Raw genomic sequence first — 144179 nt, forward strand, 5'->3', positions numbered from 1 at the left:
GAATGCATTCGATTCTCTCTCTGTATTTATTCATCACGCTTCCTTGCAGCTAACACGCGTCTTAGTTACGCGACTGGAAGCTGCACGACGCAGTGTAACTATGCATATTATATGAGTGGTTGCTACAACAACATAGGCTTTAAGGAAATATATAACTTCATAGAAAAATGCGGGTAAGAGTAAGATCACCATTATTCTCCTGATGTCTTACGAGGTAACTATTGAATAGCAAGGGCTGTGCGTGCATATCGTACGAAGTAACCAAAGAACAAGACGGGTAGTGCATATTGTGCAAGGTAACTAAAGGACAGACAGACAGAGAAGTCATAACAGCTCGTAGACAAAAACTGCATACCTAAAAAAACAGCTATCGTAAAATAATAATACAAAATACCTATTTTAATAGGCGTATCTTCAAATGTAATTTTTTTATTTTTTAAGCGGACCCGGACGTCAAAAAGCGGCAAGTGTAACTAAGAAACGCAAGGATGAGACAAAGATTGATGTTAATGTCTACATCTCACCGCGTCGAGCTGCCTTAGCGCGTTTGTCGCTCAACTACGACACCGGGTAACGTACTCGAAGTGCACCTTATCGCACAAAATGCTGTATCATTTTGCAAATGGTTTCGAGATTAAAGAAGCGACATCTTGCACATTATACCAGATACGTGCTACTGTGAATTAAAAACTTTGAACGGGAAAAGCTAAAAAATATATAGGTACACTTATTTATAAATTTTAAACTAAAATATATTTTATCACTGTCGCACTTTACAATGTTCGACATTGGCAGAACAGGATAAATATACTTTTTTAAAGAGAGAAAGAGATTTTGTACAAGTATAGGGCAAACCTTGTGTAGTCCACACTATCGACAGATGCAGACGTGAATGTGAACATTGCGTAGTTGGTATGAGTGCTTTTATTTACCGTAATGAAAAATCAGCCACGTGTACCGAATCCGCCAAAGTTCTCACTCATAAAAACCACTCAATGCTTACCATTCACTTCGACATCTGTCCCAGTGTGGCGATAATATGTACCGCATTTCATCTATACTATTATTATAAAAGCGGAAGCGGTGGTGGTGTAATGGTTAAAACGCCCGCCTGTGGATCGAAAGGTCCCAGGCTCGAATCCTACTCGTGTCAAATGAGTTTGTATTACCAATCTGACTCATGTATAGTAGTTTTCATCGACCATCACCTGCTTCCGGTGAAGGAAAACATCGTGAGGAAACCTGCACACTGGTTGATTATTAACTTGTGTGTGAAATGGAGAAGGCAATGGCAAACCACTCCATTACTAATGCCAAGAAAGTTGTTATGTGTATTTAATTCCACAATCACGACCTAATGACATGAGGACGACTATGAAGAAGATTATTATAAAGAGGTAAGCGTTTGTGTGTTTGTATGTTTGAGGCGGGTAATCTCCGAAACTACTGATCTGATTTTAAAAATTATTTTACCATTAGAAAGGTACATTATCCAAGATTTTATCTCAAATAATTTAAGACTACATTTTATCTCAAAATTCCGACGAGAGCGAAGCCCCAGGCAACATCTAGTACAAAATATTTACGTTCGGTATTTCACCCAAATTTTGTGTTTATGAGTTATGCCCAATTTTCAATAAACATAGAGGCACAGGTGCTCGATATTTGATGAGGTAGTAAAATTTGTCGTAAATGTGTCAACATATAAAATGGTATGTTTCGTTTACGCTACGTTTTGTTCGCATTTAGATGACTTGTGTTTCTTGACTTCAGTTACAATATTTCATACATCATTTGTTTCTCTGTCACGGGACATACGGACATATTGCGGCATCTATCTCTCTCTTTCATCCTAACGTGTTCCTGTGGTTTTTCATGTGACTGTGACGCTTAGGAACCCCAAAAACAACCTTTGAATTTTGAAGATTCGACTGCGATTTTATAACCGGCCGCCTACTTTATATTAATCCACTGGGAATGCTGTTATTGCCTGTGAGCTGATAATATTTTTTATCCTTTATTCGCTATGTATTATTTCCACAGGACGATAGACAATATCAAATAGGTATTTCTATTAATACTCGGAGAGTGGGCGGGATTCAAGATAATCGAATTTCTTCTAAAAAAATAAGTTCTGGATAAGACTAAATTTAAAGGTTTATTGAATAAATTGAATGTTCAGTAATTAACACACAAAGATTAAGAAGAAAAGTGTTAGGTTAGGTACACATTATCGGCGGAAGGAGATAGACGCCGACCGTTTTTTTACCGCAAGGAAAGACCGGCAATGTACTTTGAAATCGCTAAGTTCCGCGAAATGTTTATTATTATATCTACTTAAATATTCCAATAACGCTCAAGTACCTATGACTCATGAATTTTAGTCTTACGTTGGCAAATGTTTGTCTACACTCGACAGCAGATCGACCTATATTATGGCAAATTCGTCACTATGACCAGGACATAGAGGTCAATGCGAGATTTACTTTGCTATAGGATGTACGATTTCTGGCTCCAAGGGACATAAATATTATCTTGCTGATTACGGTACGTTTGTTATATGCGGATATATTAAATTGGTCTTTGTTTTTATCTTCATGGTGATGACGAATTTTAATCCCATCATTTATAATTATGATAGACTAGCTGCGCTCCGGGGCGCGGGGCTTCACTCCCATGGGAATTTCAGGATAAAAATTAGATACCCTATGTGTTTGTTATTCCAGGTTATTATCTATCCATATACCAAATTTCATAACAATCCCTTCAGTAGATTTCGCGTGAAAGACTTACAAAGATATATACACACATGTATCCTCACAAACTTTCGCATTTATAATATTTGTAGGACTGTAAAGTCTAGTTTACATACTTCGTCATCAACATCATCATTAATCAACCATTTAAACTTCCCCACTGCTGGGGTACTGGCCTTCACTATGGAAGGATAATGGGCCATGATTATTGAGTTGATTACTGATTGCTCTGTTCCTGAGTCATCTAACGACTTCTCAGTCGCTTTGATTTTCAGCTTTAATATTTATAAAGCGATTTCGGTCACCGGCGACATATAAAAACATTACATAATTAAGGTTTCCTGTGATAACAGAAAATGTTGAGTAGCTAGCGCCATCCTCATTTGGTTGGATAATAAGTGAACTGTAGCGCGTTGTGATTCAAGGCATAACAAATAGATGGCGACACTTCTTGTGTTTTGTGCGTAGATTTAATAAGTATCTTGTGTTTTGTGCATTGATTTAATAAGTACTTCGGAGTATATAACTATTCCATGGTAAAAATAGCATTCCCATAGACTAATGACGTTAGACATGTGGCCAATTGGAACATCATTGCCAAATGTCCAAAATTGTATGGTCAATTTTTACGCGAGCCTTGAGCTTTGGGGCGTCACAGCTCCGAATGTAACCGAGAACGCACGAAGATGAAATAAATATCTTCGAAGTAGAATTTAAATTCCTACCACATTACTTTACTCGAGCTGACATTCGTCGAAGTGACTATCGGAAAATACTTAGGGCCATAGGGGAAATTTATTTTAGTCCCGGGATGGAGCGGTTAAGTCTTATCATCTTCTTAATAGGTTCAGGGCCGAGATAGTAACTTTGTAACTTATAAACATATATCATTTTTATGATCGACATAATGACATTTGTAAAGTCGTCTTGTTTTAAGCTCCAGTTTCATTTCAAGCTCATTTATTTGTATCATAAAAACTATCAATTTATTTATTGTGTTAAATAAATCACAATTATTTTTTTCTCCTTTTTTGTTAATCTAAGTGAATATCAGATATGGATGTAGATAATACAATAATAATTAAGATTCTTGTCGTTTGACAAGAATCTTAATTTATTTTGAGATTATTCATCAAAAAGAAAACTTCAAAATGTTTAATTGTAACAAGAAATTATGTGTGTGTCCGGTAACCACACGGCAAATGTAAAATGAAATTTAGCGGGTCGATTTGAATTACTGTATGCATATCTTAATGTATACTTCTAGCTATTTATATCCCACTATTGGGCAAAAGCCTGATTTTTAATTTAAATTACTCAGATAAATAAATGTATAGGTATAGTTACATCACATCTGTGTGATGTGTGATGAGTTAGCTCCAAATTAAGTTCGAGGCTTTGTTCTTCATAGTCGTATTCCTTATGATCGAGGGTCGTGGTCATTATGTGGAATGAAACACACATAACAAGTTTCTTGGCACTATTAATGGAGTGGTTTGCTATTGCCTTCTCCATTTCACACACAAGTTAATAATCAACAAATGTGCAGGTTTCCTCACGATGCTTCCCTTCACCAGAAGCAAGTGGTGGTCGATGAAAACTACTATACATGAGTCAGACTGGTATACAAACTCATGTGGCACGAGAGTAGGATTCGAACCTGGGATCTTTCGATCCACAGGCGGGTGTCTTAACCATTACATTACCACCGCTTCGAGACTTTGTTACTTTGGAAATAGTTTAATACAAATTTAGTAATATATTCTTAAATGGACACCACAACTTATGCCTTCACATCGTCTCAAATGTCTCAGAAGTATTACAGAAAAGATTTAACAAAAGCAAAGTAGACAATCAATAAATCATCGGCCGGCGCGAGTCGCAAAAACTCGCCTCAGTAAGACAAAGAGGGCTATTTCCTATCATCTATCAAATCCCAGTGTCCGAGATGCGAAGTAAACTGTACACTTTTTTCGCTGTTCTTAAGAGGTTTTCCTTGAAATAGAAAAGAGTTATTTTTCGCCGGGAGTTGTTTCATTTTATTCCTGTATTGAAATAGTGTAAAGTTTGTACTTTTATGTGATTCAACTCAGTTTTGTTTTTTGTTAAGTTAATCAAAACTTTTTCTTTTTATAAGTTTATATAGATAAACTTGACGGTATTTTTGTTATAAAATTTAATAATAGTAATAGACCTACATTATAATAAACATCACAACTCTCGAAAGGGCCCCTACGAGTTGGATTCGTATCCCCACGCAAGCCTCTCAAAAGACCGGTCTTATTGCGGCGTGAATTTTTAAAAGGAGAAGCATAATAATAATTAATAATAATAAATCTTTATTTCGGACATTGTGAGGTCATGGGAATCGAGTGTCATGCTCACTCAAATGGTCGATCTGGTGGTGGCGTCGTGGGCCGGGTCGTGAGGTTCCCTCTATTATGGTTGAGCTACGCGATGACTGTCCATGCGTCAACTCGTGAACGGGTGCTGCCAGAGGGAACTGGTCATCTCGTTTCTCATATATTTTCATGTAAGTTAATTGTGTTTCACATCTATCTATATATTGTAATCAGCACTCGGATCACAATCATAACCTGTTTTGATATACCTTTTGACTATGTACATTATGTACTTTTATATATTATTAGAAAAAAAAAAACATTATAAGAAACAATAATGGTAAGCCGATCTGGCATGATAGGGACCAACACTGTTCAAATGAGTTTCTTTCGGCATTTCTTCTCAGCAGTGGTCGTTCCGAAATGCCAGTAGTTTGTAGCTTGTGAGAAATAACTATAAATATAAAAATTGACGAGAAAAAGTGCCTGTGAAGGTCTAATTTCTGAATAAATGATTTGAATTTGAATTTTAATTTGACATACGTCCATAAGTCTTAGTAACAGTCTTCTCAAGAGAATAGACGAATGATTTATCAAACATTGTGTGAATAATCCGAACATATTTTTCATACTTTCGTAACGCACTAAATACGCAATCCAATGAAGCTATAAAAAAGTCACATGAAATAAAACAAGAGGCAAATTAATTTTATTATCTTTTTAAAATAATTCATGGCTTCGAATTCGTTTAAATAATCGGTCCAAAAATATTCTTGCTCCACATTCGAGATAATAAATTCATGCAATACATTAGCAAGTTGACTAGACTGCACATTTGACATTGCACACTTGGCATAAAATGTTCATTTGAACGACACATTTGCAATATGAGCTCCTTCCATTTTGGCCATAATGATTACTGTTCCGTAACGGTACAAGGATTTCATTTGAATACATTGGTAACAATGCATTTGTGTGGAGTCCAAGTTATAAGAAGAAGTGTTAATTTTTAATTACGTTTTACTTACATAGACAAACTTAGGCTACATTTAGACAACATTTAAAATTAAACGTATAACCGTCTAGTTGAAAAAAAATCTCTTCGTGCACGCCTGTGTTTACATTAGATTATACAATCAACCATAAGTTTCAATGTACTCGAATGTATTGTTGTGAATAATAAAAAAATATATATCTCACAAAACTTAAAGACGACATAACTTGGTCAGTTGTTAAATTCAAATAAGGCTTATGCCTCAGTCATTGCTCAGTCGCGCTCCGTTGCGACGACGTACCACGTGGTAGCTCCGTCGTGCTCGTTGACGTATCTACATCGAAACTTCATACAATTTCTGTGTTGTCCTGCGTTTTCTGTCGACGGACGTCATATTAGTGAATTGCTCGCTGTTAGTTCTCGTCTTAATGTAAAGTATGTCTACAGACTTTGGCTAAAAAAAGGTCACTTTTTAATTATTAATTAATGTCATCTTGCCTGGTGTGAACGGTGTATGACCTTAATACCAGCTCCACGCTATCATCGAACAGTTTGCCAAACTTTGGCAGATTCGGTATACATTGCTGGTTTTTCATTGCGGTAAGTAAAATCACTCAAACCAATTACGCAATGTTCACGCACTCGCGTGTGTATGTATCTAAGTTCGGCAACGGTGTGGAGCTGGCATTTTTTTTAGACTACTAAGTAGGCAAACAGGCATGCGGCCCACCTGATGGAAAGCGGTCACAGCAGCCTATGAACGCCTGCAACACCAGGGGCATCACGTGCGCTTTGCCGACCCTGAAGAAATATTCACACCCATTTTGAAGAACTCCATGTTGTAGTCTCTAGAGGGAAAACCATGGCATAAAGGGCATTAACCGCTCCGCTTTAAGAATCGGACCAATCCAAAGTTTGTTTGTTTTATTCTCATGTTGCATTATTGCCAAGATAACCACCATACGTAGAGCTCCTCGGCTCCATTGTAAACTAAAAATTCAACGACATCATTCCTTATTTCAGACAAAAGCGTATCTTTCTTTTCTGGATGCATTATTCAAACTAATGTACGTCCTCATTGCGCCAGATTTTCATATGATGCCAAATATTTCAAGCGAGTTCATATCTGATTTTAAATAATTTAATGTTGGGGTACTTTGAGTAACGATATCGCCAGTTTTGTGTAAGTAGCCAAGAAAGAATTGAAATAATTTATCTTGTCTCATATATTGTGTTCAAACTTTTGTCTTGATCTAAAAGTATAGTATGAATGGTGATTTTTTTTTATTATATCTCTTCATCTTCATAGCCGTATTCCTTATGGCTGAGGGTCGTGGTTATTACGTGGAATGAAACACACACAACAACTTTCTTGCCATTACTAATGGAGTGGCCTTCTCCATTTCACACACAAGTGAATAAGAATCAACCAGTGTGCAGGTTTCCTCAAGCAAGTAGTGGTCGACGAAAACTAACTATACATGAGTCAGATTGGTATACAAACTCATGTGGCACGAGTAGGATTCGAATATGGGACCTTTCGATCCACAGGCGAGCGTCTTAATCATTACACCACCACCGCTTCGTCCATCGCTTCATCACATCACCACTGCGCTTTTATTATTATATACATTGTTTTAAATGATCACAATAGATTTTTGATTAAGACATGAGTGTGTGAATTGAAAGATCCCAAATCTTTCTCGTATACCTTGACTTATGTGTGATAGTTTTCATAGACCAGTGCTTGCTTCTCTTGAAGAACGTGAGAAGTGGACAAGAAAGTAAAAATGCGGACCCTAAGCTTGAAAGGTTCTCGGCTTAAAAATAAACCAGGACAATGTTTATAAGAATCTAAATAAATAATTAAAAATAAATATATTAGGATAAATCACACAGATTGAGCTAGCCTCAAAGTAAGTTGAGACTTGTGTTATGGGATACTAACTCGACGTTACTATATTTTATAACAAATACATATATAAATAAACATCCAAGACCTGGGCCAATCAGAAAAGATCATTTTCCATCATGACCCGACCGGGGTTCGAACCCGGGACCTCTCGGTTCAAAGGCAAGCACTTTAACACTGCGCCACCGAGGTCGCCATAAGTCTCTCAAACCAAACTAGCGGCCGGTCGCGGCTTCGCTCAGGTAAAACTTATAATAAATTATACACAAAAATATAATATAATAAGACTTACATTTGTTAATTGACGTCCTTGGAGAAAAGGCTGCGGAAAAGTTTGTTGCGCCGCTTCTTCTTCACTTGCGCTTTGGAAGTCGGCAGTAGACTTAGTTTAAGTAATTTTTTTGACGTCTATAAGTGATGTATATTATTAAAATTGAATAAAAATTTTTGAATTTGAATTTGAATTTGAAAAACCATACTCGGGAGTCACTATATCAACTTAAGAAAGCCGCATCAAAATCCGTTGCGTAAATTTTGATGCAAAGATACATATAGCGATACATAGGTACTGATAGCGTTTTATACAATGTACCTACTGAATCAAATTTCACACGTCCTCCCAAATATTTATATACAATTTCAAGTCATTTAAGTACACGATATAGCATTACTATGTATCTTGTTTATCCCTCTGGCCCTTATTCAGATGCCACGTGCACTTGACGCGCGATCGATCTTATGGAAAACTTGTTAAGCCAGTGATCACGTTTACAACTTGTGATGGGTGTTCGCCTGTGGATTAGTTTCGACGAAACACATTTGCGATGTATATAGCTTCCTATACTATCGTGTAATATGCGTATTCGATTAGTGTTTTTGTACCTCGCGATGTGCGACGCTGTGCGCGGCAAAAGATTCAAACAGCTGTAACGAATTGTTATATAACATTGGTTGTCTCTTTTGTTTAAGAAAAATTTAACAAAGATGCAGCACCAATTTTTTTTATCACCTAATGTGCTGTGTACCAGTACCTCGCTCGACAACATGTGTTAAACATTCGCGAATCCAGTGGTTTGTAGCTTGTGAGAAATTACTATTGAATATTAAAAAAAAATACACGTGAAAAAGTGCCTGTGGACGTCTAATTTCTGAATAAATGATTTTAATTTGAGAAATTGAGCATTATTAATACACTAGCTTTGACTTGAAGCTTCATCCGCGTGAATTTGTGAAAATGATAAATTTAATGTTTTAACCAGGGATCCTTAAACACATGCATACCAAATGTTATCAAAATCGGTCTAGCGGTTTAGCCGTGAAAGTGCAACAGACAAACAGGCATACATACAGACATTCGCATGTATAATGTTAGTATGGATACATTTAATAACTTATTACTCTTCCCCCAAATGTTGTTTGACTTGTAGAAAAAGCGGTTTTGTTTTACGCCCGCTTTCTACATTTTCTGTATTAAAGTTAAAAAAATCAATATTATAGCAGCGCCGCGTCATCTTATTGCATTTTTCAGTTAGGACCCCAGGTAAGTTTCATTCAAACTTTTAATTCTCCATATTCTATGAGTTTGATAACTTTATTTTGCTTATAGTATGCATTATAATATTCCATTATTTATAGATTGTTTTAGATACTTATATTTACTTATAAATCTTATAATGCAGTTTGTTATATACCCATTTCAATAATATCTAGTTTCTTATTAAACAAGTATATTAAAAAAAAATTTAAAAATATAAGTAGGTATGAAGCTCGCGACTTCAAATGTGCGTAAAATTTTAGGGAGAGGAAAAAATTATAAACGAAATAGTTGGAGTGCATTAGAGGAAGCTCATATCCTGCAGTAGATATGAGCTATGAAAATAAACACATATATATGTTGGAGCGTCCGTGGTGTGGTGATAAAAAGTCATAGTCACAGTATCACAGTGCTTTTATTTATTTATTTTAATGTACGCTCTGTGGCTGCTCAATGCAAAGTGAGCTCCGTGCGGTCGCGCACGCCTTTTTATAGGGCGTAAACAACAGACAGGTGCTCGCTTCGAGAAAAACACCACGTGTTGTTTATAATTTACATAATTAAGAACTGTCGTACAATTGTGACTTAAATTATTATAATAATATTATTTAATAATGTAATTCAAACTGAAATCATTTTCAATGATCTTATTAATTAAACTATTGTTTACAAACTATGATTAAATCAGTATAAAAAATCAATAAATAGTGAGTTATATCAATTATATTAATTTAAAACAACAAAATAATTACTTAACTACCGTCGATCGTTGACGCGCTATCATATATTTATATGATAGTATTAAGTTACAATAATATGAAGGCCTACGAATGAACTTTTAATGGAAACTACTGAGAACAAAGTCTGGATCTTGTACATGCTGCAAAGAGACGAGTCAATTATGTTCATTCCACGTGACTTATTACAGTACATCTAGGCGATAGAGGTGTGTAGTTCATTTCGTCCAGTCAATAACTTCTTTATTTCCTTCTCTCACATAGAAATTACATAGGTAGATAATAATTAGGTGAAATCATGCAGTTACAAAAATAGTGATCTGTGTGAGAGACTCGTGTCTGTACTAGGAAAACATGTATGACAGTACAATACAAATATATTGTTTTAAATGTTACGCCAATTATATTCAAATCAATATTGAGTTCAATATCATTAGTGTATGTAGGTTCAGCTCGTCACCATCATAATGTGTCTTTATTGAAGTCGCCTAAAGGCATCTGACATGACTTTTTACGACTAATTACCACCACGACAATTACCACTAAATACCAATTAGTGGCAGGTAGTCGCATACACTAGTTTTATTTATTCAGTTCACTAGTGTTCAGTATTTAGTTCACTAGTGTGAACTAAACTGTCCGCCAGTGTGCGTGTAGGTTTCCTCACGATGTTTTCCTTTGCATGTGGTGGTCTAGGAAAACTGCTGTATATAAGTCATATCGCCACAGAACCAGAGATCTTTCGAGTGCACAGGCAGGCGTCTTAACTATACGCCACCACCGCTTGTGTTTAGCTAAAGATTAAATATTTTTATGTTACCTACCTAATCATGGGATAAAATGAATAGTACCTCATATTTTTGTATTGTGTTATACATAGATATAAGAAATATGGTGTTCACCTGCGTCAGGGCTTGACACGCGCGAGGGTCACTGTTGAAGTTGTCACCTGAGTTGGTGACTTTTTTGAATTAGTGTTCTAATATGCTCTTGGACATTTTTATAGTGACGATCGACGAGCATTAAGTGGCGATACATTTTGACAAATTACACAGGTTATCGTCCATTTTGGTGGCACCACCAATCGACCAAACCCAGATTTTAATATTTACAATAATTTTTGAAGCGTTCCATGTAGATTTCCAGATACGTATAGCGTACAAAAAACATATTTAGCACAAGGACATAATTCAATAGACATTTAGTAAATCGACACCTAATCAAAATAGATGCTATCTTAATCCGTATTCTTACATTCTTACTTATAAAACAAAAGTCCTGTGCCGCGTCTGTCTGTCTGTTTACGATAAACTCAAACGGATTTTCATGCGGCTTTCATGTAGAAGGTTTGGCCGTATTATGTTCTAGCCGCGCTCCGGGGCTTCGCTCCCATGAGAATTACGTGATAAAAACGATTTTATAGCGTAAATTTTAATAAACACAAACACATACATCCTGACAAACTTTCACATATATAATATCAGTGGGAGTAAGGCCGCTAGTTTCACATAATTTCCTCAATTTCAGGTGCAACAGACGTGCAAATAAGTACGAAGTCTCCATTAAGACCAATTAACAGTCTGAGGAAACATTTGTGCTGCAAGTTGTACAAGATTATAAACTCATCATCACTACTCTCGCTCGCAACTTCACATTTAACTTAAATAAGATTCGAAAACTTCCAGCTTTCTTGCTAGTTCTGACTATTTTTAAGTGTTAACAAGGTGTTAATCTGTGACATTTATCTTCAGCGGGGTTAGCATTTCACTTCTCACCATCGAATCCATTCGAAGTGTGACGCGGTGAACTAATGACATCGCAGTGTGGTTGTCGTTACATCACAATGGCGCAATGTGATTGGTTCGCAAGGGCGCAGCAAATATTGAGCTCAAAGTGCCACTTACAAATTCAATTTTACTGTTAACTGCTCAACATATAATTCACATAAAGCAGAGAAATCAAAGAGAATTTGTTGTGAACTTATCATGGAAAAAAATGTGATGTTTCATAATAATATTTACATAAGCAAGTATTAGGAGTTATTTCGATCTTGAATAATTTAATGAAGTTTGTCATCCAAATTTTCATGTTTTATTATAATATTATATTTACACTGGACGGACCACATTAATGGGAGGAGCTAGAATAGCCACAGAATGGGTCCCTTCTAGCTGATGACGAAAAAAAGGCCGCCCCAGTACAAGATGGTCGGACGATTTAGATGCGACAGATAAAATCTGGAGGAGTTACGCAATGGACAGGGAGGGATAACGAAATAGAGGGGATTCGTTTGCCCAGCAGTGGGACACCACAGGCTATTAAAAAATATATATTTATAATATACTTTACTTCGCCAATTCTGTTCCATTTTCTATGTATTTTGTTGTCAATCAAACAAAACAGAATAAACTCAAATGTATCAAATTCTAATTTTAATAGTAACAAAAACTATTGCTGTTTCTTAGTAGAGTTAAAAGTATATTTAACTTCGCTGTTTCTGTTCCATTTTCTTCGTATTTTGTTGTCAAACAAACAAAACATAATAAATTCAAATGTATCAAATTCAAATTGTAACAAAAACTGTATGTAGTTTTGTAGTTTCTTAGTGGAGCTCGTAACTTAGTATATTCCGTAGGGCACATCAATGTTCTATATTCAGATTAATAGACGTGATAATAATTTAGTTTTCCGTAATGCAGAAACTTGGTAAGTTCGTGCGATCTTGGAGCATGCAGATGGAAAGCAAATAAGTTATATCTTCGGACCAGCGCGTAAAGGGCAGATGACGTCATCAAATCGCAGGTCGTACGTGGACTAGATTAGCACAAGATAGACAAGATTGGCGTAAAATAAAAGAGGCCTATGTTCAGTAACCCACTACTGAAAAAAGTCCCGTAAATATAATTTATGTATACTAATTATTGTAATGCTTGTTTTTGTAAAAATATTTTGATCAATCGTATGAGTTCCTTCTTTTGTTTTTTTTTTTTGTACGTATGAAAGCCGTTCGTAGATAATCTATGGTCGTGGCAGTTGACAACGTCAGCTGTCACGGACTTTAAACTAACTAACTGTCAACGTCAGTCGTTGACCAACGGTCATCTTACCTTGCGGGTGGTTGTCGAAATTATTAAGAAATTAAAATAACAAATAAATAATAATACATTTGATAAAAAACAAAATACAAGTCTAACAACAAAGATGATCGAAATTCAACGAGTTTCAAGGACCCGCACACAATTTGGGATTGTTTGGTATTACCTACCTATTGTCCTCATCATGCCAACCCTTCAAAGGTAACTCAAGTGACCTCTTTTCATAGTTTTCCTATAGAAATTCCTATAATTTGCTAAATTAATTATCTCGCTAAATTGGTACGGATCTTGACAATATTAATCTCGTTTTGAAAAGTCTTTAAATTTGTTGTAACAGTATGTTGAAGGTAGATACTTATCTGTATTGCCTTGTGTAGAATTTGCTAGGATTTGGCCTAAAATTAACTAAATCTTGATCTGGATCCATGCTATTGTAGAGAGAATACTATTTCGAATCGTAATTGGTGTATTTTTTCATGTTTGAATATTCCAAAAACAAAGAAATGTCATTTTGTTCAACCTTGGGTTTGGTTATTACTGACCCTTTGGAATTTTCTCATTTGAAACCAACACTTTTCTAAAATAATTCCATTTATTATCATGCTTAATATAAAATTCAATAATTTCAAAACTTAATATTTGAAATTTTACTACATAATAATTAATTTTTAACTTGAGAAACTCCCCGACAAAACCAACTAATAATTTTTAGTTCCAAATTGTTCTGTTTTCTAATTGATTCAGGGTGCAAAGTTCGGGCACGAGCACGGGCCTCAAGAGTTATCTTCCGAATCCTCATCCTCTGTTGAGTGCTACTTTATTTAAAATTATCATCTGGAGAGGATTTCGATCACCAGTTAGGCCAAAACAGCCGATAGGTAACCCGCAGAGCTGGGACCATCCAACGCCAGCCTCGCCTACATTTTAACCTCACTAATTTATTTAAATTTTAACTATAATCGCCGATATCAGTCAAGCGTCCTCCTGGACCCATATTTTTGTAAAACTTTTATTTTATATAATTGTTCCCTAGCGTTTCCCTTTTACTTTGTGAAATGAAATTACTTTTTTACATAAACAATTGTTTAGTATCACGCCTAATTCCCTTTTTTTTACATGACATTATGTATTCAAAGCGCGATAGTTTAAACAACACTAAAAAAGGGCTGAGATTATGACGATATTTTCATTGAAATTGTTTCAAACATAATAGTCGTTCCGATACAAAAAGAAACTGCTTGCTTACTTGCAGTTATCTCCCTCTTTGTCTAATAAATACCTCCATACATACATACATACAGTATCAAATACAATATGCTGGATACAATCTGGCTTAGATCCGGTAATATATTCAATGAAATTGATACAAACATTTGCAGCATTTCCGACATGATCGCTTTGTCTAATTAGAACATTTAAATGAAGAAAGACAACGAAAATGGTACTAATAAGTAACCACTATCACTGCATAATAAAAAACAAAGTCGCTTCCGTTGTCTGTCCGTGTGTATGCTTAGATCTTTAAAACTACGCAACGGATTTTCGTGTGATTCAAGAGATAGGTTGAGATGTACAATTTATTACGGTTTTACCCGAGCGAAGCCAGGACTGGCCTCTAGTTGCATATAACTAAAATATCTCGTAAAAAATCTATATTTAGATTATTTTAGAGCTATACAACAATGCACAGCTATTTAGCATATATATATTTAGTATAATATATATTTTTTACATACGTGTATTTTTGATGCATTTTCAGCCACATAAATCAACATGGAACAAATCTAATCAAATATTAAGATCACATATTCAGAAAAATCCCGCCTCACTAAGATAAGTACTGACTGGCTTACGTGATAGTTAACTGTTTACTTACATAAGTTTATTATTTGCATAAATATTGATAATTGTTATAAAAATGAAATGTTTATTTCTCAATGTAATTCTTCTTTTGAGAAAAAAAGTTCTTAAACCAGAAATAAATTTTCATACAGTTAAAGTAATTTGCTTCAACATTTTGGAAATACCTAAAATTAGTAATGTAAAGTCCCACGGGAGAGTACCTTTAACCGTTCTCCGAGCTACAACATGTGTTTAAATAAACAATATGTGCTCTAACTGCCGTAAGATCAAGTTGGCTATCCCTTTGACCTCAATGAATAACACTGAGCCACGAGACGGGCCATTAACTTGGGCAATAAAATTGACAAAGCGAACTTGGTACAAAAGAAAAAGTTAAGACGATAAAAACTGACGGCGAAAAGATTGAGATATAAACAGTAATAATTTGTTCAATTAGTTTTAATGCTCACTGGGCAATTACCAGTTTATAAATTAAGTTTGTTTAACATAAATAAACATACTTTTAGACTTACAAAGTTACTGATTGTTGGCGCTGTCGACCGCAGTTTAAGGTAACCTGAGTCACTCTTCACCTTTCTAGGGGGGCTACCGTTAAACTTCTTCATAGTCGTATTCCTCATGACTGAGGGTCGTGGTCATTACATGGAATGAAACACACGTAACAACTTTCTTGGCATTATTATTTCCGGTGCCTCGGGGATGCTGGCGGAGGCTGGAGTTGACAGTCTGTCAGCCATTATAAGAAAACGCACAGCTTCCCTGATTCACCGAGTGCGAAGCAGCACCAACATTCTGGTGAAGACGGTGGCGACTAGATTGGACGTGGACAGTGCTATTATGAAACACTGGACTCGCGTTCATCTAGCCAAAGACACTACACTGTCAAAAAAACTTTAATATAGATTTACTAACATAGTTATAAGTTCCTCTGTTACTAACACTTTATGGGCTATGCCTGCAATAAATGATTTTATTTATTTATTATTTATTTATTTATTATTCATGGAGTAGTTCGCCTTCTCCATTTCACACACGAGTTAATAATCATGTTTTTCCTTCACCAAAGGCAAGTGGTGGTCGATAAAAACTACTATACATGAGTCAGATAGATGTACAAACGCACGTGGCTCGAGTAGGATTCGAACTTGGGATGGCGGTGGTTTTAACCATTACACCACCACCGCTTCAATACCAATTAAACAAAATACACATAACACGTCATTGCGTTCACACGTATATCTTTTCTTTTACACGATGTGTTTACGATGTGGGAAAAAGAGACAGCATGTGTATGTTACTAACGTGCTACGTATTTGGTAAGCATTCAGTGTTATAAGCATATTCAGTTAGTCTGATCTCCAGAACCGATCAACTGTCAATTATTATTATTTTTTAATTACCCTCTGATCTACTGTAAACTTTACTATTCACGTCTTATACAATAAGTACTTATTTAATAAATAAATTACACTAATCGGTCAATTGAAGAACAACTGTCAATGTAATTAAATGAAGTGTAATGTAATTTAGTGATAAATACGTTCGGATATACGTATATAAGTAATTATTGTTTAAATTTATAAACGTAATATATTACGGAAACATGACTTGAAAAGATTTTTGTTTTCAAGATTAAAGAGAAAAACAATAAATAAAAAGCAATCGACTTAGTTAATAAATCTCAATAGACTGAATATTTCTTCAATACTAACAAACAAAATGTACCTGTATTTTTTTTTTTGCCGACTGTCCCAAAAGTATATTAAAAATAGTCAGGGGATCCGAACAAAATACAAAATAATATCGGTTATCAGTACCAACAACTCTTCTTTATTCACCCCAAAAATTAAGTCATTTCAATGCTATGACATGCAAGAAGGACAAACTATATAATATGGAATATAAACCCAAGTTCTCTCTGCCACACAGAAATTTATCTCAGCACAAAGCACAGTTAACTGTTACACGCAGCGGCCATTACTAAATTAGATCCACATCTGTGCTATTCAATTAATATAACATAGTATGCTAACTCCCCTGTGAACTATATTATTCCTCTAGTTAATGCCAGACGAACAACTATAGGTATGTGTTTTAATTATTTATCTCACCTGAGGATATATATATAAGATTTTCGGTAGGTATATCATCATAAAAATTAATATTTTTAAAACCATTCGCTTAATAATGATTCTAGTCATAACATATTATATGTTATTAGTATAAAGAGCTAAGCTATTGTGTGTTTGTATGTTTCAGGCGGGTAATCTCCGAAACTACCGAACCGATTTCAAAAATTCTTTCACCATTAGATAGGTAAATTATCCAAGATTGCTATAGGCTATATTTTATCTCAAAATTCCCACGGCAGCGAAGCCCCGGGCAACATCTAGTAGTGATATAAAGATGTACGAGGCAAGGATCGTGGTGAAATTTCGCTCTGTCCGCTCTTAACTGAGTTTCGGAGTCCAGGGTTCGCTTTCCTACTTTCCATGCAATACGTTTTTGAGTTTGTATAGAAGTCGCCTAAAGACATTTGACACAATTTATATGACTACCTGCCAATAACTAATGATTTACGCAGGTTTCCTTACATTGTTTTGCTTCACTGGAAACAAATGGTGGCGTAAAAAAATAAATATAAATATATTAGGACTAATCACACAGATTGAGCTAGCCCTAAAGTAAGTTCGAGACTTGTGTTATGGGACACTAACTCAACGATACTATATTTTATAACAAATACATATAGATAAACATCCAAGACCCGGGCCAATCAGAAAAAGATCATTTTCCATCGTGACCCGACCGGGGATCAAACCCGGACCTCTTGGTTCAGAGGCAAGCACTTTACCTCTGCGCCATCGATGTCGTCTAACTAAAAAACTAGGTATTATACATGGGTCTTATTGATACTAACTCATGTGGCACGAGCAGGATTCGATCCTGGGACCTTTCGATCACAGGCGAATGGTATTTACCATTTCCACCACTATTTCACAACTGCTCCACCACAGCTTCAGTACGTACAAGTGAACAAGCTGAATATAGAACAAGTTAAATAAATTGGAATAAAAATAACATTTCCGTATCAAAATCACTGCTACATTTCAAAGGAAACGTAAACCTTATCAGTTACTTTCGTAGCATATTTTGATACACCCTTACCACTTGAAGTCGTGTGCTTTTACGATATTATATACCTCCGTTGCGTTCCTTCATTTGCGAGGCGCAATAAGCATAATTACATGCTTGAATTCATTCGTATGTTCCCCACTGTACCTACAATGTGAGATTTAAAAAAAACATATATTTTTGATGGTATTATTTGCTTTTAAATTTCGAATTACATCAATAGCACACAGTGTAAAAAATAGCACGGTGTACTTTCAGTTGTCAGGTAGTAATGAGTGATTTGTTACAATGACAAGAAATTGGTGTTTTATGATTTCGCCCCTTGATATGTAATTGAAAATTTATGTTCCATCTGTCACTTGCATCATACTAACATGATATATGAGGAAGTCTATCTTTCTGCCTATTACGATAAGGTTTGAAGATCCAAAAGAATTTAGAAAGATTATGCGTATGATAAAGGGAAACTACCTAAGGAGATAACCACAAGTCTGTCTTGAAAAAGCGAGCGAAAAAGGAGGTGGAGGAAGCAAAATACCCCAATAAACAGGTAGACGACGGGCATATGTTTTGTCTTAGTTACTGTCAATATAGCAATGTTATGTGCATTCAAACAGAACCAGTATTGTGCCGCTTACTAATTTTGCCTCACTATTCTGCTCCCTTGTGAAATAGGCTCTAGCTGAGCCTATCTGAACTGTTTTGTGGGTGACTTTTTTAAAATTAATATATTTTGTGGGCTCAATATTGCAGCTGTATGAAGAGCAAACAGTTCGAGCGATGTTTATGGAGCATTCGCGGGCGTAGATTCACTTGATAACTGTGTAAATTTGGGGAGATATTCTCGTGTTTTTATGAGTTCCGTGTTGGTGGTGTTTGAAGCTCAATATAACTAAAGGTAAGTAATGGATGAAACTAAATAACTGCAACTATTTTTGCTAATGTGATTGTTGTATCAAATCTCTTCGATTGTGAATTTCCCATTGGAACATTTTCAAAGACAAAGACAAAGATTATTTATTGTAGTAAACATGAGTTTACATTTTTTTACAATGTCGTGTTAGAAGAAAAACTTAATCCTACATGTTTCACCATCCATGGGTATGCAAATTTAAATGGAGAGCATGCTATCATCCCATAAAACAAAATCGAATAAATAAAAGTAACTAAATTAACTAAATTTTTATCTAAACCTATCATTAAAAAAATCGTTCAAATAATAATAACATTTATCAATCAGCAAGAACCTGAGGTGCTTTTTAAATAAATTTAAATTCTGATCTTTAATTTGTTGTGGAATTTTGTTATAAATTTTAGGTGCCATACATACAATACTTTTACTGAGTAATACCGTTTTAGAAGGGTGTAAACATAGTCTATAATTATCCCGATGATTTCTTAACACAACCATCACAAAGGCGTGGGAATAAATGAGCATTACATTTAACAAATATTGCAACCTCAAATATGTAAAGTGATTATTATTAGTATGTGAAGTATTTATTTGCCTGGGATGAAAGGTCCTATGTCCTATTCAGTACTTCAAACTACGTATATGAAAAACTTGAAGAAGATTGATTAAGTAGATCAATCGTGTAGTCCCTCTACACGATTTATCTACTCAATCAATCTTCTGAAATACCTAATATACAAAATAATTTAATAAAAAAAAATATTGAAAATATAACACGAATGGAGCCTTGGGATTTCAAAGTATGATAATGCGGAAAATTACTGCGATAATGATTCGTCGAAGACCAATGAAAACAAGAAGAGTTAGAAGTGTTTTTTTATATACAAAAACATGTTTGAGTCCACCAAAGAGTACCCAAAGGATTAACTACATATAAAGTGTAATATTTTTGTAATAATACTTGGAACGTTTTTAGCTATATGCTGATTTCTAAGCAGGCCCTGAGCTCCAACGCTCTGGCTGTGGAGGTAACCAAGAAAACGCTAAGATGAAAGAGAGTCTGATTTCTACTTCAGTACAGCGGAGAAGAAAAATAACATGATCATCTTTTGTTAGGTACTTGACAAAACACTTAATTTCATTTTTTAAATGTTTGTGCAAAAAGCTAGGTGAAAATAATTATTAATAATTGTGTTTGTTGACTAATAGCGCTGTATTTTCACACTATATAATGCAGTATATATATACTGTGAAGTCTGCACGTCGGGTTTATTACTTTAAGTTCCGCAGCACAAGGCGTTACAGCACCCTGGGCGCTTTAACACCCTTTTATGGCATATTGTGTAAGTCTTTTTAATTTACAAAACACCAAAGGCCAGTTGCACCAGTCGCAGCAGTTTGACGTTAACTCTAACCTGCGCGCTGTTACCTAGATACAATGACGAACTTTGCGTTGTTGTGTGCAGGTTAAAGTTACCGTTAAACTTGACTCGTGCAACGCTCCCTAACAATATACATAAGAATTTTTTTTTACTTTATATAAATTCAAGTTGGCCATTTGGCAAACATATGGCTTCGCTTCCGGGGGAATTTTGGAGTTAAAATAAGTACCTTTTGTGTACCTTAATGGTGAAAGAATTTTTTAAATCGATTCGGTAATTTCGGAGATTACCCGCCTCAAACATGCAAACTCACAAACGCATACTTCTTTAGATTAAAAAAAAAGTTTATCATTAGTTTATAAAAAAATGTATTCAATTTGTATTACCGTTATATCAATGACAATATAACTCTACGAATTTCTCACAATTAGGCGTAATTTTTCTTTTTCATTTCTTAGAGACTGTTTTAATTGCCAAAAAAGAATTGTTAACTTTACAATTGGTGTCAAACAAATGAGAACAAATGTTAATGATCTTTCATTTGTTTGGTATTTTTTTTATTTCGTTTGTTATTGTAATCAGAACTGGTGACAAAGATAAAGAACTTTACTTACCAGTCCGTAGGTTTTGTGCTATAAAAACTAAAGCAAAAACTTGGCTTTGTGTGTTTCAAATTAATATTGATCGTGTGTTCGATACGCAACGTTCAAATATTAAATCAATACATGGCCCAAAAGCCGAATAGAGAAAAATTGCATTATATATAAGTAGGTATTTTATAATAATTAAATTTTTAACATAATCTTTTATGGTTTTCAGAGAGAAATTTTTGCATTCATTGCGTGACAATAATCATGTCCGACCAGTAAACCGTCAACCGTCATGCATATTATATGCATTGTCATCGAAACAAAACGTGTAGGTACACAAAATTTAATCGGTTGAATATATTTTTTTCGATTGTGGAGTGGAATCTTCAACATTCCTTACATACATTTTAAAAAGCTTATTAATCCAAATAAATTACTTCAAGTGTGTTGATATCATGTGGTTTCATTATTAAAATGCTCCATAACCCTATGGTGTTCATTATAATCATATCGATTGTATTATTGCTAACACTGGTGTCAGATTTTATTCAAGTCGCCTAAAGGCATCGGACATGACTTTTACGACTACTTACCACCATCTAGTTGCAGGTAGTGGCATATACACTCGTTAACTAAAATATCTACGAGTACAAACTCATGTGGCACAAGTATACGAACCAGAGACCTTTCAATCCACAGGCGGGCGTCTTAACCATTAAACCACCACCGATTCAAATGGTGTTTATAATACTATATGTTGCCCGCAGCTATGCTCACGGCAGCTAATGTTTGACCTTGGTTCATACCTACATCAAAACTAGATATATTCCAATTTTATCGCATACACAAAGTGTCTTAGCCCTGAAAGACTCACTGAATTATGAATTAAAGACAACAATTTTAGTATAGATATAGTGGACTTGTATTATCCGTAAGAAATTAAGCAGAAAGCGCATAAACAAAAGTTTATCGCAAAATATTCCGAATAAGTAGTTGAAGAAACATTTCATTGGAATTTAAAGGAAAAATATTGAAACGTAGGCAGTATGCCAAACTGTGCACTCAGAAGTTCGCCAGAATGCACTTTCGAGGGACTTTTAGTTATTCGGCGTTTATAAACTTGTGACTCAAAACACACGGACTTGAGTACCGTTTTAATGGGAAGCTTTTACCTAGGAAGTTGAGCTTTTTTAGGCATTAGTTTTTGTGTTTGATGGTCTTTGCGAAATAAAAGAAAAAGCCAAAGAGAATGAAAGAAAGAAAGAAAGAAAGAAAGAAAGAAAGAAAGAAAGAAAGAAAGAAAAATATTTTATTTGATATCACAAACTTAAGTATTTTACAGGATTTCACAATTTGGGCGTATTTGTGTATACCAAAAAGGCTTCCTCTCAGCATAATGTTGCGGTGATAACCACAACGCTGGTCTTCCGAGGACTGATTGAGGAATGATTGCTAGAACCCCTGACAACGGGCTGAAAATTAAGGTAAGGAAATAAACAAAAGTAAAACTAATAATAATCAAACAAACATGTACTAAAAATAAAATAAATTCATTTTACCTTGATATGGCAAATCAGTGAATATCTCATTATTGTTTTCGACTAGCTTTTTCCCGCGACTTCACCCGCGTTTATTTCGTGCCTCCGCTCATAATTTATTATTGTCAACATCTCGGGTTCTAATCAACGTATCGTGATTAAACCTATACCAGATTTTAAGTTAGACCATCCGCTATACAACTGTGTTTATTAGCTTGTGGTTTATATCACATATTATGCATAGATATAGTAATAGCGAGCATAATATAGCATTTATATTTATTTATTCTTTCCAAAATTGCCTATTTAAATGAAAACGTCGTAAAGTTTGAAATATAACACGTTTTCAAATACTAAATCAGGTTGAGCCTCTAAAACTGGGGATAAAAAGACACTCGACATACGAGGAGCATTAACGACTCTTTACCACTTTACACGATCGCTAGAGACGGTTCACGCTTGGCGAGTTTAATAGACGAGCCACTGGCGCCTTGGTTCCCGCCCTAGAGTAGATCCACTCATAATGGGATCATTTATAATAGGGACCAACACTGTTTGAATGAGTTTCTTTCGGCATTTCTTCTCAGCAGTGGTCGTTCCGAAATGCTAGTAGTTTGTAGCTTCGGTAAACATCATTTAATTCAGGGACTGCATACCGGTATGAATTTAAGTATCTTTTTTTTTCTGTATGACGTCATACATTTAAGATCGGGTATCATAAAATTTCAGTACAGATACTTTTTTCTGTATCACTAACGCAAAGTGTCAATACAGATATTATTTGTACCCTTATTTATTACAGTATTGTTAAAATGGGTATTCATATTTTTTCTGTAAGATATACATCGATTTGTAATAACATTAAATATCTGTAATTTAGAATATGACGTGAAAAAGTGCCTGTGAAGGCCTAATTTCTGAATAAATGGTTTGATTTTGATTTTGAATGACAAGTACTTTATACCTACTCGTGTATCACGCATTTGTACATTACCTCAGACCACACGCTCATTACTTATTTGTGTTTGTATCTGTTTATTTTTTGTCATCACAAAAAATATAATGGACACAATATAATCCCAATCCCACCAATCAAAATTATTTTTATTAGTCCATTATTGTTATTAATCCCAATCCCAACTAATATTATAAATGTGGCAAATGATGGGAAATGTTTTTAAACATTCCGACTTCCATAATAAAGTTTATTTATTGTTACTTGGGTGCATGATTTAAAAATAAATATATTATATTACAAATGCGAAAGTAAGTTTGTTTGTTACCTCTTCACGCTTTATCTGCTCAACTTATAATCTTGATATTTTGCACACATGTAGTTTGATGTACGGAGTAGGACATAGGGTACCTTTCATCCCGGAAAAATAAATGTTCCCGTAGGAAATTCAGGCGGGCGAAGCCGCAGGCAAAAGTTAGTAATTAGATATGACGGATGTTTAGTTTCATTTAAACAGCGTAAAGTGAGAAGCGGTGGTGGTGTAATGGTTAAGACGCCCGCCTGTGGAGCAAAAGTTTCCAGGTTCGAATCCTACTTGTGCCACATGAGTTTGTATACCAATCTGACTCATGTATAGTAGTTTTCATCGAACACCACTTGCTTTCGATGAAGGAAAACATCGTCTTGTCTGTGAAATGGAGAAGGCAATGGCAAACCACTCCATTAATAATGCCAAAAAAGTTGTTGTGTGTGTTTCATTCCACTTAATAACCACGTGGGTCGTGGTTGCCATGAGGAATACGACTATGAAGAACGTAAGTTATTCTCCAAAAACAAATGAATATGTTGAGTAGAAGCCCCATCGACTCGACCTATGTAATAAACTTGAACTGCAGTATCCTGTATCCCGTATATTAAAGCTTGGTTGGATTGAATGTGATCTGAGTTGAGCCCGGCTGAGCCTAACTGAGCCTGGTCACTCATAATGGTCAGAAGTTATTGCGTCCGTGTATTTAAAGCTTTATACCTTGAGTTATTGTGGACGAAGCCAGAAGTGTTTTGTTCGAAAACATTTTAAAGATAAAGTGTTGGTAAAGTTTGTGAAATACCTGTTTCAAAATATTGCTGCAAGTTACATCCTTTGTCGTGACAATCTTTGTGTATTCGACTTTTCTAGAAATGTACAAGATATAGATAATATAGAATGTAAATCTTAATATTCAGATCAGAAACCCAAAATATATGGGATTTCTCCTAGATGAACCGGAATGAAAACGCTTTTTACAAAACGTATGGAGATGCGCGCGAATTGGTTTAAAAATTAACCTGATATCCGAGCCCTTCCCTTTCTCTTTCATCTGACTATTTTCCCGGTTGTTTCCTTAGTCGTTGAGCGTGGGAGCCCTTAGTCCTTGGCTCAGCTTTTCTAAGGAGCCCGAAATGTCGGTTTTGGTCAATTTCAAAACAAATGAGTTGTTCCATAATTATATTTCATTTTACGTTTTACAAATTAGACATAAATTTCGAATAAAATATATAGGTGAAATTTTCAAAAGGAAATGTTAAGTCAGCACATAGCACTCACACCATTCACACATTTCCGTGTCGACTCAGTTTTGATGCAAATGATGCTCTTTCATGGAGTTCAGCAAATCGAGCAAGCAGCGAGCGAGCAAAGATTCTCTGATTGTAAGTTTCAGTTGAACATGCAAAAAAGTTTCTAGGTTACTATAAAATTTTGAAAAAGTACGCGATGAAAGGATTAAGCTGGAAAAAGGAGAATTAACGTGGTTCTAAACCGAATAGGAGCAAAACGGAACATTCTAAAACATATTTCAATGGATTTGTTGTTTATTCACATGCTTTTAAACTTATTTTTGAAAATAATAATGATATGCAAAAATTATGGAATCGAGCGGGAATTGAACCCGCTCCCTTGTCTATCCGTGACAGTGGTCTTGACCACTGAGCTATCGAGACCATGTCAGTTCGGCTGAATTAATTCATCTCTTACGCCGACGTACAGCATTTTCATTAGAGATTAGTAGGTTCTCTTAACTAAACATTCTAAAACATATTTGAAAATAGAAAATATTAGGGCACTTGATACGACACGATATCTATTTTTAGATACAGATATCATAAGGTAGAAGGGAAAAGGGGCCCACAAATACCAAGACACAGACAAATTTATAGAATGGGCGTCGTATCGTATCCAGAAGTGAATCGTATCAAGCTATGGAGAGAGAACAATGGAAGGTACTAATGTAAGGATGATGATGCGACGAAAAATTCTGTCAACATCCGCCTATCCCTTTTTATGTGGGATGTCTCCTACACTTCTCCCTGTCCGTTGTCCGTAAAAAGGAATTAATTGCTTGGTCAACCAAGCAATTAATTCCTTTTTAGCCATATCCTGCCTAACGCGCTCAATCGATCTCATCTTCGGCCTTGCCCTACTTATTTTTGCATTCAATTTAAAATCCATAACCCCCTGAGAATGTTATTCACCTCTTTTCTGATAAGAATTGTGTATTAATGTAATGTAATTTTGAAAATAATGACACGATGGCGGGGTGTCCAAAAACAATATGAATGTCATGTGGATTTTAGACGTAGTGTCCACCTAAACAAAGTAACATGTAATCTGGCGCGTAACATGTAAACAAACATATTATAATACTATCTATTGGGCACTATTTCTGCTATCGTATTCTAATTTTATTGGTTGCCAAGGTACGGGTCTGTAGTCGTCTTGTACGACATCTACGGGAATATGATATGCTAGGGTGCAAACACACTTCACATATTTACAACGTAAGGGACTTGAAAATTTAATATATTAATATTAAATTAGCGACCCAGGACTTTGCTCGGTTAAAACCCAACAAATTATATACCTAAACCTTTCTCAAGAATCACACTATTGATGAAAACCGTATGACTGTGCAGTAGTTTTTGTGTTTAGCGCGAACAGACAGACAGACAGACGCGGCAGAGGTCTTTGTTTTATAATAATGTAAGGATTAGTATGAAAAGTAGTTTTGATTTCAAAGTATAAAAGTATCGGTTTCATTTCTGATAAAATGAATAAAAACTTAGTACATTTATAGAAAGTTTAATATTCACTTTGCGACACAACTTTGATTTCTCGGTGACTTCGTAAGTTTCTTTTACTAAAGTTTCCCAGCGAATTCTCGCCCGTATGCATTTTATTCATAAGAAGGTTGAAAAATTTGAAGTCTTTCGTAGTGCGCGTAACATCTATGTTTATATAAGACATTAATTTTTATACTTACGTATAGTTTTCATAGACCATCAGTTGCTTATGGTGAAGGAGTGAGCGTTTTCACGACCTCTTCCGTAGCCGTTAAGCGTCGGAGTTCAGAAGCCATTTTAATTCGTCTCCACTTCGCACGGTCGTCGGCATCCCTAGTTGTCAGAGCATTGGCACGCATATTATCCACATTTAGCTGCACGGTTACTAGTTCCACAACTCTAGGCCCTGTCCACCCTGTAAGAGATAAAAACGTGATGATGTATGTTTATGTATTTATTTATTTGGATTTTACTTTTCCTGAGTATATTTATTTATTTTCTTACAATTTATAGTCTTCTCTATTTTCATGTTGTACGATATCACTTTTGATTAGCCTGCTGCTGTGTACACGTCCTCTCAACCTATCGCCGGTTGACTGTAAGAGATCCCTACATGGGATCAGTCCGCCGTTGTACAATGTATCTTTCTTATATTAATTTTGATTAATGTACTTATTTTCGTGCAATAAAATTATTATAAACGAACGAACGAACGAACGATCGAACGAACGAACGAACGATCGAACGATCGAACGAACGAACGAACAAACGAACGGACGGACGGACGGACGGACGGACGGACGGACGGACGGACGGACGGACGGACGGACGGACGGACGGACGGACGGACGGACGAACGAACGAACGAACGAACGAACGAACGAATGAACGAACGAACGAACGAACGGACGGACGGACGGACGAACGAACAAACAATGAAATGTATGAACACCGGTACACTGTTTAAGTCCACAAGTATATTAATAATAGAATACATACATGTCTTCTACTATTAATAGCCAGGATTTTCTGGTGCTTGTGAAACATCGAAACTTTATGTTGGCATACATGTTGGAGAACTTATTTGGTTCAGTAAAGTTAAGACTGAACAGTTTTTCGTTACAGTAACCAGGTCAAGCAGTTGAAAATCTGACTTTATATAATTACTATATGTAAATACTGATTTTCTAATTAAATACTAATAAAGAAAAATAGGAAAATCGTTTATTTGGCCATATGTAAACATATATACAACAATATAATATTACCTCTTATTTATGTACATATATCGACCTAATGCCAAATATCGATCTGTTCTGGAAAAATATAACTGGTGCCACTTCAATTCCTTTTCGAATAAAATGCAATTTACCGCGTCATAAAAACATAAAGCCACTTATATATTAGTTCGCTTAATTCCCGGCAAATGATCGTAAATATAAAAAATGGCGCGCCGCGTGGGATATCGTTTGTCATACAATTACCTCGCTGAGCCCGGACCCTGTTCGTTACTAAACAGCGACAAATGTGTTCTAGAACAGTCTGAAAACCGCTTTTTAAACTGGTTAGTGTAACTAAGTGGAGGTCTTTACCCAGCAGTGGTACACAACTACAGGCCAGAAGAAGAAAAATACGTAATTATTCGCAATCATAGGTGGTGTCAACCGGGTTGACCGAGTGAGGAACTCGTGCAGTCGCGGCAGTCTTTATGCCCGTGAGATAGCAGACAAACTCTCAGTCAAATTTTCAAACAAATTCTCAGACAAATTCTTTGACCAATTGTTTGACAAATTCTCAGACTTTTATGTAGGACGACCAAAAACTTGACTTGAAAACGGAGTCGACTAGCCCTGTCCTGATAAATAAGAAGAGGGTCGATTCGGAATGACGGAATAAAAAATACTTTGCTAAATAGGAACATTTGATGAGGAATATGACTATGAAGAAAGTTAACCATTCAATTAAGCCGTAGCTCCTTGTTGTACTCGTAAAACTAGCCAGTTTAGTTTCCGCACTGAAAATCAAGTCGCAAAATATTTTTGCACAGTGAAAAATTAAGTTGGAACTGCCACGGCTGTAAGTAAAATGTAATTTCGGGCTCAACTCTAAGCTTACTCTCTCATATACCTATTTTAGTAAGTCACAACACATGCGATGCATTTTGACCTTATTTTTTGTATATTTTTTTATATACACATTAAATGTCTATTGAAAATGTGTAACTCTTCATAAATATAAGCAGATAAATTGTGTGTAAAAATTACGGTTCAAAGAGTGACTGTGCTTCAACTCGTGAACACTGATTATTGGATTATCAAAATTGACATACAATATGCATTCTAGAGTGTCGATTCTATTAACTTCTAATGACAATTATCATAATATCATTGTATTAGACCCCATAGAAATATAGAATTTTTACACAGATATTATTTCAAGTATGTAAATTAAAACTACTGTTGAAGCGGTCGTGGTGTAATGGTTAATACACCCGCGTGTGGGTCTGAAAGGTCTCAGGTTCATATCCTACTCGTGCCATATGAGTTTCTATGCTAATCTAACTCGTATATAGTAGTTTTCATCGACCACCACTTGCTTCCGGTGAAGGAAATCATGGTGAGAGGTAAAAGTCATGTCAGATGCCTTAAGGCGACTTCAATAAAATCTGACACCAGTGTTAGCAATAACACACTCGATATGATGATGATGACTGTTGAAACGTTATTGTGACATATAAAATTACCGTATTAATTAATTTCAATCACATAAACATGTAACGGTAATCATATTTTTGAGATTGAAATTCGTTAATGCGGTAATGCATTTGGTTTAAAACCAAACGGTTCATTCATTTTCTCCGGATCAATATGCATCAAATTTAAGCTTTTGGTCGCATAACACACAATTCAGAAATAAAACATCCTGAACTAAATAATTAAATATGACCGCACTAACGCAAAAAGCACCATGCGTCCCGATAAATATATCACAGAATTCGAAATAATAAGCTAATAGAAGTAGATGAGCTATCTTGTCATCATATGGTGGAGATTTTAACGTTGATCTCCTCACCGACGATGATCAAAGAGCAGAATTTCTTTCCTTGCTAAAATGCTACAATTTTAGACCTCTTATCTCATCAGTTACTTACATACAAGGTAATAGACAATCCTGACTGGATAACTTTTTAACTAACCTCCCAGAAGATTGCATACTTAATACCGCTATAGATCATAATGGTATTTCGGATGGTCATGCTGCGCTTTTATGCAATGTGGTACTTCCAACAACAAGTGAAACAAAGAAGAAAAATGTAACTTGTAAGAGAGAACAAAGAGTATTTAATGAGGAGAACAATAATGTGTTCCGAAAAAATATTCTGGCACACAATTGGAACGAATACGGGATAAACACTTTTCTTAAATATATAAATGAAATTTTTGAAAAGAGTTTCAAAAAGAAAGTGAAAATGTTTCGATCAAGATCTACACAGAACCTAAATTGGATAACGAAAGGAATTATGGTATCTTGCAAAATGAAACGCTTTCTTATGCCTGCACAAGGATTAGTAAATGACGAAACAATATTAAATTATAGACACAAATACATTAGAATATTTAGAAAAGTGTTAAGATACGCCAAAAAATTAGCCGTTCAGTCAATCTGCAAAAAACCACCGCCATACTATTTAAAACCACTGCTGGGAATAAGGATGTCTTGGAGGTTAAGTTAAATAATGAGCGTGTGGATCTTGCAGAGTCTGTGAAGTTCCTTGGTATACATATTGATGCTTGTCTGAACTGGAAGGAAGAACTAAAACATATAGAAAGCAAAATAAGTTCTGCATGCTATGCTCTAAGAAGCCTTAGGGAGGATTTGACGTTGGAACAATTAAAAATGACATATTATGCACTGGTTGAAGCTCACTTGAGATATAGTATCCAATTTTGGGGGAAAAGCTATGATTATAATTTAAAAAAAGCGTTCATATTACAAAAAAGGGCAATAAGAACAATGCTCTGTAAACATCAAACGGAGTCTTGCAGAAGACATTTTGTAGATTTAAAAATCCTCACAGTCCCGTGTTTGTATATTTTCATTTTACTTACAAATCTAGTTAAGCATTTAGATAAGTATGAAACCGAAGGTGAAAAGATAGAACGCTTGAATTCTAGACGAAAAGACATTCCAAATTTCCTTATACCACATTTAAAAATAACTGAGCAAAGCATTCAATTCCAAGCAGTTAAACTTTTTAACAGACTACCTCGCGATTTTAAATTAATAACTAACGTAAATGTATTTAAGGCGCGACTGAGAGCTTATTTATTGGACAAATGCTTTTATGCAGTAGATGAATTAACTTGATGACACAAATTTCATAATTGAATGTTAAATAGGTTAAATATGACTTATAAATACTTAAATGACGAATTTGAATTTTTAATTGTTTTTATGTAAGTGAATGTTAACAATGTATTAGTAAATGTTAAATTGTAAATTATTATATGGATAGGACATTATTTATTATTATTTATTTTGTATGATTTAATTGTATGCCTAATGTTAATTCCGACACAATGTCTTATTGTAAAATGGAATAAATAAATAAACAAATAAATCATAAGATATAGGACGCTTATTTACTCTTCAACTAACTACAAGGTTAAAAGTAATGTGCTAAGCACACAAATGTGCTTAAGTCTCTCTCTCTCTCTCTCTCTCTCTCTCTCTTTATAACTTTCTTTCATTTTCGCGGTTCTTTAGCCGTCACATAATGGAGACAGTCAACTTTTTCCACTCCGTTTTGCACGGTTTTCACAATCCTTCGATATCAGAATATTGTCACGTATATTATTGATGACATCAAGCCAGCACATCTTGGGTTTTCTGTGCAAAAATTATTATATCCCTGGTATTTGGTATATTTCGCGACAAACTCAAAAACTACCGCACAGATCTTAATAAGATTTTCATCAATAGATACTGTGATTCCTGAGAAAAGTTTTGGTGTATAATTTGTAAAACCATTACAAATCATTTCCCGAGCAAAGCCGAAACGGAACGCAATGTAATAAATAATCATGTATATAATAGTACGGATATTTATACCATAACTTGGTGGGCCTCAGATAGACAAATTTTATATAAAACTGGAGACACTTCTACATTCATCAGAGTTCTGTGTTCAGACTACTTACAACTTTAATCAATCGTATCACATTACACTGCTTTGTCCTGCAAAATGGAAAGTGAAAATGAACTTAAACGGTGTTGCTATAAGAGTTAGTTTAGATTGAAGAACTGTGTGAGAATTTCATTTTAATTACCAGTATGGGACCGACACAATGTGATCTAATTACTTGCATTTCCTTTGACATACATACATTTTTATTTATATTAGCGCCGTATTTTTTATACTCAATTATTATTGGTTTTGGTATATATATATAATATATATTACTGGCGACCCTGGCTACGCTCGGTTGAAAACATATTCCTCACTACTAATCACACTATTAGTGAAAACCACATTAAAAATCCATTTAAATGTTTTGAGTTACAAACAGATAGACATGCCTCCGGTACCACGGGATCCGCTTGCTATAATGATGACAATAATATTCAAATAATGCATTGGCGCGAAAAAAGTCGGATTAAAGGCTCTCAGCCGCCGTTACCGAACGCCGAACGAAGTTAGAGTATAAACAACATTGAATATTGCACTAATTTGCAGTTACACTGCGCAATATTACCCTTACCAATTTTAGTTTGGCTTAGTTCGAGCAAAAAGTTTCGATACCTAGTTGCGAATGAAATTTTGTTAAGGCGTCGACGATCACCATTTCTTTCTCTAAAACTATACAGACATTCTCTCTTATTGAGAAAATAAATATGTACTTTTTTATACCGAAAAACTTGTTATTTTCACAGTTCATTTGAAATGCACTGCACACTCAACATGAGTAGATTTTAATAAGTGGGTATTAATATAGATAAAATCGAACAATTTTTCGTTAGTACAAAATAACCCGTGATTTGAGTTTTAAAACTCAGAACGTTAAAAAGTTTTCATTGAATTATGATGTCATTTTATTAAGTTACGTTAAGTACAGTTTGTTTTCAGATAGTCATTTTATTTGTCTTTTATAAAATTTTCTTGAATATTTATGATTGAATTATGATTTTCAATTATTAAATTAAATTTAATGTCTGATATTGGTTGGTCACCTCTGCACTTTTATGTTAGTCACTATATAGTTCTATGTTTTCACTATATAGTTTTATATTTTCTCTGTCGATTTATACGTGTCGATATCTGTCCTCATAAGATATTTGTTAAGGACTATCTTTTACCCATGACTTCACCCTCACGAATTTCCCGCCTAACTCTGTTTCGAAGAAGTGGTGGTGGTGTAATGGTTAAGACCCCCGCCTGTCGTTCGAAAGGTCCCAGGTTCGTATCCTACTCGTGCCACATGAGTTTGTATACCAATCTGGCTCATGTATAGTAGTTTTTATCGTCCACCACTTGCTTCCGGTGAAGGCAAAACATCGTGAGGAAACCTGCACACTTGTTGATTATATTAACTTGTGTGTGAAATGGAGAAGGCAATGGCAAACCACTCCTTTAATAATGCCAAGAAAGTTGTTACGTGTATTTCATTCCATGCAATGACTACGACCCGCAGTCCTGAGGAATACAACTATAAAGAACTTTGTTTTGCTGTAAAAAATATCAATGTTCCCTGAGCGGATAGTACGGGATTAAGTATCGAAGACACGCATATGTATTTTTTTTTAATTCACGTGACATAGTGCTCACTATATGTTCTATTCTAGGGCGGAACCACACGAGCGTACGTTAGGAGATAAAACTTGATAATGTATAAAATTTGGTATGTTATAATTTTTATTGCACACATTTTATGTAATAGACTTTGCCTTAAATCAGAAGTTGCAATTAACTGTATCGAAGTTTGACCAATATTTTTCTATTTGAACCGAAATTTAATTCAATTATGAATTTTTATTTTAGCTACTTTTGATCGACAGATTCAAGCTGCTATCTTTGATTTAAGTTCTTTAAATGATGCTAGCTCAAGTCTAGTGACTAACTCAAGTGTTTTTTAAGTTTTTTGATTTGTTTAGTTGTTTAATGCACCTATTTGTCGAGAACTATCCACTATAAGAGACAGAAAACAACGCGAGAAAATTTGCTGGTTTCTTATTTTTTTTATTTATTTAATTCAAAACTTTTACAATAATTACATTATAATAATGCTTTTTTATAATAGTACTATTGAGTTCTTTGTAAAATATGTCAGTATCATATAACTCGGATTGCATATTAGAACACCTTGCATCAGCCTGTATACGACCGTTCATGTCTGCTCCATCGCTGTCAGTATGACTCGGTTATGGCCAGAGCTGCCGAGCACGACGTTTGCTTTAACCTAATGAAAAAGTTAAAAAAAAAGGAAAAAGTTATTAAGCAATTGGCTACTGGACAGTTGTTTATATGTAACTAGCGGCCCGTCCCGGCTTCGCTCGAGTAAAACCTTAATAAATTATACATGTAAACCTTCCTCTTGCATCACTCTGTCTTATAAAAAAATCGTTATCAAAATTCGTCACGTAGTTTTGAAGATCTAAGGATACATAGAGACAGACAGTGGGAAATGACTTTGTTTTATACTATGTAATGATAATGGTGAAAGCTTCACCCCGTCGCCAAACAGTTGGTATAATGGTGATTCGGTATACATTGCTAGTTTTTGATTGTGATAAATAATAGCACTCATACTAACTACGCAATGTGCAAACGCATTTATTTTTTATTATGGTTTTACCCGAGCGAAGCCGAGTCGCGTCGCCAGTCATTATAGAAAACCGGCCTTGTATAACCGTAGCGTGTAGCTTTTGTTAAGAATCCATTATACAAATATTTCAAACAAAGCACATTATATTCCATTAAAAATTATAAATTAAGCTCCACTTAATTTATGAATGGGACGGTTTTTCTGAATTCAACTTTCAAACTAAAGAACAGATCACAAAATAAACAATACGTAGATAAATAAGAAGCTATAATTATATAATGAATGAAAAATTTCATTAATTATGCGGAATATGACAAAAGGCTTGGAATCGTATAGTTATATCAGCAACTACACAAAGGGTTTGGAGGGCCTCGATTCTGTTTGAACTGTTTCTAAATGGCTGTTCAATTGTACTACTTTGTACACAAAACTGACATGAAGTATATTTAATAATAAAAATGTAATAAAGAAATGTGAACGTGGTGGAAAGTGTTGGATAAAATGAGGATTCTGGGGGTGTCGTTATTTAAAATTCGCCATAAACAAAAAATAAAAATATTTCACGGGAAAAACCGTAAAAATTCGATTTAATTGAAATCGATCCATTTGCGACTGAGCTCTCGACTCTCATTATTTTATCCCAGCTAGAATCGTAATTTCGCTCCATTGTTGTTCAATCATCCGAAATTCTCTCAATAAAAAAGTCGCACCCACTGTCATAATTAAATTGGTGCGTTTATCATAATTTATGAACGCACACCGCTGCGGAGTAGGTACCTTGTAATTTGGGAGCAAAACTCACTCAGAGCCTGCGCGAATGTCAGTGCTATGCGCGCCGCTACGTCGTAGACACGTCGGCTACGAACCGTTTATCGGCTACGAATCGCTACACAAGTTTTGCTACGGTGAATTATCGAACTCTGTGATTTGATTTTACAGTGAGTGATGGTGAATTACAACAGTGACAAAAGGTGATTTCAGATTTATTATCAACGGATTTTTGGAGATGATTTTAATTGACTGAATTGAAGTTATTGGTAAGCATTCCAATTTTGTTAAACATTTTTATGAATAAAAAAACTGTTTTATACTATTTTATTTCAAATTTTATTCAATATTATAAAAAAAATAGTTATCCTTAATTTTTGTAATTAAAAAATGTAGATAATTTTGTAACTATTTATAAAAATATAGAGAAGAGTGTCAAACAAAGTAAGTAATGTAAAGGTTAATTCATTAACGGATCACTGACTTTTTACCGGCAATTTAGTCACCTTGTAGATAAATTTAGGTGTTGAGGTAACGGCTCCCTTTTTTACTGGATGGAATAAAAGCGATTACCTCTTTCATAAAGGTGTAAAGTTCAATCTAGCGGAGCTAATTTAAACACAAAGACAACCAAGAATATTTTAAACAGGAATGAATATTTTTAACAAAGGAATACGTATAAAATTGGCTGTACTTATTTTTAATGAAATGGTTTATAGACCAGTATTGACATGAACTGTATCTGTTACTTAATTTTAATAGGTAATTTTAATAAACTGGAAGTGACATCTACCGCTAGGAATAAATCATATTTATAACAGTATTCTTTATGCTAATACTACAATTTTCTCGAGTTAATTGATTGAAAGTCGCAGGATATACATGGATGAGAGAGGCACATGATAGAGGAGGTTGGCGTATGCGAAGAGAGACCTATGCTCAACAGTGGCCACAAAGAGGCTGAAATTATGATGATGATGAATTGATTGAAAAAGCGAAAATTAACTACAGTTTTTAATAACTGATGTTGCATAAAATGTATAACATTTATAACCATTAATCATGTCTTCAATTTTAAGTCACTTCATCAAAGTTAATCAATCAGTCTTTAAGTTATAGGTGCTTTCCAGTTATAGGTTCTCCTAACACAATCTATTTTTCGACTTCATTTACGGCGAGGTTTTTCAAACAGTTTTCAGCGCATCTTTTCGACTGTCAATTTTGCCCAAACTTGAGGTCTGATGCAGGTCCATAATGCGCTGGCTATATCTAATTATTGGTCAAACTTAAATTTAAATAGCCTTTCAATCAAAATATATGATTTTATTATACAGTATAAAACAAAGTCTCTTCCTGCTAGTTAGCAGGAAGACAATTGTCTTACCCTATGTATGCATAGATCTTTCAAACTACGTAAAGGATTTTGATGCGAGTTTATGTGATCCCTGAGTAAGATTTAAGTGTATATTATATTTTTACCCGAGCAAAGCCGAGCCGGGGCACTAGTCGAATATAAACGCAGAATTGGATTCCCAATTTCATACAACAGAGTAGCATCAATGAGTACAACCTGAATTGCTGGTCCTGACAAAGAGATCGCAATTGTGGCAACCGGCCAAATTGTAGGAAGCTCCCAAATGGACATCACTCAATGTCAGGTGGAGGCTTTTTCCATTTGCATTATTATTTTCTGCCTCCGATTGGTTAATATCGATGAGTCGTCAGAACATTGAGTTCAAATTAAATGGATTTATTATAGATATTTCTCCCATAGCCCGGGGTTACGTGTTCGTTAGAACTTTGTTTAAAAATCATTGTGTTTTGTGTTGTTATATTATTATATTTAAAAAGTTTATTGCCCAGAATCATAAAAATAATATACAAAAATTTCATGTATTCTATATTGTTTATAATTATATATATAATTTGTTTTTTTTTGTCAATAATCTCCATCCATCCATTCATATTCGTCATAACCGTTTTCAGCGCATACGTCTCTTCCTTTCTTATTATCTGCATAAAGTATAATAGCTTTTTAACTTATTTACCTTAAACAAAAACGGAAATAACATTTTGATAGTGTTTAAAACTTATGATCTTCATTGTCAAAAAGACGCTTCTTTTTTTAATATTTAATTTTAAATTTGTCGTAGTGCGTTGTGACAAGGATACTTAGAACTACAAAAATTTTGTCAATTACTTTTTAAATTTATTCAAAAGCAGCGACACCCTTAGTTTTTATTTTTGTCATTTGTACTTTTCAAATTTCTTTTAGATGTTATAATTCAATCAATTTCGTCTACCTACGTCGAAAAAATTAATTTGTTCTACCCTATTTTTGAATTATTTTTTTTTTAATTTATTATAGAATTAACAGCACTTGAAAAAAAATTTAATATTATCTTACGTTTTTTTTTTTAATTTTTATTAATGAATACAGTATTGACATTTTCTATTAACAATTATATGTTTCTATACGTTTACTACACAAGTGTCTTCAAATACAAAACACACCTTAAATCCCTACAATTTTATTTCTCTTGTAAGTTTGATGTCAGTACTTATTTTTGCTTGTACTATTTTTTTTAAGTCAATTTGTCATTGCGTCGTTGAAATGGGATCTCCCAGGAGTTAAGATGGTGTTAATATAAAAACGCGCAGCTTTTACATACTAATATTTGTCGTGTTCCTAAAATTGGTCCTGCCATAATACAAGTATATTCAGAAATATTTCTATGATCAAAGAATGTCAAATTGAATTAAATGTAGTTGCTAACAGATTGTTTATTTTGGGAAAAGTGTTTTTAAATCCGAAAACATACAAATAGGAGCTAGTTTTCAATGCAAATTATATGATTTTATTTCCAAAGTCGATATTAATTTTAAAATTTTTGAATTAGCATTAAATTTATGAGATAGGTATTCACATATCTGACTGGAAGATCTTTAATTACTTTAAATTATTTACACAAATTTACAAAATAAATTTTGAAAAGTTCATTTACATAATACCTTACCTTTACATATTATTAAAAAGTCACCCTGTCCTACGTGTCTGTCTCTACAAACGCGATAAACTCAAAAACTGACAGATGAATTTTTGTATGGTTTTCACCAATAGATATGGTGATTCTTAAGGAAGGTTTATTAGCATCTATAACTGTCTTACTCCAGAATATGAAGTGTGTTTTATCTAACTTTGCACACACACTTCTATTACGATTGTTGCTACTGCCTCGTTATTCAAAGGCATATGGTCGAAAAGACCCGATAATAATGCTTGTATAAAGAAAGTTCAACCCGTACGATGCACCCTTTCTCCAATAAACTTGAAGTGCCTTTGGAAACTTGTGTGTTATTGACACTACACTCAAGCGAGGCTAACGGGCTATTAGGAATAAAAGCAAGATTGTATATAGGACAAGTTTGGAAGGGGGTTTAATGAGGTTGGACTTTATAACTTGGAGTTTATACACGAAAAGGACCACGAGTTTGGGGTGAAATTTGAATTTAATATATCAACATATATTGTAAAATTTTGTGTCGATTGAAAGTATTATTATGTATACGTCTTATAGCACTAATATACACATATTTTTGTACCAAAACACACATTATGACGTTGTTATATATTATAGTCCCTTCTTTATTGAAGATAGAATCCATATGTTCTTATTTGTAACAAACTTACCTGCTGAGCAATAATATATATATATATATATATATATATAAAAAATATTTTTTTTGTAAAATTTGTATAATTAAAGAAAAAAAAATTAGTTAAAGTCCTTTTATATCGCCTTTATTCTATCATGTCGTAACAACATGGGTTTAATAATACCTATATTTGTAAAGTTGAAAGTATTTGCACTTTGAAGCATGTTATAATACGTTCAGAATGTTTAATATGTTCATATTATTACTTTAAAGTTTTCTAAACTTAAAAGTTACAAGGATACAATAAAGTCTTCAAAAGTGTTAAGGAATATCATGCTTTTCAATAATTAAAAAAATGGAAAGATCTGTTTTGTGAGTGGCTTTTTAGTGTTAAAACCCCAGTACGGATTTGATGCCGACATAGCTAGAGACTAAAGGACAAACCTACGCTTCAGTCAGACAAATACAGCATTGCGCTTTAAAAGAGTGCTATCAACCCAGAAAGACAGTCAGACAAAAAAAAATGGCTTCTAATAGTCCCATAAAGACCCCTAATATTTGTTATCTTTTAATATATGTTATATACAGACATAGCCCACTTACAGTTTTGTTATATGTATATAGATTACGATAAATTAAAGCCAGTTGTCTGAATACAATAATTTCTAGCTATGTTATATATGATTAGCTTTTACCCACAATTTTCCCGTGGGAATTTCAGGAAATCGCTTCTTAATACTCCCCTACACTATCCTTGGAACCTATATACCAAGTTTCAGCTTTCTACGCCCAGTAGTTTCGGCTGTGCATCGTCTGTCACTCTAACGTTACTCAGTAACGCAAGAGTTTTATATATATATATAGATAATTTGTGGATACATACGTAAGCAAAGACCAAGAAAACTATATAACTAAATATGTAACCATATGAGATAGAAGTTTGCATACAACTTAACGGGTCAATCTGGCCAATCTCATACAAAGTGATGAGAGACAAAATATGTACGCGCTTGTTTAGTTTCTTCTCATGTACCTATTTCTGATACGCACACCTCTTTCATGTATGAACGAAATAGAAGATATAATAGCATCTATAGCCTTCTCTATCTACGTACGTAACATTTACAGTAAAAGCTGACAAATACGAAACATTTGTTTGACAAATAAAATCCATAAGTATCATTTTTTTCCCAACAATCCATCGCGCGCCTAGAATTGTTTTTTTCTGAGAATGGAAAACTTACGTGTCCCCATTTATGGAACGTATATAAGGTATGCCGTACTGAACACCAACTTGAATAGCATTCATTTGAATAGCACTATACGAACCTGATTAAAGTACATTTATAGAATTCAAATGGTTATTTATTCTAGCTATTTAAGTCCCACTGCTGGGTAACCTCACCTAATTTCTTCAAAGATTGAGCACGTAGACTCTAAGCGACAGATATCGGAGAAGAGACAGATCTAGGACAAGATGATCAGATGGCATTTGGCAAGAAATGACAAAAGAAGTCCAAAGGAAAATTGAGTGAAATGGTTAAAAGAATTTTTAATAGGCTGTGGTGTCCCACTGCTGGGCAAACGCCTTTCCTCTATTTCGTTATCCCTCCCTGTCCATTGCGTAACTCCTCCAGATTTTATCTGTCGCATCTAAATCGTCCGACCATCTTGTACTGGGGCGGCTTCTTTTTCGTCGCCAGCTAGTAGGGACCTATTCTATCGATAATCTACCTTTATAATTATTAACCTTTCTTATTTGTATCCATGAAAACTCCTCCCCTTTGAGTTTCGCTTCTCTGGGCTCTGTCCGCTCCGTAAGGAATAAAGACGTGATACTGTATTTATATATAACTAGCGGCCCAGCTTCGCTCGGATAAAAATATAATACACATAAACCTTCCTCAGGAAATACACTATCTCTTGGTGAAGACCGCATGAAAATCCGTGCAGAAGTTTTTGAGTTTATTGCGAACAGACAGAGAGACGCGGCAGAGGACTTTGCTTTATAACGTGTCATACATAAGTTACTAGTGTGGATATTCACGCAAATTCCAAAAGAAATATTATTTAATACAAAAAATATTGTATTCCACAAGCGTATCCGACACAGGTGTCCAACTATTTTAATATTGGCATCGCGTGTACCTCTGTCGAAACAAAACACTTTTCCACCGGGAAGTACTCACGTTCGAATGGAATGGAATAAAAACAATCGGTGTTATTTCTCTAACATCACGAGTATCATCTAGTTTGTCAGTTTTAAGATGCTTTGATCCAGTCAACATTGACCTTCACGTTAACCGGTTTAGAAAAATGCAAAGTGGGTACGCCATTTTATATAAACAACGGCGGCGCGCAGGTTAAAGATAACGTCTAAGTTGACTGGTGTAACTCACCCTTAGTCAATACTATGTGGTTGCGTCGTTTCAGTCCGAATTTGACAAGTTTACTCATAAAATTTTCATATCTCACTATTTGTTGGAAGGAAAATCGGAATATAACTAAGTACTTGTTTTTTTTTTACATTCTACATACGAAAAACAGTCTAATACACAAAAACGCGTCATTCCGCAAAACTTATACTAGTTAACTTATATTTCGTTGAATGTATAATTTGATTATACTACAATTATTATAAAGCCAGTATTACCCGTTATACAAGTGAACAAAATTTGAGGAGGATTATCTCAAAAATGAAACTTTCTGTGGACAAAAACAACGAATGATTCTATCGAGGAATCTAATGAAATTTTCTGTTAGTAATTAGCTAAATCTCGAAACGAATGTTAGAGAAGGCTACAAAATCACAACGTCGCATAGTGGACGGTAAATTCTGTGAATCTTCTAACTTCACATCGGCGTCCGTCCGCACTGCGCCTTCCTGTAAATCAGGCCGTCATTGAGCGATTTGCAAGCAAAGTTGAACGTGTGCTCCCATTGGCTCCAATAATAAAGGTCATCGCACACTAATACCGAACCGCTTCCATGATAAGATATTTGCAATGTATAAATTTATTTTATTTCTTAGCGATAAATGAAATAATGTTGACAAATTATAGCACACTATTATATATAATTAGAAATTGATTAGAAGGTATTACAGTTATCCATTACTCAAGCACTAGCTGCGCCCCGGAGCCCCCTATGGGTTATTACAGGTTATATTCTACCCAATACCGATACTGAAAGAGATATACACACTCACATACTTTCGCGATTATAATATTAGGATTGCTTTAGGCCTTTGCGGCATTGAGATGACTAAAAATCTGATGTAACCTAAACTTGGATTAACAACTTATACTGCATCAAGAACGACGACAGACGGAAAGACAGTAAACAGACAAAAATGATTCGCATCAATTCCGCTTGATTAGTTATCGCAGAGATATCTCAACGCGAAGAAAAACGAAATCTGACAAGGACAAAAGGAAAATATATGATTTCCTTTGAAAAGCTGTTATGAGATTCCCATGACAGAATCACTAGGGATGTTCAAACAGATTTTTTGAATATTTTATCATTTACGTGGGATGTTATCATGATTATTATTAAAATCTAAATGCTACCTGACATGTACTCGTAACCATATGTGTTTCTAAAGAGGGGTGTGATGTCAGACAGGCTCTGTGGCTTATATTTGATCTCGCTAATATTGATTTTATTTTTTACCAAGTTTCATCAAAATCAGCTCAGTTTAATCGTGGAAGTGTGACAGATAGTAGATTTTCGCATTTTTAATAATAGCATGGAAGCACTGTAATGTTCTAATATCTGTGTATGGAAGTATGAATTTCAGATGTTTTTTGGTACAGAGGTAGTTTCAAGGGTGTAATTTATATGGACAAATCACACAGATTACATAAACTGGACCAAAAGTAAGTTCAAGACTTGTGTTGTACTGACTAGCTCACCTTCAACTATATTTTATAGGACCCACACTTATATTATAAAGAAAAAAGATTTGTATTATGTTTGTAATGAATAAACTTAAAATCTACTAGACCGATTTTAATAAAATTTGGCACAGAGACAGACGAAACCTTAAAGAGTAACAAAAGCTACCTTTTTATCATGGTTTTACTCGAGCGAAGCCTGGACTGACCTTATATAAACATCCAAGACCCAATTCAATCGGAAAAATATCATTTTGAACCTTAACCTGTCCCTGCATCGAACCCGGGACCTCCTGTGTCCGATGACCATTAGGCCATCGAATATGTCTTCAATTGTTTTTTGTTTGGTGAGAATATCCAGGAGTAATTTCTAAGGCTATCCTTTATAGCAAGCCTTTGTACCAAGTTCTGCCTTAGGTTCTTAAAACTATGAAATTTCACTGAAGAAAGAGAAAAGGGATTTTTTCCAAATTATAATCTTGACCTGATTGCAAGCAAGGCCTAGACATCCTGTTACGGTCATTTCCATGAACTGCGCTTAAGTATAAGGGTGGCGACTCATCAGGGATTTTTGTCCATTGTTCTTTAATACTATCGAGTTTTTATTTTGTATCAAGTGTGTTATTGCTAACATTAATGTCAGATTCTATTCAAGTTGCTTAAAGGCACCTGACATGACTTTTTTATTTATCGCCATCTTTTGGTTTTAATTCACTTGTACATAAATAAATATATTAGGACAAATCACACAGATTGAGCCAGCTCAAAAGTAAGTTCGATACTTGTGTTATGGGATACTAACAAAACGATATAACAAATACATTATATTTTCTGATTGGCTCTGGTCTTGGATGTTTATCTATAGATAAACAGCTCGGGTCTTGGATGTTTATCTATAGATAAACATCCAAGACCAGAGCCAATCAGAAAAAGATCATTTTCCATCATGACCCGACCGGTGATCGAACCCGGGACCTCTCGGTTCAGAGGCAAGCACTTTACCACTGCGCCACCGAGGTCGTCATCTACATGCGTCTACTGATTTGTGAAGATATACGACTTCACCGGACGCTAAATATGGTTTATAATTTACTATACGTGATTTATATTTTATAAGTTTGTATTTATCACGAGTAGGATTCAAACCTGAAACCTTTCCATAGAAGTACTCGTATGTATCCCACTACCGTTTTAATTCCAACTAAGATCTGGTTCGTCCCTAGCTGTGGCAATATTTATATTATTTTGTAGAATTTCTGTTAAAAATACCTATAATTATTATGCATCTGTTCTAGTGTTTTCCCTCTTTATAAATCTGTATTTTTTCCAGTTTTTCACCCCCTCTACGCAGCTAACACTTTTCAACACAGATATCGTCCACAAATTCTCTGTGCTTGTTTGTTTCCGATATATATTTTTCCATCTATTCACGGTGGAATTCAATTATTCCGCACTTTTTAGGACCAAAATATTCGAATTGTGAAAGTTTTTATTACTATGTATTTTATGTTAGTTATTGACCGCGGTTTTGCCCATGGCAAAATGTGGTCTATGTCACTCTCCAGCTCTTTGTTTATACACCGAAAAATACTTTAAATTCTGGTGTGAAATAGAAGAAACACACACACACACTTTATTTCTTTTACTTTCGCGCTTTGAACACAAAAATACGTACAGGAACCCTTTTTAAAACTTTATATCTTGTTATGTGACATTCCACAAGAAAATGTACCTTATCCTAACTGAATAGTACAAATGCGAAAGTAAATTTGTTTGTCTCATGTTCAGACTCTATCTGCTTAACCAATCTTCTTAAAATCTTACATACAATGTAGTTTGAAGTGTGGAGATAAATAAACGGTAGTTTTCATCTCGAAAAAATAAAATTCCCGTGGTAAATTCACGCGGGCTAAACCGCGAGCAAACGCTTGTAAGGTAAGTGACAGAAGACGTTTCACTTTTTCTTTTTTATTGCATTTTATTGTATATTCGCATAATAAGTCAAAAACAACAAACAACATACATATTCTCGTTGAACATCGAATTCAAATTCAAAATTCTTTATACAATTTAGGATGATATACATCATTTGACGTCAAAAAATCACAGTGTGCAGAATAATCTAAAACTGGTTGTTTGAAATAACTCTCTCAAGAATTTAAATTTATAACCTTAATTACTTATAGTCCCCCAAAGGCGTGCACAAAACAATACTGCAGTGAGTGTAAAACTACTGCAAATCTCCCAAAGGAAGCTGTGAAAGTTTGCTCCAAGTCTGTCTCCTGCCTCATCGTGTGACCTGTCTCAAACAATGCGAGCTCCAACTGTGTTCCGTCGACTGCAAACTTTACATGGATTCTGTCTCAGCCCTTTCGCATTATATTTTCTACACTATATTTACACTTTTGAAGATAATCTCGTGCTCTAATTTTATTGCTGGTGTAGTTCTTCTCTACTTCATCCATCCCGCTGTCTGTCCCTGTATTTAGATTTTTATGCGTGTTTATTAATAGATTTTAATAGATAGAATAATTCTAGAGGAAGGGTTTAGGTATAATTTATCAAAGTTATACTCGAGCATAGACGGGACGAGCCCTAGTAGTATATTTTGGTAATTTAAAGTAATTCATTTATTTTGTTTATAACTTTAAAAATGTCTTGAATCTATGAAACCGTATGCTCTAAGCATGGCGCTGTTTGATTCTGCCCTATTCGGTGACCAAATCAAAATCAAATCATTTATTCAGAAATTAGGCCTTCACAGGCACTTTTTCACGTCATATTCTAAATTAAATGATATTTACGAAAGAAACTCGTTGGTCCTTATCACGCTAGAAGGTCTAAGTACCATTTTTTTAAATATCATGTATCAGTAATATAACAATGTAAGTACATATATATAGCGAATCATATACAAAAATCGTGGTTAGGTGAAAAATCTTTATACAAAAAAAATTAAGTTTTATGGTGTTCTTTTTACCTAGGTAAAAAGCTTTCAAATTTAACTTGTATCTATATAATTTCAAAATTATACACATACAAGTTAAATAAAAAATGCATATACGTATAGGTATACTATTAAATAATTATAAATATTGAAATCATTCCACACTCCTTATATACCACAAATGAGCATTTTAAAGCCATTTTCGACTCAAGCTTTTTTAATGTTGTATTCTGAGAGCTATCTTATTAACTCTACTAGTTGATCTGACGCAAGATAATATTTATTATGGTTGAGCCACGAAATGAACAATAAATAAACCATTCAATTACGGTTCAAACTCAGCTGACTATAATTAATTTTGACATCAAACTAAAAGTAATGAAAAATATACAAACTAACTAAAAATAATAATGATTAAAAAGGCGACAGTAAATTAATTAATACTAATTTTGGCAATCCGAATTGGAAAATATTGAAGTAATGATTTTCAAAGTAGTACGTCATGTTACCCTACATGACTTCTACGGCGCGGTAATAGCGGCGAGTTTGCAATTAATTTGGGTAGATTGATACGATGTTGACTGTCACTTTGTGAAATTTCAGTCTGAAAGCTATATTGAAAAGCCATTTGTAACACAAAATGGCGTTTGTAATAGCCGTTCATGTTAGAGTTGTCATCAATATTGTCGGGGCGAGCTCTCATTTAGTGAGATGCTAATTTGTGGTGTATAAGGAGTGTGGAATGATTTCAATTTATAATTATTTAATAGTATACCTATATGTATATGCATTTTTTATTGAACTTGTATCTGTATAAATTAACTTTGAAAGCTTTTTACCTAATACAAAATCAAAAACATTTATCGATGAATAAATGAAATGGCTATTTTCAAATATTTTAAATTCAAATTGGTTTTTAAAATGCGACAGATGCAGTGTAGTGCGGAAACGCTTTTGCATTAGTGCATATTTTAATATTTTTTACTCTGAGCGTAGTTTTTGTTTTTATTTTTTAATTGGAAAAGAGTTATTCTTACTAATTATAAATGCAAAAGTCTATCTGTCACGCTTTCGCACAGCGTGGCGGTAGCGACTTACCGTTGCGCCGACTTTGATGAAATCTGATGTAGTTAATAACCCAAAACAGCAACCACAGGCCCAGCTGTGGGTAACAGGCGTTAGCCTGTTAAAAAATTCCACTTATGAAAAGGCTAGCTGTTAAGCTAGCCTTTTCAGAAGTGGGGTTTTTTTATAATCAAATAAAAATATAAGTACAATAAATTATGTGGATTTTATCATTCTAATTTTATTAAGCGAATTATATACAAATAACAAAAAATGTGGTTAGGTGAAAAATCTTTATCACAAAAAAGAAAATTAAGGTTTATGGTGTTCTATTTGTTAATTTAAAAATGGATATATGTATGTATGTAGTAAATAATCTATGATAAACCACATCATATTCCAAAACCTCGGCATATCCCAATCAAGTTCCCACGGGTCTGAAAAATAAAAGGTTCCGAAGCTGTTACCCCGGTCGGAGCTCATCAAAAAGACAAATTATGAGAAGTCGTTTATAGAACCCAAGTTGAGATTAGATGCCGTGCTGTAATAACGTCCCTCAATTTCAACATAGATTTTTTTAAAAGGGAAGTTTATCATAACTTTGCTTGAACGAGAATTATTATTTCTAAACTGACTACACTTTGAGGCGTGATAATGTAAATTATTGTTTGGATGACAAGAAATGAAGATGAAATTGGACAGGAAGGTAGATTGTGACTAGGAGACGTCCGCTAAGAAAGGATATTTCGAAGTTCCATCCCTAAGGGGGTGAAATAGGGTATGGCAGTTTGTATGAAACTTGCAATGAAATTTTTGTTTTAAATTTGTCGTTGGTAAAAAAATAATAATTTTGGTAAAAAAAGATTTTGAAAATTAGCAGTCTTTAGGTTCAGTCACATTGTGGCTGTTGATGCAACTCGGTAAGCATTTAGGTAATTGATAGAGAGATTTTAAATATATTGTATCTTAATTATTATTTTTTTCTCACAATTAAAACTATACATAAACAAGCTAAAGATCCACACAAACCTTTATTCTATTATTTGTAATTCATTTGTAAAATATATTGATTTCATAATATTTTTTTTTATGTAGCTGTAAGGTCCCACTGCTGGGCAAAAGCCTGCCAATTTTGTTTCCAACCACTTCTATTCCTCGCCAGTTGTTGCCATTCCTTATCGAACGCCAATTCGTCGGACCATCGCATATTCGGCTTGCCTTATTATGCCTTATGTAATCCAACAATACAATACGTATTTATGTGGAGGCGATAGCGGCGAATTTACGTTGATTTAAGGCAGCTTATTATGCTGTTGACGGTACATAAGCACAAACAAAGACAAAACTAATATAGTAAGGTACAAAAGATTATGTAATCCCTTCAGTTCGGCTTTTAGCTTCAGGGAAGGGAAGAAAAGTATTCTACACGAAATCCTATTGGATGTCTGAATAAAATGGAAAATGTGTCTGTGAAAGTACCGATAAGTGAAGACGACGCATATAATATTTACGCCAATAACTCAAATTGTAATGAACATTTAAAGAAATTAAGAAATAATTTAAATTGTCCTATAGAGCATTTGAAAGATAGACCTCAGTGGCGCAGTGGTAAAGTTCTTGCCACTGAACCGAGAGGTCCCGGGTTCGATCCCCGGTCGGGTCAAGATGGAAAATGATCTTTTTCTGATTGGCCCGGGTCTTGGATGTTTATCTATATATGTATTTGTTATAAACATAGTATCGTTGAGTTAGTATCCCATAACACAAGTCTCGAACTTACTTTGGGGCTAGCTCAATCTGTGTGATTTGTCCTAATATATTTATTTATTATTTATTTATTTTATTTGAAATCGTGGCGGTGCGTGTTAATCGAAATATCCTTTGTCATTTGTCGGCTCGTGATTTTGTAAGCCATTCTGGTTATTATAGTTTTAATTGCTCACCACTTGCCTCCGGAAATCTACTCGAAAACCTGCTGTTATAGAGGCAATAAATAATACATCATTAATATTATCAAGAAAAGTCGTTGTGTGAGTGTTTCATTCTACTGAATTATCCAAAGTTTAATGAGAAAAATAAATCTTTTAAATCTTGTGAGATACTATAAGAAACTTACTCGGCTATTTGAAAAGGTCAAAGAATTATGAAAAATAATATTATGAATAATCTAGGTAAAATAGACATTTAGAATCGTTATGATAATTCATAGACTGTGACAATGTAGCAGGATCATTATACGAAGATTTGTCTGTGTTCACATAATATTTGTCTGCGGTTCTGTGTTTGTGTCCATCGAACCCGTGATACAAGCTTAGTGCTTAGTGGCCGTTGTTTGTCGTCCATTTATTATTATGCAAGAGATCACAAACTAAATTCAATTCTTCTTCAAAATAAATGTGTCGCGCGGTTACCTACATATGTAAATAAATAATCGAATCCGTAAAATTATCCCGTGGGAGGGATCCCTAATTTGAGGAATCAGGAATCTTATTATTGGAGGAATCAATATAGATTCCGTTCCGAGGAAAATCCCTTTTGAAGGGAACCGATGCTTTTTGGTATTTTTGAGTAATATATTTTCAATTTGATTGGCGATTGATGATACGAATTACTTACTGATTGTTAGGATGGGTTTTTATTTTTTGTTATTATTATTGGGTATTATTATTCGTGTGGAATCTTGCAACTCAACTTAACTTAGGCAGCTGATAGGAGACGATAGCATTTCCAAGGAGAATAAAAGCCAGGCATATTCGAATCTTTACCTGCTTAACCTGTAATCCGGACAACATACGGAGATTACACAGAGAATGCATAAAAGTTTTTATATGGTAACTTTTAATTGTACTTTTGTACACTTTAAGTACTTTTGTATCTTTGTCATTATTTAAATAAAATTATTTATGACAAAAATACTTCGTAACGAGGAAGCAGCTAATTAAATTATTTTGCCCTACTCGTACGTCCTTTTGGCCAAGTTTCAGAAATTTTATTGGCAGAGGACCGATATGAAAGCCGCCACGTTTATAACTGTGCAAAAAGTCCAAAGATGAAATGGCCTTTTTCTAAAACGTCAGGCTTTTGTAGCGGCTGTACTAAAAATCTCTAAAAGCGACTGAATTAATCAAGTTATGGGATCATTGCCCAAGTAAGAGAATTCTTGAATCAAAGGCCCGTGGTCGAACTAATTGAACGGAGCAGTTAGACCGAAATACCGATCTATAAACTAGGAAAGTAGAATAGAAAGATTAAGAAGGAAACATACGTTTATTGTAAAATTACTGGGTCGACTCTGAAGACTTTAAAAAGTTAAGCAAAAACGTTTGGAAAATAAAGCAACTCTTGTTTTTGAAAATGGCAAACACATCATTAGCGTTCAGCAGCTTAGCTTCAAAGCGATTTTTTTTTTCTTGCAAAGAAAATTTTCCTTGCCTTCTATTTGAACGTGGCACTGAAGCGTCGTGGTAGATAAAGTTTCGGCTGTAATTTTACGACAAGCCGCCTGCCCCCATCAATCCTCTTTTTAGAATGGTGATGTTGCTTATTCAGTTTTCAAGGATTTATATCCTTGATAGCCTCGTTCGACATCCGTAGGGGGAAATGGAATCACAGGCGCATATCACCAAATTTTTCAAAAAATCTAATTTTGACTAAAAACTGGGTGTTTTGTAAAAGTCAATTTGGTAGGCTAACGTCACGCCACGTCGTATTAACACGAATTGGCTGAGCCATACATATTTGATTAGCTGGATTCTTCGTTAACAATGTATTAGGTATTATAATATGTAATGTTTTGTATTATATTGTAATGTAAGGTCAAGTTGCCATTACAATAGGACCATACCATCACATTACATGTCATTCGATGCGAGAAAGGTACACACAACTTTGATAGGTAATTTATAAAGTTCCTAATGAGGTTTGACAGCGGCTTATCTTAAACATACTGGCAAATTTTCAAAATTTAACATGTTTCTAATTTAAACGAACTTATCACTGCTTTATACATATCAAAGCTTTATATATAATCGAGAGATGTATGATAAATACGCTGTTAATTTTCCATATTTTTACATTTTCAATAATAGGTTATATTATAGTTTCGCAGAAATTCTAATAAATCAAGTATTTATTTCTGATGATATGATGGGCTGTAGTGTAAGCTGATGATGTGTATGTTGCTCAAGTATTTATTGTATATGAATGATAGTAAATAGCATTACAAACTCGATACGTATTTTAACAAGGCACTTAGTAATAAAATTTAAAGCCATCCAGCGATTGTCGTGGCAGAGCAAGTAGCCCTATTAGGAAGTCACGGCGCGTTCGTTCCCACAGGACCTCCGTCCCCGCCGCTATCCTCTTTATATTTATTATTATATAAAGTGTCTTCATTTATACAAAAAATGGGTTTGGCAAGTGAGAATTTTTTAGGTAAATATTTTGGCCGTGGCGTTATTTGCGTTGTATTAGGGTAACATTTGCAATATGAATTTGATACATATTTGGATTGGAATGTTTAATCATTTTAGACACCTCTTCGGAATCTTCCCAATTTGTCTACGGTTCTTTAGTACTGAGATGGGAATCGCCTGTTCCCTTTAAAGTACAATCAAGTGCAAATTAACTGCAAAAAATAGTTTTACATGCAATTATATATATATATGTTTACTAGCGGCCCGTCCCGGCTTCGCTCAGGTAAAAATTTAATAAATTATACACCTAAACCTTCCTCAGGAATCAAACTATATATAAATAAAACCCGCTTCAAAATTCGTTGCGTAGTTTTAAATATTTAATCATATAGGGACAGAGAAAGCGCCTTTGTTTTATACTATGTAGTGATAGTGATAGTGATAGTGATGGTTACATTTTTGCAAAGAAATTGTTTCCTAATCAATATTAATCCATAACTATATAAGTAAGTGCATTAGTTTCATTGGTTTAAAAATTTACTTTACTTTACTCGGACTGAGGAAACTGGTAAACAAAATATTCATAGGACAACGCAAATCATTGTTATCTTTAAAAATCGTGTGCCAACATTACAAACATTTAAAAACCATCACAGCAACGTAAAAATCTAAAAATAAGAGCAAAACCTTAGAGTTTGTCTGAAAACCATTACGAGAGAGTTTCATTAAATTTCATTTAATTCGTTAATTTCAACGCCAGCTGAAATAACAGCGTCGGTGAAACGTAACGAGGATTCCAGAATGCAATTTAATTTATATTAGTTCCATGCATTGAAAAATTCTAACGAATTATGCATTCTTTCTATGGGTGCATTTCACGAGCCTTTCGAATTACGCCGCGAGTTGTCATTAGTGTTTATGAAATTGTACCATACACAGTAATCAAATTAATTATCCTATTTTGTAAATAAGTAGATTACTAATGTTAAAACTAATTGTCGAACACTAATGAAACGCTACACTCTGCGTTCAAACGCTCGTGAAATTCACCCCCAAAACGTGTATATTTAGTTAACACCGATGTCTAATTATATGCAAGTCATCTTTTACATAATACATTTTTGTATAACATTTTTCTGTCCACAAAGTCGGCTAAAGCAAAAGGAAACTAATGTACTGGTTATTATACAACATTTTCCTCAATAATAAGAACTAAACACGCATAACTGCAGTTCATTCTGCCCAATGATTCACCAAGTTCATCTTTTTCGCCACCCAACATTAACTTCGGTAAGATACGAGCTGTGCCGATGTTTTCCGAGGACATTTCACCGCAAACAGTCATAACCATTGGGCTAAATGACTAGAAGTGACGTCTTGGTTTTCGTGTGGACGGAATACGGAATGAGACTGTCTATCTAGAAGCGAATTAACTTTCACGCCTAGAGTGGCGCTGTCGGTCTTTTTGCACTCTTCCTCAGTATATTCTGAAGCTGTTTGGCACGTTTGAAATTGACATGTCTTTTGTATGTTGTATGTATTTAAAAATAAAATTGAGCAAGCGTTTATATGCGAGAGTTTCAAATTTCGAACTATATAAGAGTAAATGAAAAGTCTCTTCTTCATTGTCATAGATAGATAGATAAACTCTTTATTGCACCATTCACAAAGGAGTTATAAGTTAAAACAAGATATTCAAACATAATGAGTGCAAAGGCGGACTTATCCCTATTGCAATTTCTTCCAGCCAACCTTTGGATGGAAAGAGAAACAAGTAAACTAAGTTGGTGCATTAAACTTAACAGTATTAAATAAATAGACAAACAATAAAATACTAAAATAAAAAAGATAAAGAATAAAAAATATATAAACGTACAGACAAGCGTAAGAGTTGTTGTTATAGAACAATTCCTCGTTTTTGTTTTATTCCACGTAATGGATTAACCTTACATGGAATAAACACACAACAACAACAACATTCATTGCCTTCTTCATCACACACGCAGGTAGATAATCAACCAGATTGCAAGTTTCCTCACGATGAAGGACACCGGAAGCAAGTAGTGGTCGATGAAAACTAATATACATTAATCAGATTGGTTTACAAACGCATGTGACATGAGGAGGTTTTGAATCTGGGGCCTTTCAGTTTACTGGCATCTTAACCATTACACCACCACCGCTTCATTTGAAAAATAAATAATTACTAAATGTTGTAAGAAATCATTACTCAAAGATTTCACAAAGATACATACAAGTCATCTCTATCAATAACAAAGCAATGTAATAATGTACATTTTGCTTATAGATCTTGATTAAGCGGTACACATTTGGACAGACGCCAGTATCAGCAAATTAGTGGTTTTCAAGACTTTAGGACAAATGGACTTAGTTGAGAGACATGTGTTTGGGACAGATCGTAATCTTTAATGGGAAATGTTTCATGGGTTCTTATGGAGTTTTGTTTGAACTCATCATAACTTACGCAGCTTTCTGAAATGTTGTCTTCGTCCTGGGTTTTGTCCGCGTTTTTTTCCCATTTAGAATATATTTATGTGCGTGTGGTCTGAGGGCCCACTTCTTGAAATTCTATGAAATTCTGCTTGGGTTTTAGTAAACATTCAACAAACAATTGTGAAAGTTTGAATTAGATTTTGTGAAAGCCAAATAAGCTAGTTACGATGTTTTACGAAAGGCCCTCAGTCCTCATAGTGTCGTCTGAGGGCCCACCTGTATCTCAAAAACTATACATGCTACAGATTTAGAGTATTTATCCTTAGAAGCTATGTTTCAATACGCACATGTTTTTAAAGGTCTGTCTGAAAAAGATTTAGTTTCATTAATCAGGTGCAGCGACAACGATAACATAAAATCGCGTAGTCTCAATCAGCGTGGAATAAAATATGTGTTTTATTTATATTTCATTTAAAAAGTATTATCTTTATCAGTGAAATGGCTTCCATCTGTCTATATTCAGCCAACCTTTTAAATGAGTTTCTATTGGCATCAGTGACCACATCAATGGTCGTACGGAAATGCCAGTAGTTTGTAGCTTTTTGAGAAAACACATATAATTTAATAATTTCACATGAAACCAATCAGTTAATTGAGTACTGAATGAAGGCTTTACTTTTCAATTTCCTTGAAACACATTAATATATAACAAGAAGTAAGTAAGGGCCATATTATACCGTGTTTTAATTTTACTGTATTTTTTTTAATTATTTGTGTGTTTGTAACAGTTGAATAAACGATTTATCTAACTATCCATGAGCACATCATCCCATAAAAAGGACCAACTTTGTGGAAAATTCACGCGTAGTCGTAGACAAATGCTGGTATATAATGTACAAAATCATAACCGCATCCCACAAATACCTTCCTCTCTTCGCCGAGAAATGGAAAAACAAACAATTTATACCATATCTCGGAAAACTGTGTAAGAATTCTTCTGTATATTTGCTTCAGAAATTATATTTGCCATGTGTTCGTTTGTTTGGTCGATGTGTATCATTTTGATGGCATACTTTTATGTTATGTAATTTCGACTCCATGACTTTTTGAAATGGACAAATGTCCGGTCTCTCCATTATATATTTATTTCAAGTACTCAAATCTCAAGTCTTATTTTATTGTTATTCTAATAATACTTAATATTTATATATCATATAAAATAAATAATTATGTATAAACGTCCCAAAGCACAAGTGGGACATGTCACAAAAATAAAAATTAAAAACGCTACGCAGCGTAAGGCACAAACGAGGCCTCCCACAATACAATAGACTTTATTGCCAATAGACGAACACAGCTTGATTTTAATGCTAGCGATTCTTCGATATTTGTTTCCATCATTGGTGATATTGGCTCCATTGTTTGGAAAACATGTAAACGCGGCTTAAGTGTATTTACTCTATAAATTATGTTTGTCTTCTGTTTGCCATTTCTCGGAAATTGTATTATTGTCAGGTTATTAAATGTAGCTAAAGGCTTTGAGCGACTTCAGGGATACATTATTGTTTTCATGGTCTTCGATTGTCAAATAAACCGCTCAAGTGCAAGATGGAGTCACGCACTCAGGGTTCCGTATTAAAATATAATCTTTTATCTGTATTATAAGCTACTTACATTATTTCATTTCCTGATTATGAATGAATATTTATTTGCTTTTGAAGATGTGTATTTATGGTCTAATACTATAATATAATTTATAGATAATTTAGTAGCAAAAACAAGAGTTTTACAAAGTAATGATATAAAAAGCTTAATCCTATATTTCACTGAAATATAGGGTGAGATCAAATCTTAATCCTATATTATACACTTTTTTGAGAAATCGGATAATATGCAACACTTTATTGTCACACCATAAAGCCGTCATAGTGGCAAATCTATGAGTGATACTATAAGTCGACGACGTCGGTGGCGCAGTTGTAAAGTGCTTGCCTCTGAACCGAGAGGTGCCGGGTTTGATACCCTGTTCGAGTCATGATAGAAAATGTTTTTCTGATTGGCCCGGGTCTTGAATGTTTATCTATATATGTATTTGTTATAAAATATAGTATCGTTGAGTTAGTATCCCATAACACAAGTCTCGAACTTACTTTGGGGCTAGCTCAATCTGTGTGATTTGTCCTAAGATATTTTTTTTATTTACAGCTACATGTAAGGAGGCTACACACAGATGCCGATGCAAACGTATTAACAATGTGTAGTTTTTATAACTGTCTTTATTTGCCGAAACACATGAACATTGCGTTGTTTGTATGGGTGGCTTTTATTTGCCGCAATGCAAAACAGCAATGTATGCCGAATCCACCAATTTCTGCGAACTGGTCCGAGATAAAGTGGAGCCAGCATAAAATGAAAAGAACCCCGTGGGGCATAGTAATGTAAGCATAGGATTTAATTTCTTAGAAATTTTCCCGAAATCTTTAATAATGAACACGCGTCTTTTTACTTGGTATTATTCTAACAAAAAAGAAGAAAAAGCGTATTATTTTAAATCTTGAAATTGTTACACTGTGAGATACTTCAAATAGAAAATTATAATGAAAATTCGACCATCTGTTGTTTATTATATTTTGCATCTGTACAGCTTAAAAAAACGTCCTATTTGTCACAAATACTTTCAGTTTCAAAGTAAACCAATTTCGCTTCGCATTCTTCTGTAAAAGTTTAACTTATCATTTACGAAGTACCAAAATCCTCTCGCCTTAAAAGATTTCCTAAAAAGCCATTATTACTTTTTATCCAAAGTAAAAAATCTCGTAAGTCGCTTAATTTCCAAGCTGTGTTTACTAGGCCCTTAGGTAAGCATATTAATTTTGTTTATTTGTTTATTTCTGCTTCTCTTGTAAACAATTTTATAATAACACGAATCGATACTGTGTGCTTTTGAAATTGAATTCTGGTGCTGTTTATATAGAAGTACAACACAGAAGCGTTGAAGGAAAACATTATGTGGAAACCTGAATTCTGTTTGATAAATCGTCGTAAATTAAGAGTGTAAGAATAGCAATAACGAAACACTCTATTAATATTGCTAAGGAAGTAATTTTGTGTGTTTCATTTCATCTAATGACAGCGACCCTCAACCTTACAACCTTACAACTTTCAGGTATCTGTTAGGTAAAGGTTTTAGTTATTCATACGACATCAGTAAAAAACTTGCGTCATCTTAGGACATGCCTTTGTGGAGCCATAGATAACAGTGACTGAAATCAAATCAAATATTCAGAAATTAGACCTTCACGATCACTTTTTTACGTCAAATTAAATATTATATAATAATTCCTCAGAAAGCTATAAACTACTGGCAGTCTTCGTTCCGAAATGCCATACCAAATACCATTTTTTTTCGAAATCAGCGAATTTTAGACGCGTAAACGGAACGGAACAAGATTTTCATACAAATTTTCACCCCACATCATAGTCATTTGGAATTTGATTTTTGAAAAAAAAAAGTAGGCTATGTTTGATCTCGGTTCTTTAACTACATGCGTACCAAATTTCATACAGCGGTTTAGCTGTGAAAGCGGAACAAACATCAAGACTTACGCATTTATAATATTAATATGGATAACAACAAAAGTAAAGCCTAAAATCCTTTTCAACCACAGAGCATGGATCGTCATTTTGCTCGCCCGCTACGTTTTGCGATATTTGCGAATATACATTTCTTTACCCGATTCAAGAGGCACGGTTGAAAAGGTGTAAATTGAAAATGTTAGGCTTCACCGGGCTTGGTTGTGAGCTGACAAATTGCCTACGAGTTTGTTAAAGGGGAAAAAATATGGTATTAATTCTCGTACTTAGCTATATAGACATACGACCCAGAATTTATAGAGGTTTGATATATATATAGACTTCAGTATGACAATTCTCATACAACTGAAAGTCAAAATGAACTTAAATCTGAACTGTAGATTTTATCGTATTCGTAACCATACAGTTTAAAAGAGGGCTGATTTTACAACCGGCAGCCTACCTGGCCTTTAGGAATGCTATTGTTTTCGATTAGTTGCTAAGGCTTTGTGTCCTTTAGTCTCCTCGTAAGTAAGAAATCCAAGGTTGTATTCTAGGGCGGGGCCACATGCCCATATAAATTACGTGTACTTAAATAAATACCACATTTACTAGCATTCAACAAAACATATTGCTACAGTGACTTGTTCTTATTCTTGTTCTTCACTTATGCTTTGGAAATCGGCGGAAAATTTAGAGTGGGTTGTTAACTTTAACCGGCGTAGAAAAATGCAAAGTACGCCTTTTGTCTAAACGTCTGTGGCGCGTACGCCAAAGTCAACATTCATTTATGTTTATTTGTAATTTTATTATTGACATCAAGTTGATTAAATAATTTTGATTTTTATTACACTACTTTTCTCGATTACGTCCTTAAAAAAATCTTCTTCGTTAACTGTTTGAATCCAAGCAATTTTCCATGAATCATTTCGTGTGAAATCACCAGGTTTTCCATACAAATAACTATTTCACCAACAAAAATGAGGGGTCGAAAGGTCCATATTACGTCCCCTTTATGTGATATAAAACGATTTTATTTTCGTGTATCGTAAATATTGGGGACGTAGGTACTGAAATACACATACAATTATATTATTACGATTTCTTTGAAAAAAAAGATCTAGTTTTTAAGATGGTTTATTAAATAATAACGCCCGGCTTCGTTCTGGTAAAACTATAATAAAAAGCCTATAATATCACTTCTGAAGGTCTCATCTACGTCCACGCCAAAGTCGGCCGAGTAGTTTTTAAGTTTATTACATTAAAACAAGAAACAAAAATACAATTTTCACTTTCAAAATATTTTTATTGAATCTCGCCTTAAAATTAACAATCACAACCCTTTGAATAATTGACCGCGAAAAAATAATACGAACTTAGACTCTCCAAGCATTTTACTACACACTTTTCCTACAAAAGTACTAAAATGAAAGCTCTCGACTATTTAAGCTTTAACTTAAACTAATTAAAGCCCAGGTGAATGTTGAACTCAAACGAACGCATTTTAAAGAAGCTAGGCTCACTTTTAAATGAGACAAACCTTTTTATTTCAAAAACTTTCCTTTTATACAACTTCAGGCGACTTATTACATGTTACTGAGTCTCTTCATTTCTGTTTATGAGCGAGGTCTCATTGCGCAGTATTTTATGGTACAACTGCGTGCGTCTACTTCAATCCTATGTAAAACGAAGGAGCGATTCTCTGTGTTGACACAAGTTAGCACATCGATGTAGTGTATATATAATATCCTTAAAAGTGCGTTTCAATTTATCAAATCAATTTTATTTAAGTGAAAACTTTTTTACCGACGTTGTGAATTTATGTGATGGGTAAAATTGTTAAACCGCTAGTCGGCCCAGCCTACCCACTAAACCCCTGGGGCGTTATTCACGCTGCCGTTATGGGGGACGTCACGGGGTCGCATTAGCCACTCACTCCGCACACCAGTCAGAAACGACGGGGGGAGCGGACATCACCGACCACTGGTCCTGAAAGGACCAGCGGTCACCACACACATAGGACACACACAACAAAATCCTGGGTGCCACAGGGCACCCAAGTCTGCCTCTGTACGAGCGCAAGAGGTGATAGGCAGGTGACACCCACACATTGCGCCCGATACAAAGGCAGCCACCCTTCGGCCGCAGAGGACAGGGGGATCGTCGAGAGACATACCGACTCTCCTCTTCCCCTGCGGCCCCACCGCACCGTGTTCAGCGCCACTGCCGCGCTGTGGTCGCGGAGGACAAAACCTCGCAACCCCACCTCTGGTCCCCTCTAGTTTCCACATCCAAAGGCTGGTGGCGGGTCACCAGCCAATGGCAGTACTACCGAGGGGACCGTCCACCAGGCCCAGAGCACCCACCAAAGTCTCTGGCCTTGGGTTCCTCTTGGTTCACCGGGGTGGCTGGTTGTGTCAGACCAGCCCCCCCGGTTACTAAGCCCCACCATCGCGACAAGATGGGAACCCGTCGGTGGGGACTTCTGCCGGCACTACCGCAACCTTAACCGTACCTTTTTTTTAGGTGTTAGCTTCAGATGTCCCCTAAAATTTTTTTTGACGAAAGACATTAGTAAATATACCGCAATGCGTCACAATTACGCGACTGGTCTACTTTAACGCCACTCGGAACTAGCAAAAGTATCCCAATGGGAGATTTTATTATAATACCGCTAGTAGCATGACTGGTCCTCTTTAGTTGAAAAGTTTGGTAATTTCCGGGACTTACATTTTGTGATAAACATTTTGAAATGTTTAGAGAGCAGCATTTAATACAGACAAAAACATTGCTCTGCATTAGGAAAAATGTATTCTTCAACGTGTCTCTGTAGGTATTCTGGGAGTCACGAGAATTTAAATTCTCGTCTGTGACTCTGATTCTATATATTCAAATAAATAATTTGACTTTAAAAGAGAAATTTATGGAAGAAATTTACAGATCATTCGAGGCTTTAAAATTTCGTGTTACATAATAATTCTCAAAGCCACAAACTAACTTAGCAATCGCGAGCGAAGCAAATGGTTTAGGATTTAGTTTAAAGTTCCATCGAGAGAGTTCGGATTTCAGATTCAACTTTACAATTAGCACTTGAAGTTTAAGTATGGTTATAATAAATTTGCGATGAGCTTTGGATTACAAATTTATATTTGTACATGTATGTATCCTTGAATACTAAATGGCTGAGGAAGAAACCGGGAAATCACTCAGATGACACAGAAATAATAAATTTATGTAAGAATAATAATGTAAATACATTTTTGGATAAATGATTTGCTCGATAAATGAGCTTGTAAATTTTTAAAATAAATTGCTTGTAAAAATTACATACAAGTAAAATGATTTACATACATAGATACATACATTATACATATAGACCTCAATGCTCTTATTCTTGGGCGGGGACCGAACGCACATAGATAATAATTATAATACTTAACAGCAACATAATTCAAAACAAATTCGTCTAAGTGTTACAACACTATTATAAGTAACACGTTATGTGCCCAGTCATGCTAGAATATTAACGCGTAAGCAGTTCGTGTGTATAGTATGATATATATCGTAATTTGGCTCATTAGAGCTGCGGTCTTGGTGCCAGCAGGTAGGAAAATGGCGGGAAATATGTCATTTATGAGGTTATGTTTGCCGCAACACGTAAAGCCATCTACTTGCTCGGTTACCCGGTTGTTTTTGCTGAAGATACAGTGGAAAATTTTATTTGCATGTGTTTTGGTTACCGCATGACCGCTTAACGGTTATAAAATGAGAGACCCATATTATATTATAAAATAAATATATATATACGGACAAATCATATAGATTGAGTTAGCACCAGAGTAAGCTCGAAACTTGTGTTTTGGGATACTAACTCAAAGATATATATTCTATACATATATAGATAAACATCCAAGACTCAGGTCAATATGAAAAAGAACATTTTCCATCTTAACCTGACCGGGGATCGAACCCGGGATCTCCAGTGTAGCGTTATGTTTTGACTATGTGGCCTAAATGCCTTCACCATGATAAAAATGAAATTAAAAATAAAATTCTTCATTTAAAAGTCGTGAAAAGGGGTCGGTTCGTCACAAATAAGCACGCTTAGACAAGAATTTTGGAGTACTTCTTCTTTTTCTTCCTTAATTTTTTGCCACTCATGTGGTGGCTCAGTATGTTATAACTCCTTCCGTTTAACTCTACTTGCCATTTCATTTAACACTACTTTCTTATTCATTTCTTTGATGCAATCCATCCACCTCTTCTTGAGGATTCCTCATTTCCTGATGACGTTACCAAAATATTATTTACTGTATAATATTCTGTCTTTTATCTAAACAGCAAAGTATCAAAGCCTAAAATTCATGACTCAATATCAAAATCAAATCATTTGCTCACAAATTAGGCCTTCATAGGCACTTTTTCACACAAATATTATACTATACTTATATAGGTATTACACATTTAATAAGAAATCGAGCTGACCAATTCCCCCCGGCATCACCCGTTCACGAGTTGACGCATGACGATGTCGCCGCCACAGACTAAAGACAGTAATGGGATCATGGGACTACCACGTAAGTTTCACAGCGTTAATTCTCCTTTGGAACTAATAAAACGAGCGATCAATGTCAACAAAAATATATTTACCAAAATTACTCCCCAGAGTGAATTACTAAATAATGCTGGCTGGCTATAACCTGAAATGGGTCGTTAAACCGAGCCTTGAGGCGGCTTCAAAATGGACATGTGTAGTGACGTTTATTGACGCTAACGTGAGACTTTCACGAGAGGTCTCGAGATATTTTATGACACGAGTCAGCCTATATCCTCACGTACCAGTTGCTGGCTGAATGTAATAAGTAAGAAAAAAAAAGATACTATGTACTGTTGACTGCAAAAGACTATGAACACTTTTGAACTCTGTTTATTTGGAGTAAAGTTCAAATATGAGAGTGGAATTTTGCAGTCGATTGTACTCATAGAAAAAATAATTATAATAATAATAATAATTTTATTATCTGTTTTTGAATGTTTCAAATCTAGTTCGTAAGTAAGCTTACCTACTAATTATTTTTTAATATTTTTTTTTTAATAAATAAAGCAATTTTGAAGAGGATTTCGTTAAACTATTATTGAAATAGTCGCTTCCCGGGGCTTTACTGTTTTCACATATTATTTTTAAACACAAAAATGCACAAATCTTATCAAAATCCTTCTCCTAGATTTTACATGAAAGTGTAACAAACAAACAGACAGATAATGAAAACTGATAAATGAAAATACGATGGTGGATCACTTGTTTGAGAAACTTCCAAACGTAAACATTTCAAATTTTCCATCTCATTCTGATTCGAGTCTTTAAGTTAAATATTCTATTAAACGTCATAATCTTGCCAAAATAAACTACCTACATTATATTCTGGCATCTTGCCTGGAGATTGAACGTATATTGAACGAAACAAATATGATTAACATTCATACTAGTATTATATTTACACATTTTCTAATAAATATTGACAAAAAATTTGGAGTTTCAGTAACAAATTGATATTCGAAAGCTTGCTATTCGTTAAATCTCCACAATATAATAGGTACATACATACTACTCGTAATATTATGAAATGAAAATATTTGTATTTTTGTTTGTAATGTATAAACTCAAAAACTACTGCGCCGATTTTGATGAAATTTGTCACAAACGAAACCCTCGGTAGTAACATAGGCTGCTGTTTTTATTATGGTTTTACCCGAGCGAAGCCGGGCCGCGCCAGTACTAAATATAATGAATGATGTCAACCAATGTTTTGTGACTATAGATAGGTTTGTAATAGTGTAACATTTAGTAATATCTCAGTCTGCCTAATGAGAATTGAATGTTCCTTCAAATAATAATCCTAGGATCTTTGCAGCCATGAAAATACATACAATGTATTACGCAGATAGTTCCTTCGAATATGAAACTGTTGCTATATGTAAATTAGACCAATATTTGCTTTGAGCTCAAACTGCGAAACTATTGCTCATTTACATAATTTGAAATATATTTGATGCCAAAATGATATCAAGGTTAGAAATGAACTATTAAATGTATCAGAAAAAAAAATCCATAGATACCCAGAACAATGAAACATTAAATGTTTACTTAAGTCATAGTTGGACAATTAAGTATTACATTACCACATATTTTCTTAATATTTTTTAATTTATCGTCGCCGGCACAGTTCCACACGTTTAGACATGTTTTTTCACTATATACCTATGATATTATTCTTGCCATCTTTGGTGCAATGACTTTTTTGGTATTCTTTTGAATCACAAATAGAAAGGAAAGAAAATATCTGAAACAAAACACAGTTTACCGTAAAAAAACTCTTGAAATATCTAAACTTAAATCTGAACGCGAAATTAATTCATATTACTAATAGGTATAATTAAAATGTAATTTCTAAGAATCTAGTGTATACGTGTATTCGTATAATTTCATTAGAATATTTCATCTGAAACGAATGAGTCGAGCGAGCGGGTAGATGACTATTGTTAAGGCGCTTTTATAGTAATCGTAAAATTTCTACTAGCGTGTGATTTTTGCCATAAAATAGATCAAATCTATATGTAAATCCTTATATATTATATTATAAAACAAGCAGAGATGATAATGAAATAGAATACACGCAAGAATGAGAGAGAGAGAGAGAGAAATATCTCGTATGTATACAAATTAAGTTAATTTTTTTTTTCCCTAATTTCCATTCTAATAAAATTCTTTATGTAATCTGACATACTGTTAAAAAAGGTTTTATTTTTAATTTTCGTAATCAAATTAATGATATTAATAAAAATGTGAAACGGCACTAAGGTGCGTATTGCTTATCTCTCTCATCTCCGCATTTTATCAGTTACATTCAGGGCTGTGACGCCGTAAAGTCCGGTATCTGCGTAGGAAATTACCTTAAAATTTTGAAGATAACACTGAGATTTTATAACCGGCCATCTACCTGACTAACATAGTCAGGACTATCAGGCTACGTGTTTTCTTAAATCGCCTCGCATGTCATCCACGAGAGGATATAAAGTGGTGCTCTTCTAGGGCGGAACCACGTACCATTAAATGTTTCTTGCAGTATAGTATCTGCACATAATTGTACTTAATGGCAAAATTCTACGTGTAACAATATAAAAGCGCCCTTAGCGCATTCAAAGCTAAATACTAGTGTAATTTACGAGGCCAGAACATGACTAACATTAATAGTTTACCTTTGATAACGGCTTGTGATTTATAATAGTTTTTGTCTGTGATTATTATTATTTTATTTTATTGATACTTTTTTATTTAAAACAAAGATTTGCTGATGTGCATGTTAATTTTAGTATTTTGCTTGTAAATTATTTAGATTACCGACTCGAATATACACGACACACAAGTTTACACACGACTTCGGTGGCGCAGTTGTAAAGTGCTTGCCTGAACCGAGAGATCACGGGTTCGATCCCCGGTCGGGTCATGATGGAAAATGATCTTTTTCTGATTGGCCCGGGTCTTGGATGTTTGTCTATATATGAATTTGTTATAAAATATAATATCGTTGAGTAATTAGTTTTAGTTAAATAGATTGAGCCCTAAAGTAATGGGACTTTAGGGCTCAATCTATTTAACTAATATTTAATTCATAACTACTACTAATTTACTCAATCATTTACATTAAATTATATTTTTGTACCTCAAAAGCGCAAATGGAGAAGAAGCGGCCCAACAAACTCGAATGCTTAGAAAATCTGAGCTCTATCTATCGAACGATAAAAAATCAATTTTCATAATCTACGAGTATGTCCATATCAAATTGAATTAACAACGGATCGAATTTTGAAAACGCAACGTACATTTTCATCTGCAGAATTTTCTATATCATCCAATTTACTTGATACAATGCATTCAAAACAGCAAAAGCCAAAAAAACAAGCAGCTTACGCAGAATCGCGAAAGTCTCCATTGTTTGGCATCCGATACTCTAGATACTTCATTATCTTGCGTTGAGTAACAAAGACGGCTTTTGTATTGGCATAATGAAGGCATGCCAATGTGCCGTAATGACTGTCAGTATAAACTCGGGAAAATGTAGAATTTTAACTTCGGACAGAGAGTGTGATGTGAGGAGCTGTGCTTCAAACAATCAATACATTTTGCAATTTATTTATTGGTTGTTCGAAACTACAGCTATGCAACCACGCGATGTGCAACTAATAGAATTTTGTTATTTTTGACACAATTCTAAACAATTTCTGGGGGCACGGCAGAGCACCCGCAAGTCGAGCAAAAAAATAGGCATGGCCGTACCATCCTTTTCTCGAAGCAATTCGGCCAATTTCGAAGCCCAATAACTTTGTTGTGTATAAAACAGGAAGCCTGAATTTTTAGTAACTAAGCCTGCATTTTCAGTAACTAATTTTCAGTAAGTGATGGCCAAGTCGATCTATTTATTAAAACCTAAAAGATTTTTAATATTGATATGATAATAACTTGCGTACTAACTTAAGACAAAAGGTCCCTTAAGTTGGGACTAAATAAATTAATCGACTTGGTATTGCCCATGTAATTATGCAAGTTATTATTACGCAAGTTATTATCATATCAATATTAAAAATATTGAGACTTGGGTTTTCTCGAAACTTAATTTGTTTTTTAAACAAAATTCTTTTGTTGTTTCAAATCCAGCTACGGTCTACTTAGTACAGGTTTGGTGAAATCCCAGCATAAAGGTAGCACAAGAACACGATAGGATGATTCAAATTTATTACAATTGTCCCCTTAAGTGGCGTGCGGTTTCACTCTAGAACAGGACTACTCTCTACCCCATTGATGACATACGAAGTGGCTAAGGGACTCAAATCCTTGACAGCTGATTGGCAACAATAACGCTCAAATGAAAGAGTTTATGTTATTACATAGCAGTTAGAGAATGGTAACGATTATTTTAATGAATAAGTGATTCTTCTAAGTCCTCTATATTTCAGGTTGCCACTGTCATCATTATGTGAGATGACGGAATATTTTGTTATCAATTTTGAAATTGATGAGACAAATAAAAAAAACAAATAATTAAATTGCTTAGTTATAATATGGTATTTTTGTCGATTACTATAATAAAATACGGGGTGTTATTTTGAGAAACCCTAATTTTTTACTACGTTTATATAATAGGTACCTACCTATTGGAATCAAATTTCAATCTTCCCAAGTTTTTCGGAGGAAACGGTATAAAACTAGGAGAAATTGAATCCCGGGTAAAAAACCGGGATACAACATTTCTTCACGTGAGAATAAAATTTTGACCTTAAAATTTAACCATTAGACTACTACTGAACAATACCGAATAGAATTAAAAAATAGTGAAAAATCATTTAGCAGTGTCCACATTTCTAAGAACAAATGTAAAAATACCGACGTATCTCAGATCAATCGCAGTCATACGAGTAGATTTACGCCCAATATTTACCTGGCCCAAAAAGATGGGCGCAAACCCAATTTACAGATGGGTTTGCGCCGGACTGTTTGGAAAGAAAATGTGAAAATACCGAGCGTAAACCCACCTCTGCGCAGTTTCTCTCTCCTGCAATATTGCGACACTTGGCGCGAGAGCTCTCGACACCGACATTTGCTTTGCAGGCCATTTTATTCGCACGACGACACATTCAATCGTTTTTACAAGTATCCTCTTTGATATTATCGAAACTTGTATTTGGAACGGAATTTTGTTTGTTTTATTTTTATATTATTTATATATCAATTTAAATAAATCGTTGTTCGCCGCGAACTTTCGCCCGCGAACACAAGAAAATTTTGATGAGTTTTTACAAAATCGTCGAAAGATATCGCGTTACAAACATATATAAAAAATGTATTTTTGCCTCAAGTTGATTGAATTGAATAAGTGTACTTTTCAACGTTAAACGCAAAACTCGTATTACGTCCACACGAACTTTTTTACACACGGAGCGTACAAGATATAGAAAAAAGAGACAGCATGTGGACATTTGTAATATATTTTTTCGCGGTAGGTTTTCTGCTACTATATGTATACATAAATACTATGTCATTTCAGTCTATCGCCGCTGGTTATCTGTAAAAAATCGCTACACGGAATAAGCCGACATACTAATATATAGAAGATAATACATTTCTGGTCACCCATCCGATGACCGACCATTGTGAAAGTGACTGGCCTATCATAGGCCGAGCGCATTAACCTCTACGCCATTATGGATCTTCTCTCTTGTCACAATAGTAATAATTTATTTAACCACTATGTATGTACATTCTTTATATTGCTCTGAGTAATTTTGAGATATAAATAACGCAAAGTATTATAAATCTCTTAACCGAGAGTTGATAGAATTACACGTCTATAAGTAATGACAATGTAAATGATAAAACGTTGGCTGAATTTCAAATTCCAAAGCTTCTCGTATTTAGCAACTAAATCTAATTTAACTACCGGATTCAGACTAGGTAAATCCAGGTACAGTTTGAATGAGTAATCCGTTATCAATATCCCTAATTACAACCATTATATAATGGAAATTCAGTGCTTAAATGGCAAACGTAAATCGTTTTATTAATAAAGATTTAGTTCTCTTATTACCTTTGGAGTAGTTTTTCTTGTCTCTCTTGGTGTAGATGTTGTTCTCTCTCTCTCTCTCTTTTCAGTATTTGACACTGAAAGAACGAGACAATACAAAGAATATCTATTTCGAGGTTAGCCTCGAAATAGATATTCTTTGTGTTGTCTCTCAGAGGATAATTTTTTTTATTAATAATGGTGATAGGTACTAAATGTTTTTACGTTTTCTCAATGCCACCCTCTTTTTCTATTTCTATTTAAACAATTGTTCCGTAGAAATCGGCCGTAGCAGATTTTAAGTGTAGGTTACAACAGTCAACCATGGTGTCAACTTTGATCTGTGTTCCGCTGTCTTAACGCCAAAATTGCGTTTTTCTGCACATGCTAAATTTATGTCTAAGTTACCTGGTGCGACTTTGACGTTAAATTCAACGTTGACGCTGACTCTGACCGCTGACGTTTAGACAAGATGTACTTTGCGTTTTGTTGCGCATGTTAAAGTTAACCTCAAAGTTGACTGGTGCAACCCGCTTCAAGTGTTGTATATTTTGAAATTTGAATTCGATAAATTATTTTCAAATAGATGGTATTACTAGTATTCAAATTTGCGCTGGCTGCACCCCATTGAATGGTGCCCAAGGCACGTGTCTTACCTTACCTACCACAAGTACATACGCCACGCTGGTCTGTAAAACTACTAAGTATATATCTATTGGTTGAAATTTATTTTAAATATAACATTTTCTTTTAAATCCTGAACCTGTTATGCCATTTTTGATAAAGTATATCGCATTTTGTGAAATCCAACAACAACTATTTGAAACTGTACTGGGAAATGTACGTTTTATTTCGACACAATTTCATTGGAACGTCGCGTATCATGTGTCGCGCTTCCAAGTCTGCCTAGTTTCCTTTATAGGATTAGAAAAAGTAAAGACGCAACTATGACAAAACAACAAAACGTTACAATCTGTTGCCTGTGGTTCCGCCCTAGAGCAGAATCACCCCATATCCTCCTGTGGATATCGTATGAGGTGAGTAAGGGACTGATAGGCAATAATAGCTTTTCTAAGGAGGGTCACGTCAACCGGCCCCTTTTCATCACAGCTGAATCTTTAACTTTTAAAGTTATTTTTTACGCTAACCACGGCTAACAAACGTAATAGGGAACTTACAGAGATTAAAAGAGAGAGAGAGAGAGAAAGAGATAATAGTGATCTGACACGTCTCGCCACTTGTACCTAGTTATACTTGTACTTGTGAAGTAGCACGACTTTGCCTGGCGAAACATGAGATTTGAAATGTTTTATGTTTCTGACAGAGAGTGGTCTGCAGAACGTTTCGACCTCTGCGGCCGCGTTGTCATTAATTTTTTTCAAAATTTAACAAGACAAGGAATAATTTTACTAACTTTAAAATAATTAATCTGTACTGGTGGTAATGTCAATTTTATGAATGTTTGTTTTAGGAAATGATTCCTTCCTCATGAAAATTGACGGATCCCCAGATCTGTCATGTTATTTACGCTTTTTGATCAATATCTAAAACATAAATGAGTTTAAAAAAAATAGATAGAAAATTCGAGGATTCATTTTTTTTGATTTATTGAATAAAAAAGTTTATTTATTTGTTAGCATCGCTTTGTTGCTCTGATGAATATTTTAGATTTTTTATTGTCCAAATATTACCCATTTCCAAAGCTACACGTGTATGCAAACAAAAGCTTGGTTAAAATGTTTTTAAATATTTTCCAATCGATGTTATCAAGCAAACAATAGAAGTAATTCGAACCGTATATTTTCTATGAACTCGTGTTATGAGTTCGAACTTTAAAAATAAAATATTAATGACACAATTATAGGAGACAAAGTAATACGAATACTATAAATTTTAACATGTAATTGGAAATATCTCAGCACCGAACTGTTGAACACCGAAATTTAGAGCGGTTTCGAAAAAGATACGTCTAAATAGTTGTTTCAAAACAAATATTTCTTTAATATGCAAGTAACTTACACACTTCAATATCAACTACAATCACGTGTCCCTATTATAAACGCGCATGTAGATGCCTATATACAGCCAGGTTTGGTTTTTTGATTACATTAACAAAATTTTCGCAATGAACATACGAATGTTCAGTGCGAAAATTTTGTTCATGTCTTAAATTATTAGCAGATACGCTATTCGGACAGGCACTGATTATTGTCAACTGTTAGTAAGAACTGCAAGCTTTAAGTAATTAGTAAACAGTCCAAACTATTTTTTTCGCAAGCAATCCCTTCCCGCGCTTTCTTCCCCCGTCACCTTACTATGTGTGGAACTTTACAGTTCGCACTTTGACTTGTGTATGTGCGATTGGTAAGTGCAGGTGTTATGTTGAAATATTAGGACTCACACTAACCAGTGCCATCCCAGATTGCGTATTTAACACTCGCCAGTAACATTAATCAAAATTCGAACCGGGTTTTACACGAGCCAGCTTGCCCGTTTAACTTGCCAATCTCCGTAATAATACCGCACGTCTTTACTTTTTCCTTGCACTGCGGGTTAAGTGAAAACATACCCATATTTGTTTCAGTTGTTAGGCTCGTTCCTATTTCCCTCACGTTTCCTCGTCGATGTTCACATGTTTTAAACATATCTTGGTAATTAAATGTTTAGCCAAGTTTTGTTTTTGTTCAAGTTTCTGCGACTTTGATTTCCTTGGAAATAAGGATGTGTTTCGCGGATTCACTTGGTTTGAAAGGCTGATAACTTTCGAGGTTATGTAGCTACCCATGTCATTTTAATTATTTTATTTTGTAAGTACAAGTTTATATTGTTGGTATTATAATTAAAAAGGACGTTCTCTAGATATTAACTCTGCTTTTATTTTAGAGGACCTTATATTGGCTCCTTTCCTGATTATTTATGTCTATTTCAATGTTTATATGTAGCTATATCTATATCTTCTTTTTCATATATGAAAAAAAAACTTAAAAAAAATAAAAAAATAACTTCAAATTTTTAAGGACATACAATGAATTTTAGTGAGTTTGTTCATTCCTAAACTGAAATAGGTTCTTCTTCATAGTCGTATTCCTCATAGCTGAGGGTCGTGGTTGTTACGTGGAATGAAACACCACACAACAACTTTCTTGGCATTATTAATGGAGGGAATTTGCCATTGCCTTCTCCATTTCACACAAGTTAATAAGAATCAACCAGTGTGCAGGTTTTCTCACGATGTTTTCCTTCACCGGAAGCAAGTGGTGGACGATGAAAACCACTATATATGAGTCAGATTGGTATACAAACTCAATATAGTAAACGAAATAGGTTACCTATATGTATATAACAATTATGTTAAAACATCCAATAAACAGTATTACATTCCAAAGTATAAACTCTTACTTGCGTATTTTTGTTCTATATCCTTACATATTATAAAGCAAAGTCCCCTTCCGCGTCTATCAGTCTGTTCGCGATAAATTCTATATCTAATGCACGGATTTTCATGCGGTTTCCACCAATAGATAGAGTGATTCCTGAGGAAGGTTTAGGGGTATAATTTATTATGTTTTTACACGAGCGAAACCGGGACGGGGCGGTAGTGGCTGTATAAAATAATTAAACTATTATTTTTATTATTTTTTTTAACATGATGATACGTGTTCGCTTGATTTTCACAGGAACATACCTATTGTGACCTATTTTATAACGAAATTACAATGTGTGCAAAACTCGACTCGCATTTTGCACATTAAAATAAAATCTTTGAATGTGTTCTTCTTTGTTCTGTTTTAATTTAGAAGAAACTTTAAACACGTAATTTGTATTCTAGAAAATTCCAAAGAATATTCTATTATGCGAACGTGGAACGTTGTATGAACTGAAAGTATTCGATACGATCAATGTTTTAAAACTTTCACCAATTTTCCATTCCAGATGATAAAATCTTTCAGTCGAGTTGTTTGTATCGGAAATAACTTTTTATTATTTCGATGCGATCCGAAGAATTCTCAAGTATCTAATAATATTATATGGAAAATTGATATAGTTGTGTTTGTAGCAAACATTAATAAAAGTGCAGTCATTCGCAAGCGGTACCTACTTTTCTTTTAGACTTTTGCACATATATTACTACAGTATTTTTTCAGTATTTTCTAACCACTCATATGGAATCGGCACAGTGTGTTAACTCCTTTCGTTCAACTCATTCATTTGCCATTTAACTTCCTTTCTATTCATACATCCTTTTACGTCCACCATCCACCTTTTCTTTAAAAAATTTACTAATTTTCTAATGGATTTGATGTGCTGTTGGATTTAAATTTCAGATGTGTTTTTTGACAATTGGAATATGATACATATTTAAAATTGAAATTTATTTTGACGTATGAGGCGAATAAAGGACAGCTCTAAAGGACAGTCTTGGCAGCTGACAAGCGAGAATAGGAAACACAAAGATTTAAATGATTTTAGGTGGCCGGTTGTAAAGTAACAAAATTTGTAGCTTTATTTCTTTCGGTGGGGGCGGCTTCTGCGTCACATCCTCGAATGCAGCCGGGATCACGCAAAAGATATTTACATATAATACGAAAAAGAGTTTGAACTTTACTTTGAACTTTACGAGTTACTTTTTATGGGGTTAAAATAATCATTAAAACTCTAGCAATGACCGGTATAAGTATTTTTCTGTAATAGTATAACACACAATTCACAATTTGTATGGAAATAGAACATATAATTCAACGTTTATTCGCTATAATGAGAATATTATGTGTTGCGGTTATAGGAGGAGTACGGTATGCAAAATATGTCAGGGTCAGTTAAGAATTTCCGAATTGCATTACTTTAATCATAATTCTGAGAAATTTTAATATCACAACATTGATGATTAGCGCTGGGAAATAAATTCGATTTTACGGCAGCTACTTCTGAGCCTTTTTATTTTTGCATTTAATTTTTTTTTTGTATTTTCATCCTTACATACTATAAAACAAAGTGCTCTGCCGCGTTCAGGGTGAACCGGTGAAACTCGCCCTCAATGTTATTAAAATAATGGCTGTATGCTCAAATTACCCCGTTTTACCCTGAAAACACAAGTTTAGCAACAGTAATAATATGTTATTCGAGTACGTTTAGGTAATTTTGGAACAACTTCCGATTTCGGTGTTATTTTGAAACAAATCTACATACATAGAGCATGTCGGGAACTCGACTAGACTCTGCCATGCTGTGCTGTGCTAACTGAAACTTAGTTTAGAACAACAAATAGAATTTTCTTTGTCAAAAATTACGAATTTCTATTGGTTTAAAGTCGCGTGGTGCCCAGCTTGGTACTGATGAACAACCAATACAAACAAATGACAAAATTCTATTGAAAAGAGGGTTACTGGCGAAGTTTCTGGTCTGGGTAAAATAAGTTTTTCCACATTGTTAATTTGTTCGTAATCTGTAGGAATTTTCATGTAAAATATTATATTAATGACAGTGGTAAAGTGCTTGCCTCTAAACTGAGAGGTCCCGGGTTCGATTCCCGGTCGCGTCATGATAAAAAATGATCTTTTTCTGATTGGCCCGGGTTTTGGATGTTTATCTATAGGTATAATTATGTATTTTTTATAAAATATAGTATCGTTGAGTTAGTATCCCATAACACAAGTTTCGAACTTACTTTCGGGCTAGCTCAATCTGTGTGATTTGTCCTAAAATATTGATATTTATTTATTTAATATTTTCGAAACAAAATCGATTTCTGTTTTCAGGTATGTGCATTAGCGACCTAAACTGTAAGTAGTGTTCAGTATAAGATATTTCTATCTCTTGTTAGCAGGTTTCTTTCTCAACCATTGAGCTTCGGAACCCAAAGTCCGTTATTGCTTATATCGTTTCTTATCACGCAATAAGATTCTGAAGTATGTCACTGCACCAATAAAACGGAAAAGGGGTTAGAATGATTGACATGTTATTACAAATCTCTTGTGGCAGCAGAATCGATCAACAGTATAATATAGAGTGAGATGGAGTGATATAGGCGTCTCCTTCTCGTGATTAGGACTATTCTCCTGGGTTTCGGAGTTATTAACATGTTTCTTGTTTGTTGTCGGCGTTTGATTATAATTAATATAATGAAATGATGTCAGTAGGGTTATATAATATAAAACACTTTACTATTAACAAGCTGCGACCCGGGGCTTCGCTCCCGTCGGAATTTCAGGATAAGAACTGCCCTATATGTTGTTCCAGGTAATATTCAACCCGTGTACCAAATTTTATAACAATATAGGTACATATACACATACATTACTTAGGTACATACACACATACATCCCCGCAAACTTTCACATTAGTAGGAAAGAAAGTTTGTCCATACTTCTTCATTTCATACTAGACTACTGCAAATTACGCTCTTAAAATGTATGAAAGGTTATTTACCATTCCTGTCCTCCAAATTTGACTTGGAATTACTTGGATGTCATTCGAAGCGACTCGGAGCAATACTTAGCTTACTAGTAAATTGGCAATAAAAACATTCCCAAACAGGGTTGACTGACAGGCAGGCGGCCGCTCGTAAAATCACAGCTCAATCTTCAAAATTGCCAATTGTCGAAATTCAAGCAACGAATGTAACCTAGGAAATGAGAGTAAATTTATTATAGTATATCTACTAGTAAAAAAACTGTTAGAAAATATAACTTAGGGTGAGTCGCACCAGTCACTTTGACGTTGACTTCAACGGCGACGTTTAAACAAAACGGCGTACTTTACGTTTTTCTGCGCAGGTTAAAGATAACGTTAAAGTTGTTTGGTGCAACCCACTCTTAGAAGGCATTAAGGAAAGTACCGGGTCACTGAAGGTCTCGGCGTCCTAATGCCCACTAATGTTTACGCATATTTTGTCCTGTCTGCGACTGTCAACTAGGACGCGAAGGGTTCCGTCGTAATTAGGACATTATATTAGACGTGTTTAGTAAACGATGAATTAATTTTGTAATTTGCTAAAAATTTTGAATGTACTTGGTGATTTAAGTTGATGAATATAATGTTATAACTTTTGTATGTAAATTACATATATATGTTAGTTGATTTTCAAACGGGTATAATTTGTTATGTTTTTACACGATCTGGCCTCTAGTATACATCTGGCCCATAGTACAGTCGACAGCACATGAAGTTACCATGCATCTACCTCTATGTCGCGGCAATAGCGGCAAGTTTGCAATGAATTCGTATAGGTTGATGTGCTGTTGACTGTACACATTAGTTTGGTAGAATGAAATTTAATTTATTCACAACAAGAACACTGTTTTGTAATTGTAATTCCCACAAGAGTGAAAGCCGAGGTAGCTAGTTTTCGACCCAAAGTAATGAAGTGTGAGCAAAATCATGCAGAGTAATAACAAAACTTCTGTGCGTAGGGACGAATTTTGCACACACATTAGGGTGAATGTGCATAAAGAGACCTTTCAGTACTTCGGTGACCTATTTTACAGATGGCTATATGGTTTACGTACAGCCAACAACTCGACCATTTTGACCTGTACGCGACGGTGATAAAGGCGAATTAATTTGTCGCATATGACATGGTGTTGACTGTTTTCCTTGGCTTTTAAATGTTTGAAAAATATTAGAGACATGCCGTATTGCTACTTTGCGTATACTTAGCACGTTGCGCCTCTGTTGTTTCTCATAACTTGTAACAATGACGTGTGTTGACGTACGTCGAAACGTCATACAATATCAGCGTCGTTCTGCGTTGGACGTAAATACGACCGAGGGCGACTGAGCAATGGGGCGTGGCTCTTACGCGTATATTTCGTGTACTAATATTTTATTTTATTTGATTGGAAGATTATCGTCTGAATAGATAATGTAATAACAAAAAATAGAAACTAATAGTCATTGACAAATCATTACTTATAGAAACTACTCAAACAATAATAAAACTTAGAGATTTCGACGCGTCTCATCTCTCGATGAGACGCGTGAGAACTGGTGATTCGAGATCAGGTATTTTATTTGCCCAGCGTATAAGTCTGGCAGTACAGCGGGGAAATGCTGAATTCTGGGCACGTTGCCTCGATTCGGCGCGTTTGAGGAGGTTTTTTATTTGTAATTTTTGTCTTATATTAATTTTAATAGAGTTAATTAAAGTTAAATAATTTTCTACCTATAATAAAAGCGACATATCAAAAAAAGCTAGATTTAGACAAATACATTTACACAAATACACTAAAACAAATATAAAGAAGAACGACCAACGAATTAATATCTCTAATTTAAAAAAAGCTGAGAAAATATTGTGATAAAGTTTCTTTGTCGCAACATTACCACGTTATGTTTGGAAAGACTTAGTTGACAGGATTCGAGTGTAACTTAATATTCGTAGAACAGTCAACATAGATATACAACATGGAACTCTATGCAATGGTGCTAGGGGCGAATTTGCATTGATTTTGTTAGGTTGATGTGCGGTCGAATGTTTGTTAAAACAATGCGTGGGTTGTTCTGTATTCGTGTGTACCCATATTATGAACCGGGTAAATGTCAGCTTAAATCGATATTGAAATATTAACGTAATGCTAAGTAGGTTACAAAAATAAATCTCATTCCATTTGAAATGAGTCTAAAAATAACAATATATTGTCATTACATTATTAGGATTGAGGGATTAGATTATATTTTACTGGCCGGAACTGGGACTCCACTCGAGTTTCAAGATTAAATTTACCTCTTGTATCATAGCCCATATTCGATTATTCTACCCGTAAAATAAATTTTCTCGAAATCCATCTAGTAGATTTTGAGTATGAAACACCCTTAAAACTTGTGCATTTTTATTTCCACAAAAAAAAAAAATGTGACTAATAAATCATCTAATTTAATGTGACTTTTTTCAATACTAACAACAAAAAAACTAGCAAACAATTTTGTTGTCGACTGTATTAAAAATGTATGAAAAAAGTCAAGGTACATCCGAACGAAATATAAAATTATTAAAAAATATATCTGATCCCTTATGGATCACTTCTTGTGTATCAAACCGGAATAACTCGAATAAATATTATTGACATGTGATAGACAACAGTAGTATTCCCAAGAAGGGTTGACGTCAAGCGGCTTTGGGGGTTAATGTAATAAAAAAGTAGCCTGTTTGAACTTTAACTTCATGCATAACAATTTTCATAAAAATAAGTCCCGGTGCGGAACAGATAGACAGTTAGACGGACAGACTTTCGCATTTTTAGTATATTATAATAATCCACTTACATTATACAGAAATGCATATGAACTTGATTTTCCTTTTCGAAGGCAAAATCCATTCAACCTATATTAGGCTCTTATTCCACTAATCCTAAATTTAAATCAATACAGACCCTTCCTTACAAAGGCCCTGCAAATCTGTCAACATGTAAGATCCTTCTCAGAAGGTTAAAGGCTTTTAATTCATTGAGGACTAAGAAATGGACCCACATATCCTTCAACGGAGCTTTAGTATAGGCCGTGTACCAAAACACGATTCCCCTTTCAATGTGGTAATCACTTCGCTTATTTTACAAAGACCTTTAGGGCGTGGTGTAAATCATAGAAGATCTACAGGCAATTTTCTTATACAAAATGTTCATTCGCAAACTTGCACAATATGCTCGGTACATGGAATAATTTTCATAAATGAAGAAAGAATGGAAAATTGTGATTCTTCATTTTAGTACCGATTACCTGATCACCCATTTTGTATGGGCGACCAAAGATTGTTTGTGATTTTTGACATTGATTTCTATAGATATTGACTCAGTTTTACATATAAAAATACAATAGTATATGACTTATACGAATATTATAGTATTTTTAAATAATTTAATTTATATTTTTATTCATAATCATAATCACCAACGTTTAATACATGACTTTGAATCTTCGTTCGCGAAAGTTTTTAGTGCCCTAACTCTGTTTTATATTTAGCTAAAATGTTCATATTTTACACAGGGGACTGAATACTATTTAAATAATATAATTTTGGCTTTTCACCTCAGATACATAGACAAACTTGTAATAAATTTCATTTTAGAACCAATGTGTGATATTTTCGACTTTCATTTGCCTTCTAAATACTGTTTTAACCTCTATCAACTTATACAAGATAATATCTCATCAGAATCCAGCTCACTGGCTCGGCTATGATTCAAAATCCTAAACTACGCTCCAGTCTCATGACTTGGGCCAACACCTTCGATTTCCAGCTCAAGAAAGGTAACTCTTGTTCATTTTAGCCATAAATATGTGTAGAATCCTTAATGGCATGATAAAAAAGAGGTTGTTTTTTGCTTCATAATATACCTGCTTTACTTTTTAGACGGTTCTTGTGTTAATGGTCAGCTGGATATATAAAAAAGATTTCTATTTTATTATCAGTATACTTTTCCCTTAAACATGTCTATTTATGTCGAAATACATTATTCTTAGAATATTATCACGAGTCAGAATATTTGTAGATCTTAGATTGTTGCTTTTTTCTCTCACATTTCATCAGGGTGAATTCAGGGTGAATAAGGACAGACAGACAGACAGAGAGGCGAATTGTAGTAATGAAGGAGGTTTATTATATATGCATAATTATATATTCATAAATGTTTCGTAATTTATTTAAATTATCTCACAAACGTAGATTATATAACCTTTTCTGATGATTTTGAAATTATATCGTCAACCAGACATGTAGTGTAGATAATGAGAATGGAAATTTAAGTTATTTTATCATATAAACCTTTGCAACGAATACGTGTATTGAATTATTCTCAAATTAAATAAGAGCAATCTACACAATGCGTTTCGTTAAATACTTTACTAAGCTAAATAAATTTAATGATAAAATGGAATGTAGGGTTCATAGTCCTAACTTCCTCACGGCTGAGGATCGTGTGGTCATTACGTGGAATGGACACAAAACAACTTTCTTTGCACTATTAATGGAGTGGCTTGACATCTTCATTTCAAAAACAAGTTAACAATCAACCGGTGTTCAGATATGTAACTAGGTATTTAAGATGAGAGAGACTATGTATTTAACACTTACATACGAGTATTCAAACACAAGTCTACAATTTGAGTTTATATAAAGATATTTAAAACAACCGAATCACAAAAAAATATATATATACAAAAAAATACATACTAAAAATATATATATAATACAAAATATACATATATATATATATATATATATATACCTAAACACAAATAGGCCAAAAATTAACAATTATAAAATTGAAAATGACCTAAATGAGGTCAACAACCTCCTGATCACAATGATAACAACAATGCTTAATCGGATTTGTTTGTACCATAGTCCTGATTCGCTGATTACACAGCCAATTATTGTAAGCAATAAAACGATTGGACGCAAAAAATAACGGGCCCGAGCTTTTGTTTGAAAGCTTGGTGTTAAAGCTTCTTAAAAAGTTAGGAAGGGGTGGGTGAAAAGGTCGTTTAGGGGGTTACTCGGGTCCACTAAATACTGGCTCTCACTTAGCGAAGGAAATATTGAGTGTACAGAATCATTCTACTAATTAGCGAAAGTTAGTGAGGATGTATGTGTGTATGTTTGTTACTCTTTCACGAAAAATTTACTGGAACAAATTGTTGTTAAATTTGGTACTAGAGTAGTATATAACCTGAAATAATACATAAGCTACTTTTATCCCGAAATTCCCAAGAGATAAACTTTAGTATTGATTGAATTTGTTACGTCGATTAAAATTACACTAATAGAAATAAAATTAATTAAATAGAACGTTTTCAATATATTTTATCAAATCAAAATTAAATCAGTTCTTTGTTTTTTATGTCGGTCTGATTCACTCCTTTTCACAGAGGATTACATGTAATCCTCTATGTATAGACTATGGTCACAGATTATAAATTTATAAATGTATAATGCCTGCCAGCCTTCTAAGCTCTAGATATTTTACTCATAGCGAGTTTAAATGAAAAATACCGCAAGGACGCATAAAAACAAACAATTGCGCGCTCGAATGTTGTACTCGAGTAATTTTTTTTTTCAGCACTGATATTATTTTTAATGACGTCAAAGTACGTCGGCCCAGTTTCGTGAATTTCGAGTTAAAAATGTAAACTGTATTTCACTCCGTTTGATGTTTTACGACTGGCATTTAAGTGGTAACAGGAATTTTAGTTATACTATTGTATGCTCTATTAGTTCATGTCGGATCTCTCCATATATCAAATTAAAAAACAATGCAAAAACGTGTTTAAGTACATGTTTGATATAAATTAGGTATTTACATAACTTATTGAATAGAAAGGAGCCAACTTTATCGCCTCAAGATGAGAATGTTTATTCCTATTTCTTATCGAGTGTATTTTATAGAAATCGATAATCTATTTAGAGTTCAATCGTACTAATATTATAAATACGAATGTTTGTGAAGGTGTATATGTATGTATGTCTGTTTCTCTCACGCAAATTCTACTGGACGGATTGTTATGAAATTTGGTAAACGGGTAGAATATAACCTGTAGTAATACATAGGGTATTTTTTATCATTAATTTCCCCGGGGCGCAGCTAGTCTGTCATAAAAATAACGTAGTAATAATTAACATCGTGAAAGTTTTCTTCTGTCTACATTCATAAAGTGGTATGACAAAAAGTATATAGATACATTTTGAATCATATTTTTGCCAGCACAGTTGCTCTAAATATTAAATCATTACTGCAGACTTTAAACACAGATAAATCAGAACCAACTTCCCCAACGGACACGTTCCAAATAATACCAACTATTTAATTATAAATGAATTCGACCAACACGTGTAAACTTTAATAAAAGTTGACAATGTAGCGGATTAAACAGCGCGTCGGTGGAATATGGAAAGGGGAGCTGGTAAACCGCCCGGCTATTTTCAATTCGCCCAGATTTGACAAAAGAAATATGTAAATACATGCAAAATTGAAAAGTCTTCTGGTGTCGAATAAATAAAGAAATGTCATTTGGTAATTTTGCAATTTTGACCACGGGGCCAGAACTGTTGGTATTATGATTCCATGTCTAAGAAAACCTTTTGTTAAACATTTATTGGAAAAATATCCATGGCATAAGAACAATAATTAATTAATAAAAACATTCAAGGACAATTTGTAACAATGAGCGAATCTGAAAATAAAAATTTCATTGCATTTAGAAAATATATCTTTTTTAATTAGGATGAAGGTTCAACAATTATATTTGCGTGAAAAAAATAATTATTTTTGTAAATCAATATTTTTTTTCAAAATGCCGCCATGACAGTTCGCGAACGAAAGAGAGCAAAATAATTTATGTGAGTGAAAAGGTCAAGTTAAAGCAAGACAAAGATAAATAGAAATATATTTTCGTGTTCTAGCCTTCAAAAGGGCCGCCTTTTTAAACAAAGACCTAAAATAATTTTAAAAAGTCCAGCTTCTCATCTGTGGTGAGCATTTATTTGTATCTACTGAGGAACAATGCATGACAAAATGTTGAGAGACAATCTCGTTTATGCTACGTTCTACAAATAAAGAGGCGTTTTATCTTAATATGAAGTCTGTTTAAATAAGTTATTTTATGTCGCTCTTGTGTGCTCATTTAATTTCAGATTATTCTCTAAATATGTCAAATTCATGTACAAATCTTCTGAAGAATTTATAAAAATCAATGCATTTGCTAAACTTATTTACGTCTAATTTTAAAAGATATAATAACAATTCTCCAACGTATGTTGGAGAACGGTCGTTACCAAAAAATTATTTCTAAAAATCTTAATGATATAGTGCGAAAATAATAGGTACACTAATAAACAGACATATAGCATCCCCGATAGGACAAACATAAAATTTAATTTCATTGGAATATTAGCTTATTATATGTTTTCACTTTCAGCAAATGCGTTGTAAGCCGCCAAATGCAAAATACCAGAGTACTAAATGAGGCGCACAAAATTTTAATATCAGCCCACTGTCCACACGTCCCGCGCGTGTTTTGTGGTTAATTTGAAATTTTGATTGTATTTAGAGCATCGGTATACGCATCCAAAATTCTATGACTTCAGTGCAACATTTTATCCACTGTGCCGAATATTCGTAATAAAATTCCTATGTGCAAATAATTGTACAACTGCAAGTGGTGATCTAACCTATGCCAAAATTCATACAACTGCTTTTGCGTGATTGCGTGATGAATTGTAATATTGTATTGTTACATTAGTGTTAGTAGGATTATTTTGAGATGAAAAAGAATTTTCAAAAAGCAGGTTTTGGTTTTGATCGTGCAGTCGAAGTCAATTGAATGTTGGAAATATCGCCGGAATATAACAACTACGAATAATGACTAATAGTGAATTTTTACGAAAATTTACAAGTTCAAATAGGTATTCACAAATCCTTATGCAATAAAAAGGATTCTTCAAAACAACGTAAAATCTTAACCCTTTGAACGCCGCGACACCTTTAGGCGTCATGAATACCAAAGCTTACAACATAAGAAATCGTTGGCGTTTTAGGATTATTTCCGAAGGACGCCTAGAGCCGCCATAGACACGGCGTTCAAAGGATTAAGTGAGGCTGGTGATATTGAAATGGGCTTAATTATGAATTTTAGAATTTTTGTCTGTGAGATGGGATAAAACAAATCTCTGGGCTTGAAAGACGGCTGCGGCTACGAGAGGTTAACAATCCATGAAATTATTATTATAAATAGGTAAGCGTTTGTGAGTTTGTGACTTTGTGAGATTGAAGCGGGGAATCTCCGAAACTACTGTACCGATTTCAAAAATTCTTACACCATTAGAAAGGTACATTATCCAAGATTGCTATATGCTATATTTTATTACAAAATTCCCACGGGAGCGAAGCCCCGGGCAACATCAAGGGATAAGAAGCATGCAATATATTCTGTTCAATGAAAATGTTTTTGTAATAAAAATAGTGAATGATATAAATGAGATTGTGACTTAGCATATTTTATAGAGGTTATTCTGCTTTTTGTTAAAAAGAGTTTTATATGTTTATTCAATATTAAAGTTATTTCTTCCCAATGTTACACTAAAAAGTCTATCTTTCGAAATAAAAATATTAGTTATTATTGTATTTTTTTTTAACAAGAAAAACTGACCACAATGTGATAAAGCCACAATGTGATAAATGCAAAGAGAGCTAGATAGAGATACATATTATATGTTATAGCATTGTTGTGTAAGACAAGCATAAAATCTCCAGTGTGGAATTTAATTATGTTTTATAACTTGTAATAGTTTTAGTTTAATCAAGTTGCACGGGTTTTCTCATACCATTAATGTGTAATGAGAATCTTAATTACTATCTTGGTACTTTTGAAGTTTATCATGTGGTTCTTTGTGCATTAAAGTGGAATGAAATATGAAAAATCAACGCCTCATAATACTACAAATTAAAAAGGTTATACATATATTCATGCTATATCATCGCCTATATTACTATCAAGCTACAATCTACCAAAAATTACATCTAACAACATTTAACATTTTATAAATTTGTTAAGAAGTTGAGATAGGAAAATGACAAAAATTTGTCACATTAAAATAAATCCCTTGGAATACATTGGATAACATTTAATTCAATTTAATAATGTTTCACGTATTCCAACAATGAAATACAATGTTAAACGAATCAATTGTTATCAGTTTATCAGTATTATGCTGAGAGGAAGCCTTTTTGGTATACACAAATACGCCCAAATTGTGAAATCCTGTATATAAATACTTAAGTTTGTGATATCAAATAAAATATTTTTCTTTCTTTCTTTCTTTCAATTAAAAGTCTTATGTTATGACTCATCTAATGTAAACTAATGTTTTTGCAAATAAATAATCCTTGTCTTGAATAAATATCTTTTCACTTCTCACCAACGAATCGTGACGCAGCGGACCAATGACATTGCAGTATGGTTGTCGTTGCTTTACAATGGCGCAACGTGATTGGTTCGATGTGTATCATTTCGAATCAATTCGATGGTAAGAAGTAAAATGCTAACGCGCACGTCACCCACAGAACTGAAACATGAACAATAAATCCAAGAAAATCAGCAAATAAACAAAGGGAAACTCTTTAAGTGTAAATATAGAATGACAAAACATGTGACACAAGGAAATATATTTACCATACACTTGTGAAATCGGATAAATCCCGCGAGTAGGCGCTCGGAAGTAATATAAAGTAATATTCGCTGTCAAGTGTCACGCGCGTTGAAGCTTGTCACTAAATAAAGATATGTGTAGAAGGGTAACTGGGGTGGTGCTCGTGTCAGGTGAGAACATACAAATAATTATTTTAGAGGTTAGGTGACGATTCGTTACATAATTGCAAGCATTTAAGTACATAAAGTCATAATGTATCAATCTAAGGGCCAGTGCCTGTGAAGAATGGATTTCCCTTCAAATTTTTCATCTACTTAAAGATTTTATTCAAGTCGCCTAAAGGCATCCGACATGACTTTTACGACTACTTACCGCCATCTAGTGGCAGGTAGTCGCATACACACTAGTGAACTAAACTGTCCACAAGTGTGCAGGTTTCCTCACGATGTTTTCCTTCACGGGAAGCAAGTGGTGGTCTATGAAAACTAATATTATGAGTCAGATGTACAAGCTCATATGGCGCGCGTAGGATACGAACCTAAGACCTTTCAATCCAAAGACGGGCGTCTTAACAGTTACACCACCACTGCTTCAATTACAAGGTTATTTTTTTCGTCGACCACGAGTTTAACGGCGGCGTCTCAGGGACGGTGCCGGATGCGGTGTCCGAGAGAGACACGAGACGCAACTTCTGCATTTACATAATTTACGCACCACACAATATGTCCGCCTCACTTATATTAATGTTGGTTCTAATAAAATATCACAGCGATTATAATATCAACGTCAAAAACACGCAATTATATGGAATTTTCTTCTTACAAGATAAACGTTATATGACCTATCACTTAAATCACAAATAACTTTTGCGTAGCTCTCATTTTGATATTTCATTTTGTAAATATAATAATTATTCAATTAAACACAAAATTGCCCATCAGAAGATATATTTAACACGGTCAGTTTGGTTAATTTTTGTATTCCTATACAGGGTTACTGGTATCTAACGAATAACCGTCCAAAGGCGCATAGAGACTAACATTTTTTGTTCTACGACTTTTGTCTAAACGTAATAAATATTACCAACATTTTCATTTTTTTAGTTTTAATGTCGATTCTATAAAACGTTATCTCTATGTTCGATTCCGCTATATAACGCTACTGTACTGTCTTGCGTTGCTTGGTTATTACATAGCGTTAAGATGTGTAGAATCGCAAATTAGATTGTTTTTTATATACGTTACTTTTCGTGATTCGTAGTTTATTTTTTAGTTACCTGTTTTGATGTACCCACGTTGTCCTCAGGAGGTGAAGAGGTCTTTAGGAGGAGTAGAATATTTTAATAGCGCACACAATAAATAGCGTAATGGCCGAAGACGAGCGAGATATATCTATGACATAGACAACTGTCAGATTGTAGGTGCGTTTAATTACTTCAACAGGAGGTTTTGCGTTTGATAACAGTAAGCCTGTAAATTTTATTTTAAAGCATGTACCCACCATACTTACTCTTCTGTCTACTTGTGAATAAATAAATAAACGTCATTATGGAAGTCCGAATATTTTAAAACATATCCCATCATGAATATGGATATTTATAGCCGCTGTCCCAATCTACAGCGTTGATGAATAATGTAGTTTCTTGTTACTTTGATAGATTGCGCCGGGCAAAGCCTTGTTAATACAAACTACCGTTGTTACTGAGCTAACCACGGAATTCGTAATAAATAAAGCTGAGAACTGCCTCAGACATGTGGTTCCGCTCTCAAGAGATGGCCTAGGTAATAACATTCCAAAGGAGGGTAGACGATTGTAAACAACAACAGCCGAATCTTCAGAATTTTAAAGCTTAGCGAAGTTGAAATATGTAACTAGATTGTGTGTCGTATATGCCGTCATTTATGTTCCATTCGCGTCACTGTGATTTAGAGTGGGTTGCACCAGTCAACTTTGACTTTAACTTAAACCTGCGCTGAATAACGCAAAATAGGTACGTCACTTTGTTTAAACGTCAGCGGGACGCTTGATACAAAAACGAGCTTGTGAACTTACCTAATTCGAAAAATATGAAACAAAACCTTTTGACCGTTCATCCCAACTTAGTACAAAAGTAAGTTGGTTTGTTTCGTTACTTATTCACAGATTATCTACTCAACCAATCTCCATGAAATTACGCATACATACAACTATATGTATGTATGCGAAATCGTTTAACTATTTAAAGGACCTTTCCGGAAAAAGGAGCTGTTCCCGTGGGAAATTCATACGGACAAAGCCGCGGGTATACGCTTGTATTTAATAAATATGCAGTTATAATAAAACCAGTGACACAAACCATACCATTTACCATTTTAGGGACAGAAAACTATGCAAATTAAATAACAACTGTCACAAAATTACATTAAATTTAAATTAACAGTGGGACCCGCTGAGCAAATGGGGACAATGTTCGCCTTATAGGGACCACACAGGATATTGTGAGCCCAAAAGTAATTGAACCTCGGAAAATGTGTTCGCGGTATGAAGTACTAATTTCACTATAACTTTTCACCTTATGCAAAATTTTTCGCGCTTATGGTACTACTACCACTGCTAACAAGAAATACCGAATGAAACTCATTTGTTATAAGTTTATCGTGTCTGTTTGTGGTATATGTGTATCTGTCTGTGGCATCGTAGCTCCCAAACGGATGAACCGATTTTCGTTTATTTTTTTTTGTGTTCTTAGCCATGTTTCATGAAAATCGGTTCAGCCGTTCAAAAGTTGGAGCTAAATTAATTTGAAAGTCGGGACTTTTTTTTAATTTGCCTAATAAATAAACTTGTAACAGAGAACAGAACTTGTTATTTTTCCGGAACGAAAAGACCTTATGTCCTTCTCCGATCGATCGAACTTTTTCGTTTGTAAATTTGCTTAGAACGAAAAAAATTAATGAACTTCGATTGCGTGAGAATCCGGCCCCAAATTTCCTGCATTAGAATTGATGTCCATTTCTTATTTTGTCCTCCCATGTTCACGCCTTGACATTCACATTTCCGTTTCATACAATTTCCTTTCATCTGTCCCTTTAGGGTCACATTATGAGGTCAAAGGTCCTTGTGGTTTGTGGCGCGTCACTCTCCCTCGTCTGATTGTTTTTCCGTACCATACCTTCTCATTCGTTGTCCCAGCCGTTTAGTTTTTGGAGACCAGGATCCAGGATCTTTGTGGTGTGTATTTAAAATACCTAAATTATATATTTGTGACTTTTATGTGCTTGTATTTTACAATAACGACATTTTGCCGCTTCGAAACCTATGGTTTTAAGACCTGTGGCGCGCCTGACATAAACTTTGGCAATGATTTTGTTGCATTGTCAATTAAAGAATTCAATATTCATTAAGAATTAATTGAAATTGTTTAATATATAAATTATTATATAAAGAAATTAAATATAAATTGTTTTATATAAAGATTTGATGTTAATTTTATCAATGTATATCAATATTTTTTATAAAAATTATATTATTGTTATTGACCAAATTTGCAATACTCGCTGAGTTGCTATGATAAAAACAAAAAATATACATAACATCTGTATTGTAATTATGATTTATAGTTGGCAAATAAATGTCAAAATCTTTGAATAAACGAACTCGAATTTCAGCTATCAAGGTTTTTTATCCCTTTATCGGGGGAATATGGAGAAATTATCTCATTCTAGAACGGGAATTTGAAATTGAAGTTTGTTGCGCCACTTTTTCTTTACCTGCCATTTGGAAGTCAGCTATAGATTAGTTTTAGGAGTCGGTTGCACCATTCAATTTTAACTTTCATCTACGCAGAATAACTTAAGTACGCTATTTTGTCTATGCGTCAGCGGTGCGTATCAATGACAACGTCAAAGTTGACTGATGTAACTCACCTTACGTCGAATACATCGTATTAAAAAGCAATTTAATTTCGACAAAAGTACCAAAAAAAATATTCTTCAACTTATTATGATAATTTGTCGGTACGTGAAAATGGTTAAATCGTCACAGCTATTTTGAGAGGCTATCGCATACCAGATGACGCCCTCACCATTATTAAAACACCCAATGTAAATTTGGTTGAATATCAAGTATTAACAAATACAGACTATTTTTTATTCCCTGCGTATTTTTCGACAATATGTACCCCGTCCAACTCAAAAGAGACCTTATGGCAGCTAGCACTTAGGTCTTTATTGCCGTTGTTCGATTACAAAACAACGACAATAATGGCGTAAGTGCCGAGCGCCGTAAGGTCCCTTTCGATTTGGACGGCCTCATATACTTACTACTTGTAATACAACTATGACGGCCTCGGTGGCGCAGCGGTAAAGTTCTTGCCACTGAACTGAGAGGTCCCGGGTTCGATCCCCGGTCGGGTCATGATGGAAAACGATCTTTTTCTGATTGGCCCGGGTCTTGGATGTTTATCTATATAATTATGTATTTGTTATAAAATATAGTATCGTTGAGTTAGTATCCCATAACACAAGTTTCGAACTTACTTTGGGGCTAGCTCAATCTGTGTGATTTGTCCTCATTTATTTTATTATTTTATTTAACTTTCAAAAGAAAGACAACAGTTTAAAAAGCATATTTGACATTTCATATCTGATCAGCTGATCGGACATATTTTATTAGAGACAAAAAATATTATGCCAATTTTTAACATAGACTTTAATAGAAACCACATCAGTTCCATCATCCAATTCGTAAAATTTGTAAATATGAATAAATTTAATGAGTCAATAAAAAAAATTCATTTGACAAGAAATTATAAGAAAATATCAAAACTGCACGTGGAAGAATTAGGAGATGCTTTTGTCCAACAGTGGGATATAAATAGCTAGTAAAAGAAAGTATTTTTATACATTCTACTAACGCTGATTGATATTGTAAAAAACGGTTTTATTATACATGATTAGAGGTAATAAAATAAAAACCATACAGTTGTAATTGAGCTTAAAACACGAATTATTGCGATATTAACATAGTGATATTAAATTGTATAGAATATAGTATAACAATCATTTGTAGAGCGCGCCATATCTGTCTGAAAATCAAATAAACTAAATATTTATGTCTTTTTCATTATTTTATTAACGACAAAAGACAGTATTGTTTTACCTTTTAAAAAAAAATATGTTTATGTAATATTTAAGATGACTTAAGCTTAACATTAACCATGTATTTTTTTTATAAAAACAGAAACTGTTTTCATTATCACTTTATTCCAAGGTTCAATTAAGTTATAAACAACCTTAAAAAAGTAGGCGTCGTGTCGTATAGATAATTAAAAAGTAATTAGGACAAAAATTATTTTTGTATTTTTAGGAAATGATGCGAATACGTGACTTGAGGGGATTGCGTGGGAAAATGTATTCAGTTACGCATATTATGTTCTATTTTTGAAAATAAATGTCGGGATTTGGCTAAAGAAATATAAATTATAATAATAATATAGACTAAAAAGATATATTAAGGGGAACAATAGTTAAATATAACTCCTATGCTGTATAAGTTTAGACACTTTCGATATTCTTTGGGGGATCATCGATAATCATTAAAATATGACGAATTTTCCTATTTTTATTTCTGACGTTAATTTTAATCAGAAAAATAAGTTTCAATTTTTAAATTAACTCAAAAAGATTTTTAGACTTTAAAAGGTTATTACTCTGACAGCCATAGCACTTTTTTACTCGCTCTACGTAAAAATACAATTTTATTGTTACTCTAAATCATGTACCAGTGCAGCCATAAAGATCGTTATCAACTATTTCTGGCACACAGGTTCACTCGCTTGAATAAAATTAATATTAGAGGTCTATTAGTATGAGTTATATTGCGCATGTAGACCGTATTTTATACAATGTACTGAATATGGAAATAGCTGAGTGTATTGATTTTCGTGTATCATAAATGTCTTTGCTGAATAATGCTAGAATTAGAATACATAATAAGGTGGTAGGGTTTATGTACTTATTTGAGCTTGATGTGATTTAGTTCCTCGTTATTTGTCCTCTATATTGTCCCTAAGGGCATAACGTGTGGTTTCGTATAGAATAGAACCACTACGTATTCTCCTGTAGATCAGAGAGACATGTCGTAAAGGTTATTAAGGGTGGATTGCACCGTCACATTTGAAGTTATCTTTAACTTGCGTAATTTGTGTCTACACATCAGCGGCGCGCCGATTAAAATCAACGTCAAATTTGACGGTGAAACATTATGCTTTTGCAGCATTTTCAAATTGATTTAACTGCATTTTGAGATTATTTTCGCATTCGTTGCTGTGTACTTTGGCTGTTTAAATTGTTAAAAAAAATAGACAAGCTTTATGGTGTCGTATTTTTTTTATAACACTTGAATACAAAATGATTCATCTTCTTTGGATATCTTGAGCTGACTGAAATGAAAGAGAGATATAGAACTGATGCGTCACAAATACCATAAATTGTTGCAGAAAGAAAGAAAGAAAAAATATTTGCCTAAAAATGAGCACCTACTCATTTTTAGCCCATGAGCGCCCAAGGCCAGGTTCAAGTTACATGTTTAACCAGCTATGACGATCCTAACTAATATAATAAATACGAAAGTAACTTTATTTTTTTGTTTGTTTGTTACCTCTTCACGCTCTATCTACTCAACCAATCTTCTTGAAATTTTGCATACATGTAGTTTGATGCATGGAGAAGGACATAGGGTACCTTTCGTTCCGGAAAATAAACGCCGGTGAAGCCGCGGCCATAAACTAGTATAAAATAAATAAATGAGGAGCATGTTATGTAATACATAATACTTAATCTATTATTAAAGAAATCATAGTCATAACTTTTGCCCGCGGCTTGGCCCGCGTGAATTTATCGGCGAAAGCGAAATAGACATGATTTTGATAAACAAACTTTCACACCCATTATAGTCATATACACTAGGATTGTTTTTTGAAAAAGTAGATTATTTTCAAAAGGAGTTCTTTAACTACATGCATATTAAATTTCATTAAAATCGGTTAAGCAGTTTAAACGTGATCATTTCACGTTTAAACCGAACAAAGACTTTCGCATTTATAATATAAATATGGATTTAGAAACAGTCAAAGTCTAAAATAAATTCCCAAAAGTGACAACGCCTTAACTCTCAATAAACTACGTATGTTTGTTTTGTTCAGGGAAGTAACGAACAAAAAGTATCCTGTGCTTTGTGCCCCTCAGAAAAATATATCTCATTTGTGGGAAGAAACTATTGTATCTTTCTTTTATGCTGTCTAAAGACTTATAAATTCTTTGTGTTCATTCTTTTATATGTGTCGAACTGTTCGTAGTGATATTTCAATTAATGGAGTGTTGTTTTAGATTTTTACACGCTTGACAATATGATCAGACGATTATTGTTTTGGGTAACTAACCCAGACGTGTTATATTTTATGATATACATGCATACACACGCTTCATTGATAAAAGAAGCAGAGGAGTTAATGCTGGTTTGCGTTTCACTTCTCACCAACGAATCGATTCGAAGAGAGACGCGGCGAACCAATCACATTGTTGGTTGTCGTTGCGTCACAATGGCGCAATGCGATTGGTCCGCTGCGTCTCACTTCGAATCGATTCGATAGTGAGAAGTGAAATGCAAATCCGCACTTCGCCCACAGATTATTTAAACGAAGTGAGTACTTTTGTTACAAGATACAAACAAGTTTTGTTGTGATATACAGAAAAGAATACAAGTTAAATTTTACTCAAAAATCATTTCGTTACCATTATTTGCGTATCGATAGCAAATCTGTATATGCTACAAAATTGGATACTAAATATAAATCTATACTATTATTATAAAGAGGTAAGCTTTTGTGAGTTTGTATATTTGAATATTTGACTCGGGTAATCTCCGAAACTACCGGACCGATTTCAAAAATTCTTTCACCATTAGAAATGTACATGCTAAGGCTATATTTTATCTCAAAATTCCCGCGGGAGCGAATCCCCGGGCACATTAATATAATTATTATTAAACTAAGCAACGCATATGTTTGTGACAACTTTGGTGTTTCAGGCGTTGATAGCCTTTATTGCCGCATACATGATGGCCAATAATAAGAATAATATCTTATATAACTTTCTTGAAGTTTAATTCAAATTCAAATTAATTTATTCAAAAAACAAACACAAAACATATTTAAAAATATTAAAAAAAACTTTACATTGTGCTCGCAATTTGAAAAGGACCCAGCTCAGCATATGTTGTTTACCCCGTGCGAGGTAAGCAACGCTGGTCTTTCGCTGGGAGCCACGAGTAAAAACGCACGGACAGTTGCAACCTTATAAACTACAATACGCTTAACTAAGCTTCTAACAAAATAAATTAAGTAAAGTAATAATATTGTGCGGTAATTATGAAGTATAGTATACATAATGAAGGTCTGTTAAGATTAGTCAATATAAAACAAAATAATAATTTCCACTATATTGTTGGTATTCTTCAACGTACATGTTTACAGCCATCGAGCGTTTTTCGAGGCAAAATATAACAAACAACGTATTCATAACAACGTGATATGGTGCATACGTGACGGAAATGTGAAAAATTTTTCCTTCTCCTCTTATTGAAAATATATTTCGCTCTGTCCTTTTGGAGTTTAGATTAACATAAATCAAACAGAAGTGACGTACATTCTACGCGTTATTTTATCTTTGCTTGATGTATGGCATGGGCCACAAAAACTCATAGAAACTGACACGTATCATGTGATTTTATTCACACTCAAATCGATCGTTTTTTTTTACCCTACTTAAGCCACATAATATTCCATAGTTTAATTGTGTCACATTCTTTAAATGAATATTATAATTGGTAAACTAAGTCTTTTGTTTCTCAAGTCTTAAATTTTTAGCTAGCTGTTATTCTTGAATGTTTAAGCATAATTTGCAATACAAAGAAGTATTATACCATTTATTGAAATAACCTAAAAATGACCAACCAAGCTATTCGAGACCTAGTTTTTGTTATCAGCTTTTTTACTGTTTTCTACTCTGTTCATCACTAGTTGTCAATCATTGAGTTGAAATAATGAGACAACTAATAGTGCGATTTGCACTTCTAGTTGTCTAATTATTTCAAACTCTGTGCACTACCAGAAGACCCGGCAGAGGAAACGAAATTAAACATATGTAAAATGATAAATGAAGCTTTATTTATATTATACTTTAGAAATGCCTTAGTTTGATGAAACATACCAGATTGGGTGTTGAATTTAATAGAGCCACGCTCCGTTGCGTCGTCGTAGAATATTGCGGCTCTTTGTGCTCCGTTGTTTTTCATAGGTTTCGACATTGACGAGCGTCAACGTGCGTCGAAAAGTAAAAATAAAAGCTAAAACAAGGTCAAGCCGATCATAATCAAGCTAAACTTAGGTCCCGCCGGCGAGGTTATGCCATAACATATAAATATATTTACATTTCAACCAAGCAACTATTTAATAATATAATTATTATACGAATATGTAGAAAAATGTCGATGCAATAGCAACCAACATTCAATTGTAAACATCGATAATATTTTGTTTCTGAAAAACGTCAAGATTACTCATTCAAACAGTTCTATCAATGCCTGTAACATTATCGATAGTGAAACACAATATTCAACTATCAATAGCGAAATTTATCAATAGTTCTATGGAGCATATATCGCGTAATAAGAGATTCATACATCAGCTAGCCGGTCTGACTGTAATGGATGTTTGCCTCTGTGCGGTCTACAGCTAAGGACTTATACGCTACTCAGAAGTAGATTGTAGATATTGTTGTTTATGGCACATATTCTAGGTATTGTAATGTTACTAGCGCCATAAAGGAAGAAGCATAAGTAATATTAATATATGCTCTAAAACTATCGCTAGTTGATTGGAAGACTTGTGTGTACTTTTGACATGTGTTCATCACCTTTTTGGTAAGTACTTTTGACACGTGATATTTGTACAATACAGATATTACAAAGGAACAAAATCTTTATTTAAATCACATGGTATAATGCTCATGAAATATTTAAAATAGATGGGTCCTTAGATTAAAAATTATATGTAGTCTATGACATACCAAAAATATAATATATTGGAATCCTCATATCGAGCTCATTTGATATATGGCACAATAAGATTTAAAAAACTTTTTTTTTAATTCCCTTATTACGTCCGAAAAAGTATTTGAAGATGAAAGCCAAGTCGATTGACTTTATAATCTATGTTTGGATCATAGGATTATCATCATCTCACCAAATTTCACCTGATTTGGTCCAGTAGATTCGGAGCAAATTGGCTGTGTCAAACGGACGGATAGACAGACACACTATCCTATATGGGTTCCATTTTTCATTCTTTGTACGAAACCTTAAAAATGTACCAATAAATATATATAAACCTAATAAATTTATTCAATTCTTTATAACAGACATATTTGTGTCAATGTCATTAAAATTACATTTGCATACAACTGTCAGTGTGAAAAATATGTCGCTTTTCAATATAAAATTTTATTCATTTGCAGTTCCGAAGCTTTCACGTACGATGTTTGAATATGAGTTTGTTTGATTTATGAATTGCAACAGCCAATTTGTAGGATTTATTTGCTTCTTGTTACTAAAATGTGTCAGTTATATTTTGAACTGGTACAGTCGACAGCACTTCAACCTACCTAAATTCATTGCAAACTCGCCGCTATTACTCCGCCGCTGTAGAGGTTTATGTAGCTGTTGACTGTACTCTCCTTTAAAAAATTCAAGGCACTTAGTTCGATCCTATGAGAGACTTTCGTGGTGATATTGATCCAACACGTAGAAGACCTTTGGAATCTTGATGTTATGGTAGGTCTCCCGCCAAAAGACGCTCCTGGATATACTAATGAAATTATATGAGTGTGAACTATTACAGAATAATAGATAGACATACATGACTATGGAATGAAATTTATTTTTATATCATCCATCTCTCGGGTACCACATCATTTGGGCTAATTAGTGTTGGAATAATAACTTTGATCGTCGCTTTCAATAAGTCTTTTATTTTGTATCACACTAAGGTTCTCTCCTACCTTGTTTCTGTCTTCCTTCACGCAGTCAGTCCATCTCTTTCTTGGTCTTCCTACTCTCATATTTAATTTTAAATCAATTAATATTGGTCACTTTTACTTATAATAACGGTCGGGTAAAAGTATAATAAATTATGCACCTAAATCTTTCTCGGTAATCACACTTTTTATTAGTGAAAACCGAACTAAATCCCTCAGGTAGTTTTTAAGTTCATACAGACAGATTGATGCAATAACGGGACATTTTTATAAAATGTAAGGAAATTATTATAGTATAATTAGTTCTCTCTCTCTCATCTAAAAGGTTTTCCGGTTGCTGTCAGGATTTTTTTTACTTATTATCGTTTATAATAAGGAAAAACTTATTTGTTGAAAATTTAAATACAAAATACAAAATAGGTAAGCTATTGATATTTAAATAAAAAATATATTTAAGTCGAAATGAAATCACTAAGAAAAAAATATATATTCTTTCGTTCTAAATTCAAACATTTGAGTTAACGAAGTGCTTTAGATAAAAAAAATCTAAAGAAACAAAACAATAAAGACCATTCTTGAAAATTAAATAGGTTTTTACTTGAAAATGACTTCAACTTGAACAGACATTAGAATAAGGCTTCGCTTCGTTTCTTTGAATGATTTCCAATCAATGTTCAATGTTAGGCTGTGATAAATTCACAATATATTAATTTATTCGATTTAATTAGTATTTTTATGAAGCTTTTTTCGATTGTTATTATGTTAAACGCGTTTTTTTATTTATGAAAATTTTAAATGCTACTGTTAGTTTATTACAAGTAAATACATTACATTTTGTATTATTATTATTCAGATTTCATCCTTGGCTGCGACACCTATAAAAAATAAAGGTTTGGATATCATTTTACGACCGGCTAGCTATTGGTTGCCACTTATTGGGAATAACTACATTACCTCTATAAAAGAAATAAACAAGTATATCTCTGACGAGGCGATAAAAATGGCGGGCAAAATTTAAAGATACCGTTGGTATGGTGTTAATTTGACGACCACGGTGGCGCAGTGGTAAAGTGCTTGCCTCTGAACCGAGAGGTCTCGGGGTCGATCACCAGTCGGGTCATGATGGAAAATGATATTTTTCTGATTGGCCCGGGTCTTGGATGTTTATTTATATATGTATGCGTTATAAAATATAATATCGTTGAGTTAGTATCCCATAACACGAGTCTCGAACTTACTTTGGGGCTAGCTCAATCTGTGTGATTTGTCATAATATATTTATATTTACGTTTTTATTTTATGTTTATAATGGCATCGACACGCTAAGAATACTAGAAGAAAGATATAGAAAATAAAAACATAAGGAATAAAAACCCTGGACAGCTTTTGCCATTAGTCACTTCGTACGAAATCTAAGGGTAAAATGGTGTACAACTGGAACCATATACCACATGAAACTAAATGACATAATAACGACTCCCTTTTACTACAACAAAGTAGATATCTAAAGTAAAAAAAATCAATGTCATTAAAATTACATTTGCATACAACTGTCAGTGTGAAAAATATGTCGCTTTTCAATATAAAATTTTATTCATTTGCAGTTCCGAAGCTTTCACGTACGATGTTTGAATATGAGTTTGTTTGATTTATGAATTGCAACAGCCAATTTGTAGGATTTATTTGCTTCTTGTTACTAAAATGTGTCAGTTATATTTTGAACTGGTACAGTCGACAGCACTTCAACCTACCTAAATTCATTGCAAACTCGCCGCTATTACTCCGCCGCTGTAGAGGTTTATGTAGCTGTTGACTGTACTCTCCTTTAAAAAATTCAAGGCACTTAGTTCGATCCTATGAGAGACTTTCGTGGTGATATTGATCCAACACGTAGAAGACCTTTGGAATCTTGATGTTATGGTAGGTCTCCCGCCAAAAGACGCTCCTGGATATACTAATGAAATTATATGAGTGTGAACTATTACAGAATAATAGATAGACATACATGACTATGGAATGAAATTTATTTTTATATCATCCATCTCTCGGGTACCACATCATTTGGGCTAATTAGTGTTGGAATAATAACTTTGATCGTCGCTTTCAATAAGTCTTTTATTTTGTATCACACTAAGGTTCTCTCCTACCTTGTTTCTGTCTTCCTTCACGCAGTCAGTCCATCTCTTTCTTGGTCTTCCTACTCTCATATTTAATTTTAAATCAATTAATATTGGTCACTTTTACTTATAATAACGGTCGGGTAAAAGTATAATAAATTATGCACCTAAATCTTTCTCGGTAATCACACTTTTTATTAGTGAAAACCGAACTAAATCCCTCAGGTAGTTTTTAAGTTCATACAGACAGATTGATGCAATAACGGGACATTTTTATAAAATGTAAGGAAATTATTATAGTATAATTAGTTCTCTCTCTCTCATCTAAAAGGTTTTCCGGTTGCTGTCAGGATTTTTTTTACTTATTATCGTTTATAATAAGGAAAAACTTATTTGTTGAAAATTTAAATACAAAATACAAAATAGGTAAGCTATTGATATTTAAATAAAAAATATATTTAAGTCGAAATGAAATCACTAAGAAAAAAATATATATTCTTTCGTTCTAAATTCAAACATTTGAGTTAACGAAGTGCTTTAGATAAAAAAAATCTAAAGAAACAAAACAATAAAGACCATTCTTGAAAATTAAATAGGTTTTTACTTGAAAATGACTTCAACTTGAACAGACATTAGAATAAGGCTTCGCTTCGTTTCTTTGAATGATTTCCAATCAATGTTCAATGTTAGGCTGTGATAAATTCACAATATATTAATTTATTCGATTTAATTAGTATTTTTATGAAGCTTTTTTCGATTGTTATTATGTTAAACGCGTTTTTTTATTTATGAAAATTTTAAATGCTACTGTTAGTTTATTACAAGTAAATACATTACATTTTGTATTATTATTATTCAGATTTCATCCTTGGCTGCGACACCTATAAAAAATAAAGGTTTGGATATCATTTTACGACCGGCTAGCTATTGGTTGCCACTTATTGGGAATAACTACATTACCTCTATAAAAGAAATAAACAAGTATATCTCTGACGAGGCGATAAAAATGGCGGGCAAAATTTAAAGATACCGTTGGTATGGTGTTAATTTGACGACCACGGTGGCGCAGTGGTAAAGTGCTTGCCTCTGAACCGAGAGGTCTCGGGGTCGATCACCAGTCGGGTCATGATGGAAAATGATATTTTTCTGATTGGCCCGGGTCTTGGATGTTTATTTATATATGTATGCGTTATAAAATATAATATCGTTGAGTTAGTATCCCATAACACGAGTCTCGAACTTACTTTGGGGCTAGCTCAATCTGTGTGATTTGTCATAATATATTTATATTTACGTTTTTATTTTATGTTTATAATGGCATCGACACGCTAAGAATACTAGAAGAAAGATATAGAAAATAAAAACATAAGGAATAAAAACCCTGGACAGCTTTTGCCATTAGTCACTTCGTACGAAATCTAAGGGTAAAATGGTGTACAACTGGAACCATATACCACATGAAACTAAATGACATAATAACGACTCCCTTTTACTACAACAAAGTAGATATCTAAAGTAAAAAAAATCCAATATAGAATTGGCAATAACAAACTTAAGTGAAAACTTAAAATGGAACTTGTTCACAAATGTAATCCGTTATATCCTACAGAAAATATATATGAACGAACAGTTTGGCTAAATAACTATCGTCTTGTCTTGAAATTCTCCGACAAAAGTTTCAAGATACAAAATTGTCTCGTGTTTTTGTTTCTCATTTTACTTCGCTATAGTTTTGTTGTGATTTATTATATATTGATTTATATATATATATTCGGATGTGTATATTTTTTTAAATTTATAATTGTAAAAAAAAAGTTAATTTTTTAATTGTTTTCTGTTTGGTATGTTTTATTTAATTCTAAATACCCTTGCTTTTTTTTCAATTACATTTTCACCTGATTCCTTCATTTAATTTTTTCAAATTAAATAATATATATTATATCAATTAAAAATAAATAATATTTTTTTATGTCGTGTCTTTGTTTTTACTTCTCAATAGATATTTAATTTTTTTGAAAACCTAACATTTTGTTGATATTTATATAATTTGATTGGGCTGCTGATGCCCATAGAATACTTGTCTACAGAATTTATTAATTATGTAGATTGATATTATGAAAAAAATATATATTTCAATCATATTTAAATTTATATTTTGCTACTGATATTATTTAGCTACAAAAGTAGAGTGACCAATTAAATTAAGTTATTCTATTATATATTAAACAATATCCGCTCATAAACTCGAACATTTCCTTAATTACGACGCGATATCTCTACAGACAGACACATTAACTTTTATGTTATATTAGGGACTGGGCTATTACACGTACCCTAAAGGAACTTTCAGACCTGCATGTTTATAAATGGTAAATAAATTCAACGAACAGAAATTGTATTTCATTCTTAGTTTAACACAATATTTGGACAAAATTATTTGATTTTTAATTTCATTAATGAAAAATTACAAAAATCTTCATGATAACTTTGTTTATTTTTCATCTAAGCGTTTTGCCGATCAATTTGAAGCTCAGGTTCCGTTTTTTTTTCTTCAAACCACGCAGTCTTCTTCATTCTTAGTTGTCTAAATATCGTATTTAAATCTATCTATTTATATAAAAGCAAAAAACACTCACTTACTCACGTATCACGAAATCTCGAAAATTACTGAGCTACTGAAGGTGAAATTTGGCAGGAAGGTAGATTGTGATTCCATTCCTAAGGGAGTGAAATAGGAGTTGCCATTTCGTATGAAACTTCGTCATGTTTGAAGTGAGAGTGAGACATATAAAATTTTTAATTTAAATTTGTAGTTGGTAAATAAATAAAGCATTAATTCGATTTTGAAAATTACATCCCTATAGGGATGAAATAGGGGTTGGAAATTTGTATGGAATTTCATATAATTAAACTAAAGATGAGGAAAAATACGAATTTGAATCATAGTAATAAATATATTTCACCAGTCTTAGAATGCGCGATAAAAGAATAACTGAAATTTTATTTACTTCGATTTCTTGTAATTAAGAACTGAAATTCACGCGTACGAAGTCGCGGGCAAAAGCTAGTATATGTACATTTATCTAGAATAATACATGTTTTTTATATTTTTCTGACATTGTCATCTATCCTAATGGCATTCCCAAGGCGGGTTGACGGAGCAGCAAGCATGTTCACTAAATGTGAGCTTTGAATTTTGTCACTCTAAACTCTCTCGTAAATATAATATATAATAATATATCTCGTAAGAAATAAAGACGTAATACTTTATCTTATTTTAATCAAAAATCACAAAGTTACTCGCATATTCAAACTCATAAATTCCTCCCCTGGTCGTAAGGGTTGAAAGCTGTACTGAATTTATTGTCAACACCCACGTGCTGTTTCATGTTTGGATTAAATGTGGTCGTGTCACATAATTTATAGATTTATTACTTGAATTATTTCTATATTTTTGTATCGTTGTTATAGTCGATTTTACTCATTGTCCGATTTTTAAATGCCAATATCGTAGACAAAACTGTCTATATGGCTTTGAAATTGCCCATAAGTATGGAGTCTTAACTGCTAGTATATAAATAAAACTAGTGGCCCACCCCGCTTCGCTCGGGTAAAAATATAATAAATTATACACCTAAACCTTCTACAGGAACCACACTATCTATTGGTGAAATCCGCATGAAAATCTGTGTAGTAGTTTTTGAGTTTATAGCGAACAAACAGACAGACTGACGCGGTAGAGAACTTTGTTTTATGTAATCTATTATATTTTTGTCGCATTTTGGGCCGCAAGTTTCATATAATATTCTCCTTAAAGTCGTATGCCTAATGACTGAAGGTCGTGGTCATTAAGTGGAATGAAACACACTCGACGATTCCGTGACAATATTAATGATGTGGATTACCATTGCTTTCTCAATTTCACACACTAGGTGATAAATCATCAAATAGAGTGCAGGTTTCCTCACGAAAATAGCAGTGGATTATTAAAACAACTATATACCTGAGTCAGATTGGTATACAAACTCAAGTGGCACGAGTAGGATTCGAACCTAAGACTCTCAGTGATAGTCCAGAGGTCCAGTTTCAGCTTCAATAAATCTATCTCGTAGATAAATATCTAAGACTCAAGCCAATCTGCGAACGATTAGTGAACAACTAAGAACTATTATAACAACGATTATTGCCAGTTATAATTATAGCTATATTGGTAATAGTCGTAGTTCCAAGTTTTCACAGTGAGGTTATGATGGCATTCATTGTTAGATAACTGGTTCTTGCCTGTGGCTTATCCATAGACAAATACCGATATAGATACAAGATAATAAGTCGAAATATTAATAATAGTGACTCCTAATATTAATATTCCGACTAGGAAAGATTTTTTTTTTACATTAATATATCAAATGATAATATAAAAATAACAATAATAAAAGAATTAATCCTTAGAACCTGTTTCTTAGCTTGCTGATAAAGTATCAGATAGCCAAAATTTAATATATTACAACTGTTGTAATTACTGCAGCAAATCAGCAACGTTTGCATTTTAACCCCCTACGCAAAAAGAGGGGTGTTATAAGTTTGACCGCTAAGTTTGTCTGTCTGTGGTTGTGTACGGGGCTCGGGTGAAACGATTAGGATGTGGTTTTTTTCATTTGATTATTATTTTTTTATGCGGTGGTTCTTAAATATGTTTGATCAAAATCGGTTCAGCCTTTTAAATGTTGAAATTAATATTGAAAGTCGGGGGAATTTTTTAATTAGACTAACAAATAAACTTGTTGTGATACGTTTGAAGTCTAAAAGATTTATTACTTATTTTTTATCAGTCGCACATACTTTAAAATTCCTTGTTTTTCTGATATCTATCAGAATATCTGATCTGTGACTCAAGAGAATGTTTGTTTTCCTTCTCAGACATGTTTATTTATGAAATATACGTAAATACGGTTGTTGATCGAGACTGTTTGCGTATACATTCAGAGACGTCATGACAAAAAATTATTAGTGTTCACTGACAATAAGACATATCAAAAAAATATTTTAACCGTCTTCAATAAAAAATTGGTTTCTTTGTTAAGACAAATACATGTATATATACGTCTCAAAAATAATTTACGGAAAACAAGTATGAAGTATATATTTTTATATACATTTGTTGCCAGGTTGTATATAGCTTTATAGCTTACTATAAAGTGTTTAATTTGGGTAAACTAAGCGCGTGTGACAACATGGTCTTACAGGCTTCTATAGACTTCGATAATCATTTCCCAACAATCTGGCAACAAATGTATATAAAAATATATACTTCATACATAATGTCACACTTGTTTTCCGTAGATTATTTTTGAGACGTATATACTGACACCCACTCATTTTCCGTTGGTTTCCAGATGTTTCTATTTATAAATACAAAGTAATTTCTGATTGACTGACGTGAATAATTTATTGAGACCAAAAACGCTTTTCGTTATAGATCCACCTTAATTTGTACTTGGGTTCAAACTTAACATTATTTTTTCCCAAAAATAACAAGTGCTATATAGATCACTAGCTTTTGCCCGCGTCTTCGCCCGCGTAAATTTCCCACGGGAACAGTTATATTTACGGGATGAAAGGTGTCCAATGTCCTTCACCATACTTCAAACTTCAAACATGTATGCAAATTTCAACAAGATTGGTTAAGTAGATAGAGCGTGAACAGGTAACAAACAAACATACTTGCGTTCGCATTTATAATATTAGTTGGGATTATAATACTTGGAAAAAACTGTATGTACGCACATTGAAACAGTACACAGTATACATAGCAGAATGTGTCCACACAAAATTGCTATACATCTTAATTCCAACTAGAGTGACCATAATTCCTGCTCGTTTCAGTACGTAATCCGCAGGGAACCTAGCAATCGGATGTTTTATAGGCGATTAGCTTTCAGCTGCACCGTATCCAGCCAATTTATTTTTAATCTCTTCTTTCAAAGCGTGATATAGTGGCAGCCATTACAACTATTACTCAACTTCGAATTTTCAGAGAAAATATCGCTTAAAATTCAATTTTTATTCATTTGACATTGACAGACTTTTTTCACAGATTAATAAAAAAATATTTCTTAAAATAATTCTTAAAACTGCTTATAGTATTTTTGAATGACTGCTGCCGAAAAGTTTCTTTAGACTGAAGTAAATATTCTTCAACTTTGGACTATTGTATAATTAAAACAGAACCTTTGGTATTCCTCGAATAATGCCGTTATATGTGGCGCAGACACACCAGTATAATAAAATTCAGTTCTACACACAAACACTACCTAAAATTTATTCCTTAGTATCCTGAATGTTTCTGTGAAAACCTAAGAAGATTATATAATATAAGACAGTGTTTTACGATAATATGTTGTTTTCACAAATTTTGTTATGCAAAACCTTAAGACTTTGGGGTAAAAACTTTATCTGTAGCATGTATAGTTTTTGAGATACAGGTGGGCCCTCAGACGACACTATGAGGACTGAGGGCCTTTCGTAAAACATCGTAACTCGCTTATTTGGCTTTCACAAAATCTAATTCAAACATTCACAATTCTTTTGGAATGTTCACTAAATACCAAACATAATTTCATAGACCTTGAAGAAGTGAGCCCTCAGACCACACGCACATAGAAATGCTATCGAGTTAAGTCAGTAGATAAGTAAACATTTCTTTTAAACGGTAAAAAAAAAATTGAATCTCAGTAGCGTTGAATAATGTATGCAAAAAATACATATATTATGTAAAAATGACGAATAACATTAAGCTTTCTTTATTAAAAAGAAAAACGGTTTCTTTTAACAAATTCGGTGACAGATATTGCTTCTTCTTTTCGAGTGTGTTAATGCTAACACTGGTGTCAGATTTTATTTGAATCGCCTAAAGGCATCGCCTTCCATGCCTAAAGGCATGGAAGCAAATGGTGGTCAATGAAAACTACTATACATGGTCAGATTGGTACACAAACCCATGTGGTTAACAGGCATGTGAAAATTTGAAATGTGAAAAAAAAATGATTTTAGGTAATACTTAGTTTGTCAAATTTTACTGTTATCAAATAATTATCAAAACCGTTCTGACTGTGTACTATTCAAATGCATTGGGATAGGAAATTGCGTATATATACAAATCATTTCAATACCAATGTCGGATGGACATTGAATAGTCTTCAATTTATCGGGCAGCGATATCTCCATGTTTCGGATTGTCCGCCGAAATCATAATGTATGGTTACGCTATAGCCAACGATCCGACCCAACCATAATTTTGACAACGCTTAGTAAGGTAAATTTGTGAATTGTTGTCTTTGGAGAACACGCTAGTGAAGTTTTGTCCGTCGCTTCTTCTACATTTGCACTTTGGCGACGCGTAGTAAGTTTAGTTTGTAAAATTATCATTTCAAATATTGATTGATTATGATAATATTGGTTGCAAAGCGTATGAAATTTACTAAGATGTTTCTAAAAACTTTCTATGAATTTTGATATGAAATTGTAATTCTTAGAAGAGTCCTCGTTTACTATAGCATATAATGGCTTTATAATATTTTCAAAGTTAAATGGATAAGCGTCAACACTCCGTAAAATTCTTTATTCCCTTAAGAATGAAAACTAAATAAAAAGTTTTTGAAGATTTAGGTACCTGCATATAGTGCTTTAACGTGTCGAGATATTTTCTTCAATTTTTGTTTTAGATTTAACGGTTGTAAAAGTACCTTTTAATTCGTAAAAACAATAAAGAAAATCAATAGAAACGACAGTTTGAAAATAAAATGATAACTGTTTTTAATAACATTATTAACGCGTATAGCAAATAAAAAGTAATTATTAATTTGAAAATTATCTGCCATTATAACTCAAAGATCATGGTGAGTTGCACCGTTATATTTGACATTGACTTTAACCGGCGCGCCGCTAACTTTAGACAAAATGGCGTACTTTGCTCTTTTCTACGCAAGCTAACGTCGCAGAAGTGACGGTGCAACCCACCCTATGATTTTCAATTTAATTATACAACTTAAAGTTTAAATGTCACCTTTTCACTGAAAATTAAATTTTCAGTAGGTTAATGGCTTTCTTTGTTTATGACACGTCAAGATCAAACCAACTTTTTGCATTGTAAAACCTATTTACTTTATCAATTAATTTTTTGATCAAATTAAAATGAGTTTTAAAAGGATGACATTGATTTTAATCTGCGTTTATCTCTTTACTGGTTTCGTCTGCTTGGATTTCTGTTGGGAAATATTTTTGTAGTAAAGCGATGTAGTTTTCATCGACCACCACTTGCTTCCGACGAAGGAAAACATCTTGAAGAAACCTCCACACTGTTTGACAGTTTACGCGGTGGGCCGTTCTAAAAGTATGTAATTTGAGATGCCTTTAAGCGCTTTGAATATAATCTGACACTAATGTTAGCCATAACACGCTTGAAAAGAAGCTTAATTACCTTCTTTAAAATGTGCCAACCCTAGTTGTGGAGTTAATTACGCCATTTCTAAGTCAAATAGTTCGCGCTGGTGTGGAAATTAAGATAAATTGCTCTGACAGGTAATTGTGGGGGATTATTACTTTAAGGATGAGTTGCACCAGTCAACTTTGACGTAAACATAGGTCAAAGTTAACGTCAAAGTTGACTGGTGCAGTATTTTATATTTGACTGACATTTTCGTCTGCGTTTATTTAATGCGTCTGCTCATTACTTATATTGTTAATATCTCGGGTTCTTAGCAACATATCACGATACCCATACCAGATTTAAGTTAGATCATCAGCTATTGTAGTATGAAAACCATATCAAATTATGTCTATTAGTTTTTGCGTGATAACATAAAATCTGTTATTTTGTTATATTTTATTTTTACTTTTAGCTAACTTAGCATCGTAGCTATGAGAAATACAACAATTGTGCTTCTGTTTTCAAACGCGATAATTAACTAACTTCACAGTTCACAATGAAATTAAAAATCATAAATAATTTGACATGCAAATTAGATGTACCTTTTCTCGTGTAACGTCACATTATTATTATGAATATTTACATTATTATGATGACTGATACAGATCTATTAGGTACATACTCACACAATCGGGGTCCATCCAAATGAACGGAGCATAAAACCCCATATCTGGGGCAACAGGGGCAAAAAAGAAATCTTTTTCATTCACCAAACAATAGCTCAAAATTGCTCTGATTAAAATACAAATACGAAAATAAGTGAACCGTCATTCTGAAACTGAATGAAGAATTCTAATTTGAATTTGTCGGGATTCTCATTCGTTCTTTTCGTTCGTCAGAATTTTGGACAGTCACAACGATTAAGGGGAATACGTGTGATTTGCTTGACGTGTGAAATTTTATTAAAAAAGAACTTAAAAAATACGAGTTTCACTTCTGTTCTAAATTAAAACATTGGCCCTAAAATAATTGAGCGTAGTTTTTTTAATTTAATTGAAATAGAAAATAACGAATAAATATAGACTTCAAATTTAACTCATATCATATTACAAATATTACAGAATCGAAAGTTTGTAAATATGTTTGTTACTTCTTCACGCTCGAACGACTAGGTAAATTTGTATGAAATTTGATATTGAGGTGGCTAATACAATGGATTAACCCATACTATTTTTATTCCAAAATTACAGAAGGAAATTCCCGAAGAATTAAAAAAATCTAATAGTTAATGGCGCTTTATACAATAGATGCTACTGAATATATCTACAATTAAATAAGTAATTAAAAAAACGGATATTATAACGATTAATAGATAGCGGATACACCGCGTACTGCAGTTAGTTAAATAATAATGTAAGCGAACCAAAACAGCATCTAGTAAAACTATGGCAAATGACCCGAGATAAATTGATTAATGTTCGCCGATGTCAAATATTCAACGTGCAATGTACCCTTTATTCATCCAATTTACCCCAACCATTCTAATTTTTCATTCATTCATTCATTCATTCATTCAATTATAATTTGAGGCTATCAAGATACGAATATTACGACAAATTGATAGACGGAATAATTGTTGAAAAGTTTCCTTTCCGCCCTTGTTCTTTTCAACATCAATCTCGATTTAAATGCTAGATGATGACAGATTAAATGCTAAGGTTACCGTAGTATTCTCTGTGGAAATACTTTTCCTATTATTATCTCAATCCGAAATGTTTGTTTGTGCATTTCAATTTTATATAATCAAGCTATAATTTATATAACTTTATCATGAAAAAAATGTAAACGGCGGACTTAAAGCCTGAGGCTTTTTCTATGTGATGTGGAGAAAGTATTTTTTTTTGCAAATATCCAGAAGAAAATAAACTATAGATAATTCGCTCAGGTAAAGCCGCAGGTAAATGTTTATATACTATATAAATAAAAAATAAGTATAAAGTGTGTGGGTGAATTTCACAAGCGTTCGAACTCGGCGTGTAGCGTTTCAATAGTGTGCGACATTTTTTGAAATTAAACATTTATAAAATTAACATTGTACCAGCACTTTACTCATTTATAAAATAGGGTAATTAAATTGATTACTGTGTATGGTACAATTTAATAAACACTAATGAGAGCCCGCGGCGGAGTCCAGAATGCTCGTGAAATTCACCCATAAATTGAAAAACGACTTAAAAAGTAAGTGCAGTTAAGGGCAGATAAACTTCGAAACTTCAGCTATAGTAGTAAGTTGAAATTATAGGACTAATAAATTCATATAAATATTTTATCCCATAATTTACTATTTTCCATGTGTATTTTAGAACATACTGGTGCTAAAAAAAAAAGAAAAATACAAAATCGAATGCAAAAATTTTGAATACACATTATATCTTTTTCGTTCGTCTTAATAGCCAGCATGTCATGTAGTGGGTAATCGTATAAAAGCTGACATAATTCTTTTGGATAACCCAAATATCTATGCTGGAATCTTCTATCACATAAATTTAAATTTTAAAGCAATATTTCGCAAATTCAACGAGACAACCCGGACATATTTCACTAGGCTAGACGTCTCCAAAATCTATTCCAAAGAAAATGATTTATGATAACGGTTGTATGTGATTGCTTTACGTTCCAGCCAGCATCAACTTTTCTTTAATAAAAAAGGATTTTAAAAGCAAACTTATGTAATTTATGCGCTTCCACACGTACAGTATTGGGAAAATGTACTTTTCAACAGATTTTTTTTTTGCTGGCCAGTATTAAGATATCACTTTTGTTTCTATATTTTATACTTTTTGTTTCAAAAGAATAATTACAGATTTACAATGAATATTCAAATTTGGGTATTGAAAAATATCCTACCTACATGTTTTTTCTTATTTATGGTTCAAATGAAAAATATCATTTATTTTATCTATGATAAATATGAAGATCAAATTAATAATAGTGTTGTTACGTTAGATACTAGTTTTAGATGCTTTCTCAGAAAAAAAATTTGTTTATGTCAATTGAAGAAACCATAAAAAAATACCGAGACACAAAGCTGACTCTTTTAAAAATTAGCTTTAACTTTTGATCCAATTGAATATTCAATACAACAATCCCTCGACCTTTTTAATTCGCCTATTTTGTTTTCCTCTCACCTTATTGACATTTGATAAAGTAGGTCGCATTTCAATATAACGGTCCGGGAATTAAATAAAACGAACCTTAAAAGGTTTTTTGTTTGAGCAGGAAAATAATGGATCGTTTTTTTGTTTCAGGTAGAAGGTATGCGGGCTCGCAAGGTCCCCGCTACCTTGCTACTGTTGCTCTTTGCAATAGAAGCTCTAGACGCAAACAGAAGGAAGCAAAAAGAAAAAATAGTGCCACAGATAATCAACATCTGCGATATTAGTGACAGAGACTCCAAAGTGCATTGCTACTGTGAATTCAGCCAAGAAATAAACGAAGCCACTAAGACCGAATGCTGGGTCTTCAACGGAGGTATAGAGAAAACAGATCCTTTATGGACAAGTTTCAGTTCTCAATCAAATATAGAAACGCTAGCCTTCAACGTAAGAGCAGACGGAGGATTAGACTTTGTACCAACGAAAGTGCTCAGATATTTGAGGAAACTGAAACATGTTAGCATGAAATACAGTTCAATTCCAAAAATAGAACCGAACACATTCGTTAATACAAGTTCGGTACAAGAGATAACACTTACGAAGAATCAAATTTCGTTTCTAAGTAAACATTCTTTTTATAACCTTCCTAACCTCACTGTTCTAACATTGGACGAGAACAGAATAAAAGAGATCGTAACTGATACTTTTTATGAGCTGCCCGCATTACAGAAGTTGTATTTAACCAGTAATAATATAAGCGTGATCCAAGATGGAGCATTTCGTCTTCTTGTAAATTTATTGGAACTAGAATTAGATAGAAATAATATTAGCGAGTTAAGAAAAGAATGTTTCGATGGGCTGGCTAATTTGAAGCGGCTGGGTTTAAGAAGGAATAAATTGTCCGTTTTAAATTCTTTTACGTTTACTGAACTGTGGAATTTGCAGACTCTTCTGTTAGATTACAATGATATTTACATATTGGCACAGAGGACGTTTGATGGATTGTCACAGTTGAAAAAATTGAGTATGAGTCATAACAAACTGGTGACATTAGCTGGAGGTCTATTCGAAGGAGTTAGAGGACTGGCAGCTTTGGATTTGAGGCGCAATAAGTTAAAGAGGTTTACTATGGACAACATTCGACCGATATATGACAATCTGAAGAATCAGAACAGTTATATCTACTTAGAAGGTATGTATAATATATATTAATATTACTTAATGTTCTATAAATATCTCGTAAAATATAGGTCATTAATTTTGAAGGCTGTGTGTGTCGATAAGTTTTTGTCGCTATTTTCGTTCCCTTTTAGCTTAATGATCTTCTATTTCAGTGAGCTAATCTTAAGTTTCAGGTATTATATGAAAACGTACTTAGTTATCATAATTACTATCCCAGATTTTTTGTGCAGAAATTAAAATTATATTGGGACAAATCACACAGATAGAGCTAGCTCCAAAGTAAGTTCGAGACTTGTGTTATGGTATATGAACTCAACGATACTATATTTTATAACAAATACATAAGTATATAGATAAACATCCATAACCCGGACAAATCAGAAAAAGATCATTTTTTAACATGACCCGACCGGGGATCGAACCCAGGACCTCTCGGTTCAGAGGCAAGTTCTTTACCACTGCGCCACCGAGGTCGTCAAGAAATTGGGAGAATTGAAATTCTGAAGTTCTGAAGTTCTGAAATTGAAATAGAAGAAGGATAATATGTATAATTATTAATACATATTCACTGTGTAGTTTTAAGAATCTTAGCATACATAGGGACAGACAGCGGGATGCGAATTTGTTTTATACTATGTAGTGATAGTGATACTCAAGTCAAGATGGAATTTTAAAAGTTGTGTATTATATAATATAGATGTTATGTAATTTATAGTATCGTTGAGTTAGTATCCCATGACACAAGTCTCTAGCTTACTTTGGGGCTTTTTATTTCGATATTAGTGATAATGCACCAACTTTGCAAACATAACTTCGAAGTTCCGATCTGCTCAATATCCTGATAGTGCTATATTGCTGGAACGAAAATTTATAGCGTCCATAATGTTAATGCTGGCGATAAATCCTGCAACAGCCTTAGCCTTCATTTCCGAAAACATGTCGCCGCTATCCGATTATATACCTACTGAACTATGCTTACTCAAATAAGAACAGGTTGAAGTTGTCATTAGGTACAGCAATTTTAGCAAGGTTATTTTTTGACATTTAATTTATGACGTTATAAACAAATTTGGTAGCTTTGTCCACTTTTGTTGTACATATAAAGACAGTTAATTGATACTTTTAAAAAAATTACCTCTATATTATAATAGTTGATTACAAGGAATAGGATTAACTAGCTGCACCCCGAGGCATTGCTCTCGTGGGAATTTCGGGATTAAAAGAACCTGTGTTATTCCAGGTCTTATTCTACCCGTGAAACAAATTTCATAACAATCAGTCCAGTGGATTTTGTGTAAAAGATTAACAAACATACACATATTAAATGTGTCAGTCAACTTGAGAAAAGTTATACACAAAATCAGTGATATGTTTTAATTATATGATCTCTCAAAACATAATTTTGTTTGTGTAAAACCATGTCTAACCAAATTCTGAGAATCCGTGTACCAAGCAGCTCTAACTTGAGTTATCTCAAATTAATCCTCGTAGTAACGGAATCTACGAACAGTCGATTCGAGTACAGTGATGAAACATGAAACCTGCCCGAATTCATGTTATATTCGACACTATTACCGTGGCATAACGTCCAGATAGGGTAACATGTACACAGTACACTCTTGTGAGCATAAAGTATGGGTTGTAAAACAATTCATAACTTGGTTAGAAGTAATAAAGATATTTTGTAAGAGAAATGTGTCTATATGGCTTTGAATTTTGGTCCCTTATGATAGGCTTTATAAGAAAGTTCATGGTTGGTTGCATGAATATTACAATCGACTATTACGTCACTCGAACTCGATGCTCGAGTTATGTCAAAATAGAAACAAGTTTATTTGTTAGACAAATTAAAAAAAAAAAATATTCATTTCGCTACAACTTTTGAACGGCTGAACCGATTTTCATAAGAAATAGCTAAGGACACTCGGGATAAAATTATCTGTGATACAAAAAAACACCACAGACAGATACACAGACACGTTAAACTTATAACACCCCTCTTTTTGCATCGGGAGTTAAAATAGAATCTGTAAAGTAACTTTAAATTTGCTTTTTTGTATTAAAATATTATTTTAAATTTCTCATAATTTAATTTTGTACATTAAACGGCTAATTGATAATTTAATTGAAATAAATGTTTTAGTCAGTTTAATCAAATAATAATTTGTACTATCATTTTTTAAAATATAATTATCTTATTAAGGTAAATGTAATTTGAAATTTTAAAAACACTCAAATGCCATTTGAGTTTATAAATGCGGTCAATAGAAACTCCTAAATAGTAAACAATTAAACCCTATAATTATTTTGAAATTTAATGATAATACAAGTCAATTAATTTTCAATTATTTTGCAATGCACTCAAAATTTCATTGTTCATTTTAATGGTGAATAAACTGTTAGTGTTTAATTAAAAATTAACAAAATTAATTAGCTCTTTGCGAGCTATTAATCAGCCGTAATGGTTTCTGAATGCTTTTCACGGCAATAAGAAAATACATAATATTTATGTTGTTGTTGACTTGTTTGGAACCATTTTAGTATACTTTTTAATATGTTTCTGACTTTCAATACGTTTTGGTTTATTGAAAATTTCAAATCTTTCCCCAATATTCTCTACAGTTACCTACTGTAGATATTATTTTGAATCGTCATCAAATTTATTTAGTGAAATTTTAGTCTAGTACCGACTGTCAACGTTTTCATTTCATAAAAAAACCGACGGAACATTGTAACTTTAAATAAAATAAATTTATTAACAAGTAAGGTTTATGTTATCAAATCTTGATAATTCAAAATCTTCAGATTGTTCAGCTCTGAATTCTGCAACTTTATCCTACCTCGTCTGTCTGTCTTCATCTATTGGAAAATATTTCATGTCTACGACCTCAGCACTTAAATAAAAACGCTTACAATCTAAGAGGATTTTTACAATAATTGATCCTTTATTAATCCCAATCTTCTTAAATCCTATTAGCGAACTAAAACCAATTATTCCCATCAGCCTTGACTTGAAATGTCTTTATTAGTCCGTGATTAGACCAATTAAGAGTCTAATGAAGGTTCCATTGTTACAGGTAACGAATTCGCTTGTGACTGCCACCTGGCATGGATGCACAAACTCCGGCAAGAAACAAAAAGCGGAAAAATACGAACTTCTTTTGAAAACTTCGTATGTAAATTAAACGGTGACCCATCATCAAATTCACACTTCACTTATTTCGAACGCAGCGTGATGAATAATAATCTTGAAGAAAAAAAAGATTACCCTGATACAGACGATGTTTTCCATGACGAAATAGACGATGCTTATGCTGAAGATACTAAAGTTGTCAGAGCGGAGAATGAGAGAATATTATTACAAATACCGATTGATTTATTGCCCTGTCCTGTGGACGTGAAAACGGTGACAGATAGAACATATACATACCCTTCACAGAACGAGGCGAAAGATTACAGAAATCTTATACAGACATCCAAATTATCGACGGTTCACAAAAATATTCCCATTTTCCTCCTTCTCGGACATTTATTATTTACGACATTGGGACTTTTATATTAGGTAACGTTTTTTGGTGACTGGGGAAAATGTAAATAAATAAATATTGTACTTAGATGTATTTTAAGCCAGGCCAGGTCTAGTGAGAATCAGATACATCTGATGTCAATGTTGAATGTATTTACAGTTCAAAGCTTAAATAATCTGTTTGAAACAAGACACAAATGCAAATCGGTTTAATGTAAATAGTTAGTTATATATACGGTTATGTAAAAATGTGATATAAACATAAGTGTAATTATATATAATATTTAAAGTACAGTAATTAAATTATTGTAATTTTCTATGGAGTTCTATGGAATAAAATTGTTTAAACTTTCTCACATACAAAATATTTTAAATTTTTTGGAATACAATATAAAGTAAACAAAAAAATATGTAAAAAGAGCAAAGTTTTACTATCTTGTGTAAATATATAAAATATTTAGGTATATCTAAGCAGATAAGTATCGGATTTATCTAGAAGAGTTTTGAAAATGACTCGTTCACATGTTAATTTGTTTCGGAAATGTATTAATTTATATTTTAAACAAAGTAATACAATTTATATTTATGAATATTATTCAATGGTAGTTAATTTTAATGAGACAAATCAATTGATATGTGACATCAAAGATTTATGCAGAGATATAAAAACATATTTTGTTCTTATACGCTGCAGGCAATAGAGAAAAGACGAGGAAAGATGTTTGGACGCATTATCAATACGACACGATAACAAGTTCTTAGATAGAAGAGAAAGTTGAAGCTTGGAAAAGGAAAGCCACAAAGGGCATTCATGGATCAGAAGAAGAAGCAGCCGTAATGTCGTATAGGGAGGTAAAATCTATGGTAAAAGGTAGATGTAAATGGAGGCAGCTCCACCAACAAGAACTACGTTTTCAAATGCTTGATAATGAAGATTTATGAATATGTGTGATAGACTAAAAGTAACTATAAAAAAAAAACAATTATATAAAATAATTCAAGAAATAGTATCATAAAACCCGATTTATTGTTTATAAGAAATTAATTAAAAGTTATGGAATTCGTTAAAAGTTATCAACAGACCATTCAGATTTAAATTTCATTGGATGCTTACAAAAGTTTTTTTGTTATGTTAAATTTATAACGTTACGTAACGTAACGTTATGTATTGTTTTTATTTAATATTTCTTATTGCTGACAAAATTCTTATTATTTTCCAGATTTTGTATCTACTTGCTTGTAAAATTACAAAAAATACCAATAAAAAATACTGGGTCGTATTCGTAAAGACTCTTTTGTTAAATTTCCACTTAAAATTATATGTAACACCAATAAACTATAGGCAAATTCTAAAGCTGTATCAATTCTCATAAACTAATATTGTTTTATGTAAATTGCTTTTGTGTTTTGAAATGAGTCCGGTGTCATTTTGTGGTTGTATGGTAAAGCAAATTTGAAGTATTGTGGCTTTACAACCAATAGCTTTACTAACAATGGTTCGCTTTAGAATATATTGAATATCGATACTATTAACAGTTCAGGACGAGGCAATACTAAAATTTTAATTTAATCACAATTTAAAAAGTTAACCATTACCAATCTATAATATATTAATTTTAATAATCAAACTATCAATGGTCTATCGATTGATAATACGAATAAAGCTCCTTTTTTTAATTTTGATCTTGAAATTGTATTCGTTTTATCTTTTTATGTTGGCATTTCGACAATTACACCGCAAATAGCATTGGTTCGTTCGACAGTACCTAATTTGTTACGGTTTTGACTATTCTCACACTAGTGGTCTGGGCTAATGTTTCGAAAATATATAATAGCAAGTATGCATAGATAGATTTATTAAAAAATATATATATAATCAAAGTATTCACTCCCAATTATATATGCAAATTTGTGATGCGTCTCTTCAGCTTTTAAATTGTCCACTGAAAATGACACTTCTCTATAAATTATTTTATTGTAACTGTTGGCATATTTTCATTCAGAAAATGTTGTGTATAAACATGATCATACATTATCAGTAGAAATTTAAACAGAACACAGGAATGTATAAAGATAAAAACCACATCTTCCTTCCACACGAGACATACGGACATAAATTGCGAGTTAAATAAAAGCTTGTAAAAATACTTTCAAACATAATTTTGTGAACAAGATCAGTTCAAAGAATAAAAATGAACTCTAAAAGAAATATAATTAAAGAAAAACAATTCTAATTATTGAGAAAAGGAGAGGCACTTTTGATAAAATTTTCCTTAATAAGCACTTTATATATAATATAAAATCATTTTATTATTGGTGAAAAATAGTTTTATCAACAACTAAAGTTTATTTGAAGTATGAATAAATTTAGAGCTAAGTTATTTAAGTAAATTATTTGTAGCTCAATTGAATCGGAGTAGATAGGAGATGTATTTCGATAAATAATTGGGTAATTGGACAGTTAAAGATAACTTATTTTATTTAACTTCATTAAACTTTGAAATGACGCTGAATTAAATAAACTTCTATTTCGTTTTAGTTAAGCATTTAATTTGTAACTTTAAGCAGTGGCAATATACGTGTATTATTGTTTTGTGAAAACATAAATTATGTTAAAAATATTGGATCATTAATTTTTACAGTTGTAAATAATCAATCATAACTTAACTCTTTTCACTTATTACAAATCACATGAAATGTAAGTACATTGAAAGAAATCAAATTACGAAAAAAATATTTTTCAATAAGTTCCCTTCAGTTCAGATTAATATTATATTTATAACAATTATGGAAACTGTGATTAACCTACTAATTCCCGTACGGCCCGATCTGACGTGATGCTATAGTTGTTCAATTGTTTTTATTATCTCCAGGATCAAAGGGTACGGTAAGAAACTATAAGATTAGAACATAAGAGTTTATAATCATAATGAGATAAAATATAAATAAATATAAATATATTAGGACGAATCACACAGATTGAGTTAGCCCCAAAGTAAGTTCGAGACTTGTGTTATGGGATACTAATTCAACGATACTATATTTTATAACAAATACATATATAGATAAACATCCAAGAACCGGGCCAATCAGAAAAAGATCATTTTCCATCATGACCCGACCGGGGATCGAACCCGGGACCTCTCGGTTCAGTGGCGAGAACTTTGCCACTGCGCCACCGAGGTCGTCAAGATATATTTTATATTTCCAAATATTATATTCTTAATATTCTGTGCGCGTTTGCAGATATTTGGGACTTGCCGTGTTAGCTCGCTGGCATTTATTACATGTAAGATACGCAGATTGTCTACGTATTTTACTAATACTGCATTATTAGATTATAGGTATTATTAATAAAACTTATGTCTATCAATAGTCTGAAATAAACGTATTACTATTGAAACAAACAATGTCACGTAAATTGCCATTTCTCAAAGAACATGTATTAAACTCTAATGTACATAATCCGTTGTAAAGTATTTATTACTTTAAAATAATTTCATTAAAAGTTGATGTTGAGATATTGGGGATTTCCTTTATGAACCCATTTGCGAAACGCGTTTAATTAAATTTTGTGGAAATCCTTACAAGATAATCATTTTAAGAGATACTGAGAGAAAAGATGCTGGTTATAAGCAAATAAATAAAAAGGTAACTTCAAGGTAATCTATTTATTTGGTTTTGAAGAAACAATGAATAATTGAATTATTTTATTTTCAATGTATTAACAAAGACTCATTTTGTCACTATGTCAACGGAGTATGTTTTAAAATCGTAAACTAATTTCATCAAAATACGTACAACATTTGTGTAAACGTATTACATGGGTAGGTAAATCACACATGCTTTTAAAACTAACTTTAAATAAATAAATAAAATGAAAAAAATCAGGACTCGAGCGGGAATCGAATCCACGCCCCCGCCTATCCCGGACGGACTCAGCCAATACGGCCTAATTATTTCATGAAGTGGTGGTGTAATAGTTAAGACTGTGGATCGAAAGATCTCAGGTTCGTATCCTAGTCGCGCCATATGAGTTTGTATACCAATCTGACTCATATAGTATAGTAGTTTTCATAGACCACTTGCTTCCGGTGAAGGAAAATATCGTGAGGAAACTGATGGACAGTTTAGTTCACTAGTGTGTATGCGACTACTTGCCACTAGATGACGGTAAGTAGTCGTAAGTCATGTCAGATGCCTTTAGGCGACTGAAATAAAATCTGACACCAGTGTTAGTAATAACAAACTCGATATGATGATGATTGTTTCATCTCCTTACATCTCCAAGTCGATGACGTATAGAGAGTGGTATTTTTTTAATCAATACACTTCACGTTTAATGCATATAATGATCAAAAACAGTTCATCATATAGATACAACCAAGACGATTAGGTTAAATTGAATGAAAAAAATCTATCAAAATAAATCTGGATTTGTATAGGTACAGTCAACCGCGCCTCATGTTACCCTACATAGAACTCTGCCATGGAAATAGCGAGCATTGATTTTAGATAGCTTTATTTGCTGTTAGCCGTACAATCACTAAAATCACACTTTGGCAACGTTGATTTTGCTGGATATTCTGATTGCCGATTGTCGAGATTGAATTTCAACCGATGCCGCACCTGCACCGATCTGCAAATTACTTGACCATCAGTTGAACGCCGCTGACCGATATGGGCGTACCCAGTATCTGGGGTAGGCTGGGGCAGATGACGATATTTCTTTTTTGTTATTAAGAGGTAAGGAAAACACTTAAAAACATATCGTGGTGATTGGTTACACGTACTTAGTCAAATTCCCTTGTGCTTGAAATAGGTTTTCGATAGAGAATATAATAATATATAACAAATATTTGTTGAATGACAAATTATCACATATCAAAACAGTATCCTAGCTACGATTCCTTCTGAACGCACACGAAAGGAAATGAGTCAGCGCGTTACAGTTTTATATTATTACTACCTTGTGCCCGCGGCTTCGCCTGCGTCAGTTTCTCACGGGGACAGTTCAGAGATCTATAAACCCGATAATGCAAACTCTAAATATTTCTAAAAATGCCAAGGCAGACACACCACCAGCCAGCTACCTGGCTAAGCAAAATGGAAAAAGAGATTCGATAAATAGGTCCAATCCCCTGATTCTAATCGATATCTTCCCAATCTGATCTGATTTTCGTCTGTAATCGTAGCAATGTTCTACAGAGTTCTAATTGTCCACGTCGCTTAAATTCTACACATCGATTTCAAAAATCGAAACGAGTAATCGTCTCCTAACTAGAGAACTCTTTGACAGTTGACTGCAAAAACATGATTTTTTTAAATTTAGCGTTAAAAGATCTCTCTGACGACAATAAAAGCATGTGACAAAAATTACATTTTTAAAAACAAAAAAAAAACTGTTTATTCTCATTTTTATTTTCACAAAATTACTTTTTTTTTTTCGTTAACTCCGTTAACCTAATCAATCATTAACCTTTCGTACAATTAATCCCACCTGGGCTTATCTACGGTTCACTTGGCGATCAGCTTTTGTACTTATAAAGGGCACCAGTTCCAAACAATTAATTAGAAAAGCCAAACGCTTTTATACTGAGCAGTACAGTAAATCACACATCAACCTAGACATATTAATTTAAACACGCCGCTAACACCGCCACATAAAGTCTATGCAGATTAACCTAATATGCGTTTGACTGTACAGTGGACCCTTCGTTTCCTAATTGGATCATGTAATGTGTACCTCAAAATATTTTACAATAGAATTTAATTAGTTTAAAAAGTCATGAATATTGAAATTGATAATTAACTTAACATGTCTAAACAGATATAATAGCTTAATGTGATGTGTGGTTCCGCTCTACAATGGGACCACACCATATCATGCCAGTGTATGTCAACAAGGCAACTACTTAGATTAGGTAGTTGATAGACAACAATAGAATTTCCACTGAGGATTGACATATTTCCACTACTAATAAACAAGGATAAAACTTCTACATATAACATTGAGGAACATGATACGAGTTTCAGCATAAAGTTGAGTAGGTAGTAACAACAGAATCCCTACTCATTACATAACATAAGGCGGCTAAAACACACACGCAGGAGTTTTTACGGAGCACCGCGGGACTAACAGTGTTTTAATTAGTTCGGGTTATTTTCGGGAGAGCGGGAAAATTAAGGAGTAATGCTTCCTTCGCACGAGCTGGTTAAAAAAGCATTATTATAATTTCATTATGAGTAGGTACGTACTTTTTTCATTACATATTTTAGAATTGATTTACATTTTTAATCATTTTTAGTTATATGTAATGAAAATGAAAATTATTATTTTTTACATGTTTTATTATATAAAAAGAGTTTTTTTTTTTTATACATCAGCATTATTTTCATTGTTCATTTTTACAAAGAAAAGTTACGTATTGTAACACCACCTAAAAATGTAATTTAGATAGCTTTAAAATTATTAATAAATAATAAAATTGTTGATGGAAAAATTAAACAATTATATATTTTTTAACCTTACAGATAGGCGCGCCGTTAGTGGGAAGACTCAAGTAACTATGTCAAGTTATCTACGGTACTATACGGTACTATATCTATTACGGTATAGAATCTGACTTGACTGTACAAAAAATGCTTGTTCGAATGAGGCCGAAGGGTATGGTACCATAAGAGGCGAACGTTTTTTGGCGGTTAAAATCTAGTTAACTCGGAGCCAGAATTATAAAGTAGATCTATATCGCGTAAAGAGGTTCTTACTAAAAGTAAGAAAGGTCTTTCTTGGATTTTTTTACATTTTTATGTTCCATGTTTCTGTCTGCGGTACTGATTAAAAAATGTTTCTGATGATTTTTGAAATTGTCTTTCCGAAAACATCAATGTAATATTAATATTATACGAAATATACAAATAAAATATGCGACTTATACTGTCATAAATTTTTTTACTTCACTAATTTTAGGAAAAAAATTTAAGGTATTTTTTTATTTTAGTGTTGATATTTTACTATTTATTGAGTTTGTTTGGCGTTTGCTAAATGCCACATAAATATCTTCAATCATACCCACTTAGTTGATTTAATAAAATATTACAACTCCACGTTACAGCCTTCAATAACAATTTTATGAAACATAACAAAAGTTATTATTCGTGTAATATAATATAATACGCGTGCGTAATATATTTTGACAGAGAACATAAAGTTTTTACGAATGGGAAATATTTCTGTTTATATTTTGAAGAAACTGGCTTAATTGAATGATATATTTTTCTAAAACATTGTAAAGTCCACCGAACAAAATGTTGTGGATTCAAATGTTGTGTTTTTTTAGATTCAAATCCTAAACCAGGTTTGATTAATGTGAATTTCGATATTTTTTATTAAATCTTCTTTGCTAATTACAAAACAATTCAATTGATTTTGTTCGATACGATTTTTTAAATCACGTCAGGTATTGTTAAACTTAATTTTGAAATTTAAGTTTGTAGCAGATATCTTCAACCGATTGAACTGAAATTTTGGACGACGTTTGGACGACAATGGATTGTTATGATAACCATGACCACAAGGTGCACTGAGAACGGCTCCAGATGTGGGGACTCTTCAACGGTTTACTGCACGGACCTGATTTTTTATCACACATTGAATGCTATAAGATATCTCTGACAACAATAAAATCTTGTGTCAAAAATGTCATTTTGGTAATAAACTTATTTTTCAAATGATTTAGGGAAAAATAAAGTATTGAGGAACATATTTTTCATCATGATAAAAAACATGATTCGTCGCATTTAATATTAAACATTTTTTATTTTATTGATAAAAAAAAATCATACATTTTACTGTAAAAAAAATATGACACTTGGGATTTTTAACCCTCCTTAGTTATTTAAAAAAACAACAAAAACGAGATATATTTCTTGACCTTTAAAAAAAATACTCAGATAAACAAAGCAAGCTTAAATATTCATAAGGTTTATTTCGCCACAAAAAATCACATGAAATTAATGGTGTGAAAATTGAAGATGGTGAGGCCGCGGTACTTGAGGGAGTCTATTTTGTTGTGACGAGAATATTTTGTTTTGTGGCCTGTTGGGAAAGTTGTATGAGGCGACTAAGGGATAAGCCTAGATGACTGATAGGCAACAACAACATTTCCAAAAAGAGATGACGTCAGGCACGAGGCCAGACGTAAAATCTCAGTTGAACATCTTACTGACATACTGCCATTCAAGTTGGGCGAAAAAATACATAAAAAAGACATTAGAACAAGAAAATTTTGATATTATATTTCTTTTGAAATAACGTATTCGCATATATTTAATTTTAATAATGTTCTTCAAAAAATAAATTATATATCTAATTATTACAAAAAATTTAGGCGATCCAAGAAAAAACTCGCCAAAAAATATTCACTAGTTTTCAAAAAGGATCCAAATTAATGTAATTCGAAATCGAATATGTTTCAAATTTCAATTAGAATTATTGTATAACTAAAAGTTGGTTGCACCAGTCAACTTTAACATTGACTTTGACCTGTGCGCCGCTGACGTTTGCGTTGCTATGCGCAGGTTGTGGTTAACGTCAATGGTGACAGGTGCAACCCATACTAAATGAAATAAACATACGATATAATATTATTACACATTCAACGCAATCTCAACATTTCTGGACGCGATTTTTAACCTTTTGCGATTGCTTTTTCTATATGATTATACTGTAACGCAGCTACGCTTTGTTTGGAATCTCTTTCGATGTATTTCGCCTGCGCTGGCACATTTGGATCTACTGTCATAAATTTTAAAATTCTAAATTCGCTCGAACACTTTGACGCGAAAACATTACGATCACACTAGCGAGGCAAGAGGGTGGCCGTGATAAATTTATAAACATTAAATAAAATAATAAGAACAGACCCAATAAGGGTAAGTGTTCCATTTATTGTGAATATATATAACGTATCAACTAATCTCTATTTTAGATTTTTAATTTATATTTAATTGTTCTAGGTCTTACCTTATGTTTTACATTAAACTTACTTTGCTACCTACTGCCTAGTGCCTATTTATTTATAACCCACGATAAAATACCTGACAATACTTTGACCAAAAGTATAGTTGTAGAAACTTTAATGACATGCCACTACACATTTATCAGGAAAATCTAAAAAAAAAAACAATCTTATCAAACTAAGCTTCACTATTATTATAGCTTTCTATTTAAAAAACAAAACTATAAAATAGTCGCAATTTACTATATGGAATTTGTCGGTCACCGTTTTCGGTTAAGTTGTGGCAACTGTGTCTAATATAAATTATAATGCTTTCAAATAAAATCCTTTATTTAGTGCAGCATACTTTTGTAGATACTATTCTTAGTTTTCACTGATAAATGAAAGGGATTGATATTAGTGTATTATTAAAATATTGTACACAAAATTGGTATCCTAACTCTCATCGTACGAAATTAAGACCGTTAATATGCTATAAAGAGCGAATTCCAAAATTTTATGTCTGACCTTTCGTATCATGTATGTCATGTATTAACGCAGCCAAATTTATGGCGTGACCCTCGTATTCTCTTTATGTTGTCGACCATCGAGTATAACTGTATTTAGAAAGCTATTTAAAATTTGATGTGAAAAAATGTAAGTCAACAAATTTTTACATCAAATTTCGAAGTAGGTATATCTGTCAAACGGAAATCAAAAGCACATCAAGTTACCCTGCATTAACTTCTATGGCGCGGTAATAGCGGCGAGTTTGTAATGATTTTGTATAGGTCGATGTGCTGTTGACTGTACGTACTTGTACAGAATAATAAAATATATACCAAATTCTTCATTATGACTCATGTATATTAGTTTCAGACATCGTGAGGAAATCTGCACTCTAGTTGATAATTTGTCATCTGGTGTGTCAAATGGAGAAGGCAATGGCAATAACACATTAATATTGTTAATAATGTCGTTGTGTGTCATTCTACGTAATGATCATGATCCTTAGCCATGAGAAATTCGACCGTAACGTAACTTCTTCTTTGCCTGTCGATGGCAAATCTACAACGCTCTATTGGGTGCAAAATATATTCTCGCCAGCACCGAGCCACTTCAATGACTTCATCGGAAGCTGCCATCAAGTCAGCCCGAGTACAGGTGTTTGGACACTCGGGACAGGCGAGGAGATGAGCCATCGATTGTGGGGAGAAGATACAATCGCACATGTTATGAGGCTGATCGAACATACCTAGCCAGAATATCCTTACACCGTAACTGCAGCGTGACTGACATCATGTTACCCGGTCGAATGTAGTAAAACTAACAATAATTGAACTAATAATTTTGTTTTCAATCAATTCATATTCAAAACTCTTTATCTAAGCTCTAATCATAAATATTTTTAAACGGAATCGACAGCTTACACTAAATGGGGGCTTACAGAGATTTTGTGAAATGAATCGCGCACCCAAATTTTGGAAGCCAAATGACATTTAAGGTTAATATATACCAGTTATTTATTTAGGGTAAAATATAAAGGTAATTTTAGGCGTGCAATTGCTTTAATGCTTAAACGAAATAATAACATTTTGCGAAACCAAAAACATCGTTATTTAACCATGATTACCTACAGAGTTTAATTACGAATGCACGTTATTTTGTCATTTAAAAAAGACATAACTTTTTTGAATAAAGCTCGTAATTGAAATTGAATAACGTAACAATACTGACAAAAGCAACACATTGCAGCTTATAATACTGTGGGACACAGGACCGTTATAGCAGTTTTAATAATAAAACGTATGTAGTGTCTCGCCGAGTGTTAAACCAAAGATATATTTGGGAAGAAAATAATTATGCCTAATTTTATTCATCTAAATTTACTTGTCAAATAATAGAACAATATGAATCAATAAAATATAATTCGACGATAATAAAAAAAATGAAAAAAATACAATTTCTAATACTTAAATATAATTACAACAACGTCCATCAAATATTTACATTCGCAATAAATATGATTGCTTTTTTTTTAAATACAATCATATTTACAGCCAGTCGGCGTTATAAATATACTTCTTAAAAAAAAAACTCATTGCTGTCATTACAATATATTTATGTAACACGACGGAATTGTGTTTGGATCTGTCTCTATCTAAATGACGTCTCTATCTAAGTGAGATTCACGTTTATTTCGAGCGGGTTATAATTTATATCACTCTCAAGGGAAAGATGTATTTTCATATAATTTTGGAAGCCGGTTTTTGTTCAACCTCGTAACTGAAGTCGATTACTTTCACATAAAAGTTAAAACATGAAATTTGATTCTTCGAGAGCAGGTGTATATAAATACATATGACGTTCACTAGGAAACAGGTGCTAAGTAACATATGAAAATAGATCGACCAACGTACATTGATACTTATTAACGGCAAGAGTTACAACCTACAAGAATAGTGAAGTCATACAAGCCCAAGGCTCATGGTTGTTTGGTCGTGGGAAATTTACTCAAGGGACGGAATTAGGGGCAAACCTCTCGAAGGTTGAAGATTGGGATTAACTAAGTACGGATTATTGGAATTGTTTAAGTTTACAACCGAAATCCATGGTCGGTGGGTGAAACGTATTGTAGTTAATCTCTGATCGATTGCTCAATTGTATTTTGACATTGCCCATCCGTCTCAATACGTTCATTGAGTAAGTTGTAGTAAATGGTATTTGAATTTTGACATTATTCCAATCTGTGTGCAAAATGGGAACAGGAAAGCAAACCCTAGGCGCGCACTATCGCGAGAAACAACCTTGTACAGGATTAATGTTGCACTGGCAACCAACAAAAAAAAAGTAATTTTGCTTTCCTTAATTTAAAATACTTTTTCACAATGACAGATACAAATATTCCCGCCTATCGATTTTTATATGAAAATTGATAAATTTGTCATTTTTTGTTGTAAAATTCAAAAAGTTATACAATTTCATTGGATTACTACATCATATTTTTATTTGTTGCTGACCAAAGAATTTGGCCAAACCTGTCTGTGAATTTTATTCAGATTTTATCGTCTAAATTTGCTGTAATTTGACGTTACAAAATATTATTTTTTATCACTTTATGTATTTTTAATAAGTAAATTATGGATAAAAAATACAAAGAGAGACAGATATATGTATTTTTCTTATTAAATGCATGTATGTTATGAATCCTATGTATAGATTTTATAATATACAACCAAATAAATATTTGGCTAATATTATAGGTACAGATCGGTAACGGAATACATAGTTTCTTAAATGCAACAGAAATAAAAAGCCATTCATCATTTTTTAAGTCTTAAGATAAAGTGAAGCTGTTACGACTCACCATGAGTAAATAAATGAATAGAGTACAATATATTTATATATTTATGTATTTTACAAATCAAAGTTTTATTAACAGACTTATGTTTATACAGATTTAATTTTACGTCGCAATTTTCGCAACATTTAAGAAGTGGAAATTTTAAAAGGCATCCAAATAGCGTCTCTTTCTTACAAAGAAAACTCGAGAATAACATTATGGCACTTTCAAGAGTGTTCGTTCGTGAGAAGCAACTCGTTTCACGAGTGTACTCTGTAAGTATGTTAGCTCAAGTTCCTTTTCGCAATTGTTTGTGTTGACATAGCAAAACATTTTAGACACTAATATTTTTGTTTTCCCTTGCAAATGCCCAATACTTTAATGTGCTATTTAATGGTATAAAATATGAATGTTTTTATTGTTTCTAATTTTGTGTTTCAGTGGTTGACATGCAAAATGCTATTGTCTCTGAAATTCATGTAACTTCAATATAGTTTTCATTTGCAAACATCAGTACTAAGTAACAGTAGCTAAGTACTTATTGCAGTCTAATACGTGTTGTGTAATTGGTTTAGGCTTAATATTCCCACCAAATTATTTTCTAGTACTTATAATAATAATCTCTAAGCTAAACTAAATATAAATGGTCGGAGAGACGAATGACGTAACTAATAGGTTCAGAACCTGTTGTACGTCGGAACTTTTAATAATCCGGGACGGGGTCCTGTTCGACCAAACACCATAATGGAATCAATTTTTAGACGTAAAATCTGTGATAGAAAAGTCCTCGATGTCTCTGAGAGCGTAAAAGTGGGACCATCTCCCCAGGATTTGATATTTTACTACTATTTGAGATTTTATATCAAATAGCAGCGACGCCCTCACCAGACCCCCGAATGTATCATCTGAATGATTTTTTAAACTCAAAATGAGAAATAAAATAGAACTATAAGCAGACATTTTTCTCGCAAGACCCCGCGAAACAAAAATGGCACACGAAAATAAATTAGACACGGTTGCTTTGCCCCGGCTGAGTTAAGGTCGTTTCACATTGTTTTAGAGCTGTTTCGTTTGTACACGCCAGGGATATTCATTGGAGATTTTCTGATACGTACTTAAATAAAAGCATTATTTCACACGAAAAAAGAGGTCTGTAAAATCTATATATATAAATAAAATATTGTACTACTACTAAACGAGATGTCTTGTGTGCATCAATTTATGTATATTTATATATATATACATAACAAATAAACAAGACTAAGATATATTCAAGCAAAACTCTATATAAAATTAAATTTACTATGTAAACGAAGCCGACATATAAATAGGAAAACTAAACTATTCCATTAAATTATTTTATTTTGTGTTTTTAATTCCGATTTCGCAAGATATTTCGCGTGTGCATGTTTAAAAGCATGAAATTGTGTCCAAAAATAAACGAAACTAAACCGGTTGGCTTTGAATATAATCCTTTGGATATTATTTTAGAGAGAGGCTCCTGTTTGTGGCCGGGAAGATGTTTACTTATGAAATTCTATGAAAATACAACAATATATTTAAATTTAATGAAAATGTTTGTCTTTTTAATTGTTTTTCTGTCAAATAGTGGGATATCTGAGCACCGAAAACCTACGTAAAGCACTGGTTTATTGCAGTCACGGGTTGTAACCATAACAGGTAGAATAATCTTGAGACTCACCTGATAGGAAGTGGTCACCACTGCCTATGGTTCCTGCAACACCAAATATCACACGAATTTATGACCTGGGGTGTTTTACCCCAGTATCCTGTAATTACCCTGCCTATCTCTTCAATACGGAACACAAGAATGGAAGCACTGTTGTGACAACTGACAAACTTTTGATATCTTAAACTTAAAATACATACATATTTATATTTGGAAATGAAACCATATACTAGAAAGAAAATGCATATTTGCAAATGCACATTTGTGAAAGAGATAAAGACACAAACACATTACGCACTCCGTGAGACAACATATTTTGTTTGTAGAATACTCTAGAACATTCGCGGGCGTGTCTCGAGTATCACCACTTTAGGTTACCTCATTTTCCTATCGTTTACTATTTTAATAATATAGTTTTCTTCCGGTAAAGCAAGAAAGAGAAAAAAGGCAGTCTTATTTATAAGAGTACTAGCGCCTTTCCCGGGTTCTCTCAGGTAAAAAAATACTCAATTATATACCTTATACCTTCATCACGAATTACACTATCTACTGGTGAAAAATACATGAAAATCCATGTAGTAGTTTTTGAGTTTAGAGCGAATGGACAGACAGACGAAACAGAGCACTTGTTTTATAATATGTAAGGAAGGTAATGAATAAAAATCTTGTCCGATCTACATCGCTTAATTAAATGTTTTAAACCACGCATAGGTACACATAACAACTACGCAAGGCGTCGTTGTTGTAGGATCCGATGTGCATGTCTGTTTGTAGAACACTCTGGAACATTCGCGGGCATGCCTCTAGTGTCGGCTCTCAGGGCTTGGTTGCTTCAGTTTACGTAAACGAGTTTAGTACAGGCCACTATAGTTATTGCGATATAAAATATCTTTATTGCCCTTAAAAAAGCAGCATCAGTATGAAATAATACAATAGTGTATACAATATTGATCAATAGTGGGCTTATTTCTAAGCAATGTCTACCAGATATAACTTTTATATAACTTCCTCGGATAAATTGTATCAGTCAGTACATTTGTACGTATATTTCACTAAGTACTCTTAGCGTTCAGCTGATAGTTTGGGCGCACACAACCCATTTGCTTATAGTCAAGAAAATACTGATCGCATATGTTGCTAAAAGAAAAAAAAAGAATAAAAAAAGTATTCTTAGCATCATCTCAAACTTTTAGAGTTTCGCATATCTTGGCTCTCTGTCTAGCCAGTAAATAAATACCTGATATTCTATCTTTATTATTATTTCCTTAAGGTAGCCTGGAAAAGATTGTATTATTGGACATATTTCCAGTAACGTGTAGCAAACACACCATACTTCTTTATAAGGCGGTCGCGTAGAAACTAATGTTAATCCACTCAGAAACTCATGCCATCTGTGCAGGTTTCCTCATAAATAACTAGAAGCGATTTTGGCTCAGTTTTGGCATCCCTGGGCATCGTTACACCGCCTCATAATTTTGGCTAGAAGCCACAGTGGGCCACAGTTAGCCAAAGTTGCTAGTTTTAAATCAAAAGTTTACAGTTTCTGTTACAAATAATTGTTTGGATGTAACTTTTTCGTTAGTTTTTCTATCAAGTTGTGTATATATAATAGTGGGTTCGAGAAATAAATTGTTTCGAAAGGTCTTTTTTGAAAATTTATCTAGTAGTGACCGAGAATTGAGAACTATAACTTTTTTATTGCGATTGTATCTTGATTAAAAATGATTAATCTATACTTGTAATAAAATTGTAACTAGACTATGTCTCTACATAGGAGATATTTACGAAAAAAAAAATTGGAGAGGACTTTTTAGGGTCAATAGAAGCCAAAACAATGTTTTTTAGAATTTTTGTCTGTCTGTCTGTCTGTCTGTCTGTATGTATGTTTGTGGCGCATCGCACAATATCTGCTAATTTAAATGATCTAAATGAAATTCGGCACAGATATAGATTGGGGCCTGGATTAGAATATAGGCTACTTCTTGTTTCGAAATTCTATCCCGAAAGGGGAAAAATAGGCAGTGTAAATTTGTATGAAACTTCGTTATTTTTGAAGTATGACACGTATAATTTTAGATTTACGTTCACCCTTAGGTCGGTATTTCAAAAATAAGTTTGTAATTATTTAGTTTTTTATTTCAATTCGTAAAAAATACTTAGAATTTCAATTAGAAAAATTTGGATTATTAGTATTTCTATCTGATAATAGATGGCGCATGGATAAATAGATTCATTACCTGATAATAGATGGCGCAACGTGAACACATAAAATTGAAAAGTAAATCGCGCATGAACCAAATTGTTAAATTATAATTATAGTTCGAACTAAATTAATTTCTGTTAGAATAAAAATTGACACGTTTATATTACTCTAGCTGTCGAGCTTTTACCAATGAATATAGAAGCTGAACTCTATGCAATTTAAATCTGATATAAGATGGCGCCACATACAAGAAAATTAAAATGTGATTTCGAGTGTCCGCCGGCAAATTATATCGTCATAGGACCTTTTGGATTTTCGATTCGAATAAATACATTATACGATTTATTTTGCCTTCAAATTATTAAAGCTATGCCTTCCCGAAAACGATCTAATCTTTCTTTCGTTTTTCGTTGTTCGTTTCTCAAGCCAAACGCGCATGCACGAGAAGGTTGACAGAAAGGCAATCAGCGTTTCAGGAGTGCATCGTCTCGATCCATAGAGACTCTCTTTGTAAGAGAATCATGTTTGGATAGTAATAGATGTCGAAATCACGTTTGGATGCTAAAAGAATGTGTTGTTCTTCGGGCAAATTTGGACTGCCAATGGTACAGTTATTATATGGAGAACATCTGCATTAAAAACACTTCTTTCACTTCACACTTCATATGGGCTTACAACTGCGCGTTCCAAACGCTTTGGCCGCAGTTTTCCCACGGGAACAGTTATTTTTCGAGATGAAAGGAACCCTATGTTCATCTTCATACTTCAAACTACATATAGGCAAAATTTCAAGAAGATAGATTGAGTAGAAGAGTCGTCAAGAAGTAACAAACAAACTTATTTTCGATTTTATAATATTAGTTGGGATTTGAATCCAAGCCTAGTACGCATTCTGCAGAATATGCTACATAATTCCAGTCGTAACTAATCCCAATACCAACTAATATAATATGCGAAAGTATTTGTTTCTTTATTTGTTACCTCTATCACAGGTCTATCACATATCTACTCAATCAATATTCTTGAAATTTCGCATATATATAAGAAAGAGTATGGAGAAGGATATAGGGAGCCTTTTTCCCGGAAAAAAACCATGGTTCCCGTGGGATGCGAAAAATCTGTATTCTCTAACAGGTGGCGCTAAACGCGCTGAGTGAATTTTGAATCAATGAATAAAAAATTTAACAAGAAGGTAACTGGATTGGAGATGTCCTCTAATTTTAGAATTTCTTTCCCTAAGGGCGTGATTGTATGAAACTTGGTCTTTCTAGAAGAAGGCGCCATGAAATTTTGTATTTACATTTCCAAATTATCCAAATACCACTATTGCCGTGGGATTTGCAATAAAAGATTATCAGACTTTGAATTTTAGTACTATAAAAGGTCAGTAGATGGCGCAGAGTGTATGTTAAAACGCGTTAGCTTTTTTACAATTCCCGTCTAGAGATGTGAGAAAAACAGAGAAATGAACTATTCTCAGAAATGTCCTCTCTTGGAATTTTAGTATGTACTATACAATAGATGGCGCTAAGTGTGAATGTATTTTGAAACGCGAAACTGTTTTCATGAGATTTGTTGACTCCGGACCCGATACAAAAAATGTGAAAGTACTTTTGTTTGTTTGGTAGTTTGCTACCTCTTCACATTTTATATACTGTACAAATATTCTTGAAATTTCGCGTAGTCAGTCGCAGGACTACGATGAAGGGCAACCAAAAAGTTCTATTCCTGTGGGATTTACTATTAACGACACTGCAATATTGCATTGCGTTATTTATCCATTGATAAAATCATGGACACAGAACAAAGCTCTTCTAGCCTCCGGCCCAATAATCCCCACTAATTTTCCATTGACAAACACAGAAGATTGCAGAAGTAGGTAAGTACATCTAGAACAGACATGTTTTCCCCATCCCAGGCCTGTAGTGTTGAGAAAACAAGCAATATTCTATACAACAGAGTCCTAAAATAATTTCAGATTTGTTCAATCCGATTCCACTTTTTCTATTTCATTTAATATCTACGATAAATGTAAAGTGAGTTTATATGTTCCTCTTCATACTTCTATTCAATCGACATTCGTGAAATGTTGCAAAAAATGATAGATCTCTGAACTGTCCCCGTGAGAAACTGACGCAGGCGAAGCCGCGGGCAAAAGATCTAATTTCTAAATAAATGATCCTATATCCTCATATTACATTTGCATAGCCGTGGACGGTGAAACATGGAAGATTAAGTTTTTCTTCTAACACCACATTGTAAAAAAAAATGTAAACTCATGTTTTTGCTATATATAAATAATCATTGTCTTTATCTTCAATAATCCGAATAGGTATGGGTGTAAGTACCTATCTGTATTTAAATATTGTATTTAATAATTCTAAATTATTTTTGAAAAGTGAACTCACCCTTTGGAAAATCTTTTATGGGCCCATAAATTATTGATTTTTATCAAAAGCACTCGCCAATACAAACCGTAATTTCCAAATTTTATCACTGCATTCCGGAAATTTTATATTATTTATTCGTACCCAGTGGTGCATTCGTAATATCAAAAATTTTCAATTCTAAAATTGGCTTTGCAAGTAATGCATGTTTAAAATTTTTATCACTAACATATACTTGATTTGTTATGATTCTGGCAATTTTTCTAATAAGTGTAAATATTAACCGGTCCACCTCAATCCAAATTAACTTAGCTACGCATAGCGGACCCAGATTTACATAGGTAACACTGCGTCTAATGATAATGTCAAATCAAAGTGACGAGGATGTAGAAAAATGTATGCCGCCTATAATCTGTTCTTGAAAAGGCGGTGGTGTAAGAAGCGGTGGTGGTGTAATGGTTAAGACGCCCGCCTGTGGATAGAAAGGTCGCAGGTTCGAATCCTACTTGAGTCGTGTGACTCTACTAACTAAACTAACTATCTGTGACTAAATTACTATATATGAGTCAGATTTTTATACAAACTCATGTGAGTTTGTATAAAAATCTATATAGTATTATATAGTAGTTTTCATCGTCCACCACTTGCTTCCGGTGAAGGAAAACATCGTGAGGATATCAGCACACTGGTTGATTATTTATTATTAACTTGTGTGTGAAATGGAGAAGGCAATAGCAAACCGCTCCATTAATAATGCCAAGAAAGTGGTTGTGTGTGTTTCATTCCACCTAATGACCACGACCCTCAGCCATGAGGAATACGACTATGAAGGAATAACCTAGTTTAGTATGAGATAGACATTCGGCATTACATGCATTTAAAAATCATAGAATCGGTTGTTTAAAATATTATAATAACTAAATTTAGTATAAATATCATGTCTAATATCTTCGTGTTAAAGTTATATGAACTAGGTGATATAAAGTTTTGACAGCTGATAGGCAAAAATATCACTGCCAAAAAGGTTTGTAAAATCACATCCGAAACTTCGAACACACAAATATTTATATTAGCGCTTCTGGGCAGTTGAACCGCGAAAAATAAAATCATCACACTACATGATTTAGGAAGGTATTATTATTACGCACGTACATAATCCTAATCGAAGAAATAATTAACCAAAGGTATTAATTTCTGGGCCGCTTTAATTGATATTAATGTTAGTAGTTTGTAGCCCGAGATATAAGCGTAACATTCAATTTATGTCTGTTCATTAATGAGTTATATTGCGCTATCTACATTATTAGAATCACTGTTTCTTCGTCTAAATAACTCATAAATTTTCGGACCATAGTCTCGCAATGAAATATGCCGAAACCATATATTAAAGAAAAAATCTAGGAACTGTGATTGGTTTCTTACCATGAAGCATGAGAGCTCTTCATCCTTGCTTCGTATATCACTGCATGGCTCGTGATCTCGGTTCCCTATCTGCTTGCATAAAATTTAAATAGGTACATAATATAACATGACATACTATTATTTATCCTAATAATATTTACGCATTACGCATATTTTTAAGCACTATACTGTAGAAGCAATTAATTATTTTATTTCACTTGCTGTGTAATATTCGCTTCGCTCGCTCCTATGTATATGTTGATCACGAGTAAACTAACAAACTTTATCTACCTGTTCTGTGAAAACAAATCTTTAATATGTATTTTTTTAAATATGCCAATACCGAGTTATGTTAATAAATAATTGCTGTTATGCCAACATCGTTATGCCCAAGTATATTAAGAAAAATTCTAATGTAAAGTGATGTGATCCGCGTGATCCCTACTGCAATATCTTGCGTACTATCTTTTGACGACCTCTGTGGCGAAGTGGTAAAGTATTTGCATGATGGAAAATGATTCTAATTGGCCCGGGTTTTGGATTTTTATCTATATATTTATTTGTTATAAAATATAGTATCGTTGAGTTGGTATTTCATAACACATGTCACGAACTTACTTTGGGGCTAGCTTAATCTGTGTGAATTGTTGAAAGTATATTTATTTATTTATATCTTCCGCCATTCGAACCGGTGTTCCGCCATGCGAACGTATTTTGTTAACTGTGGTCTTCAATGTCGAGCGCCTGGTACATCAACTATCGAAACTGAACAGGCACGGATAAGACAGAGATAGACTGTTATTAAAATGTTGTCAAAAAAGTTGGAAGTAAAGGTTCCGTGAAAATGTAATACCCTTGAAAACTAACTACCCTTCATAAAGAAGATCGAAATTTGCGTCAACAGATACTCGTTAATATTACATAAAGCTCTTCGTCGAAACATGAATATTCGTAAGCTGAAGGCATTTGATATTGTGAAGTTAAACAGAATATTTTATTTTTATTTTTTGTTTACACAATAAAATTACAACCAGAATATGCCTGTATATGACACAAATAAATAGCTTGCGTAAACATAATTTACAATTTCACACTGTATGTGTCCAATTTGGTTTTGTGTCCGAAAGTGTTCATAAAGAGGGTTGACGTCAAGCAGGTGGGCGTCGTAAAATCACAGTCTAATCTTCAAAGTTTGTTTTTACCCTTACCACGAGCTTCGCGGCCTCACAACCCCGAATATAATCGGGAACATATAAGACAGCACTAATGAGTAGATGAGGTCAAATTTTAGATGCATTTTTTAAAAGGGCAACACTCAACGCCGACGCTAAACATTAAACTTGTATGGTGGGTCCAATGGACACCAGCACAGAAACGTTTACACACCCAGAACCGCAGTTACACGATGTGATCACTAGTGCAAATATTTGCCCGCACTGGAAATCGAATCCAGAACCTTTAGATAGCGGACGGGCTTGGTGACAATTACGCCACGGAGGACGTCAGTTAAATATTCGTCAGTTAAACATAAAAGTCAAATGAAATTGAATGAATGTATTTGCATTAATTCCATTCTGAAGTTAAAGTTAATTACCAATTTATCTCATGTTTTTATTGATGACAACCTAAATAAAAGAATAAATTAAAAAGTAATAAACGGATACCCCACAAAGAGAAAATTAAAAGAAAACTTATTAAGTTCTAATAAGAATCATTAACTTAATTTTCCATTCGTAATAACTTTTATCTTCAAAAAGCTTCGACTTTTGGCCCGAACTTTGCAAGACTTTGCCCTCTTGACTTTCTGTTAAACAAGGCTTTTAGAAAGCTGGTCTGATTTTAGAAAGCTCAAATAATTGAAATAATATAAATCAAGAATTGACAAACTAAAATATTATATTATCTACGAACTAACTTATATGTATGATAAATAGTCATTACATGACTATTTATCATACTATAAATAGTCATTACATGACTATTTATCACACTAACTAATTCCTAAGCATATTTTTATAGAATCAATCATCGATAATAACAATCAATATCAAGAATTGGGCCCTCAGACCACACGCACATACATAATTTAAGACTAAATTAATACCTACTCGTAACACTTCTCGTCTTTTTCCATTGCGAGGTTGAGAAAAGCAAAAACTTTTTTTTTTATGTAAATAAAATGTAGAAGTAGGCCTAGTACTAGATGGTCGGATGAGCTTAGGGCATTCGACTGACACTGGATGGAAAAGATGGAAAGAGTATGGGGAGGCTTTTGCCCAGCAGTGGGACATGTTATTGCTAAAAATAATAATAATGAAAAGTAAGGAAGTGTAGATTAAATTAAACAATGATTCAAATCATACAAAATCGGCGACGTGGTAAAAAATAAAATGTATGAAGAACGAAGCTTCGATCAGAGTTACTTTTTTCGTCGATTTTACGATATTTCATATTTTATGATCCATTTTTATCTGTGATTATTAGAGTCGAGTGTTTATTGCGCCATATTTTTTACTAACAACAGTAAGGAGTAGTTGGGACCAACAATAAAACAGTAAACTTCAAGGAGACAACTAAAACATAACCTAAAATGCTATGTGATGATAGTAACTATTGTTTTACAACTTATGTGGTCGTATAAAGATATTAAGGAAATACAAAACACATCTTGTTGGATACAGTATATTTTTGAGTAGTATTTTCACTCAGATTCACAGATAGGACCTAAATACAATATTATAAAAATGTAATATTGTCATTTTTATAGATATCAGTAAGAGTAATTTAGCAAAAAATGTGATAAAATAAGTTTAAAAATAATTACACTTATACAAAACTTTACATCTCGTGTGTATATGGGATTATTTAGATTTGTTTTAGAAAAAATCACCTAGAACACATGTCAGGTAAAAGAACTAATAGAAGTACTATGAGTTTAATATGTATGTATGTAAGTAGCAGTATGATATGAGAAGAGTACCTATGTTTTGTTTCTTTCTGATAATTTAAAATATTAGACGTGCGATAATGACAAATCGTACTTATTAATTTTTTTTACCCCCAATGTTTACCCCTTTAGGGATCGAATTTCGAAAATTCCTTTCTTATCTGAGCACTACGTAATAACCTAAAGCTACTGCCCAAATTTGTGCTTCTGCGCTTTTATAGCTTCTATGGTTTAGGCTGGGCCTTGATTAGTAAAAAACTCTTGTTCTTTTATATATATCGATTTATTTAATAATTCAGAAAATACAAAAGAACCTGAGCATTGAAATTCACAACGTTAGCTGTGATTAGACCGTAGCTTGTATGGCTTACGAAGAGATGATTAACGCTTCAATCTTCCAGCCAAAAATTATTTCACGGAATTATTACTTCATGCTTCTTCTTCATAGTCGTATTCCCCATGGCTGATGGTCGTGGTCATTACGTGGAATGAAACACATACCACGTCTTTCTTGGCACTGGTAATGGAGTGATTTGCCGTTGCCTTCTCCATTTCACACTCATGTTGATAATCAACCAGAGTGCAGGTTTCCTCACGATGTTTTCCTTCATCGGAAGCAAGTAGTGGTCGATGAAAACTACTAACACATGAGAGTCAGATTGGTATACAAACTCATGTGGCACGACTAGGATTTGAACCTGGACCATTTCGGTTCACAGACGGGCGTCTTAACCATTACACCACAACCTATTCATGCTGAACCCTCCCTATTTACATTGCCATTCTTATGTACTCGTATGCGCACCATAGACAAATTCGCTTAGACTTGTCATGACAACAAAATTGGTTTTATTAAGGTTTCAATGTTCGTTCTTTCGCGTAGGTATTACTCCTAAAGGTATGATGTAAAATAATCGTAATCATTTTTCTTTTTCTTAGCGTGTCGACTCCGCGAATAATATTTGTGAAGACCAATAAGACCCCACCGATACAGCAGTGTACCTGTGGCGTCATACAGATCAGGATCCTGATCTATTTGAACATATTTTCTATGCTTCTGTCATCATTATTAACAAGCATTGTAATTTATGCAACATATAAACAATATAAAAGTAAAGACATCGCACTTCTATATAAATAAAGTTTGGAAAACACTTCTATATAATAACTAATTACTACTCAAAGTATTAAATACTAGATGTTGCCCGGGGCTTCGCTCTCGTGGGAATTGTGAGATAAAATATAGCCTATAGCAATCTTGGATAATGTACCTTGGATAATGGTGAAAGAATTTTTGAAATCGGTTCGGTAGTTTCGGAGAATACCCGCCTCAAACATACAAACTCACAAACATTTACCTATTTATAACAATAGTATAGATCAAGACAGATACATAAGGAGAGTTAAAAAAAACTCATGGAAACACTTATTAAATTTGAAAGAAAAATTGCAAACTAACCGTAGTGCGCGTGTTTAATTTTAACATCTATCAAAACGGGAAATTAGCGTGTAAAATTTTTCAGTAGTCTACAAAGAATACAGAGCAATAGGGGGTGACAGATACCGCGCGATGTGTGATTTATAAAACGATTTCGTTTACAACACCCGTGGGCAATGTTGTCAACGCGTTTTATTTGCCCGTGAAGATGGATGAATGTGTTGTGTTGGGCAATTTGAAGTTAACTTTGAAATAAAACCACATAGTGAGGGTAAATTTGAATGACAATTGTCAAGTCACCCAGTCATCAGTCAACATCCAATATCAATATATATATATACTTGCTGATTGTGCTATATATATATACATCGGCATGTAACAGATTTCCAGTTCCAGTATAATACCGTAAAGAGCTTCTGTTTATTCGAACAGTTAGGTAACTCGCGGGCCAAGTTCAAGATCCAATTCGAGGGCCAAGTTTGGGGAACTTTGCAAAAACTATTATTATTTGGCCAAACGGAGAGGGCGAAAAACATTCCCTTTTAAGATGACATTCAGGGTATTTTACTTGTTAAAGTGTCATACTCAAAATAAGTTGAGAATTTGGTTGAAAGATTGATGATTCAGTGAAGTGCTATGTAGACATGAAAAAGTAGAAAAGGCTGGGCTTCGATGCTCAACGGCTAAGGAAGTAATCGGGAAAACGCTCAGGTGAGAGACAGCGTAGGAAATAATGTACGGCGCTTTTGATTTATAGGATAAGTTGCACAAACAGTCAATTTTATAATTTTTTTGCGTTGTGTTTCAACTTTATCATAATTACAAAAAAAAAAAACGCTTTGCGCGGTATGCAAATAATGCGCACTTATTATCATATATATAGCGAAAGTGATTTTTATTTGATTGACTTAAAAAAAATCATTATTTTAAATTGGATAACTAGCGAAAATAATATCAGCAAAGTCACTTCAAAGATTTTTTTCTCTTACTAAATCCATTGAAAAGTTTTAGCGAATATTTTTGCTTTTGTTTTAAAGACTTTTTTGATTAAAGGAGGCCGTTGAAATATTCAACATAATGACATTAGGGATTTCCTTATCGTCTTTGTATTCTCCTAATGAGTGTCTTGTTCGAAGCCGCAATTGTTTCTATAAACGTACGTATATTATCAAAACGGTGTTCCAAAAATACTTGTGTTCCAAAATTATCTTATATTAATTTTACCGGCCAAAAATAAAATACAACAGTAATGCTGTGACATACGAACGGACAGACAGACAGATATGACGAATCGACGAAACCCTAAAAAATCCTATACACAATTAAACTTAAGATTCATTTTCTTTTAATGTGTTATATTTATTTACACGTTTTATATGTTTCATTCTATGTGATAAATTACGATATTTAATGGTAGAAAATCATATAAAGGTTTAGACACAATATCGCTTTCAAATATTTCAACTGAGAAGTGAATTTTGCGTGGTATCTAGAGATAGAACATCTTATATTATAATCCGCGAATATCTCTTCACGCCGCTCAAGATCTTATTCCATTCAGAATTACTGGCAATGGAAATTTGAATGGGTACATTTGGTTCGGTAATCGAATAGTATAGATTCGATTTTGCCAATTTCCCAAATAAAGCTTTTCGCTTCACTACACATGCTATTTAGCGGGTTTTAGTTTGAATTCTAAACCAGATGAGCTCTTAAAATAATTATGTCTGTTTGTATCAATTTATTAAAACTAAATAAAAGAAAATAATTACATTATGTGAAGCGCTTTATTGAAAACATTTTCTAATGAATAACACTTAACAGCAAACGTATAAGCTACACTTTCATGAGTACTATAAATACGCACACAGAAACGAAGACAAAAACTCAACTCTGTAGACAAATATCTGTGATAACAAGTACAATATTTGGCAGTATTCCTCGCTGGAAACCCTCTAGGCAGATGGACAAAAAGTATGCTCACTTCTCGTCTGCATGGTTCGCGTGCTGAATCTGCAAACTTTCGCAAAGGTCGGTTTTTGACTCTCGACTACAGAAGATGGGGAATTTAATGTGTATGTGTACGGCAGCGTAATAGCCAAACGGCTGAACCGATTTTGATCTAGTTTTTCTTTTATTGAAAAGAGACATTCATCGATAGTATTATTAACTATGTTTGGAAAATATGCGTTCAGTCATTATTTTATCTATGGTTCAGTTTTCTAGCAGAAGAGATTATACCAGCTAATTCAGAGTTGGTTTCTTATTTTTTAATTTATTCACTGCATTCTCTATATTAGAATGCAAAAATATTCTTAAAAAATTATACATTTCAGCCCTTGATTCAATGTTCTTTAGACATTATGCCTCCTTCGTCATTCTCCATAACTTTCTAACTCCAGCCTTCCTCATGTATTCATAACCGATACTGATTCTTAAATCGTTCATCATCTCTACTGAACCGACGTCTTCCTCTGGTACTATACTGAATAATATCAAAAAGAAACACGATAAAACATTCATACAATTTCCCAAAAGAATAAAATCTCAAAAACAAATTAAATTAACTTTGAAATTTCATTTCTAACGACTGTTGACATCGATGTTTTAATTCGGAAAACTCATACCTGGCAAAAGTTCGGGATCGTAATATTCGACTTTACGGACTTTACTTTCCCTCTGAGGGCTGAAGAAAGGTCCACATCGGCTTAGTTATTGGCGTCGGTAACATTTACAATTTTAGGGTTCCGTGCATAAACGGAGAAATACCAAAACTTAGTGGGGCATTTCCTCGCAAGTATTTTAGAATATAAATGTTGTTATTAGTTTTTTCAGAAATCTATTGAAAATTTTAATCTCCATGCACCTATATATTTCTTTTTATAACCTCTTGTACAAAATATAATTGTCCTTGGTTTGTCACACAAATCCATCAATGTATGTATCAAAGGTCCCTTCCGCAGTCTATTCCTCTCGCAGACAATTTTTGTAATTTTTCTAGTGTGTTTGCAAAATAATTCTGTGCTTCTTTTTATCGAACGCCCAGTGAAATCCAGACCTCATTATAGATTATTGTTTTCTTTATTTACATAATAATATTATTCTTAAAATAGTTATTCACTATCGCTCTTTACAATATTTGTATTATCAACACGAGATCAAACATGTTTTTTTTTATGAATAAGTTTTGTATGATGTTTTAGTAATAAAAAATCAAATAAAGAATTGAATCAGGAACCCTCCGTAATATATTCCAACTCTAACCTTGCATCACTTTTTTTCAATTTAGATAAGTACTTACTTGGCGAGATGTGTGTTCGGCCATGAATATAAATTAATTATGTAAGTACCAAATCATTTCCAAAACAACTTGTACATGTATTAATTAAAATTAATTATGCAGGTACATACCGAACTTTCGCAAAAGTCGGTTTTTGACTCTCGACGACAGAAGGTGGGTAATTTAATGTGTATGTGCATGACTGTCCGTAGCATCGTAATAGCCAAACGGCTGAACCGATTTTGATCTAGTTTTTCTTTTATTTAAAAGAGACATTAATCGATAGTATTCTTAGCTATGTTTGGCATTTTGTAAATACCTTTTGAGGTACAGAACTCTAAAAAGTATTTATATCAAAATTTAATACATATCTATTAAGTTGGTACGCATTTTCAGCCACGAATCCATTGGTACCCGGGGCTTTTAATCCTAACTAATCTAATAAATGTGAAAGTATGTTTGTTGCTTTATTACCCCTTGACGCTTTATCTCCTCAACCAATTCTTCTTGATATTTGGCATACATCTATTTTGAAGTATGGAGAAGGACATAGGGTATCTTTTATCCTAAAAAAATAACTGTTTCCGTGTGAAGATTACGCGCGCGAAGCCGCGGGCAAGATCTAGTTAATATTCATCTCGATGGCCTAATGGTCAGCGCGCTCGGCCTTTGATACTGGGGTTAAATCACTCTCACAATGGTCGATCACTGGACCGGTGACCTCGTCCTTTAGCTGCTCTGTGTTTCGAAATCGTCGTTAAAATCCGCAATGGGCCCGCGCGGTGGGTCATGGCCCATATTCTTTGGGCAGTGGGGACGAAAGGATGATGATGTAATTCAAGTAAATTATCATTTGGACCATCATTTATGGTTCTCATCTTACGAAACGTGGTCCCTTGTGAGAGAAACTACTCAGACAAACCTAGTTTAATTAACATACAGATTGTACTAGGCTCATCAATCTCTTGCGTCATTACCACAAATACTCCCAAGTCGGTAAAAAAAAGTGTAATGTTCTCTTTGTCCTCCCAGTCACGTCGCCAACGTTAATTTAGTTGGCCCCTACTGAAAATATGTAAAGTACAACAGTGAAACGTTATGTAAATACTAGTTTTTGACCGCGGTGTTATATATTTTTGTATATTTATATAGCGTATATTTTTGTTCAACTATAAAGCTGAAATTTTATTCAGCTACTTATTCTATTATCGTGTAATGTGCAGGACTTGAACTCGTGTCTCTTTTTGAATTTTCAGTTCCCCGCCAAATTTTCCATTCAAGTGTCACACGACTTCAAAAATAAAGAAGTTTCATACAAACTTGCGACCCCTGTTTCACCCCCTTGTGGATGGAAATTTCAAGATTGCTTTTTGATATGCTCAAAAATATCATCTTTGATGGCTTAGGAGTTTTCGACATTTCGTGAAAAGGTGGTGAATATTCGCTTTTTATTATATAAATAAAACACTTGGCACTTTAAATTGAACTCCCTTGGATATTATGTAGAATCTAATCGTGAGATTTTATTGTTTATGATAAGCGAATGCAATAATATTGTTTCTTGAACAAATTGAGTTAAATCCTCCGTGGATATTATACCAGACGACAGAAGCTACACGTCTATACTCACTTTAATTAGTCCCGGAACACCGATAAGCGCGGAATTGTTAAATTTCTCTTTCTTTCACTTGGCTCGAGAACAAAATATATGAAGGGCTTTTTTTAATTGAAATTAATCCTTAATTAGAACAAAGACAAAAGTTTATATAGACGATTCCATACCGACTAATAAAGGAAATTTAGAATTATCATTTCCAAACAATTTTCTTTTGCATATAACTTATGTTTGACTCAATTTGTTGGCTCAACACTTCATTGCTTACCATGTTATTGGAGCCCACTTAGTTCTAATCCTAACTAATATTATGAAGGCGATAGTAAGTCTGTTTGTTACCTCTTCACGATCTATCAATCTTTTTGAAATGATGCATAAATATAGTTTGACACTTTTACAATTAGTTACCGAGAAGGACATTATTACAGGACATTATAACACTTATACGGAGAAGGACACAGTTACTGTTGACATTGACAGTTATTTTTCCGTGATGAAACGTACCCACCTTTCATCACGGAAATCACGCGGGCGAACCCGCGGACAAAAGCTAGTATACTTATGAGACCCACATTTTGTAGTGTGACCCACGTAATGACTGTGATGAAGTTTGTTGCGCCGCTTCTTCATCAACTGCGCAATTTAATTCGGCAGTAAAAGTTCTCCTATGTATTAATGAACAGTTATAATCTCTAATTACAATAAAGACATAATTACCTTCCTGACTGGCCTTGGTTGAGATTGATTGGTATACAAAGTCGTACGGCACGTGTACGATTCAAACCTTGGACCTATAGTAATCATAGTATTCAATTCGTTTGTGATAATAATAATTACCTTATTTGAAATCTGATCCGTTCAGAGTAAGTCAATATCATTAGTTTATTTTCTAAGAAAAGTCTTGAGATAAGACTTAAAACATTTTGTCTGGCGTGAATTTTGTTATTTAATATTTTTAAATATAATAATTATTTATTATAAATATAAGTATATAATAATTATTTATTATAATATAAGTAGTCGTTATCACACTTCCATGAAAGTCAATTCAGAAACGCCAATTTCTAAATGTTTTGCTACTAACATTCTCCATAATTAAATTTTATTAGGTACAATAAGATAACATAAATTTTGCTTTTTTATCAATAAACAATCCCAGAGCTTTACATATTAAAATAATTTTTCGTAAACCAAGAAAT

The 144179-nt window shown here is 33.5% G+C and overlaps 1 protein-coding gene across 1 annotated transcript; it reads left to right on the forward strand.

The window, feature by feature from the left end:
* Positions 1–35507: 35507 nt before the first annotated feature.
* On the forward strand, positions 35508–117191 carry LOC128674370 (connectin-like). The gene is made up of 3 exons (XM_053752865.1): positions 35508–35705; positions 109123–110161; positions 113229–117191. The coding sequence occupies exons 2-3, from the start codon at positions 109132–109134 to the stop codon at positions 113711–113713; spliced, it is 1515 nt and encodes a 504-aa protein (XP_053608840.1). The 5' UTR covers positions 35508–35705; positions 109123–109131; the 3' UTR covers positions 113714–117191.
* The last annotated feature ends 26988 nt before the right edge of the window (positions 117192–144179 follow it).

The sequence above is a fragment of the Plodia interpunctella genome, chromosome 12 (genome assembly GCF_027563975.2).
Source record: "Plodia interpunctella isolate USDA-ARS_2022_Savannah chromosome 12, ilPloInte3.2, whole genome shotgun sequence".
NCBI lineage: Eukaryota > Metazoa > Arthropoda > Insecta > Lepidoptera > Pyralidae > Plodia > Plodia interpunctella.

Bases quoted from the DNA above. Each gene is read 5' to 3' on its own strand.
- LOC128674370 (XM_053752865.1), top strand. From the start codon at position 109,132: ATGCGGGCTCGCAAGGTCCCCGCTACCTTGCTACTGTTGCTCTTTGCA. The intron at 110,162-113,228 runs GTATGTATAATA...CCATTGTTACAG, and splicing joins CAGTTATATCTACTTAGAAG to GTAACGAATTCGCTTGTGAC.